Raw genomic sequence first — 141227 nt, 5'->3', positions numbered from 1 at the left:
CAAAAAGGTAAGTTCAATGAACTTTCTTCTTATATATAAAAGAAAATGTGTGTATGTTAGTATGTTTGTATGTTCCATATAGACTCAAAAACGGCTGAACCGATTTTCTTGAAAATTTCAGAGAATCAGAGAATGTACGGGGAACACCCATGATGAAAATAGGCTACATATTGTTTTGAATTTCGAAGGGGGCAGGGTACCTCACCCATGCCCCACTTTTTTAAAAATACTGTTTTAGCATGCCCACTTTTTAAATATGTTGTATATTCAAAACTACAGAACCGATTTTCCTGAAAATTTCAGAGAATGTACAGGGACATCCCGTGGTGAAAACATATTTGCTAAATTTCGAAGGGGCGCGGTACCTCCGCTATGCCCGATTTTTTCAAAAACGCTATCTTAATAATCCTGAAACGAACGATTGAATTAATTCTTCCGAACTTCCACCCTACAAACCACCCCGATCAGAACTTCCACACTCCGAACCACCCCGCTACGAAATTCCACCCTCCGAACCATCCTGCTGCGAACTTCAACCCTCCGAACCACCCTGTTCCGAACTTTCACCCTTCGAACCACCCTGCTCCGAACTTCCAGCCACCAAACCACCTCGCACCGAACTTCCACCCTCCGATCCACCTCGCTCCAAACTTCCTCTCTGCTCCGAACCGATTTTCCTACAAATTTCCCCTGGTGAACATAAGCTATATTTGTTGTGGAATTTCGATAGACAATGGTGGTCCCCGACCCGAGGCAGTTATTTGTGGCTTTAAGACCCGACCACGCCAATTTTTTTAAATATGTTATATCTCCAAAACTTCTAAACCGACTTCCATGTCCTTTTCAGATGATGTACAGGGATGGCCCTTGGTGAAAAATGGCTATATATTTTGTTCAATTTCGGAGGTGCGGGTTATACCCTGTGCCCTATTTTTTTTTTAAATGCGCTATACATGTAAAATTTACAAACCATAAGACCCGACCACTCCCACTTTCTTAAATATGTTACCAGATGTTATGCATAACGAAGCTTTGGTCATATTGGAAAGCAAGGCAACGTATCGATAGCTATAGCTTCATCAGGTATATAAGATATATGTACGTTATAAGAAGGTGGAAGGACGACACAGTTGGCCCTTATGTTGCTACTGGACTTTCACTTGAATGAAGGGCACATATTCAATAGCAAATATAAGTTATCATCTGGAACGAATGTACGGTGCCACATAAAAATACCCTAGAAGCTTTAGATCGATTCATGTAGGATTTTAGAAGCAATTCACGTTTAGATTTCAGACAAACACTTCCAGTTATCCTATTCCAGCAGATGAAATAAATGCATGCCTCAAGTCATCAGCTTTTTGACGGTATGTTAAAATTACATATCGACACCAACATATCTGAAAATTTTTTATTTAAAGACACTTGCAGATCCCGATTAATTAGCGATGCAAAAAAATATAATTGATGACTTAAGAAAAAATAACATAAAACTGTTTCAAGGGCCAGCAACGCGGACCGGGTCGGCTAGTATTTTTATAAAATTTGGTATAGTGCTTTTTGGTATACTGCTTGTACTTTTAAGAGTACTGTAATCTACGGCTTCTTTTATTACATTTGTAAATGTACAAACCATTGTTTTTTTTTTTTTTTTTGTTAATTTATTGTGTTTTTATAATTCAGTGCATACTACAATAAACAATAGTTTTTATAATTATACTAGCAGACCCCGGTCCGCGTTGCTGGCCCGTCGTAATGAGTTTTAATTCAAAAGTAGGTATTTTCTAACTCACTTCTTCGGTCCATTGTCAAACCGAGAACGATTTTAAATTTATCAACAAATTTTGTCTGTAACTTTTCTTTTCTCTTACGGACTTTGTCGGATTTTTCGCCAATTTGTGCCTTTTAGGATTTATTATCGTCCATGTCACTGTCTTTATCCTAAACCGATCTAATAATAAAAGTTAAAAAAATGATTAAATCGAATTCTCCCGCTTATTTCTACGTATATGTTTTAGCTTTTCATGGCTGATGGACCGTTGAACTTCACCATTTAAGTACATTTGTAAATATATAGTTTTTCTTGATCGTGGGACAACCACCGTTGTCTCGAAAACTAATTTGCAACCTGATGCACTCATAAGTTTGACAAATACAGCGATTATAAAATAATAGGCCCCGAAATTTGTCTACAAATATATAGCATTTTGGACCACGGTACATTCCTGAATATTTTCTGAAAATTAGGTTCAGTAGTTTTGGAAAAATAATGTTTTGAAAAGAGTGGACGTGGTCATCAGTTTTCAAGATATAACATATTAAAAAAAGTGGGCCTGGTCCGGTCCTAGGGTGCACACAACTTCATTGCCTAGCAAAATGTATCCTGAAACCGATATAATCATAAGTTGGGCTTATACATACAGCGTTTAACAGAAAGGCATGTGGAAGGTACCCCTCATAACAACGGCAAACATTGAGCTTTTGCTGCAAATTTTATGGAAATCCCTTCAGTAGTATTGGAGTTATGACATACAAAAAAACAGGCATGGTCGGGCCTATAGGCCCCAAAGAAGTACCTAGATTGTAGATTAATCCGTAAATTTTTATTCCGATACATACATAATTTTTGCAAATATAACGTTTTTTTTAAAAAATTTCGCATAGGGGAGGTACCCCGTCTCCTCTAGAATTCAATAAAATATGTAACCTGTTTTCGGGGGCATTGTAAACTTTTCTTTCCAAAAAACCAAAGTTGGGTTATGACAGCATTTGATTTTTAAAGGTAAGGCGTTTTTTTTAAATATGCTCTCTTCAAAATTCAAGAAAATATGCCTGTACATTCCCTGACATTTTCACGAATTTCGGTTCAGTAGTTTTGTAGATGTAACATATTTTAAAAAGTGGGTATGGTCAAGTCTGTGGTTCCTAAAAAAGTAGGTAAGGTCGGAGACACAACCACAATTGTCTCGCAAATTAACTTCCAAATAGATACATTCGTAATTATTGTAAATATAAAATTTTTAAAAAAGTAGGGTATAGGGGAAGTTCCCCGCCCTTTCCGAAATTCAACTGAATTTGTAGCCTATTTTAAGCGGGGACCATCTCTGTACATTCCCTGGCAATTTCAGGAAAATCGGTTCAGTAGTTTTTGTAGAAATGATAAAAGTAGAAAATTGAAAAAAGTGGGCGAACTGGGCATGGTCAAATTTTCTTTGCATAAGAACCCAAGTCGAAAATCGGTTCAGCCGTTCTCAACTGATGTCATTACCAACGAACGATATTTGATTTTTATTTATAAAGATTTAAAAGTTTAGACAAATCGCGATTTTCTTGAAAATCCCCTGTAGATATAACCTAATTAGAAAGGGAGCGTAGTCGGATCTTAAGTCACAAAATAAGTACGTAAGATTGGAGACACAATCGCCATTGACTCGCAAATAAATTCCCAAACCGATACATTCGTATTTGTTGCAAATATTGCATTTTTACAAAAATAGGACATAGGGGAGGTACCCGCCCGATCCGAAAGTCAAAAAATATGTAGCCTATTTTTATCGGGGACCAACCCTGTACATTCGCTGAAAGTTTCAGGAAAATCGATTTAGTAGTTTCCTAGATATAACATATTTAAAAAAGTGGGCGTTGTCCAGTCTTAATGCCCCAAATAAGCACGTAAGGTCGGAGACACAATCGCCATTGACTCGGAAATTAATTTTCAAGGCGATACATTTGTAATTGTTGCAAATATTGCATTTTTACAAAAATAGGGCATAGGGGAGGTACCCCGCCCGATCCGAAATTCAACCAAATATGTAGCCTATTTCAACCGGGGGCCATCACTTTACGTTCCCTGCAAATTTCAGGAAAATCTATTGAGTAGTTCCGTAGATATAACATATTTATAAAAGTGGGCGGAAAAGTGGGCGTGGCCAATTTTTCTTTGCATAAAAACCTAAACTGGACTATGACTAACATTTCCACAAAAAATTATCCAAATCGCTCTAGCCGTTTTCAACTGATTCAATTACCAACAAACGACAATTGAGTTTTATATATAAAGATTTACAAATATACAAAAACCTAAATGTAGGTGCTCTAGTATAATCTTATATTCTAATTGAGTAAATTTTGTAATAAATTATATTCTACAAGGAAAATAATATGGTGAATTGTAATGAAAAAGTTGACAAAAAAACATTACACATTTATATTTGTTTTTAATAAAAAGGAATTGTCAGGGAAATAAAAATTATGTTAGTGTTATGTATGCCACCAATATTGTATGCGTTTGTTAGGGTCAGCCCAATGTTTATCTCTGTCTGGGATGCTCATATCGAATCTGGTGTTATTATTATCACTTCTTAAATAGTCTATCGATTTATCTGTGGCTCGTCTATATACATGATAGAATAAAGGCACTCCGTCATCTCTGTTCATGTAATGCATACTGTCTAGAAACACAAAGGATTCTGGTGGTACAAATCCATTCAATATGGAATTTTTTATATGTATATTCAAAATCCGTGTAGAATGGAGCCATTATTAGATGAATATTAGAAAAATTTGTACATCTATCAATATGCTTACAAACCATTGTATCAATCTGATTAGTATCATCACATAATATGGGTTCTCCAGATGTTCAAAGATTGTTGTTAATAAAATTTTTAAATCTGGACCAGTTAGTTTTGCTATAATTATAGTGGACATTGTGTAACGTGACAAAATGTTCACGTACATAATTCTACAACAACTACCTTTACCATACCGAACCAGCCGTCCAATATGCAACATACACTACATCATTACTACCCATCCGCTTCGGGGATAACAAGTAATGCAAAGGATAAGTGCATTCCGGTGTAACTTTACAACGACCGCCGTCAGTGCTTACCACTAATAATTCTCATTTACTTCATACTTTAGGTCACTGAAGTATTTCAGAAATGGTTGAGAATGGTGAGCTTACTACTGCAGGGAGTTTGCTACACGGGCTGGAACAGAAGGTTGCTCTAAGTCCGCCAACTTACGCCTCGGTGCCTAGTGTTAGGAATACTTTTTGAGAGCTACCCATTAAGTTGTGGTGGCTGATACATACACAGAGCCTTCGGGTCAGCTGTTCCACTGGGCCTTCGGGTCAACAGTTCCACATGACCTTCGGGTCAGCTGTTCCACAGGGCATTCGTGCCAGCTGTTCCACAGGGCCTTCGGGTCAGCTGTTCCACAGGGCATTCGTGCCAGCTGTTCCACAGGGCCTTCGGGTCAGCTGTTTCGTACTCAGTAGCGCATGGTAGATACTAGATCGTAGCCTAGACTAACTCCCGAACATCAACAGCCGAGCGCCGAAGCCGACATTCATCGCACTCCCGAACATCAACATCCGACTGCCGAGCCCATCGTGTTGCCGAACATCACCAACCGAACACTGAACCCGTTGAATTCCCGAACACCAGCAGCCGACTGCCGAACACACCGCTATCCCGAACATCAACATTGTCTTCCCGATCATCTATAGCCGAACACCGAATTCATCGTCTTCCCGATCATCTGTAGCCGAACACCGAATTCATCGTCTTCCCGATCATATGTAGCCGAACACCGAATTCATCGTCTTCCGATCATCTACAGCGGAACACCGAATACATCGTCATCCCGATCATCTGCAGCCGAACACCGAATTCAGCGTCTTCCCGATCATCTACAGCCGAACGCCGAATACATCGTCATCCCGATCATCTGTAGCCGAACACCGAATTAATCGTCTTCCCGATCATCTGTAGCCGAACACCGAATTCATCGTCTTCCCGATCATCTACAGCCGAACACCGAATACATCGTCATCCCGATCATCTACAGCCGAACACCAAACACAAACAACACCGTTTCCCTCGTTGAAGAAGCCGGTAACTCAACACGAGCTCCTAGCTGCCAAATCCCAGCGAGTCTGCATAATCCAACGCCAACTATTAATCTAAATATATACCCATTGAATTCATTCTTATCGCATTTGAACACAAGTAGATTGTAAATTAGTATTTATTCAAAAAATCCCCGATTTAGCCCCCAGGAAAGGGAGAATACTAGTCTTCTCATTTCGTAAGGTTTAGTGGGTCCTTATGGAGACCCTGGACGCGACTGGCCCTACCCCAGCCAACGAGAAAACCACGTTACAATTGTTCGAAATTCGAACATTTATATCTACTTCACAGATAACTGGGAAGTGATCGGAGCTAAGATCATTTATAGCTTTTATCGAAACCACATTTTGGGAAATGTTTGTTAAAAATACATATAGATTTGAAGGACATCTCCTCGAATCTGCTGGAATGTATGTCGAGTTTTGTGGAAAAATAATTTGTAAATTATTATGCTGGAGTTTATCATAAAGTAAATTTCCCCAGGCATTATTTCTTGAGCAACCCCAATATGAATGCCTGCAATTGAAATCTCCTCCTAATATAAATTTGTTTGAAGGGTCGGTTAACTTACGAACATCTGACGAAAACCGATTTCTAGTTAATAAGAGTTCATTTTCTTCGTTTCAAGCTTTCGATTCTGTTTCTCATTGAGTTTCAACTTCGCCAAATTTTCACAGTATTTGTTTTGACCGTCATCAGGGCAAATATTAGTTGACGATTACGAGGTTTTTAGTTACAAATTTCCTGGTTCAAGTCTTTTTAATATTGTAGATTACTCAAATATAAATATTCCTTAGTGAATATTTCCATATTATTGATAAAAATTCTGCAATTGATTGAACAAAAATTATTTTGAGAAACTTTTGTATCACATCTCAATTGTTTCGAACATCATTATGTCCACTAAAGAATCCCTCGCTCCTCAGAAGTTTATGTATCTTCTTCTCAGACCAGGTGGTAACATTTTGTGCTGATTCTGCCCAAATACCTATCCAAGATCATACTGCCACTAGCCTACAAGTTGAGCATGATGATTTGGAGAGACGTTGGCGTCAACTTGTACAGGTTTATGAGAATGAGATGACCTCTGCCGACCCCGAGGTCTCCAAAGACGCTAGAGGAGAAATACATGCTAAATTCACTGAATGTTTCCGATCATATAAAGAATGTAAATCTTCAATTGTTGATTTAGTTCAGATCGAACAACAAAAACTTATAAACTCAGTATCAAATACTAAGGTGGAAAAGGTTCAGAAAAATGAACCAAGTTATTCGCTAAAGCTACCGCCATGTGACACGGAAGTGTTTCACGGGGGTTATGATCAATGGCCAAGCTTCCGAGATATGTTTACAGCCATTTATTCGAAGCATGAACAATTGTCACCGGCACAAAAGCTGTTTCATTTGCGAGCCAAGACGAGGGGCGAAGCAAATCTAATTGTAAAAAGATTTCCCTTAACAGACGATAACATCCAGTTTGCATGGGAAGCATTGCGTCAACGATATGAGAACAAACGTATTCTCATTAACCATCAACTAAGAAAAATTTTCGAAATAGATCACGTATCAAATGAACGTGGGAAAACATTGCGAAATCTTCAATATACCATTAATAACTGTCTCTCAGTCCTGCAAACATACAATGTATCAGTGATTTCTTGGGATCCGATTCTGGTTTATTGGGTTTCCTCAAAGTTGCCAGAAGAAACGTTAACTGCCTGGGAAAATTCATTGTCCAATCATAAAGACATGCCATCTTGGGATCAGTTGGATGAGTTCATCACAAAACGGTTACACATGATCGAATCAATAATTGATATGAGGAAACCAACCTCACATACAAACACGTCCCAGAAGACTAATAATTACAATGATTTCTCTGAGTCTCCACACAAGGCATGTAAGGTATGCCGACAAGCTCATCATTTAAGGTCATGTTCCGCTTTTAAATCTTGGCCACATTCCGAAAAAAGAAAATTCGTTTCCAACAACAAAATTTGTAAAAATTGCTTATCTTATGGCATGGCAGAATAAGAAGGTAATCTCATTTGAAAAACCCGTCCTTGAGCTGCCAAATACAACCATGCATTCGAAAAGAAATGAATGTTGTTTTTGTTATTGTATGGCAATGACAACAATAATTGTTTATTTACATTTTATTTTATTTAGTGTGTATGTATATAATTTTTATTGAAACAAATAAATTCCAATTAAGTGATGATGCGACAATTTTTGGCACAATTTCGGAAGAATTCGCATTAAGTTTTTTTCGCGCTTGTTCTTGTTAATGCATTTCAGGGCTGCAGAATGCAATAATTATGGGAAAATTGTCAAGAAAGATGGTAAGCGTTCAAAAAGAAATTCTGTGAAAAATCCCTAAAATAACAGTGTTTTTCTGTATCACGCTCCTCAGGATACACTCGAAAAGCAATGAACAAATGGAGGAAATTAAACTTTTGCTTACAAGCCGTCAACGAATACAACAATTGATTGACCTGATACCAAAAGCGTTTCGGCAACCAACAACAACAATGATGACAGCAACAACCCGGTAAGTAAATAGGTTGGAGTGTTGATGAATTGCTTAAATTCATACATATGTGTTCCTTGTTGCACATCATCAAACCTCTACGGAATCTTGGCAAACTCGTCGCGGACATGGGGAAGGTCTTCGGAAGCGATATAAATAAAAAAATGGTTGCCTCTACTAAGAATTTCCGCCGCTGGAGGTTAATGTATCTGCCAATTTAATCATGTGCTTCAAGATCTGGGCTAGAATCCAAAAGGTGTACAAACCCCAAAGATTCCGTGCGGGCAGTGGTACCATACGCGGCCGTCGTGGACCCCTTGTCATATACCACAAAGATGAAGGTTTTTTGCAAATGTGGTTCCACCTTGAAGCTTCCTCATTCCAAGATTGCTAACTCCGATTTGTATCCCAATTTCAAATCTGAAGAAATCCGCAGGTACTTCGTGACTCACGCAAGAAGATCTTTGGCCGTATTCGTCGTCTCAATCCAAGGTTAATTGAATTGGCTAAAAACCACTTTGCTGTTGTTGCCAGCGAAGCTGCTGCCAACCGCGCTAAAATGTTACAGAAGGTTTTTTATCTAGAAAGAAGATGCCCGCTAACCCCAAGAACATGTAAACTTTTGAAATCTTATAAACTTTGTTAGAATATATTTTTTAATGCAGCAAAATGTAAGATTCTGTATAAAATTTAAGAATTGGTATATATGTATAACTAACTAAAGTTTTACATATTTCTTAAGAAACAGACATATATGTATGTATGTTTGTTTTATCTTTAAAAAATAAAACCTTCCAAAGGGAAAAATACGATATTGTAGTCATGATTGTAAAAGCTGGATCTTGTGGAGTCATTTTAATTGTTATCTTGCCAAACAGCCATTTTACGTTGTCACCGCAGGATTTTTTTCAGTTGTTGCACATGCTTTTTAAAAGTACACCAAAGCTACACCAGTTTTCTACCTGTTGCTTATTTAGTGTGTATTATGCGTTTCAAATGCGCATCAGTGACGCTGTGGATTTCAATACTTCGCATTAATTCTGTATCACTGCGATATCGAATAGGATGCTTGACACTAATTCTTTCAATTATTGTGACCAACAGCCATTTATATTTGTCGCAATAGGATTTTTCAAGGCTTGAACAAAAATGTACGTCTGAAAGCATGGACGTGATCACGAAACACATCATACCTCTGTAAACAGGACCACACGGAAATTATAAACGTTTCTCGGGGTGTTCGAGAAACTTTGTGTGGAGGTACTCAAAGGACTGCCTCGATATATTCCGTCCTTAATCTATGTCTGGAAAAAAATATTGCGAGGATTAATTTTTGACAAAATCTGTTGATCCGGTCGTAAGTTATTGTACGCACCATTTTAGCGAAAATCTTTCAACTTTTATAGGGGAAGAAGTAAACATTTCCCCCATTCTCGAATTTGATTAAACATTTGAAAAAATATGACGAAGACCCATATTTGGACCACATCAGCAGATCCGTTCGAGATTTATCCTTCAGACGGGCGGACAGACAAGACATAATCGACTACAAATGGTCTGAAATTTTTAAATTTAAAAATTTTAAATTAAATTGTTTTCAGACTTGAAATGTAAATAAACCTCACGTATGTACATATGTTTTAACATATACATACATACAAAGTTTGTCAAACTCTTGTTGGCAATGAAGGGACGGCAGAGCGAATACAACTCTGTGAGCTCTGAGTGTGAGGTAACCTTGTATCATTGTATCATGATCTTATGGTAACGTCTCCAACAAGTGTAAAAGTCAACATGTTTGTCAAACATGTAGATAATCACATCATACTTTGTTACACCCTAACGAGGGTTCCTCCGCTTCAAACACCGCGGGTTCACGACCCAAACCAAACTGGCAGGCACCTAAGTCTGCATCCGCATCATATCATGTTGAGACGTACTACGATGAACAGCCGACAACATCAGCTGTCGGTTATGATACGAGAAATGTTCAATCCAATTTTTCTCAATCTGGAGAAAAAACTGTTCTGCCTACGGCAATGATCAATCTCCAACACCAAGGTCTACTATTCCAGATTCGTGCATTCATTGATCAAGGATCAAGGATCGCGTTGTGACACGTTTTAAAATACCAACCAAGAAATCATTTACAATGATTTCTGGTCTTGGAGGTACACTCCTAGAAAATTCTTCTAAAGTTTGTGATCTTATCCTGAAGTCAAGATGTTCAGAATTTAAAATAACCGCATCTGCCATTGTTGTTTCCAGTTTGAATCAGTTAATGCCATCATCTCCTACTGCCATAGACGGTTTTTCAAAATTAGCAACCCTAGAATTAGCCGATCCAAGTTTTTTCAAGCCGGCTCCAATTGATATGCTGATTGGCAGTGACATTTTGCCAAATATTATAAAACCAGGACTTGAAAAGAATGTGTTCGGAAACTTATTAGCTCAAGACACCGAATTTGGGTGGATAATTAGTGGAAAACCCACCTCACGCAATGTTGATTCATTTGCTTCCTTGACGGCAACTGGGGATCCTATAAATGAAGAATTACGAAAGTTCTGGGAAATTGAGAACATTTAAAATGAACCATCTGAATCTGAAACTGATATTTGGTGCGAAACATTTTACAAAGAAACTGTTTATCGCAGGTCAGATGGTAGATATGTTGTCAGACTGCCTTGGTGCATCCAGACATGCCGCCATGGGTCAGTTCCTGAGAATGGAAAGGACTTTAGAAAAGAATCCAAGCCTGGCATTGGAATACAATCAGGTCCTTTTCGAATATATTACCTTGGGACATATGAGACCGACTACAAACTTAGAAATCGTCCAGAACTCAAAATTTCTGTCCTTTTACTTACCACATCATGCTGTTGTGAAACCTGAAAGAACTTCTACTAAGTGAGAGTCGTTTTTAATGCATCAAAAAGAACTTCTAGTGGATTCTCCTTAAATGACATTCTCTACACTGGTCCTACACTACAAAACGAGCTGATGAATGTTATCCTACGGTGGAGATTATTTAAATATGTTTTCAATGGGGACATACAGAAAATGTACCGCCAGATATTCATACATGAGAATGACCAACAGTTTCAAAGAATTTTGTTCCGAACCTCTTCAGTAGAGAAAGTTCAAGACTTTTGTTTAAAGACTGTCACATTTGGGGTGAATTGCGCACCATACCTGGCAATTAGAACATTGCTTCAATTAAGCGAAGACAATAAACATTCCCACCTAACCGCATCATCCATCCTGAAAAAAATCAAATATACGTTGATGATATTCTATCGGGAGCCCATTCCCTCATAGAGGCGAGGTCATACCTGAATGAGGTAATTGATTTGTTAAGTTCCGCGGGGTTCCCTTTAAAGAAAATTACTTCAAATCACCCCCAAATTCTACAAAATCTTCCACCAACAGATCTTCTTAGCGAAGATCTCTTAAAAATCGAAGATATAAGCGAAACCAAAACTTTGGGCATTCAATGGAATGCAATTTCGGACTACTTCTTCTACAAGGTGACACACATAGAGTTACCAACTTGTTCTGTTACAAAACGGAAAATTTTGCCTATTGAAGCTAAATTATTTGATCCTGCTGGTTGGTTGACCCCCATTATTGTTGTTGCGAAACTTTTGATGCACGAATTGGGACGAAGAAGTCAAACCGCATTCATATGAGAAATGGAAATTTTTCATTCAGAATTTCGCTGACATTCAAAAAATCAAGATCCCGCGTTGGATACATTTCGCTCCGGACAGTAAAATACAAATTCATGGGATCTGTGATGCTTCGGAGAAAGCTTACTGTGCGTGCTTATATATTCGGTCCACGTCACCTCAAAATGTTACCTATACAAACTTACTTGTTTCGAAAAGTAAAGTGGCTCCTTTGAAAACTGTTAGCCTGCCCAGATTAGAACTATGTTGTGCAGCAATGCTTTCTAAACTTGTGAAAACTGTTTGCCACAACTTGAAATTCTCAACACCAGAAATCTATTTATGGACTGATTCCACAATTACCCTTGCCTGGATCAGTAAACCACCTTTCTACTGGAAAACTTTTGTGGCGAACAAAGTCTCTGAGATTCTTGACAATATTGGTAATGTAAATTGGAGACATGTTTCATCAGCAGACAATCCAGCAGATCTCGGAACTGGTGGATGCACTGCTGAGGAACTACAGTCAAATACACTCTGGTGGAATGGACCAAAATGGTTAGTTAAAGAGCCAATCAATTGGCCAAATCAGGTCAACTTCAAAGAGCCAATACTTAAAAGAAAGGTGATAGCCCTCCATACTCAAGTAACAACTGATGATATTCTGGAAAGATTTTCCTCTTTACAACGAGCCCGCAGAGTTTCTTCATATGTATTTAGATTTATTAATGGATGCAGAAAAATTCTGCCCCCTGCAGTACAAAAAAATGTAATAACCGCTCAAGAGATATCACATGTAAAATATCATTTAATCCGACTGGCTCAAATGACGCACAATGCGTGGGAATACCAGGCTCTTGAATCCAATCGTCCTATACCCAACAAAAGCAGACTACTGACTTTAAATCCGTATCTCGACGGAAATAAGCTTCTGAGAGCCAATGGTCGTTTAGCCAATGCCGACACAAGCTACAATGAAAGAAGTCCAATAATTTTGCCAGAAAAATCCCGTTTTTGTAAACTATTCATTGAATACACCCATGAACTTTTGTTGCATGCAGAACATCAATCAATGTTACGAGCAATCCGCCAAGAGTTTTTTGTTATACGATTGAAAAGCGCTGTACGTCATTGCATACGCAACTGCAACAAATGTACAATCTATAAACACCGATTTCAACATCAGATTATGGCCGCCTTACCTCCAGAACGTTGTACATTTTCACTACCGTTTACGAATGCTGGACTTGATTTCGCAGGTCCTTTTGAAGTCAAAACATCTCGTCTTCGTAACACAAAATTACAAAAAGGTTACGCCGCAATTTTCGTATGCCTCTCCACTGGTGCTATACACCTTGAAGTGTGCTCCGACTTGTCTTCAGAAGCATTTCTTGCAACATTTAGCCGATTCGTTGGACGAAGAGGTCTTCCGAATCAATTGTATTCTGGGGGGTTACTCTGTATCGCGATGCGTAAGAAAAATTGTACCGAATCCAGTAATTGGTACTCTCTAATGCGTTTTCGCATCTCCTTTCGCATCTAATTTTCGCAAATCTGGTATCACCGCACTCTGTAATACGAAAGTGTATGTCAAACTCGTGCGATAAGCGCAAATATCTTGCGTTAACAAAATATCAAACGCAAAGGAAACGAATCATGTAAGTTAGCATAATTAAATGCTTGTATTTATATCAGAATTGTTTATTCTTTTAGGGAAATGTTGCTAAAATGTTGACGTATAATAATTTAATAAATTATTATTAAAAAAAATCAAATTACAATTATTAATTATTTGCGGCATTGGAAAGTACTCTTCGTCGAGTCTCATATTTCATAGGTTTTAGTAATAATGGTGATACAAGTAAAAATGTTAAGACCCATATCTCGGGAAGTATAGACTAAGCTCTGGAAAATTAAATATCGTTATAATCAGGGTACCAAGGGCTAGCTATGGTAAAAATTTCAGACCCATCCGAGAGGTGCTTCTAAACGACACTTGTTCCAAATTCTTTATTTGTCACCCAAAATAGTAGTCAATGCTTATTTTCACAGTATTTTTTATAAATCGTAAAAACACTTTGTATAGTTAAATGGAATATTGTTTTGAGGACCAATAGCAAGAGATTGTAGCTAAATTATTTGATCCTGCTGGTTGGTTGACCCCCATTATTGTTGTTGCGAAACTTTTGATGCATCAGTTGTGGATTGACGGCACGAATTGGGACGAAGAAGTCAAACCGCATTCATATGAGAAATGGAAATTTTTCATTCAGAATTTCGCTGACATTCAAAAAATCAAGATCCCGCGTTGGATACATTTCGCTCCGGACAGTAAAATACAAATTCATGGGATCTGTGATGCTTCGGAGAAAGCTTACTGTGCGTGCTTATATATTCGGTCCACGTCACCTCAAAATGTTACCTATACAAACTTGTTTCGAAAAGTAAAGTGGCTGCTTTGAAAACTGTTAGCCTGCCCAGATTAGAACTATGTTGTGCAGCAATGCTTTCTAAACTTGTGAAAACTGTTTGTCACAACTTGAAATTCTCAACACCAGAAATCTATTTATGGACTGATTCCACAATTACCCTTGCCTGGATCAGTAAACCACCTTTCTACTGGAAAACTTTTGTGGCGAACAAAGTCTCCGAGATTCTTGACAATATTGGTAATGTAAATTGGAGACATGTTTCATCAGCAGACAATCCAGCAGATCTCGGAACTGGTGGATGCACTGCTGAGGAACTACAGTCAAATACACTCTGGTGGAATGGACCAAAATGGTTAGTTAAAGAGCCAATCAATTGGCCAAATCAGGTCAACTTCAAAGAGCCAATACTTAAAAGAAAGGTGATAGCCCTCCATACTCAAGTAACAACTGATGATATTCTGGAAAGATTTTCCTCTTTACAACGAGCCCGCAGAGTTTCTTCATATGTATTTAGATTTATTAATGGATGCAGAAAAATTCTGCCTCCTGCAGTACAAAAAAATGTAATAACCGCTCAAGAGATATCACATGTAAAATATCATTTAATCCGACTGGCTCAAATGACGCACATTGCGTGGGAATACCAGGCTCTTGAATCCAATCGTCCTATACCCAACAAAAGCAGACTACTGACTTTAAATCCGTATCTCGACGGAAATAAGCTTCTGAGAGCCAATGGTCGTTTAGCCAATGCCGACACAAGCTACAATGAAAGAAGTCCAATAATTTTGCCAGAAAAATCCCGTTTTTGTAAACTATTCATTGAATACACCCATGAACTTTTGTTGCATGCAAAACATCAATCAATGTTACGAGCAATCCGCCAAGAGTTTTTTGTTATACGATTGAAAAGCGCTGTACGTCATTGCATACGCAACTGCAACAAATGTACAATCTATAAACACCGATTTTAACATCAGATTATGGCCGCCTTACCTCCAGAACGTTGTACATTTTCACTACCGTTTACGAATACTGGACTTGATTTCGCAGGTCCTTTTGAAGTCAAAACATCTCGTCTTCGTAACACAAAATTACAAAAAGGTTACGCCGCAATTTTCGTATGCCTCTCCACTGGTGCTATACACCTTGAAGTGTGCTCCGACTTGTCTTCAGAAGCATTTCTTGCAACATTTAGCCGATTCGTTGGACGAAGAGGTCTTCCGAATCAATTGTATTCTGGGGGGTTACTCTGTATCGCGATGCGTAAGAAAAATTGTACCGAATCCAGTAATTGGTACTCTCTAATGCGTTTTCGCATCTCCTTTCGCATCTAATTTTCGCAAATCTGGTATCACCGCACTCTGTAATACGAAACCGTATGTCAAACTCGTGCGATAAGCGCAAATATCTTGCGTTAACAAAATATCAAACGCAAAGGAAACGAATCATGTAAGTTAGCATAATTAAATGCTTGTATTTATATCAGAATTGTTTATTCTTTTAGGGAAATGTTGCTAAAATGTTGACGTATAATAATTTATTAAATTATTATTAAAAAAATCAAATTACAATTATTAATTATTTGCGGCATTGGAAAGTACTCTTCGTCGAGTCTCATATTTCATAGGTTTTATTAATAATGGTGATTCAAGTAAAAATGTTAAGACCCATATCTCGGGAGTAATAGACTAAGCTCTGGAAAATTAAATATCGTTATAATCAGGGTACCAAGGGCTAGCTATGGTAAAAATTTCAGACCCATCCGAGAGGTGCTTCTAAACGACACTTGTTCCAAATTCTTTATTTGTCACCCAAAATAGTAGTCAATGCTTATTTTCACTGTATTTTTTATAAATCGTAAAAACACTTTGTATAGTTAAATGGAATATTGTTTTGAGGACCAATAGCAAGAGATTTGCACAAGAAATCGTATAGCTTTTACATACATACATAATTTGTTGCTACAAACGAACGATTTGCAATACATTAGTTGTCTAAATGTACATAACCGCATCTTTATTGAGACGAAAAATTTTTTTACTCCGTTCCGCCACCGAATCCATAATTATTATTTTATTTTTTTTTTGTTATAAACGAATAGCAAGTTTTAAAAACGCACGCACCGAACAAAAATGTTTTTAAAATGTTTTTATTTACAATTTTTTGACATTTCTTTTTCTCATTCTTCGTTATTGTTTACATTGTGCAGCCAGCGTTGCCATATTTTCAGTTTATTTTGCGAAAGCGTTTGCGTTTGTGATACAGAGTACCAAATTGTACTCTTAACGCATTTAACGTTCGCATCGCATTTGCTTTCGCATCGCAATACAGAGTAACCCCCCTGATAATGGAACCAACTTCGTTGAATCTAACCGCATACTATTACAAGAGTAGAAACAATTCTTACTATCCGCTGAACAGCATCTAGTGGAAAAAAACAATTTACATGGATTCACGTGGCATTTTATCCCGCCCCAGGCACCACATATGGGTGGCATGTGGGAAGCAGCGGTAAAATCTATGAAAACTCATCTTAGAAAAGTTGCAGGACATCTAAAGTATACTTACGAAGAATTTTCAACCTTATTGAGCAAAATTGAAAGTATCTTGAACTCCAGACCATTATCTCCTCTAAGTGAAGACCCAGCTGAGTTAATACCACTAACACCGGGTCATTTGTTACGGGGAGCTCCACTTGTTGCCATACCAGAACAATTTTCAGACAACTTATCGTTGATGAACAGATGGCAACGATTAAAAACTTTGCAACTCCACTTTGCTAGGCGTTGGAAAAATGAGTACATAACTGAGCTCCAACGTCGGTACAAATGGAAGAGAACTCAACGAGATTTGCAACCAGATGATTTTGTTGTCATCAAAGATGACAACCTTCCACCAACCGAATGGCGACTTGGACGTGTGGTTAAAGTGTTTACGGGTAAGGATTACAAAGATCGCGTAGCTGAAATTCGCACACAAAATGGACTAGTTGTACGTCCACTTGTTAAACTTTGTATTCTTCCCAATTGTTAGCTTTGTACCCTGCTCACATATTTAATAATACCTTACATTTCAGTAGTCATTCTAGCTTGCCCAAATGTCGTATCTGCCAAGATAGACATTTCATCCAGTCATGTCCCACCTTTCATAAAATTAACGTCATGAAGCACCGAGAATTAGCAAGAGAAAAGGGGTTCTGTTTTAATTGCCTTTGCACCGCTCATATCCGCGAATGGTGTCCAAGCAGGAGAACTTGTATGGTCTGTCAAAAAGGACATCACACGATGCTTCACGTCGACAACAATGCCTCATCCAAGTCTAAGACAAAACGCAGATCACCCTCGCGAAGTTGTAGCCCCGCAACTACTACATCCAACACCCGTCGCAGTAGCATTCAGCAGCGAAAAAAGAGATCCCCTCAGACAACAACGAAATCCACCACGCCTTCAACATCACGACATAAGAGCAGTGTAAGTGACCGACTGAGCTGCCGAGCTAAGTCTCATGTTTTTATGCCAACCGCACTCGCAAAAGTTTTGACCGCAGATGGCTGCGACAAAGTTCGGCTAATATTGAATTCTGGCGCAGCACAAACCCCTATATCTGTCAAGTTGGTAGAAAGATTAAAACTGCCTCTGACACAACGAGCAGGACAACAGTTCACTACAATAAACCTGCAATCTTTTCATGACCATACGATAAAGTTCCAAATCACTGGTGAAATAAGACGTCAGCTTAATGAATGTCATGCTGAGCCGACCAAGGATAAACACCTCCAGTCAATCTACAATCACCTGACAGATCTTGCCGATCCACATTTCTTTAATCCGATCAACATCGAGATAATTCTTGCTAATGACCAAATCCCAAAAATAATTAAAGCTGGACTTACAAACCGCCACCAACATGCCAATAGCACAAAGCTCGGTATTCGGCTGGATAATTTCCGGAAGATGTCAATACTGAGTTGCGTTACAGCAAGAGGCCCGGCATGTTAAACCCTGTTTAACAAATTAGTTTAACAATATGAATTTTTATCTGAATTATAAGCACTTGAAATTCCCTTAGAATTACGATTAAAACTTTATCAATCTGGTAACATTTCACTTATGAACTAAAAGAGCTTTCACTCATTCTTTTAAACGCGTTTGTATATAATTCCATTTGTTTCATGTAATACCACGTCCACGAATGTACAATCAGCATTAGCACGTCCTCCTGGAAAATAGCAGGAATATGCATAAAAATATTCATCGCCTGTATATATTTTCAATCCTATATTTTCAATAATAGCAGTATTTATCGGTGATATTAGTTGGTGACGAATGTTTTTCCTGATTATAATTGCTACTCCGCCTCCTCTGTCATATTCTCGGTCTTTTCGGTAGACATGGTAGCTTCTATTTTTTAAAGATGTATTGGTATTTAGCCATGTTTCATTTAACATGCAAATATCGACGTTGTGTTTTTATAAAAAGAGAAGTAATTCTTCTATTTTTTTCGGAAGCCTCTGGCATTCCATATCATTATTTTTAAATTTGTTGTGCTCATTTTAAAAACTTGAAAGCAAGTGCTGTGATGACATCAAATTGATCGGCTTTTGTCTTATACCCTAGACAGACGGCAGAGATAATTTGCATTAACTGTCTTAATTCAAATTAATTCGTGCATTATCCACATTATTAATGCACAAAATCAAAGGAAATTTAAACTGAATTAAGGTATTTCAATATGGCAATGCTGTAAAAGAGAGCCCATGTTCATGTAGGAGAGAGAGCATATTCATGCTCTGAGACACAATTTGCATTGAAAATCAATTGTCTTTTGTCAAATTTCCATGTATAACCTTTAACTGTGGAGGTGGGGGTAAATTTTACCCCTTCGATCATATTTTGTTAATTACTTTCAAATGATTTGAGCGATCGGTCTAATTTTCTCTGTATCTTCATATTTCCTTAACATAAGTAGGCAGTAATGTTTTGGTTGTCGTATGACTAGCAAGTGAGGAGATATGCTTACGGTGGTGTAAAAATTACCCCACGTCCAAGTTCTTGTCACTGTGGCACAGAAAATATTTTACCACCACCTCCAAACTATCGTAAGTATCCTATGTAAAAAAATGACCCCACGTCCAATACGACGTATGAATTTCATGGAAAAGTTTTGACCACACGTCAAACTCGGCATATGAATTATATATTCTGCATTTTCAATTAATCCATTTTCACAGCAAATCAGTGTTCCTATAATAAGGCAATTGCTAGAAGAGGACGATAAGTTCAGCAACGTTGACGGTGATGGTCGATCCCGAATTCAACATAACCAAAGGCTACTTACGTTAAATTATTACTAGGATCTTGGGCAAGGACTTAATAGCCCCATCCAAAATATATCCCAAAGACTCGAACATATGTTATATTTGCTTAGTAGGCATAACAAAATAACTACACATACCTGTTTCCAATCCAATAAAGGAGTGTAAATGGGTTGCATCATACCCATATTTATGTGTACAGTGTACGATCACTATGAATGATAAATCAACTATTTGGTACCCTGCAGACTTTTAAAAAACGTGTGTTTTTGAATGATCTCTGTATTTTTATTAAATATCTAGGCAAGACTGTCGAAATATGTAATTTCACGTTTTTAAGTATTGTTATATTATTTATTTCTTCTAAAAATAAAATATGCCTTTTTTGTTGGATTAATAAAAGGTCTGTGAAATGTAGAGCCTAATTTACTATATAAACAAAGAGTGTGGTTTGATTTGATATTATTTTATTATTTGCTGACACAATATCATGCAAAAAATGCAAAATATTATAAAAAATAGAAAATATATAAAGAAATATTTAAGAATATGTATAGGGGTAAAATTTACCACCACGTCAAAAAGTACGTCCTACATTTTCACCTCCAAAGTTAAAGGATAAGAAAATAAAAAAGGAAAACAAATCAGAAATGTTCGCGTTTCTTTCAAATAAGTAGTGGTCTTTCTCGAATAGAATAGCAGCTAATCGTTTTTCGCGCCTTCTATCATATATAGTATTTTTAAAACTTTTATTTTCACAAGCATTTCGTTACCCACCATACCAATTCTATCGAAAATAATATCTTCTTCAAATGTTCCTTTTGAGTTTTGCGACATTTTTTAATATTAAAAGGACTCAAAAATATCGCGAATAAATTTAATTTATTTTTGCATTATCGTGGTGAAAAGGTCAATGGTAGAAAGTATATTTGTTTCGCATATTTTGGCGAACTTTTGTAAAACTTTATGAAATGGTCTGCTGGGTACAAACAAACAATCCAAACAGCTGTTTCATAAATGCAGAAACTGTCGTCTGTCAGGGTAAAAAGTTAGTTCAAATTAAGGAATTTTTAATGCAAATTAACTCTGCCGTCTGTCTAGGGTATTACATTTGTTAAAGCTTGAATTAACTCCATAGTAAGAGTCTTCATTTCCTCCAGACTGAAAAGATCGTTGTGCGTCTGGTTATTATTTGGTGTGTTAGTCCAACCAAGAAAATTACGATTTTCTGGTTGATTTAATTTATTTGGAAAAACATTATTAAAGTTTGGTGTAGTATCAAATTGAGTTGACTGCCTTTTGACCTTAGGTTTTTCATAACGTTTTCTTATTTCAACGAACTTTAGACGACTTGGGCAATCCAGTGACGAGGATTTGTGATCCCCATTACAGTTTGCGCATTTTTGAATGGTAACTGTACATTCTGAAGTTTTATGTTTTCCTGCGCAATTTGCACAAAATGTTGTAACTCTGCAAGGGTTTGATCCATGACCAAACATTTGGCAGTTATAAAATTGAGTTATTTTTCCTCTGTTGGGTTTATGATATTCCCAACGGATTTTGAGATGATTTATATCTGAATAATTTTCACGCAGTTCCTTTAGGGTAATTGTTTTCTTTTGGAAATAAACAACAAATATTATATTTTCCTGGGATAAATATCTGGGTTTTTTACCACCAGCTTGACATCAACGCAATTTAAACCCATTTCAATAAGGTTATTTTTAACGATGTTTGGATCCAATTTATCAAGATTTAATAAAATTACCTTATAAGGTTTTTCAGGGACGTACGCAGGATTTCATTTCGGGGGGGGGCCCAACTTGGCGAAAAATCTTGAAAAATTCAGATGTTGTGTAGCGTTACGTTAAGCTATTTTAAGGGGTTATGGCCACTTATAAGTATCAGAAAAGCCATTTTCATGCATTTTTTATAAGAAATCAATTAAACCTTGAGTTACCTTCTAACTTTTTTTTGTATAATCTTTCTGACAAATGCCCGCCTATATATCACTGTTTTTACTAAAGCAGTTTGCGGTGCCCACTGTAGTTCGAAAAAGAATAAACCGATCAGCATATATTTTTGTGGGATCAATTCGAACCTAATAATCGTGTCCATTATCGAAACGGAATTAAAAAAATCAATTTTTGAAAATTTTGAACAGTTAAAATCAAAATTTGGGTTTAAAAAAACGGACTCCGTCAGCAGTTTTTTAAAGACTCTCTCGGTTAAGCACATGGTTTATGTGTATAATAGTCCCAAAAAACATATAAAGACCGGAGCATCCGTTTTCGAGCTACAGTGGACATCGCTTTCAAAAGTGCCACTTCGAGGAAAAGACGCTTTTAGATTCTATGCTACATACAGAACACAATAAATATTTCCCTTCGAAAGCTAATGGGGGTTATCATGAATGAAATTTCCCCGTGAGTTTGGTTTTTTCACCGTTGTAACTTAAGGTAGAAAGTGAAAAAATTCACGGGGAATTGCCGTTCATGATAACCCCCAATATCTCCGTAAATTTTTGTCCGATGGACAGGAACATTTTGACACATATTCCATTCTACATGTTCGATTTTTCGAATTTTATATGAAATATTGGTACAAAGTATATAAATTCAATAGAAAGAATTAATAATATTTAGGATCTTAGCCTAATTTTTAAAAATATCGGCTGCCGTTGTCGTTGCTATGTTTCCAAATGAAAACATTAAGAAAAAAATAACAGTTTCGGAGATATGGTGCGAAATCTATACAAATTATATAATTTTTAGAAATATTATAAAATTTGAGGTAATAATTGTAGTTTTTCCAGTTCAATATTTGTCCAAGTATTTTATTCTGACCCTTATCTACAAATTTGCGTCAGAGGTCAGAAGAAGATTTGCATTGGTTTCAGGGAATATCCCCGTGTTGCTTTAAAAAGTCGATAATTAACAATGTATGTGGGGGCCATAAAATCCAAGCTAGATCTGACTCAACAAAACGCAACTAGGGCTTTTGTACTTTTGGTCTGTACTTTCAAAAAATCCTCACTACAGATTGTTTGCACAAGATTACCTTAAAAATGCTGCATAGTGTTATTTACCGGAAGAGATAGAGTCTGATACCCCGGTTACACTTAACCGGATTAACCAAGTGGGGTTGGATTTCAAATGTCAATTCCATTACGCAAACGTCAAATAAATCCTCTCGAAGTGGGTTAACCCGGCATAAAACTATAGTGTAACCGTACTATGATTCCGGATTATTTTTTTACTTTTAATATAATGTTAAAAAAGAAGCATAATATTTTTTTTCTTAATTGTACGATTAGAAGTTTTTGGACTCGATGACAAACACTTTGATTGACTTAGTTCTATATAGTTTTGACAAATAACAATCGATCCTTATTGAACCCCACTTAATTATTCGCTAATAATAAGCTAATTCATTTTAGAAATGGATCTTATTTTGAGAGACACTCCTCTCGATAGTTACCGCGCCCATAAGCTATTTTAGTTGGTCACCGTAGCATTGAGAGCTTTGTCAGGAAGCATGAACTTGTCCACGAAAAATAGGATATCGCTGTAAACAAGACTACAAAATGTCCAAAGGATCCTCGAACAATCTTTAAACTGCAGTTATGTTAGACTTGTATGAGTGACCTGAAGATGTTGTCCAAACATATTCTCTTGGAACTTGATGTACTTTTGGAAGTAATTTTGCGAGTGGACCGAGGTAGTCCATATTAGGTTCGATTTTAGACCGAATCGGTTAGTCCAACCTGCCAGACAAACAGAGATACAGACAAATGGACGGTGGTAAGTACTTCCATCATCTCCAAACATATTTATGTGGAGTCTAAAATCATTATTTTGATGAGACCTATTTGCATCGTATTCTAGTGTATATAATCTCGTAACCTTAAAGTCTGAGGCTACAATTAAACGTCGGTGATGATAAGGAAAAAAACAAGTCACGCACAAAAATTCATTTGTCTTCATTATTTTCTCATACTGTTTAGCAGCAAAATTGTCTAAAATAGAATAACACAATTTTGGCGATGGCAGTAAAACAAATTTCTAATTCGCTTTCAAGATGTAGTCCACGAAGGACCGACCCTTCATACATTTTATCCAATAGACATTTTTTCATATACTTCCACTCCACAGTGGTCCCACTTGTATGGGAAGGTGCGACAAAAATATTTATAATCGTCGGATCAATCTGATTTTTTCAGTATATGCTAAAAATAAGTAAAAAATACTTTAGCCCAAACATCATCAATATGGGTCCAGTTTTTCCTATAGCCCCCATGTAGCGGTACCACCCGATTTTAGGTATTTTGAAGCTTTTATCTACATTTTCGGCCCTAATTGGCTGTACTTTGGTATTTGGGGTTCCCAATGGTCAAAAACCTTCTGCGCCAAAAATTGTGGTCTTAGGTCCAGGTTTCGGTATAGCTCTAATATTACGATACCTCCCGTTTTCAGGTATCTTGAAGATATTATCAAAATTTTCGGCCCGAATTGGTTGTGATTTGCCATTTGGAGTTCTCAATGATCAAAAACCTTTTTTAGGACTTGGAAAAAACCCACAAGAAAGTATTATAAAAATGTGATTTCCAGCAAATTTTATGCGAATAATGTGTACAATTTTTTATGTAAAAGTAATAAAAAAACCTTGTACTAAAACTTCCATTTCGAAAAAAATAATTTTATCCTTTCAATTTTGAGTTACTTGCCTTGTAAGAAGTCACTACCTTACTGATGTTTTTAAAGTTTCTAAGAGATTAACGCAAATGTCAACTTCTTCTGTATTGTTTTGTTAAATAGTGTTATAAATTACAAAAACAGTGCTGGAATACTAAAATATAATATGTTTAGAGAAAACGTGCTAAATTGTCGCAGAGATTTGCTGATATCGATTTTTGTCGCAGGTTGGGACCAGTGTGCATTCCCACAAAACTGAACTCGTTATTTTTGTTGTTACAGGATGAGTTTTAAGCCTCGAGAGCTCTATATAGTTCGAATATGACATAAACTTGGAGTATATTCATTAAGGAATTCGCATTTGATAGTGGAATGATATGATATGAAGAAGTAATTCAGATTTCATTGGAAGTTTCTCTCAAAAACAGCATACAAACAAAAAATTTTTAAATATTTTCTTACAAAACTTGTTAATGATGTACATTTTCTGTTCAGAAACTTAAGAAAATATAAGTTTTAATTTGAAATCTCCAAAAATACAAACATTTTTATGAGAAAAAAATATAATAACTAGTTACAGCAGCTTAACAAATTTTGTTCGACCAAACCATTTCGGGGGGGGGGCCCGGGCCCCCCGTGCCCCCCACCCCTGCATACGCCGGTGAGGTTTTTCATTTTTGGGTAGTGAGTACTCCATTTTAAAGTTACATATTTGTTAAAGCATCGCACATGGCGGCGTAATCTTTCTTTTTACTTAGGAACCCTTTTAATCCAATAGATATTTTCCTAATGGAATAACATGTAATTTTGAGTAGTCGGCACATTTCGTGCACTTGTTCTACTTTGCATTTTAGAATGGTAATCGGAGGCAATCTCTCTTTGACAGTGTTATCGATAATTGTGTCTTCATTGACTTCATCGATATCATCAGGGTCCACCACTTGTAGTGGGAGAAAGTAGTTTTGATTACTCTGAGAAGAACTGTTATTCTTCGGTTTTTTAGTCATGTTTATATGCCTCTTCAAGACAACAACATCGTCGTCGCACCGTCTCTTAATTTTGCACTATTTAATTGTTTTTGTTTGCTTAATTCTCTCCAATCGTAAGAAGAAGGAGCATGAATAGCTGTATTTTAAATTTGTTGGGTTTTTAATGGATAGTAAAGCACTTCTGAACAATTCAATGTAAACTTTGCGACTGCTATGGAAATTTATTCCCGAATTTTTGACGAAAATAGCTACTAGCAGTCCTTCTGCAAAAATATTCGTGGTCTCATAGGCAAATAAATGTTGCCAGCGCTTGGAAATGCAACGAAACCTAATCCGGGCTTAGGCAACGTGAGACATTTTTGTTTCTACGTCGTAAAAATCGCAAATTTCGTTCTATATTTGGTCTAAAATTTATTGCAATTTTAGAATACCGTTTTGAAAATCATGTTATGTTAAGACATATCGCAAATAACGAGGAATAATAGATTATTAAGGAAGAAAACGTCGAAAATAATGCATTTCTTCAATAGGTTACCCCACGTTCTTTCATGGGCAACTTACTTAGTTCTTTTGAAATGTATGTATTAATTTTGGACCATTCCGTAAAGAAATACTATTATATAGAATTAAAAACCATTATTTTGCAATTTTGTAAGCCATAACTCACTCTCGTTCATGGTAAGCGTAGAATTTCAGTCGTACGCAGACAGTATGATGACTTGTATAGCTTAATTTTTACTCATAATTTTTTTGTTTTATTTTATTAAACGTCAATACAAAGGAAGCCTTATAGGCCTATACATACATGTGTATTTCTCACAAATTTAGACATAAAATGATTTTCGAAACCGTATTCTGAAACTTCAATACATTGTATGCAAAATATAAAACGGAATTTTCGATTTTTACGACGTAGAAACCAAAAATGTCTTTATGTTACCCTAGCCCGGATTACGTTTCACTGCATTTCCAAACGCTGGAAACATTTATTTGCATATGATAGATACATCGAATATTGTTGTAGAAGGACTGCTTGTAGCTATTTTCCTCAAATTTTTCGAATGTTCGTCCTACTTTCTATTCATGCAGAACTTTTAATAAAAATATCGATATTTTTACATTTTTCTATTTCCAATAGACAAAAAAAAAAATAAAATTAATGGTATTTTGCTTAAAATACCACAAATGCTGAATATCACAAATAAATAGTGCTTCTAGGTCATGGTAGAATAATGCTTAGTTTACATTTGGCGTCGTTTTGTGATTTCGAAGGCGTTTCGTGATTTCGCGCGGAATCAAGCAAAATTTATCACGATTTCGCATACAAAAATGAAATCATCTCATTTCGTGATTTCAGCGAAATCAACATCGAAATCACAGTACACATGATATACAACCCTGTTTTTGCCTAAAAAAGTACTAAAAGTTGCAACACTTTTCACGTATCACAATAAACAAGGTAGATGGTCAATTGCTGCAACAAAAAATTTTAGTATCAAAATTTGTAAACAATGTGAAAAAATATTAAATTACTTTGTTACAATGTTATTTTTCATTAGCTTCGTTCCCGTACTTTTTAATGATAAAACTCGTAAAAGAGAGAACTGCAAAAAATCTGTTCTCACACACAAGTTTTTTGAAATAGTTCGTGAACGGAAAAATGGAAAATACGTCAAAAAACTGGAACAAATGTCAAAGTCGGCGTATCAGCCAATCAGACGCCGGCAACCATGTTACTATTTTGTTACTCGCCCAAATTTGTCGTGTAAAAAGTTTTTAAAGAGAGCGTCATTCAGCGCCATTTTTGTTTAAAGAGAAGTGAACATTTTACAACTTTTTTGTGTACGGGAACGCTTTTTCGAGTAAAATGAGTAAAAGTCGTAAAAATTGTAAAAACTTTTTAGTTCTGGAACACAGCTATTGTGTTCCCGTACTTGTATAATGGTAATGTTAGAAAAAAGAGGGAATTGTCAAAAATTGCTTCCCAATATAAATTTCTTAAAAAATACGGGAACGGAAAAATGACGGAAATTGCAAAAACTCCAGCATAAATGTCGAAATCAACGTTTCAGCTATCATATTAGATGCCAATGAACATGCTTGCTGCTATTTTCTACTGGGCCAAAATTGTATGGCAGAAAACAGGGAAGAGGGTGTTTGTTATTCGGCGCCATTTTTGTTTAAAGAGAAGTGCAAGTCTTGCTAGATTTCGGAGTACGGGAACGTATTTTTAGCACTAAACGGGAAAACTACTGCAATTACTAATATTGTGCAGGTTCTGAGCACAACTTTTATCTACCAAAATTTATTACTATCATGTCTCAACGATAAAATCATTTTTTTTTTATTTTTTCATTTGTTAGTACTATACACAATTAATACGATATATAGATAATTTTACGATAATTTTCCAAATACAGTTGTAAAGTGATATATCGTCGTATATTTTTGATGATTTATTCAATTTGCAACAACTTGTTTTGAAAATTGATGTTCGATCAGCTGCGCATATGCATCTACCTTGATCATTGCGATATGTTTGAAATCAACAAAAAATAAATGTAAACACCGGGGTGTATTTCAGGATTTCGTGAAATCCAGTGGATTTTATACGTTTATTTCTATTTCGATGTACATTAGGGACATATATTTTTTGAGAAAAAAAAAAATATATCATTCGGAAAAACCATTTCCCAGAAAGACTTCTTCATATCAATGATATGTAACCTCCTCCAAGTTCGAACGATAAGCCGCGCAGTAAATCCCCGCTTTTAGAGGCGATACAACGTTTGTTAATATGTGAGGTATTTTGTTAAAATTTAAAAAAATAAAGCCCTAAAAAACATGCGCTTCTTTGATTTCTAAAACAAAACATTGAAACAGCTTCTCCTTTTTCTATGAATTTCCAGCGACCCCAAACGTTTCTGCAAGAATTCTACTTTCTGCGAGAATTTATGCATTTAGTGGAATGATGTGGAAACATAAAAATTAAAAATGTAACGAATTTTCATTCATGTTTTCCAAAATATTCAACCAAATGTGAAAAATTATTAGTTTTTTAAATTCCAATAATTTATAGACATTTCCTTGTTTTGTTTACAAATACAACTGGCAGTAACGTTACAAACAAAAACAAATTCCTTTGTGGTTGTTGTTCGAGTTGTATTTGTTGTAGTATTAACTTTACCTAACCCTGCGTTTACAAATGACAGGACAGTTGACTTCATGTATTGATTGCCAAAATCCCACAACTTGCCTGTGTGACCTAGGCGTTCCGGCAACTGCAAAAACAGTTGTAACATTTTGAATGAAAATCATCGATTTATTTTTGTTTTCCGTTCACATATTTTGTTTTTGTTAATGTTCATTTGTTTTCGACACATTTCAATTATTATCTCACTTATTTTTACAAAAATGCCAAAAATTTGTCTTCCTTACTGTCTGTGAAAAAATGATGGACAGCTGCGAGACAAACGACAAATGTATGTATGTGTTAGTAAATCAGAGTTGTATTCGAAGACAAACTGTCTGGTGTAAACGCCTAGTTATATTTGTTCTACCATGCTTCTAGGTGTACGAATACGAGCTTTACCATCCACATAGGCGCCTTCTATACCTAAATGACGGAATAAATTAAAAATTTATTTTGATATTTTTAAATCTTTCCTCTTCATAGGAAATCCCATCAATTTTTTTTTATTATTTATCTTTATTGAAAGTTTTTTAAATATGTTGTACAATTCATCATTACAAAATCCCACGAAGCTTATATTAAGCTTGTCTGTGGGTAAAAAGTAAAATCAAAAATCATATTTCATCAACTTGCCATCATTGGCTGTAGACTTCATTTAAATATATCATATTACATAATTAAATAATGTTTTTTAATTAATTTTGTTCTTATTGTTTTACTGGTTTCATCAATTAGAGACTTCGGAAGTTCATTTAGAATGGTGGGGAGACTGACGGATAGTGAATTTTTTCCATAATCGTTTTTATATACCGGAACTGTGTACCTGCCTTCTATCGTGCGCCTTGTATTTTGGTCATGGTTAATTTTTTTTCGCTAAGTTTGTGTCATCCATAAATTCCTTTATAATCGAAATTGAATAAAGTTGCTTAATGTTGAGTATTTCTTGACTTTTCTATAATTGTTTAGTTGCATTTTCATGATTTGATGTTTGGTTCTGGTTGTTAGTTAATGTTTTTTTACATATAGATTTCACTATTCTGTTCTGAGTAGACTGTAGGATCCTGCAGATTCTAGCGTTGCACCAAGCTGTTATTCCATATCGAAGATGTGACTCCACCAAAGAATAATATGCCTGCTTCAATACGAAATAAGGTGCGCAATTTCCGAGGTGATAAAGGGCGTATACTGATTGCCTTAGTTTCGTTTGTAAATGCTGAACATGTATTTTCCATTTTAAATGATCATCTAGGTGTAATCCTAGATATTTATAGCTTTCCACAATTTCCAGGTGTGTCTTACAATTGTCATTTATGGTTTCATGGTCGTTTTTGTGAAGACAATCCGTGTCATGAAATGTAATCTCGAAGTTACTTTTTGGTATATTTCTCGGTCTGAAATGCATGACTATAGTTTTCTTCGAATTTATAATTAGGCCATTATCATGGCACCATCTTGTAACATTATTTAATTCGTGTTGTAGTGTATTAACTGCGGCGTTTAGTGACTTGTTGCATACAAGTATTGCTGTGTCATCAGCATATGTGAATGTTGTGCTGTCTTTCAGCTGTAGAACCATTTCATTTGAATAAATGATATATAGGATTGGACCCAATTTTGATCCTTGCGGAACTCCAAATCTATTCGATATTGCGGTACTCTTGGTATCTCCTATATTTACGCAGAAAGATACACACGAGAGATGGTTTGTAAACCATTTTAAGATGTGTCCTCTAATACCATTTTTTGCTAGCACGTTCAGCAGTTTTTCATGAGAAAGTGTGTCAAATGCTTTGCTAAAATCGATAAATAAAGCTAAGCAGTTGTTGTTTAGGCTTAAGGACTTATTGATATGGTTTAAGAAGTGTCCAACAAGTTGATTAATGTTCTTGTCTTTTTGAAAACCATATTGTTATTTATTTATTATATCGTATTTTATTAGAAAGTTGTTGAGCCTTCGCGCTACTATTTCTTCCAAGACCTTTTCAGTGACTGATAGTATTGATATAGGTCTGTAATTGTTGAAGTCAGATTTATTACCACTCTTGTATATTGGTTTTACAATTGACTTTTTCATTAAATCGGGTATTACTGCTTCATGTATACTACCGTTTACTAGTTTTGTGATAATTGGAGTGAGTAAATCAGCGTTATTCTTTAGGTCTATTGATCTTATATTGTCGATCCCGGCGATTTTCTTTGGATTTAATGATCGCAGTATACACTGCCGCTCACTTGAATTGAACCCCCCTGCAACATTTTTTTTCAACCTTCATTTTTTCCGAATTATACAAGATATGAAGTTTTTAAGTTTTATTATATTTTGCTTCATGTGTTTGGAGTAAACTTAGTCATTCATTTGCATTCAAATCCAATTTGTATAAGAATTATGCAAGGAATACCAAATAAAGTCAAAAATTGAAGTACAAAATTTGGCTCATTTGAATAGAACCCCCCTTTAAAACTTGGGAATACAGAAAGATTGTATTAGAATATCGATGCATATTCACCCTATATTGAAAACGAAGTACTTTCAGTAATATTCAGTAAAAGTATATCCCTCCTGATTAAGGATACACCCGTATATTCTGCATTGGCAAGGATTCTTTAAATAATCAGTTGTAATGCCAAAGAAAGCTTGCTTTTTTCTTTCACCAAGTTTATTTTTGGAAGCGTACTGTCTCCTTTAGTCGTACATTTTACGCATAAGTCATAAGAACATTTACCACTGTAAAATATGACGTTCCCTCCAGGATATCCGCATTTCTTTTCAAAAAATTGAGTTTTGATGACTCGAGTTAACAAAATTTTATAAAATCTTGATGAAATTGCCACTCGGGATATCCAAAAATGCTTCTCCCTACTGAAAATGCCTATTTTAGAACTCCTTTGTAAATTGTCGTCCGCATATGGGGAGAAAGAAATTGACGCCCACCAGCTATACAACTGGTCTCTTATGTTACAGTATTTTAAGATTTCATCAGTGAGCCACGGATATGGTTTTCATTTTCTGAATTTAGGATGCTTTGAAACAGAGTTTTCATATATTTCATTAAATTTGGTACAAATATTATTAAATAACTCGATGGTATTACTTGATCTGGTCAAGAGTTCTTCCCAGTTAGTGTTTCTTATTTGAGTGTTTACTTTGTAGGTGCTTATTTTAGGGATTTCCACGGGTTGAGAGTTAAGGTTTGTTTCGTGTGTCTTCTTAGTTGCATCTAGACATCCAAATACGGCAAAGTGGTTAGAGAGTTGTGTCTTCACTATAGCTGAATGTCCATGTGAAAATTTCTGTTCTGTTTTGGAAAAGAAGTGGTCAATACACGTTCGACTTCGGGCCGTGTCGTCTTCTCATGTTACTCCGGTGACCATACAATGCAATCCATAGGATGAAAGAATGTTTAGATAGTTTGTAGATATAGAGCTTCGTTTTATTAGATCGATGTTCATATCCCCAATTATAATTAATTTTTGCTTTCTATTTATGTTGGTAACAATATTTTCAATTTCTTGAAGAAAAACATTGATATTTTTGTTAGGTGGCCTATAAATTGGTATGATAGTGTATTCGTGATTACAGGAGTCTTTAATTTTTAAATTAATTACTTAATTTACTTAATTTTTAAATTAATTTCGATTTCCGTTTGCTCAAATTGTAAGTTCTTTTTTATGTATACTGCTATACTTTTATGTATAGAATTGGTTTTCATTATCTGATATATTTGTTTCATATAACACAATAAGTTTTATATGATTTATAATTTGTGATATGCTGGCTATAAAAACCAGGAAATTCTTCCTTAGGGATCTTATATTCAGGTGAACAATCGACATATCATAGTTTAAGTATTTCATTTGTATGTCGTTGAAGCTATCAATATTTTCTTCGGAATAATTTATTTTTAAAGATTTTAGGGGATAATAAAAGTTTATTTTTAATTTGATTGATACAATTTTATTTATTTTTATTTTGTGAATACAGTTTCGATAATTTGTTTTTATTTGTTTCTTTTTTGAGGAAACAATAAACACTTTTGAAGGTTTGTTAGAAGTTTATATATACATATATATTTTTTAGTTTGATGAGCTAATAATTTCCAAATCTGTAGCTTTATTAATGTTGGTTAGAGGTGAATTTTCATTTTTTCTAGCATATATATTTCCGTTTTTCACCCATACAAATTTCCACCCAGCTTCCTTAGCTTTTGTTTTCGTCATCCATAGTAATTTTATATTGTAAGGTGTTAGTTCATCATTAATGTAGATAAAGTTCTTGGACCCACTTGATTGTACGAATTCCACTCTGTGCTTCTTAATTTTCCCCATAATCTCTCTTTTTTTGGCGAGAGTAGAAAATTCAACGATCATTTTGTTCCTCCTTTTCACTCTGTATCCTCTCTCAATATCATTCCCATTTATTTCTACACCTGCACATTCACGAATCTTTTTTAACACATCGGTAACTTCTATGTTTTCGTCACTCACATTGCCTATCTCAATGTTCCTGTTAATTGCTCTTTGTTCCAATTTGTTCACTCGTGTGTTGAGATATTTATTTGCTCGGTTTTTCCTTGTCTCTGATTTGGAGTTCAGAGATTTGATTACCTATTGTTGTTACATTTATATTGATCTGTGCAATGTGTTGCTCAATGTTTGACATATAGTACTCATGGTACAATAAAGTAGAGGTAGGACAGGTATGAAAATCACTGAAAAATGCTACCCTGCAGCCATGGCTTAAAACGTCAAATGGCATGGTACAATAATAATGGTAGATGTATCTGCATAGCTATCCCGTTTTACAAAAATATATGGAACTTAAGGCCTGCGTACATAAGCTGCATCGCCTGGTTGCCTTGCTTGCTTCTGATAAAAGAATAAAAAAGAAAAGAGCAACCCAGTTCGAAATTTGATCTGCCTCCTTTTATTCTTTTATTTTTAATGCCAAAAATGAAGCAGGAAAGCAAGGCAACCAGGCAAATCAGCTTATGTATCCAGGCCTTTAGAGCTTCACTTTTTATATGTTAAAAGTGCCAAATAGAGTAAAAAATTTCTTTAGCTAGGCTCCAGAATATTCTTGTTGGAAGTGTTCCAAAAATAGCAAAAGTTCTTCCCAAACTTATGACAGTGAAAAATGTCATTCACTTATTTTCTACTTAACAAGTTTGGTTAATCTGACATCGTGATTGCTGGCATCCGATTTGCAGATAAATGTCGGCAGAATTTTTACAAAAATTTTAATTTTTACATTCCCGTACTTTTGGAACAAATTTAAGTTAATATCAATTTTTGATAAATCGTTCATTCGTAAGTTTTGCTAAAAAAATGACCAATTTTATTTTGCCACGCGAATACACATATTTTGTCCTTGTTTTCAATTTTAAGATATAGTGTTACAGCAGAAGTTTTTTGTTGAAACAATTCAGCGATGCATCTACCTTTATGATTGCATAATGTCAAAAACAGTACAAAATGTCAACACGACACGGCTTTTGACAGATTAGGCCATAAAAAGAAAAAAATTGTAATCAGCTGTTAGCTGTGGCCTACCTTTACTTTATTCTACCATGTTAGTACTCATAGTGCTCATGTTCAAAGAGAGCTGTTTTATGCAATTTTGAATCGCTAAGAGCGTTTTCAGACGATAGGGTTTGACTGCTCAAAGACGCGTTGTCCGTTTTGGTTCTCATTCGCAAACTGTGCCAGTGTTGAAACAAAATGTGGAAGTAAGTGAACGAAAACGTACATAAAGTACTTTTTTGCTAAATTCTTTCGTGAAATATTTTTTATTTATTTTGTATTATACAAACATTACTTCAAGAACATGTTATGATTTTTTAATTAATTTCTTTATAGTTTTCGTAATTGAGATTATTTTAAATGTTTTGAAATAAAAAATGTTCGAACAGAATTGTTTGTATAAAAGGGGACGAAAAAATCCGTCAAGGAAAATTGCCTAATGTAAATCTGATCATGGTATAAGTAATAACTGTTTCCTCAAATATTTTTATAAAATAAGAATGTGTGTGTGCGAAATGTGTAAGAATAAAAATGTAAACTAATAATCGTTTTTGTGTTAAATGCTGTAAGAAGTGACAATACACACATAAACCTTTATGGTACATTTATGTAAAACCGTACTTCTTTTTGTTCAAAAAGTACGCTTGTATAAAATGACTTCAAAGACGCAACACTAGATGTGAAAATTACGAATGAGAGTCAAAACGGAAACCACGTTTTGAGCAGTTAAACCCTATCGTCTGAAAACGCTCTAACATGCCTGCCTTTAGCTCAGAATAGTCTTTTTGTTGCATTGGCATTTCTTGGTGGTGAAGTGGAGTTGTTGGTGTTGAAGTGTTTTTTTTTTTTTTTGAACTATTTATGAAGCGAGACCTCCTTTATACAGGAGAGTAAAATGGCGATCTTTAAGATACACGCGGCCAGGTTATATTCAATACGTAGAATTAGAGATGGGCGCGTGCCTAAAAAATTAGGCACGAACATGCACGAACACGGACCAAAATTTTTATGCACATTCACGCACCAACACGGCGTTTTTCGAGAAGGCACGAACACGCACACTCACGCACGAAATTACAAAAAAAGAGAAATCGATATAGGTGTACATTTATTTGTTCAAAAAATATTCATATGGGGGTTTCTGAATGAAATCGGACAATTTTTCAATATAAGGTTTTTGATTTCCTTTAGTTTTTGCTGTGGTGATGCTGCTCATCAACAAAACATTGCAGTATATTTTCTGATTTTTTTCGACCAACGGCTCCAAAGGTATCGCGCCTTGAAAAAGTCGAATTCTGTGAAAACTATAGGCAAAGAAATACTCATAACTTCTTAAATATTGGTTCAATTTGATTTTTTTTTTTTTAAAGTTTTGTTGTATTTAATAAAAAATCTAAAACAATTTGGCACAGTAGAATTGGATTCAATTTTGGCGATTTAATATTTAAAATCAATTTTTAACAATGACACCTTCGATTTTCTTGAAACTTTTTTTGTATAAAACTACGATCAATTACAAACATTTTATGTCTAATTTGGTAGTGGGATTCGAATGATAACTATTTTTTCTTAATTTTTTTAAATTTGTCAACATAGTTTTTCCGAAAATTTTGCCTTTTTTAGGCGAAGGTAATTTTTAGTATTAATGTTTTATTTAATTTCTCTTTGAAAAAAGAAGGCCGTGTGACGGCTTCGCTATCAGCTAACTTTTCCTCTTTAAAATGCAATTTGTTTTTTACAACGCTGAACATTTTTTCAATCATTATATGGCTTTCATCACAAACGCTTAGCGTAGTCTTTGAACTTGTTCCTTTATACCAATGTGAAACATTTGTTATTTTACCAAAAAATTTAAAAAAAAAATTTTAACATTTGTTTTGTTGTTTTATTAAGAAATTTATCTTAAACTATTCATTCTTTGTATATCGAATCTGTTAAAACATTTGGATGTTTCAAGGGAGGCGGCAAATGTTTAAGTTAGAATTGATCGTATTATTTAAATTGGCCCTATGAATTGCATAGGTGTATTCGTTAAAATCTCCTCATACCCATTTATTACATCCCTGTAATAGTATGAGAGATTTCAACGAATATTCACTTGACAACCGCCCTCTTGAAGCATCTATGCAGATGTCAACACAAAAACACAATAGGTGTGTACGATAACTTCGCAAGTAAAAAGTACTTGCATGTACTCAGCAAGTTCTCAGTAACCTCTCTCCATCAATTTTACTCTCTCGAAGCAAAAAATTTGTAGATTGTTATAGAACAGCAATTTGCAAAAACTTGCAAGAAGTCAGCTGATTTGATAAACAAGAAGTTGGCGGAAAAGATTAAATTTAACGGCTTATCTTTCCTTTACTGACTCACCTCAGAAAATTATGAAAAAATTACCACAGATAGTGCTTATATATACCGATTATTATACCGATTCCAACCATGTATTGCTTTTGATGCGGAAATGTATACTTCCCGAGATATAGGCCTCGAAAGTTCCACAAAGGCCCTTGTATAAAATGTTGGCAAACCACCGCAGAAAATTATGAAAAATTTACCACAGATAGTGCTTTTTATCCCGTTTCCAAACATGTATTCCTTTAGTTGTGGAAATGTATACTTCCCGAGATATAGGCCTCGAAAGTTCCACAAAGGCCCTTGTATAAAATGTTGGCAAACCACCGCAGAAAATTATGAAAAATTTACCACAGATAGTGCTTTTTATCCCGTTTCCAAACATGTATTCCTTTTGTTGTGTAAAAGTATACTTCCCGAGATATAGGCCTCGAAAGTTCCACAAAGGCCCTTGTATAAAATGTTGGCAAACCACAGCAGAAAATTATTAAAAAATTACCACAAATATTGATGTTTATACTGATTTCAACGATGTATTATTTTATTGAAGGGTATGTATACTTCCCGAGATATAGACCTCCAAAAATATCTAATTTAAAAGAAAATTTTCTTCCCATTCCCGAGATTTGCACCTGTCCATAGGAAAAGTCTTAAATCCCGGCCGAATCCCGGCTATTTAGAGAAGAATAGGTTAGGGCCTTTGTGGATCTTTTCAGGCCCATATCTCGGGAAGTATACATTTCCGCAACAAAAGCATTACATGGTTGGATAAAAAGCACTATATGTGGTAATTTTTTCATAATTGTCTGCCTTGGGTCGGTAAAGGAAAGGAGTTCCAATTTAACAATTGAAGGTGTCTACCATTTTTTTTATTATCCATTTAAAATTCTTCTTCGATCCATAAAATCTTTTACACACTTAACAGCTATATTATTTGATCTTGCGTCAACAGATGTGAAAATAATCGTCTCTCCTTCTCTGGCCTTTCCTACATCTTGTTCTGAGTGCGAGAATGCGGATTGGATTATGACAATAGTTTGTGAGATAGGGCAACACGGAAATCCAAGACACTAAAATCCAATGATGTAGCTTGTGCCTTCAAATATAGTGGCTCTCCTTCCACGTTCTTATTTGATAGTGGTCGATTGACTTATGCAGGCAAACCCGTTGACTTGACTTGCGCCAATGATCCGCCACAAAACATTCGAATTTAAATCAGCTGATCAAACTTGCAAATTCTTACAAGAAAAATTTTCCTTGCAAAAACTTGTAAACAAAAGTCTCCAAAACTCTCCAATATTCTCTCACAATTGTCTCCAAATTCTCTCTCTTTTACTTTGCAAGTTTGTTATCGAACAGCATTTTGTAAAAGTTTGTGCAAATTTGCACAAACTTTTGGGTTATCGTACAGACCTAATATAATAAACAAGAAGATCGATCGACCGCTTGAATCGCAAGCAACTTTTACCCGCGCTTTATCGTAAGCATTCCTACATATCGTTGTAGAAAGGTAATATTGTTTACCATTAAATAAACACCGGCAATTGAGCCAAACCTTTTATAAAAGCTATCGTGTTTTGTTTTATTTATTTCTTTTTATATCGACGGCCACTCGTACGCATTGGGCGTACTGGCTCCATTGGGGAGCCTCGATACACTTGTTCCCCCCCCCCCAGTCCCTATAGTGCGGACTTAACATTTGATCCAATCGAGCCGGATATTCCAGTTGGCATAATTTTGGAATTAAAATACAGTCCACAACATAATTGCAGCTTTCAACTACCATCGGTACGTATAGTGCAAAGTGAGCAATACATAAAAACAAGTGTTCGTTTGTTTGTGGCCATCTCGTTTTACAACGTCATAGATTCCCTCTTTTTTGTCAATCGGTCAAAGTCCAAATCGTGGACAGACATACGGGAATAATAAAATCAAGACAAAATAATAAATATTTTCTTCTAATATTTGGGTTATTTTTCGTTTCTCTTCTTCTAAATTTTCGCTGTAAATTTCATTTACCTGCTTCTACTTATTGTTGTTACAAAATTGGTTAAAAAAATATTCCCTAAAAATAACATTGATTTGCATTGATCTGTTTTCGCTAGCTTTAGCAGTGTAAATATTCAAACATACTTTCATAAATACATCGGTTACATATTTACACTGCACGGCCTATTCGTGGTCCCTTCTGTGCTGGTACACACACGTTTGTATTGATACATACTCCAGCATCGTCGTTCTGTTGTTCTGTCCAGTCGGTCAGCCAGTCAGTTGCATGCGAATGTATACACACACGCATGTACGCATAAATATTGCATTTTGGTAATTTCTCTTTCTGTCGTGTCCGTTTTTATTGCACGGTCTCCCGCCGGTGTATTATTACACAGTACCCGGTCAGTAAATTAGTGCTGTGACACATATTAGTATATTTTATGGTAAATATAATAAATCGGTGTCAGGGAACTTTTTAATAAAATTTTTGGACATTTTGGAATTGCGTGCACCCTACAATTGGTCCTTTTCTTGTGTAGGGAGTTATTTAAACATATTTATTGCGATGCATATAATTTCTTAGAATTTCAATATAGTTTGAAATTTTCCTTGCATTTTTGGACATAAATACGCTACATTCGGTGGCTATTTGTATAAATTCGATATTGCGCGCACCCTACAGTCGCTCAATTGGATTTGTTCTTGTGTAGGGAGTTGTTTACTCGAATTTTGTGATTTTTTTCGGAATTTTGATATTGTTCGAATTTCCTGTTGAATTTTTTGACGCAAATACACTACATTCGGTGGTTATTTGTATAAATTTGATATTGCATGCACCCTACAATTGTACGTTTTCTTGAACGGCGTATTTTAGACATATTTTTAGCGAATTTTGTAATTTTTGTCTGAAATTTTGATATTGTTCAAATTTCCTTTTGCACTATTGCACAAATATACGCTACATTCGGTAGTTGTTTGTTGATTCTTAGTTGACATTAGATAATTTTATTGATTTTTACTGCAAAATTAATATTGTATAGTGCCATTTTCGCTAATAATTTTGTAAATTAAATAGTAATTTACATAATTTTGTAGTTTAAATAGCGCATTCCAGGAATTTTGAATATTGTTTTAAAATTTTTGTTGCGATTTGCTTTTGAAATTTGAATATAGTTTCAAATTGTGGATAAATTAAATGGTAATTTACATACATTTTGGAATTTAAATATTGTTTTAAATTTCTCATTGCAAATTCTCAGCAAATAGGTTGCTGTAAATTCTTTAGTTGTCGACAAGGTTTTTGTTTGCTTTTCGTTTGCAAAATATAGTAAATTTTTGGGATTTTGAATATTGTTTCAGATTTCCGATTTTAAATCAGCACGCTACAATTGGTAGTTTGAGAATATATCCTTTTTTGGAAAGTAATATATTTGTCTTTCAAAGTAATATATTTAACAGACCTTCATTTTTTGTTTTTACATTTCATTCACCATTTGGTTGGTTTACTTTGTCTTTTTGACTAGTGTGGCTTTCACACATCCATATTTATTAATTCGTGCTTCCAAGTCTATCGTGACATTCACCGAACACTTCAGTACATTAAAGGGGGACGAACTTGACTTTTATGGTCTCGAAGTTTATTGTGAGGAAATTGAGAAATTGTGGAAGAACTTTCAGGAAACTTTTAGTAAATGCCTCTTTTCTGTAGAAAATTCTGAAAATCTTAATTCCATATATGTGTAGTCGCACAAGAAATATACAAGTTGTTCCTCAAACATAAATTGTTTGTTGTCAAAGTTTAGTAGTCCTTCTAAATTGTCCCTGAACTCCTTGAAAAATAGTTCGGTAGATTCCTTAACGGAATATCCAGGCGATATTTCTTCGGAAAAACAGTCTTGTGATATAAATGTTAAAAACAAGAGATCGCCGCATCACACCTCTCAAGATGTGGGCACGCAAGCGACTAGTTCCACAATATTTGGTATTCCACAATATGGGAATCCTAGATTAGGCTCGAGCTTTTTTGTTGACACTTCAAATTTTGATAGCATTCATAATCTTGTGTTACCTCCTTTGGATGTTGAGGTTTTCGATGGAAATATTCTAAATTGGCCCACTTTCAGAGATTTGTTCACTGCGGTTTATATAAATAACTCCCAGTTGACAGATATTGAACGCTTGTGTCATCTGGTGAGTAAAACTAGTGGTGAGGCTCGAGAAATCGTCTCGACGTTTCCTCTAACTCATAGGAGTTTCGACCTTGCGTGGAATGCATTGAATTCCACATTTGATAATCCACGGTTGCTTGTCCACAATCAATTGACATCATTGTTTTCGCTTCCTGTACTAGATCAGGAAACCAGTCCGGGACTAAAGTCAATACAGCGAGGAATAAATAGTTGTCTTTCGGCAATGGCAATTTATGAAATACCTACGGATAATTGGGATCCGATTGTGGTTTTCATTTGTTTACAAAAATTGCCTAAGATTACACATGCTTTATGGGAGCAGAGTGTGAAAAATAAGTCTCGTCTTTCAACTTGGAAGGAGATAGATGCATTCTTGACAGAGAGAATTCGTACTCTTCTGTGTTTGCATGAGATGAGAAGTGTTGGCACTTGTTATAAATCGAATAGTGGAGTGTCTAAATATTGTACTTCCTCTCCTCACACTTCTCCCAGTCCCAAAAACTATTCGACACCTCTTCGTTCGTTTCCTAATTCTTGTTGCGTTCTTTGTGCACAGCAACAACACAAATTAAATGTTTGCCAGCGGTTCGTAAATTGTACGCCGTTGGAAAGATTTAAATTGGCCAAAAAGCATCGTTTGTGTGTGAATTGCCTACGGAAGGGACACGAGGTCAAAAATTGTAAAAGTCGTTCTTGTCGCAATTGCAATCAGAGGCATAACACTCTATTGCACAGAGATCGCTCTATGGTGAGCAGTCCGAGTCAAATTGTGACTCCCAGAAGTTCGAAGTTGTCAGATTCAGCTTCCACCTTTCGGCCTAGAACCTTAAATTGTAGCACAAGTTCGTCTACATCTAGCGCTCCGTCGACATCGGTCGATAATTTAGTTCGAAAATCATTCCACGTTACGCAGGAAAGAAAAGTTCTATTGGGAACAGCGCTGGTGAATATCTTTCATCAGGGAGCTTCTTTTCCTGCTAGGGCGCTGATCGACCCGGCTTCTGAGTCGTCTTTAATTTCGGAAAGACTTCAGAAGGATCTGAAACTCCAAGTTCAATCCACTAAATCGATCATCTCTGGAGTTAATAGGACTGTCGCAGGTACATTTCCCAAAAGTTGTTTATTGAAACTTCGTAGTCGTGGTGACAGGTCGTCCATTTTTCAAACTTCCGCGTTGGTTGTAGATTCCATATCAAGAATTCTTCCAACATTTTCGGTCACTTCGGACATTAAGGAAGACTTGACAAATATAGTTTTGGCAGATCCTTAATTCGGCGAATCGCGTCCCGTAGATATGTTGATAGGAGCAGATTTGTACCCGAAGATAATTAAAAATCATTCTCTTTGACTTTTGTCTGGTTCACTGCTCGCTCAAAATACATCGTTTGGGTGGATCATTACTGGCCCTGTCAAATAAATTGTCGTTTTCGTAAATGGTACGGAAAATCGTTGTAAAGCGGCCCAACCAAACAAGGCGAACGTTAGCTCACGTTGCACTATCGTTTTCAGGGTCCCTAATGGCCCTTTCGTTAGCCAGGTCTATAGTGATCTGCACAACAGCTGGGTCCCTAATGGCCCAGTCGCTTGAATGGTCCCTTTGACCATATTTACCGCGGGGTCCCTAATGGCCCGGGGTCCCTAATGGCCCAATCGTTTAGTTTGTAAGCCTATCACATGGTCCCTAATGGCCATATTTACCGCGGGGTCCCTAATGGCCCGGGGTCCCTCATGGCCCATCGTTTAGCATGTAAGAATGTTTTTGAAAAAATGATATGCTAAAATAAAAACAAAACAAAAAATCAAAAATGTTTGAAAGAAAAGATGTAAAAGGTTAATGCTCACGCCTGCACTGTACTAATACTTAATTACATACATCTAATATACTGTTACGAATGTAACTGATAGGTTTAAGTTAGTTTAGTTTAATTTCCGTTAATTTAAAAATTTGAATTGTAACGTAAAGCTTTTATTACGCAGTTACACTATTTAAGCAACAACAACTACCATGTAGAACTCTCTTCATTATTCTAGATGTTACTTTACCTTTCATTAATGTGCTTTTATTTTGTTTTGCCATAATCATGTAATTATTGTTTAGTTTGTTACTTCTTTGCACTTGTTTGTTGTTGTTACGTCATTACTGTGCTTGTCGTCCAATTGTATTCCCCCATGTATGTATGTGAGTATGGTTGTTCGCTTAGTGCGAATGTGCGTCTGTGTGTTCGCTGCACAGATTCGAGATGTTGCCATATGTGTTCTGGAGGACTCTAGAACAGGGAGACTTTGGGATATAAATATAGGGGAACTGGCAATGACGAGTGTAGTTGTGTTTTAAGCGTTGAACTGAACAGATCGGTTAAATAAGAGCTGCGTGCTAACTAGAGACTTGCTGTGTGCTTTGTAATTAAAGTCGGTTCTGAATAAGTGTAATAAAGTAAATAAAGCATTGTAGAAACGTATTTGGTACAAATCGTATCGGGGAATAAAACAACGTCTACACGGACATTAGTTAAATCTAATTCCGTAACAATTGGTGTCAGAAGTGGGATTACGATCATCCTACAATGAAGTTTAAGGATCTACGAGTGGAAGACTTGAAGAAGGAGCTAAGTAAGTTGGAGTTGTGTTCTACTGGCAACAAGGCCGAACTACAAAAACGCTTGTTGGAAGAGTTCGAACGCCGTGGAATGAACATCGATGAATATGAGTTCGACGGTAAGGAGGAAGTCGAGTTATCGGCAAAGGGCGAATCCAGCGTTGAGGAAGTTTCGTCGGTAGCTGCCAGGGGTGACGATTTGAAATCAATGCTGGCTATGATGATGCTGGAAATGAATAAGAAAAATGAAGAAACTTCCAGGCTTATGGCGGAAATGAAATCTGACAACTGTAAGATGTTAGAAGAGATGTCTAGAAAGAATGAAGAAACTTCTAGACTTATGATGGACGAAATGAAAGCAGAAAATTGCAGAATGGTTGAAGAAAATTCCAGAAAGAGTGAAGAATATTCCAGAAAATTAGAGGAAAAGTTGGAGGAGAACTCTAGAAAAATCACCGAAAACTTAATGGCGGAAAATTCTAGGATGTTTGAAGAAAATTCAAGAAACTTAAAAGAGGAGTTGGAAGAGAATTCTAGAAAAATTAACGAGAAACTCGAGAACATCACGATAGTGATTGAAAAGAGAGTAGAAAACATGGAGGTGCAAATTAAAGAGTTGGATAAAAAGATTCTGTCTGTTGACGAGAAATTTCTGGCCCATGATGAGAAATTTGTGAACCTTGAGAAGAAAATGTCGGAACTGGAAATCAAAGGCGGCCCAGTGAGAGCTATTCATAACACGTTAAAAATTAAGCCTCCAGTGTTCGACGGCTCTACCTCTTTAAATGTGTTCAAATTACAGTTCGAGACATTGGCTGCTAGAGATTCTTGGAACGACAACGACAAGGCGGTATCACTAATTATGGCATTGAAGGGTGATGCTGCTGACGTATTACAGAGTATTCCCGCCGCTTCTAGGAACAACTATGGAGATATAATGGCTGCTCTTGAACGTAAGTACGGTAGTGAACACAAGCAAGAGATCTACCGAATGGAACTGAGGGGAAGAGTCCAGAAGCCAAATGAGACCTTACAAGACTTTGCGGCTGATATAGAGCGGTTGGCGCAGTTGGCATATCCAGGAGAGACACATCCATTGGTGGACCGCATAAAGATTGAGACATTTGCAAGTGGTATTCGTGATCCAGAGATAAAATTTGCGACGTATGCGGCACCGATAGGAACATTTGCAGAAACCGTGTCATTTGCCCTGGCCCAAGAAACCGCGAGGATGCTGGTGAAACCTAAAGCTTACAACGTGAGGAGGCTGCAAGTTGAGGACAACAATTCCCAGACCGTTGTCGACCTGCTGAAAGATGCACTGATGCGTGTGAAACGAGGGGCTGCTAGAACGAAAAAGACTTGTTATAACTGTCGTAAAGCTGGACACATTGCACGAGAGTGCATATTGGAACGACCAAGGCCCCGATCCACCTCACCGCCTTCAAAAAGCGACGACCAACCGGTGGCCAAGAATCTGGAAAGAGAGATATCAGGTGAATCAAATAAAATGAATTCCGTCGATCACGAGGCGCCGCTGGCAGAGAATGAAAACGATGGTCCCACAATTTCTATAGCCATAGTCCAGCAGAAGAACCACAACTTAACGGTGAAAGGCTTCGTCAATGGTGTATTGCGTACCTTGACATTGGACACCGGTGCAACAAAGTCCATTATTAGACCGGATTTGGTAAAAGGGAAGGTATTGCCGTTAAATGGAGTCAAATTGCGGACGGCCACAGGCGAGACTACAACGGTGCATGGAAAGGCCTACCAAAGGCTGAGCATGGGTAGAAAATCGGTAAATTTCGATTTTATAGTGGCCGATATTGTGGACGAAGTTATACTTGGTGTAGACTTCATGATTGCCTTCGATATCAACCTGGACATAAAGCACCGTGTGATGACTTGGTCCAATGTGGAAATACCGATAAGTGTGGGCTACAACGAGGAAAGCAAACATCGCCCAAAGGCAGAATCCGGCGAGATCGCTGTCGATGTCCGTACGCTGAAGGTGGAAGCCGCCGACAATTGGCCCGTAGGAAAGCGGAAAAATCCAGCAACGAGGACGAGAAAGCGAAGATGTGCGTCGAGGAAAGGTCCATCGAAAAGCGGCCGTACAACAAGGAAGGACAAGTCCGATGACGACCAGGTGGCACTTAGGAAGGTGACCACAAAGAAAGAAGGTATAACGTCAAGATTCCTGGAGAGAAAGCAACGTCCAGAAGAGCAGAAGTCCAAAGCTGACGCAGTAGAGGGTACAACTAAATCGGTTGCCACCACTACGGAACGAGAACTGCGTCTAGTCAAGAGGAACAGGCTTAAGCGGGAGGCAGTGTTACCAATGCCCATACCACAGAGAGGGAACTGTGCCTATTCGGGACGAACAGGCTTAAGCGGGAGGCAATGTTACGAATGTAACTGATAGGTTTAAGTTAGTTTAGTTTAATTTCCGTTAATTTAAAAATTTGAATTGTAACGTAAAGTTTTTATTACGCAGTTACTTTATTTAAGCAACAACAACTACCATGTAGAACTCTCTTCATTATTCTAGATGTTACTTTACCTTTCATTAATGTGCTTTTATTTTGTTTTGCCATAATCATGTAATTATTGTTTAGTTTGTTACTTCTTTGCACTTGTTTGTTGTTGTTACGTCATTACTGTGCTTGTCGTCCAATTGTATTCCCCCATGCATGTATGTGAGTATGGTTGTTCGCTTAGTGCGAATGTGCGTCTGTGTGTTCGCTGCACAGATTCGAGATGTTGCCATATGTGTTCTGGAGGACTCTAGAACAGGGAGACTTTGGGATATAAATATAGGGGAACTGGCAATGACGAGTGTAGTTGTGTTTTAAGCGTTGAACTGAACAGATCGGTTAAATAAGAGCTGCGTGCTAACTAGAGACTTGCTGTGTGCTTTGTAATTAAAGTCGGTTCTGAATAAGTGTAATAAAGTAAATAAAGCATTGTAGAAACGTAATCTAAAACGAACCCTGTTTTATTTGGTACAAATCGTATCGGGGAATAAAACAACGTCTACACGGACATTAGTTAAATCTAATTCCGTAACAATACCATTGCACTATTCATTCTTTGTATATCGAATCTGTTAAAACATTTGGATGTTTCAAGGGAGGCGGCAAATGTTTAAGTTAGAATTGATCGTATTATTTAAATTGGCCCTATGAATTGCATAGGTGTATTCGTTAAAATCTCCTCATACCCATTTATTACATCCCTGTAATAGTATGAGAGATTTCAACGAATATTCACTTGACAACCGCCCTCTTGAAGCATCTATGCAGATGTCAACACAAAAACACAATATAATAAACAAACAAGAAGATCGATCGACCGCTTGAATCGCAAGCAACTTTTACCCGCGCTTTATCGTAAGCATTCCTACATATCGTTGTAGAAAGGTAATATTGTTTACCATTAAATAAACACCGGCAATTGAGCCAAACCTTTTTACTAAACTATTGTGTTTTTATTTTTTATTCTATTTACATTGATTTACCGACGGCCACTCGTACGCATTGGGCGTACTGGCTCCATTGGGGAGTCTTGCTACACTTGTTTCCCCCAAGTCCCTATAGTGCGGACTAAACACCCAATCTACATCGAAAATAGAAATAAATATATAAACTGTCTTATGGAATTTGACACTAACATTACACCCCAATTCAGTCAGCTAGGTATTGCTCTTACCTTTTCTTGTTCTACCATGAATTTTTCGTATCACGCAATTATTTAGGTAAGCCTATCAATAAAAATATATGTACATATATTTTAAATAATATGTCTGTTCCAGTAGTGCGATTCTGTAATTCATTTTTTGAGTTACCGACAAAAATCGGTAGCATGAAAACTCAAAATTATGAATGAAAAGTTCAAATAAAAGTCACCCAATCATTTTCTGCTGGTGAATGAAAAAATCGAATTATGAAAACCTATGTGTTCTTCAAAGAACATTAATAGTGCGTTTATATATAACCAGATTTAATAAACCCACTGGGTTTCAAATGTCAATTCCATTGGTTATATGTCAAACAAATCCTCATAAAGAAGGTTAACCCGGCAAAATACCTCTAATGTGTACGGCGTTTAAGATAGTACATACATAAGCCCTGTTCCTTTACGTGCAAGAATCTTAATATCGACTTTTTCAAAATTGGGGGTATGTCCTGTTAAGGAACAATGAGCTGCTAGGGTTTTTTTTTTTTTTTTTGTTTTTAGACAGCCTTGGCAGCTCATTGTTCCTTAACAGGACATACCCCCAATTTTGAAAAAGTCGATATTCTAACACAGGAGAACAACTATAAACGAAGATATATGTTAGAAATGTAACGTATAATTAATATCCCTGCAGAAAAGCGCATGAATTATAAAACCGACACAGAACACTGTGCGCAAATATACAGAAACCTTATTAAAAAGAACGGAAAAATTTAGTTGAAAACCTAACTCAAACGAGAACAGAACATCAAATGTGGTGATAAAAAAGAAAAACAAATAAATGTAAAAAATTTTTAAAATTTGTTTAAGTTTTTGCTAATATAATAATGTAAAAATTCTTGTCATTGTTTCTTTTTTAAGTCAACTCCCTGATGATGATCATAGAATATGATCGAAATATCGGAACAATAAAAATCAAATAAAAAACAATTCTTTGTTTTTATTTTCATCTGACCTCGAGCCAAAACAATTCTCAATTTGTAACAAGCAAAAGCATCAAAACAAACTTTTCTAAAGTCTGCCTGACTTTTGTTGATAAATTAGTTTTCGTAGAATTTTTTTTTTGTATTTTACACCGATTTCTTAGTTTTTATGTGATTAAATGTATATCCGCGTTGTGTGAACTAAATAATTATATCCGTGTTGTGCTAAAATATAATTGCCGATGCCTACAAAATATAAAACAGTGTTAAGAGACAAAAAAGTCATTGAACTTTTGAATCATAAAAAAATATGAATCTGAAGAAGTTTTTAGAATTGGTGATGTAAATAGCGGTTGTGATGAAGTGAATGCGAACATAGTGAAAGTGACGAAACTACGAATAATTATATATTTGACATTCATACATATGTTCGCAACCCTATTTTCTAAGGGAAACGGAAGATTTCTTTCATATAATTGAGTGCATGCCGCTTCATATTGGCGTAATGACATACTTGTTATCGCCGATTCCGAACGTCGTGTTTTACGACACCATTTGTATAAAAGTTTTTCATGGTTGATCCGGAAATGTCATCTACATTACGCTGAGGGATATTTTGCCACTGTTGGAAAGTATGATGTTTTTACCCGACCTGAGAATCGAAACCGTGCATACAGAGTGCAAGACGCACAACTATTACACAAGAAAAGCTATATAAAGTAAGTTCAATTTACAAAATTAACTGAAAAAATTATCATTAAATTTCTACTTTTCATAGATGCCGCAACTCCAACGACACATTCATTCAAGACGGTTCGCGAAAAATCGTATAAAGATGCAAAACAATAATAAAACCAAAAAACGTAACTGTAAATATAATTATTTTAATTATACCATAGAGTGAAAACTTAAATCACTAATCAACTTTATTAAAATTAAAAAATAGCAATGATAAAATACACTACACATTTTATTAATTTATAACTAAATCTCAAAATTTGAACTGAATTTATAAAATTTTAATAAAAATTTAAAAAAAATAATAAAATAATAAAAATTTTAAAAAAATAATTTATAAAATTTTAATAAAAATTTAAAAAAAATAATGTAAGCTTGTTTTACTATTACATGGGTAAGCTTAAGATAATATTAATTGCATAAGCTTGTTCTACATTTACAAGGGTAAGCTTATAAACAAGGGTTCCGTTTCGATTTTTCTACAATTATGACATAAGCTTTTAACAATAAATTTCTCAAGTCTTTTTTAAGCTTAAGGGTTATGTTGGTAAGCTTATTATAATATAATTCCCAAGCTTTTATGGTATGTTGGGTATTCACAATTTTACGATACCACTACCATGTATTATATTATATTTATTTGAAAAATGCAAATGGGAATTTTATACAGACAACATAAAATTATTTTTTGAAACAAAAAAATCCAAGGTAAAACATGTTTCTCGAAACAAATTTTCTTGGGAAGAAAAAACATTCACTAAATGTTCGAAAATGATATCGTTTTCCAAACTTGTGGCAAACATTCGAAAAATATCAGCAACTGGTATGGTGGGTTGGTTCTCAGTGGACAGTGAAGAGAACCAAATAAAATGTATTATTCGACCATCAATTTGATGTTTAAATAAAAGTCCATACATATAATATATTTAAAAATAACAACAATAAAATGTTCGTATATTTTGTTGGTAAACAACTTACATATATAATACATATTTATAAATAAATAAGAAAATTGTAGAATTTTGACTGTCAAAAGCAGGTAACATTGCAGGTAACATTTCTTTTTAAGGAGATGCGAAGGTCAAATGTTTTAAAAACATTACTAGTCTATCCCTAATGATGTTTAGCATAACTTTGTACATATGTATTTAATTACAGGTGCTGGTTTAACCCATACGTTTAAAGCAGGTAATATACAGCATTCGTGATGGAGTTAGCTGATAATTAAATACCAGTATTCACATATACCTGCCTTTGTCAAAAATTCTGCGAATGGCGAGAACTCGAAAATACTTTTACCTTTAACAAACCAGGATTAACTTCACTCCATCTGTCAAATAATAAATTATGTTAAAAAACAATTTAGTTAAATAAATCGACTTACTTAAGACACCGTTCCTCAAGTCTGGCTTTCACTTTGCTCTTGATAACCGAAACCCCACCGGCACTGTGTTTTCCCCGCCCAGTAATAATGAAAACATATTTATAGTTTCTTGAGGCCAATCGCAAAGATGTAATGTGGCGATCTGGAAACAGATCTAGGCAACCCATTGCCTTCAGTAGGTGAAGATAGTGGAGATCTAGATGATCGGGATTATTTTGGGTGTACTTATGAACATTCATTATACAGTTTGCAGCACGATGATTGTACATATCAATTTTTTGTTTATGCAAATTCGCGATTTGTGAATAGTAAAGTCCCGCCCAGACCGTCACACATTGCAAATTTCATCAATATTGGACAGAAAATATATATGTATTGAGATATGAGTTGTTCAGTGCATACATTGATTAACTCCACTTTTTCAAAGATCTTAAGGCCTCGTCACATAAGAGGATTTCTGGCTTAATTCATTAAGTTGCATGCTCATCCGGCTTTAAGTCAAAAGTCAAAGCATACGAAAATCGTGTTTCAGCACACATTCAGCCGCGTAGAGTTAATCAATGTATGCACTGAACATCTCATATCTCAATACATATATATTTTCTGTCCAATATTGATGAAATTTGCAATGTGTGACGGTCTAGAAATAATTTTCATATTATATCGGTCCCGCCCGACAGTTTTTTTAAATGGCATTGTAAAAGAAGTTTGAAATTTATCATTCGAAGTTAATTTGAAATCCGTGGTACCAGCCACTTATGTCGATTGAGCTGTAAATTTACTATTTTGCTTTGAAGCTGTATAGATGCAACCAATAGGATTCTTTAAGATACCGAAATGTATTGCAAGCACAAAACGCAAAGATGGAACATGGACAACATTTGGTATTGGTATTATCGACTTAGCACTTTTTTACCAAAGGACACGAATGTTATTATTAATAAATCGATCCGCATTTACGAAAATGATGTTGACTGATGTTGGTGTAAGACGCTCAAGATCGCATAGACGAAAAATGTCTTCAGTTGTTAAATCTATGGACCTCTTATGTTTTAATTTACAATCTTCGATTTTCCAACTCGCAGGAAAGTCAAATTTATAAGACATTTCTGAAAATTGATTGACAAAAATTATGTAAACCTAGTCCCAATTTACATTAGGCGAGTTTACTTGCGGCAATTGTCAGTTTGTAGGTGAGAGAGGGTGCTGAGAGGCAAAGGGTTACCATATGCCTCACCTCTCTCTCCAACAAAATGACAATTGCCGCAAGTAAACTCGCCCAATGTAAATTGGGACATACTTCCCTCCATACCATTGCTATCGAACACGATATCGTTCTCGAATGTTTCTCGATAGTTTTTCGGATATTTTATTCGATAACGACACACGAGAATGATTTGAAAAGATTCATTCGTCGCTCAGTTTTTGCAGAAAAAGCTTCGATTTCGAATATCGGTAATAATATTATTAGCGAATGAATTGACTTTAGTTCTTCGATAAAATAAATAAAAACCCATATTTTGTCTTTAGCTCTGATACAGCTGATACAATTTTTTCAGCAACTTTTCCTTTATACAACATCTTCATTATTTCTTATAATTAATTCATTTATCATTACTCTCCAAACCACACCCCCCTTTTTTCTTTATTCTTCTCTCTTTTCTCTTCTCTTTTCAGGTAATTCTGAACCTCCTTTTTTCTTTATGGATGATCACAATGGACCGAAAGGTCTCCGAGTGGCGTAGTCAATATACATATATATTGACTACACATCCCCAAACCTAACCTAACCTAACCTTTATACAACTGTCAATTTTAGAAACATTTGTAATAATTATTACAAACTAGCGGACCCGGCGAACTTCGTCTCGCTATTAAAGGGTTGTTTACACCATCTATCAATGTCGTATGAGATGCCAAATTTTCTACCTGCGAATGTTGTACACATAGTGTAACCACTATGAAAATTTTCATCTATCAAAATGATTTGGCAACTCATATGTATTTTTTTCATTTAGGGAGCGCTCTATTTGATACGTCATTCTCGTATGTAAACATAAATTTATCAGCTGTTTTCTGACATTCTCAAACAAAAAATGAAAAACAAAATCTTTTAAAAAAGAAAATGGAAAGGTATTTATATTAAAATATTCAGTAAAGTAAAAAATGGCGTTTACAATGTTATTTTTAGATAGATTGGTCGAAAGAAGCAGTCTTTGAAATGATTGTTTGGTGGCAAAAACATGAATGCCTCTATAACTCCCAACACCAATTCTACCAATTCAGTTTCCTTCAACCAAAATTAAAATTTGCACAAAATTGCAACTCAACAATAAATGTAAATAATGACAAAAACAGCTGTTTTTATATTTTTAGGTTATGTCATACGAAAATAACACTTGCAGGTATGAACGCACAAATTGAAAATTGTATGGATGACGTCAATTTTGACAAACATAGAGAATGTCGAATGGGTGAAAGAAATGGCAGCTCATATGACATTGATAGATGGTGTAAACAGCCCTTAAGGAATAAAATTTCATACAAAAACTCAATTTTCGATTTTTCCAATTTTCCGACTTTTCCAGAGAGATTTTCTTCCGTAAAGACCTTCTCCTCGAAAATACGAATAACTGACAACAAATTTTACAGAAATCGGCCTAGCCGTTCTCATTTTATGAATTACTATACATTTTTTACACCATTTTTATCAATGAACGGAAAGAAACAAAACGATTCCCGTACCAATCACACAAAGCCACAAACTTTTCAGCTTCTCTGAATCGTTTCATTCTCACAACCAAAACAAAAACAAAACTTTTCAACGTAAAAAGATGGAAACCGTACGATTGGTGAAATGTAACTTCGGCTATGCTTTGCGAGTTGTTTCATTCACCACCGAAACGAGAAGTATTTTTGGGAAACGTTTGCCGTGCGTTATGGTCAATGACACACTCAAACACACACACATGTGATTGCTTAACAACCCTATAAGTTAGCATCAGCATACCACAGTGAATTTTATCAACCACCAAACGTTTTTGATTTATTCACATCCCAGCCAGCAATTGGGAGTGAGTGAGTCACTTCCTCTATCAGAAGTAATCGCATTCTGAACTTCTATTCTAGAAAATAGCGATCCTTTATCATTTTACAATAACAATTGCATTGCTGTCCCTTTTTGAACTTCTTGAATAACTACCTAGTGTCAGAAAAGGAGATCGAAATTCTATTATTGCTTTTTTACACTAACAATGCTACTACATACTTACGACTATCGCATGGGCAGACACTTTCTCTGGTCAATGCAGACACTTCGATTGTTTACGTTCATTTGAGGCGTGTACAACCTTAAACTAATATAAGACTTTAGTCTATCTGGTGTTTATAAGGTACGGTGGTGCAGTGGTAAGCATGTTCGCTTTGCATTCTTAAGGTCATGGGTTTGATTCCCAGGCCAGGCAGCATAACATTTTTAAAAGTACAAAAATTAATTTCATTTAAGGATAGTTCTTTAAAAACGTATGTAATTTGGAACATTAATTAGAATAGTAAAAAAATAAAAATTAAAAGAATAACAAAAGATAAAATGAAAACCGAAAAAAATGTTTTTTTTCGTCACAACCAATTTTATCGCTAAAAGTACTTCTAGGAAGTCTCGAAAGCGGCATTCACAAGTAGTGTCGCGGACGTGGTTCATTTCTTCCCGAACGGTGTGCCTACTTCAATTAGAATGCGAGATCGCGGATGTGTATTTCTATCGCCTGGGAGTGACTGCTTCGGGTAATGGGCGATAAAAAATGCTTGCTGGGCATGTGTTAAGTACTATTTAGTTTCCTATCTGTTGTTGTGGAGTTGAGTACTTTTCGCTTTTCGTTTTGTTCGTACTCACGAATGTAAACAAAACGAAACTAAACAGCGAGCTCGGCCAACGAGGGTTATGTTTCGTTTTGTTTTGTTCCTATGGAAAATACGAAACGATTGGAAATTTTATTTAAAGTATTTTTACGTACTCTGATTTTTATATATAGATTATCGAGTACCCAGACAGGCATAATATTCACACACACGGCTAAATAAGCAACCGAACGCATATTTATTTTTGTACATTTTTGCTTATTTCGTTTTTTACGCCTAATCTTTCTTTCGTTAGGCATAATGGACAACCACGCTACATATTAGCAGTCGGCTGACCATTCGTCGCTGCGAATTAGCCACCGAGGGTGTTTTTATTGATTAGGGTTGCCAACGCAGTAATAAAAAAGGCGTCATTTAACGTCAAAATGCCCCCATCATATGGTGGAACCTAAAGAATACAAATTATTATTGTTTAAAAATAAAAAAATATATTCTGAACGTTTTCACCAAAAATGTACATGTCCTTTGAATGAAAAAGTGGAATTAATTATATCGTGATTTTTAATGCATTACATTGGTAACCCTGATCTCAAAAACAATTGTTGGCTGAAAACATGGCTAAGCCGTTGAAACTTTGTTGCTTATTCTCTTTTCTGATATGTGTTGCTTTTTTATTCTAGCAACAATATCAAATAGCATCAGCATCGCTAGCAATATTTTTGTGAAATTTGTTGCTACATGTCGCCGTTGTTTCATTGTTGCTAAACATATTTCGAAGAAATTTTAGGAGGCAAAGCTGCAAATATTCGGTGCTTTTGCTAATATGGCGTTAGCATTTAAAACCCTGGTTTTATCACGAAAAGCGTTCCTTTACTTTAGACACCATACAATTATTATAGAAGCAGTTTACAACTTTTACTACTTTTGCCGGTTTTACCATTTTCAAAAGTAAAGGAACAGACAATTTATCAACACTTATTGTTAACCCTTCGTTGGACACCAATATTGTTTGTCATATTCGTAACACATGAGTCTGGCCAGACTCATATAATTATTTTTAATTTTTTAGTAAACTTAACCCTTCGTTGGACACCAATATTCTTTGTCATATTCGTAACACATGAGTCTGGCCAGACCCATATAATTATTTATAATTTTTTAGTAAACTTAATTAACATTTTCATATAAAAAGTTGTAGAATATGTTTAAAGGACCCTATTCTCTAATAAAAAATCCTTATTTTTCAAAAAACATGCCGAAAAACTATAAATTTAAATGATATTAACAAGTAAGTAAAACAGGACATATGCCTACGAAGTAAAAAATTCGTAGTTTTCTTGTCTCTATGCTCGAAAATCCTATTTATATTTCATTTTGAAGCACTATATTTTAGATTTGGCTTGTTATTCAGAATAAAGAGTGTCTATTTTATAACTTTACAGCTTATTGTAGTGCAATAACGATGATATCAAGAGGTAAATAAAGGCAAATTTCGTAAGGATTATCTTATAATTCATGTGGAGAATCCTATATTTGGACCAATACACCCTATAAAGAGAGGAGAAACGCTGAGTAATGGGTTTTATTAGTCCAGTTATGTGTATAATTGTCTAGAATACAAGTGTAACCCTATTTGCAAGGGATTTTGTTAGGTTGTGGTGCATTCACTGATTTCAAACCCATATCCTGCTTTTGCGACCTTTTTATGTGCATTTTTGAAGACATGGTAGGGTGAAATGCGACAAGTTTCATATAAGGGTATTCTTTTTTCCAAATAATGTAGGAAAAATCAAATTTTAAGAAAATTTTCGTAAAATTTTCAATAAAAAATGGGTGGGGTCTGACCAGACTCATGTGTTACGAATGTGATATGTATGTCAAAAAATCCTTGTAGCTCCTTTTCTGGTGATCCTTTTGACTTCATTTTCCCTTCATTTGAAAGGTAAGAAAATTTCATGAAGCTACATGGAATCTCAGGTTCATAGCTTTATCGAAAGCCAGTTTAAAATGGAAAATAAAATGAAAAAGGCCTGGCCAGACTCTGGTGTCCAACGGAGGGTTAATTAACATTTTCATATAAAAAGTTGTAGAATATGTTTAAAGGACCATAATATTTAATAAATAATCCTTAGTTGTCAGAAAACATGCCGAAAAACTATAAATTTAAATGATATTATCAAGTTAGTAAAACAGGACATATGCCTACGAAGTAAAAAATTCGTAGTTTCCTTGTCTCTATGCTCGAAAATCCTATTTATATTTCATTTTGAAGCACTATATTTTAGTTTAGGCCTATTATTCAGAATGAAGAGTGTCTATTTTATAACTTTACAGCTTATTGTAGTGCAATAACGATGATATCAATAGGTAAAAAAAAGGCAAATATCCTAAGGACTTTCTTATAATTCATGTGGAGAGTTCTATATTTGGACCAATCCAACCCATAAAAAGAGCAGAAAAGCTAAGTAATGGGTTTTATTAGTCCAGTTATGTGTATAATTGTCTAGAATACAAGTGTAACCCTATTTGCAAGGGATTTTGTTAGGTTGTGGTACATTCACTGATTTCAAACCCATATCCTGCTTTTGCGACCTTTCTATGTGCAATTTTGAAGACATGGTACGGTGAAATGCGACAAGTTTCATAAAAGGATATTCAATTTGTCAAATAATTGGTTTGTCTTTTTACGTACTGAACTTTACTGAACATTTTTTCTTCAGTACAGTTTTGACAATTGTATAATTGAAATGTTGCTAAACATTACTGAAGAAACAATGTTCAGTAAAGTTCAGTACGTAAAAGGACAAACCTAATGTAGGAAAAATCAAATTTTAAGAAAAATTTCGGAAAATTTTCAATAAAAAATGGGTGGGGTCTGACCAGACTCATGTGTTACGAATGTGATATGTATGTCAAAAAATCCTTGTAGCTCCTTTTCTGGTGATCCTTTTGACATCATGTTTCCTTCATTTGAAAGGTAAGAAAATTTCATGAAGCTACCTGGAATCTCAGGTTCATAGCTGAATCGTAACCCAGTTTAAAATGCAAAAGGCCTGGCCAGACTCCGGTGTCCAACGGAGGGCTAATATTAAGTGGGTCTGCGTACTCGATAATTGCTGTTGTTGTTTATTGTTGACCTGACTATTTTTAATATTGATGTTGTATTTGTTTCGGCTGAAGGTCATTAAAAATCAGTGTTTTTTATTTTAAATTTTGTTCTCTTTATTCATCCAATATTTCGATTGTCGTCGACAATCATCTTCAGGGATCTGTTGCAAAAACACAATATATTATAAAAAGATAAACATACTAGTATAACACAAACATTACATTATTTTAGGAGAAAAAACGTCTATCCGAATTTAACGTCAAAGCTAAACTAAGTTTTCTTTCGGCTGTGCTTATGAACTAGATTCCTGTAAATGTGTGCACAGTGGTCCGTATCACTTTTGTAATTCATTCTTTTGTCGTTGGGTGTATTTATGATATGTAGCATCTCTAGTGTGTAACGTCTCTTGTAGTTATTTTCTTGAGCTAAAATGTCGACTTCTTTAAAATTGGGCATGTGTCCTGTCAGTGTGCAATGTGCTGCTAATGCCGTCTTTTGTTCAAGGGGTTTGTCTGATTTTTGATCCGACTTATGTCCGGAAAGTCTAGTTTTAAGTTTTGTTTTTGTCGTACCAACATATACCTTTTGGCATACGTTGGTTTCGTCACCGTTACAAGCTATCTTATAAACTACATTGCACTTATCTTCTTTTTTTATCTTAGATTTTGTTTTGCTAAACATCTTGTTAACATTATAATTGGTTCTTAAAGCTAGTTGATATTTGTCTTTATTATAAATGTCCGAACAACAATATCTTTCCGAAAAACCGGGGATATACGGGGTTAACATACCAAACGACGTTCAGTGGCTGCTGTCGATGGGGCCAAAGTTTGCATTGCCAACAACAAGCACAGCATTCCCCCTACTCAACGTTATCGCTGAGAGCGAAGAGTGCATTCAGACATTAGAAAATAAAGAAGAGCAGGAGAATGCAAGAGTAAAATTAGTATCACTCATTGACGACCACTTACGAAGAAGAAAATTGAATATAAGAGACAAACTTATAATTGACACAGTGGGCCAAACAGAGCAATTCATAAAGGATAACAAAGACGTATTAATATTAAACGCTGATAAAGGGGGAAAGACTGTCGCTATGTACAAAAAGGACTATGATATGAAAATGAAGGATATTTTAAGGGATATGTGTACATATCGAAGATTGAAAAGGGATCCAACTTCGACACTACGAAGCAAAAATAATAAATTGGTCGAAAAATTATATAATCAAAACATCATAACTATCGTAGAGAAAAATAAATTGACGACAAGTACATCAATCGCTCCACGAATATACGGTCTTCCGAAAATTCATAAGGACGGAATACCACTACGACCGATATGTTCATCAATAAATTCGCCTTCCTACGGACTGTCCAAATATATGGTTGATATTTTGAAACACTTGACGAAGGACTCAATATATAATATCAAAGATGCAGTGGATTTTAAGGCAAAAATTAACAATATGAATATCAACGAAGACGAAATATTAATTTCCTTTGACGTAGTGTCGTTATTTCCAAGCGTACCAATAAATTTAGCATTAAAGACCATCACGGAAAAATGGAATATACTTAAGGACCACACAAGAATACCTAAAGACTTATTTATAGAAATACTGAGTCTTTGCATTAAAGATTCTAGATATTTCATATTTGAAGACAAAGTGTACGAGCAGCGAAAAGGACTTCCAATGGGATCGCCAGCGTCACCGATTATTGCTGACGTAGTAATGGAAGAATTATTGGACGCTTCTATTGAAAAGCTGACGACGAAGCCGAGGCTATTAACTAAGTACGTGGACGATATATTTTGCATAATTAAGAAAACTGAAATCGAAAACACATTGCAGATTTTGAACTCATTCGACAAGAACATCCAGTTTACACATGAAATAGAACAACATAATAAGCTACCATACCTAGATGCAATTATAATACGACAAGGCAGTGAACTTAAGTTAGATTGGTACCAAAAACCAGCAGCGTCCGGACGATTGATAAACTTTTATTCAAAGCATCCCAGAAGAGTGAAGGTGAATACAGCTATGAATTTCATCAACAGGATTTTCAGTATAAGTGACGAGCAATTTCACTTAAATAACGAATTAAAGATAAAAACGATTTTAGCGAAAAATGACTTCCCACAAAAAACTGTAGAAGAGTTACTAAAACACGCTAAAAATAATCGTAAATCAGCAATAAGAGAAGAAAACAAAAAGTCATACAAATCTATAACGTATATCCCCGGTTTTTCGGAAAGATATTGTTGTTCGGACATTTATAATAAAGACAAATATCAACTAGCTTTAAGAACCAATTATAATGTTAACAAGATGTTTAGCAAAACAAAATCTAAGATAAAAAAAGAAGATAAGTGCAATGTAGTTTATAAGATAGCTTGTAACGGTGACGAAACCAACGTATGCAAAAAAGTTATATGTTGGTACGACAAAAACAAAACTTAAAACTAGACTTTCCGGACATAAGTCGGATCAAAAATCAGACAAACCCCTTGAACAAAAGACGGCATTAGCAGCACATTGCACACTGACAGGACACAAGCCCAATTTTAAAGAAGTCGACATTTTAGCTCAAGAAAATAACTACAAGAGACGTTACACACTAGAGATGCTACATATCATAAATACACCCAACGACAAAAGAATGAATTACAAAAGTGATACGGACCACTGTGCACACATTTACAGGAATCTAGTTCATAAGCACAGCCGAAAGAAAACTTAGTTTAGCTTTGACGTTAAATTCGGATAGACGTTTTTTCTCCTAAAATAATGTAATGTTTGTGTTATACTAGTATGTTTATCTTTTTATAATATATTGTGTTTTTGCAACAGATCCCTGAAGATGATTGTCGACGACAATCGAAATATTGGATGAATAAAGAGAACAAAATTTAAAATAAAAAACACTGATTTTTAATGACCTTCAGCCGAAACAAATACAACATCAGTACTCGATAATTTGTAATAATAGCTGTGTCTTTTTACGTGATAATTAGTAATAATTATTACTAATTTTGCAGATTTTGACAGTTGTATAAAGGAAAAGTTGCTGAAAAATTGTTTCAACAACATTTAGTAAGTAAAAAGACACACCAAATTATTACAAATGTTTCAAATTTTGACAGATGTATAAAGGAAAAGTTGCAGAAAAATTTGTTTCAGCAACATTTAGTAAGTAAAAAGACACACCAATTATATGGCACAATTACCAAAGTAATCAAATCCCGCGACGGCCGGTTCTATGCCCCGGATTGACTCGGAGGAATCTTCGACCAGGGGCCGTCACCTCAGCAATTATGTGTTTGTGTTCGTGTATTTTTTCACCATGGGAGCGGCAATTTATCCCGGAATGCCTGCTCCGAGCTCTTCTGGTCCGTGCCGGGATAGAAATGAACCCCGGGCCATTATGGATATGTTCCGTTTGCCAGATCCGCATCCACCACATGTCAACAATGGTAAGATCATGGCACAATTACCCAGGTAGTTGCATCGTAAAATTTTGAATATGTTATGTAAAAACTTTCTTTATGTTGTTGGGGAAATTACAACAAAAATAATTTTTTTTTTATAAAGGGATTTGACTTTTCATATTCGATCAGCTGGTGTGATACCACTACCTGGTAGTTCTGCCATGGGTGAGATGTAATGGATGTATGGAATGGGTGCATTTTCATGGGTGCTCTGGCCTTAGTAGCACCCGGGATTACAGCGACAGTGCGTCTTCTACGTCGTCGTCGGAATACGAGACGCCCCCGCAGTCTCCCCAACAACAACAAATGCAGCATCTAACACCACATGTTGTTGTTCAACGGCCCGGAAATGCATCATTCCTGCAATTCAATTGCAACGGTCTCCGCAATAAGGTCAGTGGACTTTATGAGTCGGAAAAACATCATGGTCGCCGCGATCCAGGAAACAAAGCTCACCGCCACCTGTAGCTTACGTTGTGATGGTTACAAAGTTTTGCGGAAGGATCGCACAAGAAACCGAGGAGGAGGACTTGCCTCCCTAATACACCAGTCTGTCCAGTACAGACCTATCTCGCTTGAGCTTGGCTCTAGTGACCCATACATGGAGTGTATGGGGGTAGCAGTAAAGTGTGGTACTGCCGAGATAGAGCTGCTTAATGTGTACATACCGCCGATGCATAGCTGTGCCCTATCATCGTCTCCGTAAACAGACCACCCGACTTCATAACCTCTGAACGCCGTACTTTCCTGAACCATGGGAAAGCTGATTGGCAAGGTTTCAGAGAATTTACCAATCACCGCTTCAGACAATTGCCCACCCCCTCAGATCCTCGGGTAGCTGAGAGAACTTTATGTTGTTGGGGAAATTACAACAAAAATAATTTTTTTATAAAGGGATTTGACTTTTCATATTCGATCAGCTGGTGTGATACCACTACCTGGTAGTTCTGCCATGGGTGAGATGTAATGGATGTATGGAATGGGTGCATTTTCATGGGTGCTCTGGCCTTAGTAGCACCCGGGATTACAGCGACAGTGCGTCTTCTACGTCGTCGTCGGAATACGAGACGCCCCCGCAGTCTCCCCAACAACAACAAATGCAGCATCTAACACCACATGTTGTTGTTCAACGGCCCGGAAATGCATCATTCCTGCAATTCAATTGCAACGGTCTCCGCAATAAGGTCAGTGGACTTTATGAGTCGGAAAAACATCATGGTCGCCGCGATCCAGGAAACAAAGCTCACCGCCACCTGTAGCTTACGTTGTGATGGTTACAAAGTTTTGCGGAAGGATCGCACAAGAAACCGAGGAGGAGGACTTGCCTCCCTAATACACCAGTCTGTCCAGTACAGACCTATCTCGCTTGAGCTTGGCTCTAGTGACCCATACATGGAGTGTATGTGGGTAGCAGTAAAGTGTGGTACTGCCGAGATAGAGCTGCTTAATGTGTACATACCGCCGATGCATAGCTGTGCCCTATCATCGTCTCCGTAAACAGACCACCCGACTTCATAACCTCTGAACGCCGTACTTTCCTGAACCATGGGAAAGCTGATTGGCAAGGTTTCAGAGAATTTACCAATCACCGCTTCAGACAATTGCCCACCCCCTCAGATCCTCGGGTAGCTGAGAGAACTTTCCGAGACATCATCACTAAAGCAGCCGCTCGCTACATACCTGCTGGTCGAATACCCGAAATAAGACCAAATTTCCCAGCGGAGGCGACGGGACTAGCGAATGAACGTGATGAGCTTCGTCGTAGGAACCCCGAAGACCCAAGAGTTAGAGAACTTACTCTTGAAGTCAACAGGCTAGTGGGCGAACATAAGCGGAAAAAGTGGCTATACCATCTGAAGCAATGCAAAATTGGTGCAGGAATAAGTAAATTGTGGGCAACGGTTAAATCACTCTCGAGTCCGGAAAAGGATGACAGAACGGCTGTTACTTTCAACGGCGTGACAGTAACTGACCCAAAGAGGTGCACGTGTTATTTTAACCGGCAGTTCATAGAGCACCCTGAGAGTGATAGGGCGAGGAGGTACCACCATAATTTACGATGAGCGATGTTGCAGATGCCATCCGAAACGCTAAATCATCCAAAGCGTTGGGCCCGCACCGAATATCGATGGTAATGCTTAAGCAGCTGGATGAACCTGGAGTTGAGTATTTAAGAAGTGTTCTCAACCTATGGTTAGCCACCCATGTTGTACCGGATGCCTGGAAAGTTGGCAGGGTGGTCCCGCTACTGAAGCCTGGCAAGGATGCCAGCAGAGGTGAATCGTACAGGCCGATTTCACTTCTGTCGCCAGTAGCAAAGATCCTAGAGGCGCTACTCCTCCCCACGATGAGAAGGTGTTTTCCAGTTGCCCAACATCAACATGGATTTCGGAAAATGCATAGTACTACAACAGCATTAGACGCCATATCCACACATATCAGTACCTCTACTGAACCAGAAAAGGCCGTGCGACCGAACAGTCATGGTGGCTCTTGACCTATCGAAGGCCTTCGATACCGTCAACCATGCCAAGCTGTTCGAGGATATAGAGAAAACTAATCTCCAGCCATGTTTGAAACGTTGTGGTAAGCTATGCGGCGCCAGCGTGGTCCGCAAAGGTTAGCGCATCGCAGTGGAAGAAGATTCAAACCTGTCAGAATGCCGCCCTGAGGACTGTGTTTCTCGAAACAAATTTTCTTGGGAAGAAAAAACATTCAGTAAATGTTCGAAAATGATATCGTTTTCCAAACTGGTATGGTTGGTTGGTTCTCAGTGGACAGAGAAGAGAAACAAATAAAAATGTATTATTCGACCATCAATTTGATGTTTAAATAAAACTCCATATATATAATATATTTAAAAATAACAACAATAAAATGTTTGTATATTTTGTTGGTAAAAAACTTACATATATAATACATATTTATAAATAAATAATAAAATTGTAGAATTTTGACTGTCAAAAGCAGGTAACATTGCATTTATGTATTTCTTTTTAAGGACATGCGAAGGTCAAATGTTTTAAAAACATTATTAGTCTATCCCTAATGATGTTTAGCATAACTTTGTACATATGTATTTAATTACGGGTGCTGGTTTAACCCATACGTTTAAAGCAGGTAATATACAGCATTCGCGATGGAGTTAGCTGATAATTAAATACCAGTATTCACATATACCTGCCTTTGTCAAAAATTCTGCGAATGGCGAGAACTCGAAAATACTTTTACCTTTAACAAACCAGGATTAACTTCACTCCATCTGTCAAATAATAAATTATGTTAAAAAACAATTTAGTTAAATAAATCGACTTACTTAAGACACCGTTCCTCAAGTCTGGCTTTCACTTTGCTCTTGATAACCGAAACCCCACCCGCACTGTGTTTTCCCCGTCCAGTAATGATGAAAACATATTTATAGTTTCTTGAGGCCAATCGCAAAGATGTAATGTGTCGATCTAGAAACAGATCTAGGCAACCCATTGCCTCCAGTAGGTGAAGATAGTGGAGATCTAGATGATCGGGATTATTTTGGGTGTACTTATGAACATTCATTATACAGTTTGCAGCACGATGATTGTACATATCAATTTTTTGTTTATGCAAATTCGCGATTTGTGAATAGTAAAGTCCCGCCCCACCGTTGCCGGCTTGTATGGCTTCCTTTGCTTTTTGATAGCATTCGGCTCTTAATTGACAGTGGTGAGCTGCAAGGTTTCGCGCTTCTTCAAACTCCTTGAGCGCTAGACGTTTTGCGGATTCTGCTGACCATGTAGGATCACCAAGATTGTTTTCATTATCATCCCAAACATTGGCCTCTGCAGTTTGATTTCTTCTTTGGTGTACATTAGTGTTGTGCTGGAAAGGTCAGATAAAAATATAGTTGTTATCTAACAAAAGTATTTATATGATATTAATACTTACCAAATCCTCTAACTGGGTTTCCATATTATCAGGTTCATTCATGGTGCTACGTAAAATAGATACTGTTTCGCTGTAATTGTTATCCGTCGATGAAAGAATATCAAGCAGTGTTTCACGTGGAATGTCGGGGAAGGTTTCGCATAGTTTCATCTGTGTAAGATGTGCGGCCAAGTCTGTTGGTTGTGATAGTTTTTCCATTTCGCTCCTTTGTAAATCAAGTTCTTCTTTATCTCTTTTGTATAGATTCCAGGCAAACTCAATGTCTAGCATTTCACGTAGGTTGCTAGGTGATTGTTTATAATCGGAATATTTTGGATGCTTAAGCAGTCGAGCAAATTCTTCATCTTCGCGCAACATTTGTTGACGTTCTTCCTCCAAATGATTATACGCTGACTCCATCCACAACATGTACAATTGCTTTGCCAGGGATCGAGGCATAAAAACTTTCAGATTAAGTGGTAGTGTTGGTGGTAATTGTTCTTCTAAAGAAGATTCATTGCGGAATTTTTCCAGAAGTTGTTGGACCAAATGTTCGCCTAGTGACATTTCTAACATAGCATCGTCTTCATTATTGTCATTGTCAATGCCACCAATATCGTCGTCATCATCATTATTATCGTCGTTGCCCTCATTCGGAGAGACAATCCGATTTTCACCGTTATCTGCGCTATCTTGTATAGTCGCGATAGAAGAATTTGCAGCGCCTGAAGCTAAACCATTTCTAGAATTTCGAATTTTCAATATGTGTTGTGAATAATGGTTATCACCTAGAACAAAACAGCTTTCTATATTTTCTTTTACTTCTAGTAGGTTGGGATCACACATCTGTTTGGGACGAGTAAATCTCTGACGTTGCGGTCTTTGGGGAAGCTTTAGCTCTTTGTCATCTAAATTAGCATCGTTAGCTTTCGAACTTACTTCATGCCCGTAAGCCATATTTTCTGCATCGATATTACATGCTTCGGGTTTGTTTTGTGTTTGTTGGCATGTACACACGAAGTCGTCAAGTTCGCTTCCATTAACCTGTAATTCTGTATCACCTCGAAGTTTGGCCAATTCATCCTCTTTCAGCAAAATATCAACCGCCCAATCAATGTCACCATTACACTTTACAAAGAGATCCCATAGTCCGCAAACTTCTTTATTAGGATATATTTGTCGTAAGGTCACAAACGTGTTATTTTCGTTTGGACATCCAACACTGTGACGCGCGAAAGAGGAGCTCATATTCTGTTCCATATCTTTATCTTCTTTAACATTTGGATCCATCATTGTTACTTCCTTATCTGTCTCGACGTCACGCAAAAGGTCAATCAACGATTTTCCTCCATCTGTACTTATGCTTCCTTTATTTTTTTCTAGAGATGGCATTGTTTGTGCAGCTTGGTCAATGCCCCAAAAATCAATAGACTCAGCTTCATATGGCTTCCAAACATTCGATGCCTTTTGTTCGAGTAAACTATAAACATCCCTTGCAGATGCAGACTTTTTGGGAGTTTGTGAGGAAGTTTGTAATGGAGATGGTGATTTTCTTTGCGTTTGGTCCTCTTTTTGTTGTTTCGGGGGTGATATGCTAGTTTTAAATTTCTTTCTTTGGCTCTTCGGCGCATTTGTTTCATAGGGAGTCCACGTAGAAGAAGATGTATCTTTTGGTGGCGACAGTTCCATTTTGCGATATTCTTCGGCAAAAGTGTTATCATCGTAGTTGTTCTTGGTTTTTGGTGAACCCTCGTTGACAATGGGCGGAAGAAGGCGTAATTGTGGTAAACTGACAGTGTATCTTGTTGTTTTAAGCATCTAAAAATTAAAAAACAAAACAAACTACGGAAATCAAATCATCGACTTGGAGCTATGTATATGCATTAGCGTTATATGTAATTGTTTTGGCAAAATGAGAACTACCAAATGAGAATACCATACCAGAAATATTAAGAAATGCTTGGTCTCTTTTCCCCTACCAATAAAAAAATTACCATACCGATTACTATCTACTAATTTTTACTATTTTTGTCGATAACATAAAGGAAAAATTGTTATCGTAGTAAAAAATAGTAGCTTCTTGCAGGTTCTGGAACAGAGCATTATAGAATATACAAATTAAGGCGCCGGGTTACTACCCAGCAAAAAAAGTCCACCCAAAATCATGGGTTTTGTAAGGGATTTTTGGCAGCCGTAACTACTCGCAAACCCCCTTTCTTCCCCATTATTTTTACAAGGGCATGTCGCACTCAGTTTGTAGTTATTTTATGACCACTAGAATAACTAGTTATTCTGTGGCCAATAGAAGTTGAAAAGTTGAAAAAAATTCTATTTTTAGAACAGTTGATGTAGAGATTTTTTTAATTTCATCACACTTCTTATTTTTATTTTACTTTATTTTATTTCGCTCGCTGTGCGAGTTGAACACACGAACCCTCTGATTTCTAGCCAAAGACCCTACATACTATGCCACCCACACGAACATTAAGGGTTGCTTAATAACTTAAATGTGCAGTGCACATGTGCAACACGAACTGTTATTTTTTAATAAAAAAACTCGCGTGCAGACAGTGAGCGTTGAACACACAACCCTAGGATTTATAGTCGGACACACACTCACTGTGCCACCGTCCCCATTACTTAGTGAGGAGCAAAGTAAGTAGGTTTGCCTTGTAATTTTTTTATGCCACCTTTTTTCAATTCCGATTTCCCAGCAATGCAACATCAAATTTTCAACGTTGGCAAAATACCCTTCAGTAATGTTGGCGACATTTTCTGAGTATTTCAGGCATGTAAAACTTCTCTACAAGTGGTGTCTTAGGACACGCCGTTCGGACTCGGAGATAGGCTGTGGGTCCAATATAATTGAGCGAATAAGAATCGGGGTACACTCATTGAAGAAAATAAGTGTGATACGGTGCCAGAATCCACAAAGTTATTTCTTACAATAAATTTATTTGTTCCATAAATTTTGACTTGTGGAAAGCTAATTCCCATAATTGTGTTTCCTGCATATATGTAGTATTGATGATTTTGTGGAAGATATTTTGGCACCAGATGTATTAGCCCAATTGGAAATGTCGTTTATTATGCTGGAAAATTTATTGTTGGTGGTTATGTTGTCTTTATTGCAGCTTAATATATACAAGTCGTCTGCGTAAAGACAATGGTAAATTCGTGGTTGTTTGATGATGATTTTGCTGATGTGGTTGAAAGCAATTTGCAATAGCATTACTGATAGGGGAGAACCCTGCGGGATGCCATTTTCCATAGTGAATAGATCAGAGTTAAAGTTATTAACTTTCACTCTGAAAGTGCGTCCAGTAGAAATGATTTTATTATGTGGTTCGGAATTTTACATCATACACCCCATGTTACTAACGAGTTCAAAATGGCATGCACACTAATGCGATCGAAAGCTTTTTCGAAGTCAATCGATAATATTGATGTGTGACTTCTAGTAGATATAGCTTTGGAGGCATAAAAATCTGTGTGGAGGAGGGCACCAGTGCAACCCTGATTTGCTTTATATGCTACTTGATTGATTGCAATAAGATTACGAGCAGTAAGAAACCATGATAATCGATTAGAAATAATTCTCTCTAATAGTTTGGATAGGCATGACAGTAGGGAAATCGGTCGATATGCTGAGAAGCTGGTTTTGTTTTTATTAGGTTTTGGTAATGGAACAATAATTGCTGACTTCCAGGTGTGTGGAATAATACCGGTTTCAAGCACTGTGTTATAAAGCGATACTAGTTTGTTTTTACTCATATTAGACATTTTCTGTAACATAGGATATGATATGTTATCTCGCACTGGAATTGTTCCCTTAACTTTTTTTCATTGCCAATAGAAGTTCTTGAAATGAAATTTCTGCCTCAATTATTGAAGCATGCCTGTTTGAGAGCATATTTGCAGAACAAAATTCCGGAGAAAAGTTGTCCTCTGATGATTCTGTTGACCTTTTGTGCCCAAAATGGTTGGATATTTCTAATGGATTGTTTATAGCTACTCCGTTGTGTTCCATTGTAGCAAATGCATGTTTTGTATTTTTTCTTGTCATTCTATTTATTTTGCCAAACAAGACTGAGGGGTAGATCACGACTTATTGTTCTGGTGAAGTTGTAGAAACATATGGCTTTTGCCCGTTTAGATTCATATCTAAATTTGGTATTCGACTTTTTGTACAATTTCAGATTCTCCGAAGAGGGCGATTTTCTGAATTTGCGATAAGTTATAACCTTGTTTCTACGTAGATAATCCAAATCCTTGTTCCACCAGGGTACTGAAGTTTTAGATGTACATATGTTTAGATACAGGAATACTTTTTTGCACGCTTTACGGATGGCTTTAGTGATATTTGCGTTAACTTTATTTTGATTTCCCTTGAGATTTCTGCTATCTAACTCATTATCCACATTTGTAATATAGGAGCTCCAATCTGCCTTTCTCAGATTGTATTTGTGAAGAGGTTTGATTTGTATGACAGGAGTGCCGAGGTTGATGTTTGTAATTGTAGGGAAGTGGTCGCTTCCAAACAGATCGTCAAGTGTGTTACTGCTAGCCATGGATAACAGAGATGGTGAGCAGCATGATACGTCTATATTAGTAAGTGTGAGCGAGGTGTCCGTCATTAAGAACACATAAATTTTGCATATTGAAGACATTTTCTAGTATTGTTCCCCTAGCATTAGTTTTGTTTGATCCCCAGATAATATTCCAACTGTATACATCGCCGACGAATACAATTGGTGTATATATATATTGGAAAATATATCCAGGATGTCAGATATGGTGAAAGGTTCGTTTGGTTCAATGTAGGCTGAAACTATAGTGAATTTTATGCTAAGAGTAATTTCAATAGCTATGTTGAGTATTTTTGAGTTGTTAAAAACTCTTTGATGTGGTATATGGTGTTTGATTAATACTGCTATTCCGTTTTTCGCAGTAACATTTTCAGGCTTATTCGCCGAATTAGCAATATAGGAATTTGGAGGAATTGGTTGCGAATTACATGGAATATGGGTTTCTTGTAGTGATAAGAAAAAAGGGTTGTAATCTTTTAATAATAATTGAAGATGGGTATAGTTATTAATTAATCCTTTTATATTCCATTGAATAATGGTCACCAACAACAACTTTCCTATGCCTGCGGGCGTACGACACACACGTACACTGTAAATACATTCGTTCGGTAAATGCATTGTTTACGTTACCACTCACACTAGCGCAAGTTATAATCTGCAAATGGCCATCACTGATCTAAAGGATTGTTCATATCGACATCGTCGATATCCTGTATTTCAGGTCTTCTTCTAATTCCTGCTGAGGTTGTTCTGAGAGAGTCGATGCTTAGTTCGTTCTTATTGTCATTTGAGTTATTGAGCGTGGAAGTAGTTTTGGAGAGAGTTGTTGAGTATTTTTTAAATTGTTGTGTTGTTCTGATTCATTGGTAAGTGTGTTTGAAAGTTCTGCAACGGTAGTTGCAGTGTTGTTGCTTTTAATAGATTGCAATCTTTTTTTCCTTTCTTCTATTGCACTCTCTAATGTTTCAGTGAGAATTTGAGTTGAGTTGTGTTTAGGTGTTTTTTGGATTACCTCTTTAAATGAGCACTTCCCTGCCAGCATTTGGAAGTGAGTTTCTCACTTCCTCTATCAGAAGTAATCGCATTCTGAACTTCTATTCTAGAAAATAGCGATCCTTTCTCTTTTTACAATAACAATTGCATTGCTGTCCCTTTTTGAACTTCTTGAATAACTACCTAGTGTCAGAAAAGGAGATCGAAATTCTATTATTGCTTTTTTACACTAACAATGCTACTACTTACGACTATCGCGTGGGCATACACATTCTCTGGTCAATGCAGACACTTCGATTGTTTACGTTCATTTGAGGCGTGTACAACCTTGAAATAATATAAGAAATTAGTCTACCCGATGTTTATATGGTGCGGTGGTGCAGTGGTTAGCATGGTTGCTTTGCATTCTTAACGCCATGGGTTTGATTCCCAGGCCAGGCAATATCACATTTTTAAAATTACAACATTAATGTAGACGACAATTTCAACTAAGAATAGTTCTTTAAAACCTTGGGTACTTTGGAAAAATAATTCGAATAATAAAAAAGTAAAAGGAAAAAAAAGAAAAATAAAAAAACAAGATAAATAAAATTTTTTTCGTCACAACCAATTTTATCGCTAAAAGTACTTCTAGGAAGTCTCGAAAGCGGCATTTACAAGTAGTGTCGTGGACGTGGTTCATTTCTTCCCGAACGGTGTGTCTACTTCAATTAGAATGCGAGATCGCGGATGTGTATTTCTATCGCCTGGGAGTGACTGCTTCGGGTAATCGGTGATAAAAAATGCTTGCTGGGTTATCCCTTTCCGACCTATAGCCTATCCTAGTGACCGATTTATCTGCTTTTTTGAATTTTGTCGTTTCTGTATACACAAAACATTTTAAGTAAATAAGTTTCGTCACTAAGACCCTTTATCCTTATTTTTCAGGATACACACAATTGTTGTTCCGGTTTAATTTTAAAATAAAAAAAAAAAATCTATTTCTTTGAAACAATATTATTTATTTGTATTTTTCATTGTAATACTTAAAGAAACAGATTTGTTTTTTACTTAAACATAAATATAATTTACTATATGAGTAATAAGTTCACGTTCATGATTTCCACCCTACACGTCGGCAGCATCTTGCTGACGGCAAATCATGTTCAAGGGGTCAGAGTTTGACGGATAGTTAAGTCTTTTGTTTTTACGTGGCTGTTCGGATGAACGTTAGTTTGGGCAACATTCTTCTTCATCCTCACCCTCAGATTTATACTCAATATTTCTTATTTATCTATAGGTGTTAGTTGTTTAGTAACGCCAATCTAAACCTTAGTAAAGTCATGGGTATCTTTCCAAAGTTGGAAGTTCATTTTGCAACTATCACGATATTGCATCCATGCACTGTAGCAAGCAAGGACAATGAAATTGATGGATACTTTTAAAGTAAATTTTTGGGTTTTAAAAGCTGACCTGTATGATTCCATTAATTGATAGCAAATATCAATGTCACCCATACAGTTTTTGTATTCCTTCTCGATTCTGTACCGTAGAACTTCAACATACATTTTCTCTTTTTTCCCAGCGCTTCTTCTGTTTACAGTCCTACGCTGAATATGCAAGAACTACGGACTTGAATCCTTCCACTGAACAACGACAATATTTTATTCACTATGAAAGAATTTTTCACATCACCCCTCTGTATGTGCTTTTCATTCGTATACATTTTTATTATGTTCTTTTTCATTGTACAAGTAGAAAAGATTTCACGATTCAACTGATCTTGTAGTAGTGGTATTGTCGTGAAATAAGGGAGTTTCAGGAAGTGTTTAAAAATGAACAACGAAAAACAAAGCCTGATCCTAAGATTAAATTCATATTTGAAACTGTTGAAGTTTAGCCCTGTAAAATTTTAAAATCAAGGACGAGCCCCTCAGAAGTTGTTAAAACTTCGTTTTTTAATTCTACTCCTCTAGGCTTATATGGAAGGCTTTATCCAACGGGGCACCGACCAGTAACTGGTATCATTTGCTCATCTATTAAGTAATTAGCATTACATTTTCGTAGAATATCTCTACAAGTAGGTCCCACACGCTCAAGTAATAGATTTATTTCCAAACTACATTTGATTGTCTCCTCAGCCGCACAAATTTTCCAACTGAGTCTCAAATTGACTGTTTCACAGAAATATCACGACTATTGCCAGTTGACTTCAGAGCTCAGATTTACTCGCGTGTGAAAATTTGGGAGGAGTCTGTAAGTTTTTTTGGGTGCAATTTTTTTGGTGGGCGTGGGGCAAGTTTATTTGAGGATGGGGTAATTTTTTGTTTGGGTGGGGAAAGAGGGCTATTTGCCCCCCTCAACTTGCTCGGATTCAAGAAGAGTTTCAATCGCGAGTGGAATTCGAGCGAATTAGATCGAGTATTCGGAGCTCTGATTGACTTACATTTCCTATTGTCTCTGGTAGAACATTCAACTCTTCTTTATTGACGCTTTCCTGGTCCGATAAATCGTTTGCAGCTATGGGTAAATCCCAAGTTGCATCTACGCACTTATCATCACCGCTAAAGTGTTCCAAACCTTAATCTAAAAACTGATCTAAGATTCCGTCTTCTGTTAATCTTCTTGAGAACAAGAACAAAAAAGTAAAAATATTTTTATAATCTAGTCCGAACACGCACAATTGTGGTACCTTAAATAGTTTTGACGTAAAAATATAAAAAATCACAAAAAATTTCGAAGTTAACACTTTACACACGATATTTACTATTTATTTTTACTGCCGATAATTATTTGATACAGAATTCTCAATTTAAATAATTTGTAATTAATATCCAAACTTACCCTTTCCACTGATTTTTGCAACTTCAAAAAGTACACTACTTGAACGACGAAATTAATATGAAAAGACAAAATTTATTAATATGAAATGTTTTTATGCCGATCTCATCAAATATTGATGAAATTATACTGATTTAATCTTACCCGCACAATTGTGCGTATACGGTCGGAAAGGGTTATTTGTAATTTTGTATTTTTATATGTATTTCTTTTCTTTGTAGCATGGCACAATTACCAGGTAGATGCATCAGCCAACAACTACAACAAAAACCAGTTCAGTACTGTGAAATGTCAAAAATGATTTGTAAATATAAAGCGATTCACACAATTTTTTCAACAAAATTTTGTTAGGCAGTTATTAATAAACACATTATTACAAAAATCCATCAAAAATCCATCAGAAGAGCCAATCTATGCAATACATAGTTCGTTGATGCATGTGGATGTTGACATATTTTTCCGGTATTCATAGGACCTTACAGGAAGAGAATTACACTCATCCAACAGCCTCTGTATTCTCTCTTTTATCATCAAGTTACAGCACTTTAACAGCACGGGAATCAAGGAGATATGTCTAAAATTGCATATTTGATCATGATCCTTATTTGGCTTGGGTAAAGGAACTATCTTGATAGTTCTCCAACTATCACGGATGGTTATTATTCTCCACTGCATTATTAATAGCTGTAAGTACGGCTCGTTTGGATATCTCTGGTAGAGTTTTGATCATTGAGTATGTAACTCCATCAGCCCCTCCTGCCGAGTTCGCTCTTTTATTCTCTAAACACTTCTCAAACTCCTCAAATTCAAAAGGAGCAAAGTTGTCGTAATAGTCTTCCTCCCAGTCAAGTTCATCAGTGCTGAATCCTTCCGGAACCTGTTCTTTAAGGAGTTCTAAATACTGCTGCTTGTTTTCTTCATTCCATTGCGAACTTACTGGGTTTTGTCTTCCTCTAACATTGTTTATAAATTGCCAGGTTTTCCTAGTGTTATGCATTCGATTAACTTCTTCGATCTTTGAGAGAAAGCTTTCTCTCTTGGCGCTTTCTACCTCTTTCTTCCAGTTTTCAATTTCAATTCTGACATTTTCCAAGTTGCGGTATGATGGATATCTTCTAGCTTTCTTAGTAGCAGCTGCTTGTCTTCTGTAGAGTGCGAGCAAATTAGGTGTTCTATTGGGATTAAGCACGTGGGTAGCACAATCAATTTCTTGCCTAAGGGTACTTTCTATACTTTCAAAATCAGGTTCTAATTCAACTTTTCCCAAAGATTCATATAACTTGTTCCTCGACAGGAATTTTTTGGAGCTTATCCTGGAGTTATATTCTAGCATTAAAATCGCCAAGCAACACAACGTCGCCCTTGTCTTCCAAGAAGTTAAGAAGTCTCTGCAGTGAAGGCATCTCCTGGCAAGGAAGGAGGAAAATAAACAGAGACAATATGCAAATTGGGAGATTGATTGGTGGTTTTCGCACTGATAATATCATATTCTGTGTCAAACTTAACCTTGCAGAAGCGTATATGTTTTTTAAATGCAATTGCTACGCCTCCATAACCATAACCCCTAAATTTCAGGATTAAATTGTTAATCATTTTATTTGGTTGCAGAAAAAATCTATGTGTTGGTTATTTGATTGAAATGACTGGATGTTATACTGAAGAATTCTAAGAGTCATGATTGTAAATGGGAACAGTTATGTTAGAGTGAGAGCTATTGTGAGCTACCCCACATTTTTGAATCCTCGCAGAAAAGTGATTAATGGCATCTAGAGCCGTAGTGTTACCACTCATTGAAAAAACGTCTTGAACAAACTTCAAAAGCTCAGAAGTTATCCTTTCAAGCTCTGAAATCCGCTGGTCTTCTCTCGGAAAGGCCGGAGCTGATGGAGACGGCGGCTGAAACATTCTTTCCGCAATTTTGACTCCTGAGGGATGAACGTACTTTTTCCTAGGGAGCTTAGCTACCGAATTAAAGGTGTAAGGAGTCATAACCGCATTAACTACTTCATCCTTGTTGTTGTTTCTGGCTTTACCCTCCTTGTTGTTTGATGGCAATTGGGGAAATGTTTCGTCATCAACAAGAAGATCAAATCTGTTCCTTTTTCCATATTTCATGATGACTTCCATTTTCGACATCTTTTTTTGTGTCATTATTTTGTTGGTTTCCATTTCCTTCTTCCATTTAGGACAAAGTTTTTTGTCAACCGAAATATGTCCAACCTTGCCACAAAGAATGCATTTATTTTCATTACACTGACCTTTGCAAGTGTCATCCTCTTTTCCACATCGCAAACATCTTTCCTGTGATCTACATTCAAGCCTAGTGTGGCCTAACCTCCCACACTTATGGCACTGCCTTACCGCTGGATAGTAAGTGTCAACCACTAAAACCGCTTTATGAAGGACCACCCAATCGGGATGATCAGTTCCATAAACCCCAATTTTAACTGTTTCCATTGGAATATAATTGTCCGGGTTATTTGGATCTTTCTTGGAAAAACGCTTGACGGATGCCACCATCTTACTCGACACAATATCTCTCAAAATCTCCTCTTCTGACCAACATACAGGAACGTCCCTGATAACACCAAACGTCTCAATAAAGTCTCTTGGGATGAATGCCTTCAACTTCCTCTTCCTCAACTCTTCGTTGCACACAAAGTCATTAGCAGACTTAACATCATCAAACGAGATTTTATAAAGGGTGACCCCTATCGCCACAATCTTCTTGATCTTCTCAAACTCATCTGACTTCAAGCCTTTAATTTTTTCAATAAAATAAAGACCATTTTTCACCCTCTTATTTGTAACATTCTCAGCGCCAGACGTGTCCACAAGGACATGAATCTCACCTGCATGATCATCATTATATAGAACAATCTCTTCATTGAATTTTCTTTTCTTCTGATTTAGCAAATTATTTTCACCGGGCTCTCTGTCTCTTCTGATACCTTTAACACTACCGCTCTCCTGCTCCCCTAACTCCATGGCCTCACCTCCTGCAGCACTGCTTTCACAAGCGTTTGTCGTACTTCCACCTTCAGTCTCCACATTCTTCACTCTCGGCTTCCTTCTAACAGTCTTTATCATCTGCTCTTCCGGTTTGTCACTGTCTACGCGACAAACTATGAGGGAATTCGGCACCATTGTGCCATCAGTCCCATCTATATCGGCCATTACTAATGGCCACCACAATGCACACGCCTCTCAGAGGTTATATATGACGTTAAAACAAAATTATTGAAAATATTAAAAAACTCTGTGGTAAAAATTAAAAGCTCCACAACACAATTGTGCTCCACAACAAAATTGACGAAAAATTATTTACTTTATTCTTTACAGAAAAAAAAAAAAAACGCGTGCACACGGAACAAAATGTCGATCAGCTGTGAGAGTTATATTAAACTGTTTGTAAATCACTGGAAGAGGCTACAGAAATATTGTCAGCAAATATTCCAACAAAGTCAATACCTGGTATTTTTCCAATGCTCCGCACAGCGGATTAGCATATATATTATAAAGTATAACAGAGAGGGGCGATCCCTGAGGTATACCATTGTCGAGAGGTAAAGCATTAAAAAAATGCCCATCGACCTTTACAACAATTCGTCAATCTGTCAAAATTAAACGCAACAGTATTAAGAATTGATTTTCGAATTTCGTAATGTAAATTCGAGGAGATGACATAGTGTGTGAACCCCGTGATGAGGAAGGAAGGCATGCTGAATAGCAGATAAACAAGCATTGAAGAATAGAAGAAGATGTCTTGATAGAATTTTCTCAAGGACTTTTGAAAGAATAGGATGCAGAGTGATTGGTCTATATCCATACAACGTGCAAGGAATTTTGCCTTGTTTTGCGATGGGACAAAGAATTGCCACTTTCTGTCTGAACAGAGTTTGAAAATACGCCTCTTTATTAAAATTGGTGAATTCCGTAACAGAGAATATGTTAATTTATCTAAAGAAGGCGTAGAATCTTTAAGAGAATTTAGAGTTGCGTTATGTTCGTACATATCGATTAACTGTTTGAGAACTTGGTTACTACTATTTATTGGGTTGGAGTTGCAAAAAGAAACACATTGTTTAGACGAGTATACCGAGTGCTCAGACAGAATACGAACTCGTGGAGCTCCACATCGAAGAGAAAGCGTTTGCTGTATCATTAGGCTGCGTAATGATTTCATTATTTAAATTTATGCTTGAAAACCTGCTAAACTTTGGATTTTTAATGTTATTTATCTTATTCCATAGGTGCCGGACATCCATGGATAATTTTAGGGAATTGAGAAACCGGTTCCAAGTCTCGCGTTTTGCTTTTTTGCATACCCTTTTTACTAAAGCACACTTCTTTATATAGTTAATACAATTTTCTTTGCTCCTGACTCTCCGGAAAATCCTTCGTGCTCGTTGCCTATCTCGAATCAATCTTGCCGAATCACTATTAAACCATATACAGTCAACCAAAAAAGTCTACATACACCCCATAAATCTCGAGATTTAAGGGCAAGGAAGCATTTTTATGAAAATCCAAGTACATAGTTCTATTTCATATTCCTAATAAACAATATTACATACAACAAAAATATATTCCATAATACAAATAACGGTAAATTCTATAAAAATTACAAAATTAATAGGGAAAAAGTGTACATACACCCAATGAAATATTACGATTTCCGTAAAATGTATGGAATAAGCAATACAAATTTTACATTTTATTGCTTTATCGAATGTCTCTGGTTGTCTATGATATATTTTAGACAAAATAGGAACATATTTGTGGATTAATTGACGTTATTTAAGGTCAGACTTCGCGTATAGCTCGTTAAGGCGGACCCTTGCAGATTTCTTTGAGTTTTTCAGCCTGGTAGTTTATGAAACTCCAGGAAATACAGTGGGACTAATTATTTTGAGATCCTAGAGGTAATTCGAAGGCTTCTGCATGTAATTTGGCCCTTGGAATGTTGTGAAAACTATAAAATTTATGAGAAAACTCAGGAATTCGTATATTTAGCGAAGCTCAGGAGCATATATTATCCACAAGAAAAACTTCATAGCGCTCTTGGATCTCAACTGTATTTTTTGGGGTTTCATAAACTACTAAACTGAAAAACTCAAAGAAATCTGCAAGGGTCCGCCTTAACGAGCTATACGCGATGTCTGACATTAAATAACGGCAATTATGAAGTTGGCAACGCTATGCAGTGGTAGAAGTGAAAAATCAACCTCTTAATTGAAAACTAAAATAAGTAAACTATCAGTTGAAAAAGAGAATTGGTTGTGCCTAATTTACATTAAGTAAAACATTTTACGCTGCTGGTATATGAAGTTCCATTGTAACACAGTCTATATCCATCGTATTTTGGATCTGTAATATTGCAAGGTATCTCGTGGTTTTAAGGTGTTGTTGCAGTTTTGCATCTAGTTGCTTGCATTTTGTTTGTGTAACATTTTTTTTGTGCTTGTTGACGATCATTGTGGTCAACATAGAACAAAGCAAACAACGAGTGTTGGCAACTCCGTCTCTTTGACGCCGTCGACCTATAAATCGCTAGCTTCGATATTATTCGGCTGATCATGACAAAACGATAAGAATAAGGAAATGAGCAACAACCTAACCTGTTTTCATTCCTTGCGATCTCAACAATTATAAAATTCCTAAATATGGATTCATACCCTTGTGGAATTTGCAAAAAGGAGACTAATAACACAAAATGCGTTCAATGCGGAAAATGCGAGATTTGGTATCATGCTGACTGCGAGAATATTTCCAAAGCAATGTTTACTGTGCTGGAGAAAAGTAAAAACGTTGAATATACTTGTGCTAGCTGTGTTGCTAATCCATCAAAAAAATCTGATGATGCTTTCAAAAAGGAAATGCGTGAACAATTTGCATTTCTCAGGGATTCATTTAATTCACATGCCACAGAGATGAAGAAAGAACAGATGGAACTTAACCAAAAGTTTGAGGATGTTGTGAATGATTTTCGTGCTGAGTTATCTAAAGGCTTACAGGAGGTTAAAGATAATGTTACGGACTGCAGAAACCTTGTGAATTCTCATGATGTATACAATAAAAACAAATTCATTGAACTTGAACTGCAGAATCACAGGTTGCAGCATAGACTAAACAGAGCCGACATGATTGTAACCGGCATTCCTAGTGACATTAACGAAAGAAAGAGATTGTTATACATATTTGTGCTGCTCTTGAAGTGGGTATTGCTCCAGAGCATGTTGATAATGTCATGTACATCAAAAGCTGTCGGTCTGTTCTGATCAGGTTCAAGAATATTCCTAAACGAGATGAAATCATGGCTGCCTACTACAAATCTAAATCTCTGATGTCCTGGGGGGATCTGTGGAGACACGTGTTTACTTAAATGATAATTTGTCTAGTCTAGCTAACAAAATTCACAAAATCTGTTTCAAGATGAAGAAAGAAGGCAAAATCTCAGGATATAACATCATCAATCGTGAATTACCTAAAGTGAAACTTTTCATGCAGAATCAAAGCCCTAAGGAACTCAACCTTCACCAGTGTGTTGATTTTTTTAGAACCCACCAGTTTTATATATAATTCATTTTTCTTTTATAAGGTTTTTGATCTCATCTTTTTCATAATGTTTTTTCAATTTAATATTTTTTGTTTTTCAATTAAGCGGTTAATTCGCTAAAAATGGATTTGTTTTTCATATTGAAAATGTTTTTAATGTTTTATTTTGAATTAGATTCAACTTTGGTTATTCCGTTCCCCCAAATATATGAATATTGTCTTAAGCTCTATGACTTCTGACATTAATCTTGGTCCTATAGCAAATGACAACATTATGATAAAAAATATCACCTCATCTTTTTCAAGAAACTTAAATATTGGACATGTCAATGCTCAAAGCCTCTGTCCTTCTAACTCCGGTGTCAAGCTGGATGAATTCAAAAATGTTTTTGGTGATTCCGGATTAGACATCATTGGTGTTTCAGAGACTTGGTTCAAGCCTACAATATTTTCAAGCACACTTTCAGTTCCTAACTTCAACTTGATCAGAAATGATCGTGTTTCTCGCCGTGGTGGTGGCGTTTGTCTGTACATTTCTAGGCATTTGCGTTATAAAATTATTTTCAGAGGCGTACGATTTGGCGAATGTGAGTCGTTATTTGTTGAAGTTTTTGGTACTAATACATCATTTGTTGTTGGTGTGGTCTATTTGCCAACCGGTGCCATTGATGTTTTTGAAAACCTACATTCAGATTTATTTGACAGATGCCCACAAATCGCACCTCTTTGATTGATTACTTTCTAACTAGTAAACCGTCATATGTTGCCCATAACACCCAGATACAATATCCATTTTTTTCATCTTATCACAGTTTTATTTTTATTTCTTTAGATTTTGTATCTCAGGTGAGAAGTGATTGGGTTGAATTAAAGGATTACAATAATTTCAGAATTGATCACATTGCTGACACGTATATTGGTGTTGATTTAGATTCAATATATCATTCTAATGATGTGAACTCTCAGCTATCTACTTTAAATACGGCTATTGATATACTTCATTTATATGTTCCTACGGTTAGATTTAAACGTAATACTAATGATAATTCTTGGATGAACACATCTGAAGTTAAGGTAGCCAGAAGAAATAGAGACGCTTCTTATGGTGCTTATCTTAGGAATCCAACAGAGCTTAATTGGAAAAATTATACTCGTCTTAGAAATAAGGCTAAGTCCACTATAAGGAAAGCTCGTTTTCGCTTTGGAAGTAGAATGTTTTCTAATGTAAACGGCTCACAAATGTGGAAAAAGTTACGGCATTTAGGTTGCATTGGTCGGGAAGAAGCTTCTGTTGGTGAAGACATTGATGTCGAAGCCATTGGAAATAATTTTCTTAATAACATGTCCCCACCAGATGGTACTTCTTTCAACTTTGATGAATTTATTGATGTTACTGATTCATCTTTCTCTTTTCATTCCATAACTGAATATGAGTTGGTTCTTGCACTTAATTCTATAAAATCAAATTCTTCTGGTTATGATCAAATTCCAATTAAATTTATAAAACTGATTTTTCCGGCTATTTCAGCTTATGTTCTACATTTCTTTAACACAATTCTTACTGTTTCATGCTTTCCATCTGCGTGGAAACTTGCCCGGGTGGTCCCTATCTCTAAGGGTGGACAGAACTCATTAGACAATTACAGGCCAATTTCTGTACTTCCTTCTATGTCAAAAATTCTTGAGAACGTAATGAAAACCCAAATTCTTGAACATTGCCAACGTTACTCTATTTTTAGTCCATGCCAGTTTGCTTTTCGCAAAAACCACAACACTACATCGGCTTTACTTGCAATCACTGATTCCATAAGAAAGCATATTGAGGACCATGCTAATTGTATGTTGGTGTCTTTAGATGTCTCTAAAGCGTTTGATCGTGTCAATTATGTAATCTTACTCCAAAAATTGAGAGATAAATTTATGTTCTCTAAAACAGCATGTAAATTAGTTTATTCGTTTTTAATTGAGCGTAAGCAGTATGTTTCTTTTAATGGTTTAAATTCTGGTATTGGTAACGTGACTTCTGGTGTACCGCAAGGGTCGATTTTAGGACCCATACTCTTTCTTGCCTATATTAATGATGTCGTAGATGCACTAGAAAGCTCTATATGTAAGCCTTATGTTTTCGCAGACGACATTTTCCTACTGTTTCGTTATTATTCTTCGGAAACATCCGTGAATTCCCACCTTAGCTTCGTTTCAAATTTATTATTTTGTAGCAAGTTGGAAATAAACCCTGCGAAGACTAAAGCTTTGTATTTTCATCCACGAAATCAACCTAATTCTCATTGCAATATTTCAATAAATGGGCAAAATATTGAATTTGTAGACTCTTTAAAATGTCTTGGTTTAACTCTCGATTCGCAACTTTTTTTTACTGATCATATTAATGACATTTCTAGAAGAGTTTGCCTGACTTTGAGAAGACTTTATAGCCTTAAACCTTTTACACCGTTAAATGTTAGAATACTTTTGGCTAATTCATTATTAATGTCCGTATTAAATTATGGCATTGAAGTTTTATCAGGAACTTGGTCTTACAATCTTGATAGGATTGAACTAATAGTGCGAAAAATTGTAAGATATATTTTTCAGTTGGGTATCCATGAACATGTTCGTGCCTTCCAATTAACATCTGTTTTTCTTGGTTGCAATTGTCGGGATTACATTAATCTGCGTACAGTTCTTCATTTTTACAAAATAATGAGAACTCAACAACCTCTAGCTTTGGTTCGAGAGTTCTCCTTTATTAATTCCACACGCAACATACAAATTGATGTTCCATTACTTCGAAATTCTGCTTTTGAACACTCTTACCTAGTACGTGTTTATCGTGTATGGAACCGTTTTCCAAGATCGCTAAGAAAGTTTTGGTATTCTTACTCCACCTATAGAAGTTATTGAAATCACATTTTAATGGTGAATTAAATACATAAGATTTACTCATTGCTATGGGATCATTTATTTATTTTTTATTTATAATTTTACAATATTCATATGGCTGGGGGGCCATCCTAATTATTGTTAGTTTTTTTTTTTAAATCTGTCTATTCTATCATAGTTTAGCACTATATTAAGTTAATCTTCAAATACATGTATAATTGGCCTTAAATGGCTTCCTTTGTATTGAATGTAAATAAATTGAAATTGAAATAAAATTGAAAAAAATTAATCTACAAATATGTTCCTATTTTGTCTAAAATATGTCATAGACAACCAGAGACATTCGATAAAGCAATAAAATGTAAAATTTGTATTGCTGATTCTAATAATAACACTGTGATACAAATGGAGACAAAATTTTTTTGCAGCATTTCTGAGGCACAAATTCGGGTTTGTGGGAGTCCATAGAAGACGAAAATACCTTTGGTTTCTTTGGGTCACTTCGGGTTTTGATTTTATAACGGTAAATGTAGTGAAAAATGGGCTTTCTTGGATTTTCAAATTTAAACGGACATTACTTCTTTTTTCCACAACCGATTTGCACACACTGTATTTCATTATAAAGGGGAGAGTAATGCCTTTCGAACAAGCCATAGGTTTTTAAAATCGGTTAACAAATGGCTAAGTAATAGTGATTTAAGTGTGACAAAAACGCATTAAAAAACAGTAAAATGTTTTTCCTTGTGCTCTAGGCTGCGTAAACGACACCTAACTGTACAATTATTTACTGTTAGCAAGTAGGAAATTTAGTTGGCTTTCCAAAACGGGAAAAACCAACGAAATCGGTTGAAAAATGAATGCGTTACGGCATCTTTTGTATTTCAACTTTTTAGTTTTTTTCATATTTTCCTTTATAAAAGATGGGTATCTTAGCATGTATGATTCTAATTGTGATTATCCTGCTTAACAATTACGCACAAGGTATCAATGTTTTATAAAGGAAAATATGAAAAAAACCAAAAAGTTGAAACACAAAAAATGCTATAACGCATTCATTTTTCAACGGATTTTGTTAATTTTTCCCATTTTGGAAAGCCAACTAAATTTCCTACTTGTTAACAGTAAATAATTGTACTGTTAGGTGTCGTTTACGCAGCCTAGAGCACAAGGAAAAACATTTTACTGTTTTTTAATGCGTTTTTGTCACACTTAAACCACTATTACTTAGCCATTGGTTAACCGATTTTAAAAACCTATGGCTTGTTCGAAAGGCATTACTCTCCCCTTTATAATGAAATACAGTGTGTGCAAATCGGTTGAGGAAAAAAGAAGTAATGTCCGTTTAAAGTTGAAAATCCAAGAAAGCCCATTTTTCACTACATTTACCGTTATAAAATGAAAAACCGAAGTGACTCAAAGAAACCAAAGGCATTTTCGTCTTCTGTGGACTCCCACAAAACCGAATTTATGCATTAGAACCCCTGCAAATTTTCACTGTAGCACAGTGTAATCTTTAATATTTCATTGGGTGAATGTTCACTTTTCCCAATTAATTTTTATAGAAGTTACCGTTATTCGTATTATGGAATATATTTTTGTTGCATGTAATATTGTTTATTAGGGATATGAGATAGAACTATGTAATTGGATTTTCATAAAAATGCTTCCTTACCCTTAAAACCCGAGATTTATAAGGTGTATGTAGACTTTTTTGGTTGACTGTAGGTCTTCTTTTATCTTTTGGTTTACGGCTGATGGGAAGGGATTAACGACATGACAACATGATACTAGTGTATGATTTTTCTATATATCCACTGCATCCACCTAAAATTGATGCTGACATTTTGAAGCCGGACGCGCAACAACATAATATTCAACTCATAATAGGATTATAGAACTTGTGATATTACATCGTATGTGTATCTCATGAGTGTGGTCAGTACAGCATTCTAGTAATCATCGCTCATTCTTATGATGTGCGATGGAATAATTCCGACGGTGCTTCAATTTGCCGCACCGCAGATATATCTAATTCTGGAGGACATCTTCAGGGCCTGTTTGTTTCTTTCTTGCGTACCAGATCTGTGGAAGGAGGTAAAGGTAACTTACATTCCTAAAGCGGGGAAAGCCAGTCACTCTGCATCGAAAGACTACAGACCTATAAGCTTATCCTCCTTTCTCCTCAAGACACTCGAACGACTGATCGATCTGGAGATTAGGAGCTTTGTAGACACTGCCTCGCTGAGTAACTCGTAGCATTCTTAAATCAAAGGTAAATCTGTGGAAACTGCTCTTCATGAGGTCGTGGGTTTTATTGAGAGAAACATGGAGAATTCAAACTTTACCTTGACAGCTTTCCTGGATATACAAGGAGCTTTCAACAACGTAAAACTTGAGTCCATTCATCTCTCGCTTAGAGCGGTCAACACCCCCTGATATGCTGGATAAATAGGATGCTGAAGAGCAGGATCATTAATTCAAGTATTGTGGAGTTGACGATAAGAAAAACAGTAACTAGAGGTGTACTCTCACCGCTGCTGTGGCTACTTGTGATAAACAACATTTTGGCGGAATTCGACAATCAGGGCATAAAGGTTGTCACATACGCGGATGATGTGGTTATATTGATAACTGGCAAATTCTTGTCAACAATCTCGGAGCTTATACAAAGAGCCTTATCAAAGCTGTCCCTTTGGGCCACCGCAAATGGCCTTGATGTAAATCCAACGAAAACAGAACTGGTATTCTTCACCAGAAAGCGTAAGCTCGGCGACTTCGTGCCACCAACATTGGATAGAGTGCAATTACATCTATCTCCTTAGGCCAAATACCTAGGTACAATCCTGGATTCACAATTGAGATGGAATAGGAACGGACGAAGGGAGGTATGATTGCACTCTATTCATGCAAGAATTCGATTGGGAAAAGCTGGGGATTAAATCCAGCTATTATACACTGGCTGTATAATACTGTTGAGAGACCCATCTTATCCTACAGATGCCTTGTCTGGTGGCACGCGCTTCGACATAAATCGAACTCTGGCAACATAGACACCGCACCGCATAGTACACCGCAAGCAGCTCTAAATGCGATGTTGAACCTCTTGCCCATGAGACTCAGCATCAAAGGTCAAGCAGCACGTAGTGCCCTAAGGCTACATGAATTGAATCGTTGGCGTGACAGCACCTATGGACATGCATGCATTCTTCGGGAGCTACGACCAAACCTTACCTTAAATCAGCAGGGGAAATTCAGCGACTATTTATCACCAGTCGAAAGATTTGAAGATATTGAGGTCGTTATCCCTCATGGCGGTCTGGCTTTCTACACAGACGGTTCCAAGATGGAAGAAGGTACCGGAGCTGGCATCTACTGCGAAAAACTTTGTCTCGAACACTCATACAGGTTAAACAGCGACTGTATGTTTTCCAAGCTGAAATCTTCGCATCAAAATAGCTGCAGAGTTGATAAAAAGTCTGGATGCAGAAATCTTTGAACCGGTGACTATCTTCGTTGATAGTCAGCCGGCTCTTAAAGCCATCAAATCCTCCAACATCAAGTCTGAGGTCGTTCTTGAGAGTAGAACTGCTTTGGTGAACCACACAAACGCTATCCGACTCTGCTGGGTACCGGGACACTGTGACATTATGGGAAACGAGAAGGCATATGAACTGGCAAGACATGGATCCCAATCAACAAGTTTAGCAACCATATGTCACCTTTTTCAGAGAGTGGAGACGTTCTTTGAAGAACGAGCCAAGGAACTATGGCATAATGAATCAAGGTGCAACGTGTCAAGGGCCATTTGGCCGACTCTATCAACAAACAGAACAACTTCACTCTTAAATTTGAGCATATCAGAAATCAGGGTATTGGCGGGGGTCATTATCGGCCATTGCAACATCCGAGCTTCTATCGGCAAATGACAGGATGATGGCGTGGATTATTGCAGGCTCTGTGAAGATAAGGAGGAAACGGAGACTATTGAGCATATTTTATGTCGCTGCCCGATTTTAACTCGAAAGCGATATAGATTAACAGGTTAAGCTTAACCTTCTACTCAAACATGGAACAAACAATCATCAATAACATCATCAAAAATTTGAATTGGATGGGACGGCGCAACCCATAAACCACCCTCCACCAAATAAAACCATACTCCTTTCTTTATTACATTTTCATCTTTAATAATCCATTTATTATTACTTTCCCAACCCCACCCACTTTTTCTTTTTTTCGTTTGTTTCTCTTCTTTTGTCTTTTCAGGTACTTCTGAACTTCTTTTTCTGATTTATGGATGATCACAATGGACCGAAAGGTCTCCGAGTGGCGTAGTCAATATGTTGGCTACACATCCCCAAGCCTAACCTAACCTATGATTTGGCCTAGCCAACGCATCCCAGCAAAATTTTATGGAAGTGGTTCCATGAGATGCCATGATTTCACTGGATCTTTTGCATTGGTTCAAATGAAGTCGTGAAAGATCCGATCTTTTCATTAGCATTTAAACCCATGCAAAGGAAGTCGTGAAAGATCCGATCTTTTCATCAGCATTTGAGTCATTTTTACAGATCACTACAAAAAAAAAAGACTATTTGTACATCCCTACATGTAGCGACATCAAAACAAAAGAGTATACATTTCCAAAACTTTTGTTATAAAATTACAAGTTAAATGTAGGTTCACGAACTAGAAATTCTTAAAGGAGTGCTGTTGGAGTCTATGTCGAAATCTGAACTGGTGATGAGAAGATAATAGAAAAGCTTTTGTAAGATGAAACAAAATCAGTGGCTGAGAGTGGACGAAGTAAACTCTGTTGCGGTGCAGCGGCGGTGTTTAGACTGCCACAGCTGGGACAGCCGGAAGTTAAGTTTCTCACTTAAATTTACAACCTGTCGCTTGCCAAACACATCATTCCCGAAGTCTGGAAAATAGGCCAGCTACTGAAGCCCGAAAAGGATGCCAGTAAAGTTGAATCTTACAGGCCGATTTTGTCGCCCGTAGCAAGGACCCTTGTGGCTTTAGTTCTTCCACCATCAGAAATAACTTTCCAGTTGCCGATCAATAGCATAGGAGATCCATAAGCAGCACAACAACTGCGCTGAAGGCCATCTCCATATTAGCCGAAGACTGATTAAGAGCAAGCTGTGCGATAGAACAGTGATAGTGACACTTGATTTAGCAAAGCCCTTTGATATTGTCAAGCACCCTCGTTGTTTGATGTCATCGAGCAGACTACGCACTGTCCAAGTTTGAAACGTTGGATAATAAATTTTAAGTGTGGATGACAGTAGTACGTAGAATTTAGGATCAAGAAGTCCAAGACCCGTAGAGTGAAGAAAACCTCTTCTGAATTCCAAACGCTGCAGACGGCATTGAGAACGTAACGTATGCGGATGATGTCAGGTGCCTTCCCTGACGACATTTGTGAAAGACTGAGCTCCTTTTTGTCTTACCATTTTTTTCACGCGAGGAATATGCAAATACCAGCCAATAAATCTACGGCTTCTCTGTTCACTACCTGGGCGGCCGAGGTGGAAACAATAGAGTTGAATGTCATGGTCGATGATAGCAGAATTCAGACCACAGACCCAGGCAGCCAGGGGGTCTTCGTAATCTAGAAAGAGAAGTCTAACGTTACAAGAGAGAACCTCGATCAACAAGCCTTTCCACCAGGTTTAAGTAGCATTCACACGAATGCAGTCGCAGATGCAGTAAACAGTTATCATGTGAATGCGGTCCTTGGAAAACATCCACCATCTATCGCAGCTGAGAAGCGCCAGGTGTCAGGACTAACCAGAGTAGTTTTGGGTCAATACGCTCGGGATGGTGCAGCCGTCAAAATTCCTATAGGGCAAGTACTGATGACACCGTGGAAAACATCTGCCCAGCATACAGCACAGGCCCCCACGACACATTGCTCCTTTTCAATTGCCCTACCAATCCTGCTAAGAAACTTAAGTTTGCAGCTTTGTGGTTACAAACCATATAAATAGCGAAATAGCCACATTCTTACGACTGATAGACCCAGAGTCAGATTAAGCAGAAAAGTGAGAATACAAACATATTAACTACTGTTACAACAACGAGAAGAAACTGCAATTATAGATGTAAACTTTATGATGATAAATAAATTATAGTTATTTCATTAATTCCTTTGAATTAATAAAATAAAAAGATGAAAATCATTTTTCAATACAGCATTTTCCATTTTCCGAACAAGAAGTGAAAATTACATGCCAAAGGGTTGGTGAAAATGACATGCCAAAGATTAGTGAAAATGTTATTCTTGGGAATTGGTTAAGATGGCATGCCAAAGGATTGGTATAGATGCCATTCCAAAAAATTGTTGAAGATGCCATTCCATCGAGTTAGTAAAGATGACATGCTTAGGTTTTGAAAATGAATTGCATCTTTTGGGGGTCACGCTCTTGTAAAAAGAATGAGTGAAGATGCTGAAAAAATGACATTCCATTTCACTTGCACCCATTCTTGAATAGCATCTTTGGCATCGAACATTTTGCTGGGATCGTTTGCGATAACACCAAGGTGATTATTAATACAATTTTAAGTAGTGTTCCATGTAAACAGAAGATAAATGGCATCAGCATAGACATATGTTTGACAGTAGCTATTTTGCATACCCAAAATAACGTCGTTGAGTTATACTAAAAAAGGCCCCAATACGGACCCTTGAGGAACTCCGGAAGTAACCTCTGGGGGTGAAGAATTAATATCATTAAAAGAAACATATAGTGATCGATCAGATAGGTAAGAATAAACCAATCTGCAGGCGGTTTTGGAAAAAATAAAACCACTCTGACACTTAGACAAATCCAGTGAAACCAAAGTGTAGTATGTCAAATGCAATAACGCTGGTTTCGTCGAAAGACGAAGTGGTTCGGATGAAAAAGAGAGAATTTATTACAATGTTCCAGAATTTGTGCTTTCATCAGGATTTCCAAAACTTTTGACATAACAGGAAGTACTGTTATAGGCTTCATTTCATTGCTATTATGACCATTTTTTGAAATAGGTGTGATCCGCCCTAATTTCCAAGGATCTGGAAAAGTGGATACCATGAAAAATGTGTTAATTACATGTAGCAAATAAGGAGAAATAAGAGGAAAATCATTTTTAACAATTTTACCGGCATATCATACCCGAAAGCCATGGTAGAATAAGAAAAGGTAGCAGCAATACACAGCTGACTGAACTGGGTTGTAACGCTAGTGTCAAATTTCATATGACATTTTATACATTTATTTCTATTTCGATGTACATTAGGGACATATATTTTTTGAGAAAAAAATATCATTCCGAAAAATCCATTTCCCACAAAGACTTCTTCATATCAATGATATGTAAACCTCCTCCAAGTTCGAACGACAAGCTGCGCAGTAAATCCCCGCTTGTAGAGGCGATACAACGTTTGTTAATATGTGAGGCATGGTAGAACAAGAAAAGGTAGCAGCAATACCCAGCTGACTGAACTGGGTTGTAGTGTTAATGTCAAATTCCATACGACATTTTATGTATTTATTTCTATGTTCGATGTATATTAGGGATCCATATTTTTGAAGAATACATTTATTCATCAGAAAAAAAACTATTTCCCATAAAGACGGCTTTATATCATTGACATGTAACCTCCTCCAGGCCCGAACGACATGCCGCACACTAAAACACCGCTTATAGAGGCGGTACAATATTTGTTAATATGTGTGGTATTTTGTTAAACTTGAAAAGAATAAAGCCCTAATAAACATGTTGTTTTTATTTGCAAAAGCAAATGATTGAAACAGCTTCTCTTTTTTCAATGAATTACTACCAGCGACCCGAAACATTTTTGCAAGTATTCTACTTTCTGCGAGAAATTATGCATTTAGTGGAATGATATGGAAACATTCATATTGAAAATCTAACGAGTTTTCATTCATGTTTTCCAAAATATTCAATCAAATGTGAAAAATTATTTGTTTTTTAAATTCCAATAATTTATAGACATTTCCTTGTTTTGTTTACATTTACGTTGACACTAAGGTTTACAAACAAAAACAAATTTCAATGTGGTTGTTGTTGAGTTGTATTTGTTGTAGTCCCAGCAAAATGTTCGATGCCAAAGATACTATTCAAGAATGGGTGCAAGTGAAATGGAATGTCATTTTTTCAGCATCTTCACTCATTCTTGTTACAAGAGCGTGACCCCCAAAAGATGCAATTCATTTTCAGATCCTAAGCATGTCATCTTTACTAACTCGATGGAATGGCATCTTCAACAATTCTTTGGAATGGCATCTATACCAATCCTTTGGCATGCCATCTTAACCAATTCCCAAGAATAGCATTTTCCCTAATCTTTGGCATGTAATTTTCACCAACCCTTTGGCATGTAATTTTCACGTCTTGTTCGGAAAATGGAAAATGCTGTATTGAAAAATGATTTTAATTTTTTTTTTTTTTATTAAATCAAAGGAATTAATAAAATAACTATAATTTATTTATCATCATAAAGTTTACATCTATATTTGCAGTTTGTTCTCGATGTTGTAACAGTAGTTAATATGTTTGTATTCTCATTTTTCTGCTTAATCTGACTCTTGGTCTATCAGTCGTAAGAATGTGGCTATTTCCCTATTTATATGGTTTGGTAGGGCAATTGAAAAAGAGCAGTGTGTCGTGGGGGCCTGTGCTGTATGCTGGGCAGATGTTTTCCACGGTGTCATCAGTACTTGCCCTATAGGAATTTTGACGGCTGCACCATCCCGAGCGTATTGTCCCAAAACTACTCTGGTTTGTCCTGAGAGCTGGCGCTTCTCAGCTGCGATAGATGGTGGATGTTCTCCAAGGACCGCATTCACACGATAACTGTTTACTGCATCTGCTACAGCATTCGTGTGAATGCTACTTAAACCTGGTTGAAAGGCTTGTTGACCTAGAGGTTCTCTCTTGTAACGTTAGACTTCTCTTTCTAGATTATGAAGACCCCCTGGCTGCCTGGGCCTGTGGTCTGAATTCTGCTATAATCGACCATGACATTCAACTCTATTGTTCCCAACTCGGCCGCCCAGGTAGTGAACAGAGAGGCCGTAGATTTATTGGCTGGCATTTGCATATTCCTCGCGTGGAAAAAATGGTAAGATCAGACAAAAAGGAGCTCAGTCTTTCACAAATGTCGTCAGGGAATGCACCTGACGCCAAGATAGTACAATCATTCACATACGTTACGACCTCAATGCCGTCTGCAGCGTTTGGAATTCAGAAGAGGTTTTCTTCACTCTACGGGTCTTGGACTTCTTGATCCTAATTTTTACGTACTACTGTCATCCACACTTAAAATTTATTATCAAACGTTTCAAACTTGGACGGTGCGTAGTCTGCTCGATGACATCAAACAACGAGGGTGCTTGACAATATCAAAGGGCTTTGCTAAATCAAGTGTCACTATCACTTTTCTATCGCACAGCTTGTTCTGAGTGAGTCTTCGGCTAATATGGAGATGGCCTTCAGCGCAGTTGTTGTGCTGCTTATGGATCCTATGCTACTGATCGGCAACTGGAAAGTTATTTCTGATGGTGGAAGAACTAAAGCCACAAGGGTCCTTGCTACGGGCGACAAAATCGGCCTGTAAGATTCACCTTTGCTGGCATCCTTTTCGGGCTTCAGTAGCTGGCCTATTTTCCAGACTTCGGGAACGATGTGTTTGGCAAGCGACAGGTTGTAAATTTAAGGGAGAAACTTGACTTTTGGCTGTCCCAGCTGTGGCAGTCTAAATTTAATTTGTAATTTTATAACAAAATTTTTGAAAATGTATACACTTTTGTTTTGATTTCGCTACATGTAGGGATGTACAAATCGACTTGTTTTTTTTTTTTTGTAGTGATCTGTACAAATGATTCAAATGCTAATGAAAAGATCGGATCTTTCACGACTTCATTTGAACCAATGTAAAAGATCCAGTGAAATCATGGCATCTCATGGAACCACTTCCATAAAATTTTGCTGGGGTATTAACTTTACCTTGTATTTGTTCTACCATGTATGTGAGGTATTTTGTTAAAATTTAAAAAAATAAAGCCCTAATAAACATGTGCTTTTTTGATTTCTAAAACAAAACACTGAAACAGCTTCTCCTCTTTCTATGAATTTCCAGCGACCCCAAACTTTTCTGCAAGAATTCTACTTTCTGCGAGAATTTATGCATTTAGTGGAATGATGTGGAAACATAAAAATTGAAAATGTAACGAATTTTCATTCATGTTTTCCAAAATATTAAACCAAATGTGAAAAATTATTAGTTTTTTAAATTCCAATAATTTATAGACATTTCCTTGTTTTGTTTACAAATACAACTGGCAGTAACGTTACAAACAAAAACAAATTCCTTTGTGGTTGTTGTTCGAGTTGTATTTGTTGTAGTATTAACTTGACCTTATATTTGTTCTACCATGCCCGAAAGCATTGGATTTAATAGAATAGATAGCAAAAGCAAGATCATTCTCATTGATCATATGAAACGAAAAAGAATCAGATTTTTCTACAATATTGTCAAAGCAAAAGGTAGCATTATCTTGATTCATAGTACTCGAGCATATATCAGCTAATAATTCCACATCAGCCATATTAGCATCCATATCAGTTTTCCCTATACAACCAAGTTTACGAATATTTTTCCACATTATTCAGAAACCGTCCGAGGCAGGACGCCATGGAGGAAGAAGCCGTGATGGAGGAAGCGACCCCCTCTAACACGACCTCTACCAACAAGAGCGAGAAGGCCAAGGAGAAAAAGGATCGGCACGAATACAAAAGAGCCGCTAAGTACTGCAACAAATTTGTTGGTAAGGAAGCCACTGACATAAGTCAGGACGAATTTGATTAATCGGAGTGAGGCTTCGAGTTATGAGGAGACTTGAGCGTAGGTACCCTCATATGGAGAAGATCCACGTTCCGGTTAACCAAATTCCTACTCCTGGAACGGCTGACCCCTCCAGCCCAACGGCTGCCAAGGGTGCAGTCGCTCCGGGTAACCTACCCAAACCGGGAGTATCAGGCTGTTCGGACTCCTTGCAGACACCGATGGTGTCAGCGGCGGAGACGGGCAGAAGGATGCCCTCGACCCTGGAAACAGCAAGACGGCTGAAACAGCAAGAAGCAGCGACCTCTTGCGAACCTCGACGATGCAGAGGCCTGGTAAACAGGCAACTGAGGCGTCGAAGGATCCCAAGAAGCCCTGCTCCTTAAGTGATGGAGGAGTGAGGATCGCCGGTGGCGCAACTGGTAGAATGGCTGGTGTGACGGACGGCCCTTCAACCTCTAGGCAGGCCAGTGGTAGACCAAAGACCTCTCCGCAGCAGTCATGCGTAAAGCGGGTCAGGTCTTCGGAGGACCCACAGCCAACAGCCAAGAGGTTGCTGGACCGACATCAGACCAACCATCCTCCCACTCTTGCTAAGGTGACCGCCCAGCAGACGGCAACTGGGGTTGAACAGGAGAAGTCCTGCAAAGGAATCTCCAGTCCGGCTCCCCAGCAGTCATCTGCTGGCGGGACATCAAAACCAGCGAGGACCCGGAGGAAGCTGGCCTCAAAAGACGTTCAAATAGCAATCATTGATAGGTCTGATCCGGAAGGTTGGATCAGTGATGATCATTGGTTGCTGGTTGAACGTCTACTGAGGAAGGCCATAACCTCTGACGAGGCGGACGCAAGTATGACGGGCTTTGGCAAGGCAACTTATATCAGAGGTGTCAAGGTCATCGGCTGTCAGGATGAGAAATCGAAAGATTATCTCATACGAACGGTTGATGGCTCGGGCGCACTCTGGGAAGGTTGCAAGCTAGCCGCGGTGCCTACTAGTGAGATACCTCGCAGAGCGTCAGCCACAGCCTGGGTGCCACCTCCGGATCAGGAGGTTGCGGAGGTGCTGAAGATGATCCAGAGGCAGAACAGAGGTCTCTCTACTGCCAGCTGGAGGTTTATCAACTCCACTAAAGAAGGAGCTGGTGCGGTGATGAAGTTCACCATGGATAATGAAAGTGCGGACTACTTTAGGGATTGTGAGGGAGAGCTGTACTTCGGCTCTGGTTGGCTTCGGTTCCGAGTCTCGAAGCCACAGTAGAGAAGCTCAGCAGCAAGAGCTCCGCGTTGTGCAGATCAATCTGCACCACTGCAGGGCTGCGGCTGCTGAACTTCTCCTCTCCCTCACAAAAACCGAAGTAGACATCGCTTTGGTCCAGGAGCCCTATCTTCATAAGAATAGGGTTTCTGGACTAAACGATGGGCGCTACTCTATATTCTCTGCATCAAATGGAGAGAAGGTAAGAAGCTGTATTGTAGCCAAGAAAAGTTTAAACCTTATTCAACTCTATAATTACAGTGATGGTGACACGACTGTAGTGAGGTTAGAAGTAGGCTCTGGAAGAGCCTTGGTGCTGGCCTCAGTCTACATGCCGTACGAGGAACCCAACCCACCCGGTATACTGTTGCGGAAGCTAGTGGAGGAGACGATGAGTAATGCAAACTTGATAGTGGGCTGTGATGCAAATGCTCATCACTTCCACTGGGGTAGCAGCGATACAAACTCAAGGGGTGAGTCCGTATTCGATTTTATTTTAACTAATAATCTTCGAGTATGTAATAGGGAAAATACCGCCACTTTCCATAATAGGGTAAGGGAGGAGGTGATAGATCTATTCTCATTACTGGAGCTATTAAAAGCACTCCTCAAATGGCGCTGAATGCTGTTTTAAATGTTCAACCTTTGGACATTTTGGCTCAGCATCAGGCCTCCAGGTGTGCTTTGAGGCTTAGGGAACTTGACATGTGGCGTTGCTCAATGGCTGGCCATGCATCTGTTCTGCGGCGGCTTATTAGTCAGGTAGAGATTGGTGACAGAGGGGGAGTGACTGACTATATCTCTCCGTCTCTTGACTTCAATATACCTGACGTCTTAATTCCCAATAGGGACGCATGGGTTCAGTGCAGACCAATACCCGATAGCCTATCCATCTTCACTGATGGGTCTAAGATGGAAGAAGGCACGGGTGCTGGATCTAGGATCGTTCGAGACTGTAGAACTGCTCTGAAAGCCTGCAGAGTGCCAGTAAGACTTTGTTGGGTACCTGGTCACTGCGGTGTAGTGGGAAATGAGATTGTGGATGAATTGGCAAGGCGAGGCTCGCAATCAACCGATATACAACTGGAAGTTGGAGTGCGACCCCCGCTTTGTCACTTCATTGACAAACTCACAAGGTTCCACGTTGAGAAATCCAAAAGAACTTGGCTAGACGCTCCTGGTTGTCGGGTGGCTAAGTCAATCTGGCCGGAGATCTCGGCACGTAGAACTGATTCCCTCCTCTCACTATGCAAGTCAGAGATCAGGGTTGTTGTGGGGGTCATTACTGGCCATTGCAACATCAGATCAATGACGTGCAGATGGGAGGCTAGCAGCGGTGATTATTGCAGGCTGTGTGAAGATGCAGAGGAGACGGAGACGATTGATCATTTATTGTGCCAGTGCCCCAGACTGTCGGCCAGGAGATACAGACTCTTCGGCACATACATGATTGAATCGCTCTCCTACCTCTCTTCTTTCGACCCATTAGTCCTGCTTGCATACTGTAGAGGTCTTAAATGGCTATGGGGCAGACAAACTTAACTGCATGTTAGTCTATTTAATAACTAATATACCTCTCTTGTTTTTCTTTCTTTTATCATCCCTAATCCTTCTCCTATACCCCCCGACCCGTCTCTTCCTCTCCTACCTCTTCCTATCCCATCCAGCAACAACAAACTGGTATCCAGTCGAGCACACACTCACACGCCATCACATCACAACAATCAAATCCATAGATGCAATATCCATCATCACCACACTTACACAACCAACATCACATATACACCAGCAATAATCACCACACACATCATCACATCACCACACTTTAACGGTCATCATCACACACAGAAACACATGCAGAACCACCAAACAACAGACTACATCAACAATATCAACAATATCCGATCACAACAAAACAGGATGATCACAATGGACCACAAGGTCTCCGAGTGGAGTGGCTGCCTTCTACAGCAGCTGCGCATCCTAAAACCTAACCTAACCTAACCTAACCAGAAACCGTTCAAAAAAACTTATCGAAGATTTGCAAGGTACATCCGATTTTTATACGACATTATTCCGAAATCGTTCCTGTACGAAGATTCGGAAGAAAAAATGCTGACTTCCGAAACGTCAGTTGTACAAATTATCTGTACATGATTTAGTAAGGGTTGCGCTGTTGGGGAACTTCATGGAATATTGGAAAATATTTTAATCAGCCAGTTTTCCAGCAGCAACATTTTCTATTAATATGTTAGATAGGTTCACTAGCTCTCTTAATATTTTAATTGTATCTTTAAGTGTTTTAGTCTATAAATATTAATGTAGCCCAACCAGAAATATGAATGTTCTTAGCGCAATAGTGATAACACTTTATGCAGCTGAGTGTGCATTGATAACACTGGTCAACACGACTTTTGTTTCAACCGAAGTTGCGGTTGTTTCTAGATGAAATCGGCGAGTTATTTTCAAATCCGGTCCCGGTTTTTCTCCATCAGCTCTTGTTTTTGAGATATAGCTCAAAATCGGTTTTTACGATTTTAACCCAGACTTTCGTTATTTTCGGATACAAACAAATATTTTTTGTGGGTTTTTCGACATTAATATATTAAGGAGATATTGTACGCTCGATACAAATCGTTTTTGAAATAGTTATGGTGAGTATATATCAAAAAATATAGAAAATATACGACGGACCTTGTAAAAATTGCATATTTTGAGTACTTTAAGTTGTAATTACGTCATCGGGGGAAGTCATAGGATCTTCATATGGCAATGCGGATATGCTTAGGGTGTCTACTATATAGTCCAGTATTCAAATATATAATATAAAGTTCATAGCGCCCATGATTCGGCCATAACCTAAAAATCGCCTGCTAAAGGGAAATCATTTACCAGTGATATCATTACCACATAAGCCATTTACTTTTCAATGGCATTTCTCATGATGGTTTTTAGGTTATGGCGGAATCATGGGCGCTATGAACTTTATATTATACATTTGAAACCTGGATTATATAGTAAACACCCTAAGCATATCCGGAGTACCATATGAAGATCCTATGACTCCCTTGATGACGTAATTACAGCTTAAAGTACTCAAAATATGCAATTTTTACAAGGTCCGTCGTATATTTTCTATATTTTTTGATACATACTCACCATAATTATTTCAAAAACGATTTGTATCGAGCGTACAACATCTCCTTAATATATATATGTCGAAAAACCCACAAAAAATATTTGTTTTTATCCGAAAATAACGAAAGTCTGGGTAAAACTCGTAAAAACCGATTTTGAGCTATATCTCAAAAACAAGAGCTGATGGAGAAAACCCGGGACCGGATTTGAAAATAACTCGCCGATTTCATCTAGAAACAGCTGCAACTTCGTCTGAAACATTCAACTTTTTCAATTTTGTTGAGCTGTGTAATAAACGCACAAAGTAAATGGCGTAAGGAAAATCCCCAATATTGCGCATATAAGCGACTATATAATGATGGAAAATTTCATGTCATATGACATTTACATATAGTGTAAACTACCCCTTAGTCTGACCCTAAAACTACATACAAGTACGTAATATCATCAAAAAACACAATGAACAAACTTTTATCTTCAACGAAGTAGGGTAAGTGCTCCAAAAGCTGGAAACACATCCAACGTTTGAGTAAAGTTTTGTGTCAATTCTGGTAGAAGAATAAAGAAAAAATGTATTTTATTCATCTACCAGAAATGATACAAAACTTTACTCAAACGTTGGATGTGTTTAGGACTTAAGTCCGGCATGTACCAGTAGTCGGCATCTTATGTATTTGAACACAAATAACTATAAATTACTACAACAAAATATGAAAATGATTTTAAATATGCTTCCATAATATTGTCATCTAAAGGCCTCGACACATAAGCGGCTGGCTTTCTGGCTGAAGTCATTTCTGGTAAAAGACTAAAGACCAAGTTCGACCTAATTCAAATATGGTTCTGACATTTCTTTATTTTTATTTTATTTATTTACTTAGTAATGCTAAAGCTGAAGGCAGCCAAATAATTACATAACAGTAAGTTGTAAAGCTTCTCAATCCTCTTCAATTTCTCTTAGTTAGTGCCAGAAATCACCTCAATGCAGTAGCTAAGCCGAGACATCGACAAAGCAAAAGCAAGTCGCTTACAAACAGACAGTGACAAATACATATTATTGCAGTATAACCTACGCAATGTGGACATAACAACAGAATGAAGATATGTGACTACTAAACGTAAGCCTATCATCAATTATGCATCCCAAATCTCCTCTACAAATACTATATTAAACCCATTCAAATAAATACGAATGGAAGAACTAATATTTCTCATGGTCTTAATTCTCATGGGCTTTATCGTTTTACAGAAATGAAGGTGAGAACACAGTCAGCTCTTAGCTTAATTTTCCTGCTTAGCTTATTTGTTCACTAGGCCGCTTATTTCTTGGTATCACACATCGAAGCGTAAAATTCATGGGCGCTACAAACATAATTATTTCAATATATCAAATAAAATTCAATTTTTTAATATGAATTATTCGTAAATAATTAGTACCGATCATAAAAATTACAGCCAAATTCTGTTTTTCAGATTGAACACGTGTTTATATCAAATTGAATGTCGAAACTTAATGTCAAAAATTCAGCCAGGCGAAGAATTCAAAAGTTCAACAATTTTCAACTTTGTGGCCTGAAGCCTGGCTTCGTTGTGGCCTTTTCTGAAAAAAGTGAAATTTCACTTTTGCGCTTTAAAAAAAAATTTGCGCTTTGTCAACGGACGTCATCAAACTGTGTATAAGTGGAGCATTACAACAAAGTTTTTCTGTGAAGCCTAACTGTTGAGTCTTTTGTAGAATTTTTTGCTGTGTGGATTTTTTGTGGCTGTGGATCTGATTTTTGCGGCTAGTGGTGTAATTATTTTAATTATTTGGCCTGTGAAGGCTTGGAATTTGGAGTCTTCCTGCCATTTTTGGGGTATAACTTGATTTTTTGATTGTTGCCACGCATATGATCGAAGAGTGTGAGGTTATGGACGCTTTGCCGTCTGTACCTCAGAGTATGGGTGTGTGTCAGTGGTGCTGCAGTTGATGCTGGTGTACCTATGTAAAATAATTATATGTGCAAACTAATATTATGATATTTAGTGTCGAAAACAAAAAAAAGAAAATTGCGTTCTTATTTATTTCATATTAAAGAAAAATAATACATATATGTATAAACAAATTTTCATAGAAAATATTTATATGTGCAATAACGAAAAAAAATGCATAATAATGAACAAAATTATTGTACATTTAACATGATATTGTATTGCCCTTGTAGATTAGGACTTGTTGTAGCCTTCGTGTCATAGAACCGACTAGGTTTCTTAAGGTGTTAGTGGTGATATACTCCCATTCCGCCCATAATTCACATTTCAATTCTTTCATCGTCGTGCACTCCTTTGACTTCGCGAGAACTTTGGCAGATAGTATGTCCCGAAGGTCTTCATAATTATTTTACATAGGTATGTACAAGGAGTAAAAGAGCATTAGAAAATGGCGAACGTGCCGAAAGTATGCAGAATGTAAAGAAGGCAAATACAAATAATAACGGTAACGGTAAAGAAGATGGTCTGCTGCAAAGTAGCACGAATAGCCAAGGGCAAAAAAACGACGCTTTAATGATGAGCCGATTTTGTACAAGGAGGACTCCCGGGGATTGGTTCTGGATCTGACCTTTACTAGTGCTGGCCTGAATGTGCAGTGGAATGTACTTGAGGGAAATTGGGGTGGCAGTTGTCACCTTTCATGATTGAGGGACATGGTGCCCGACAAGGAAGATTTCTTCACAAGAGAAAATTAATCAGCTCGCTAAATAAGCTTGACTTAGAACCTGACTTTGCAGCTATTGAATACTTGATAAGTGATGAGATTAAAGCGGCTACGTCTAAATTGGATAATAATAGAACTCCCAAGTACTGGTGGAATGACCAGTTGGCGACGCAATACAGGTTACAGTTGGCTGCTGTGAAAAAAGCAAAAAATATCCCTGCTATGAGAATCTCATCAAAGCTAGGGAGGAGGTGGAGAAGTGGAAAGATATGGTTAGTAAGACAAAGAGTGATAGCTTTTTCGCGAAAATAGATGATGTAAATAAAGAGTCAAATTCACGTGCAGCTTGGCGTTTTATCAACAATGGGCGGAACAGAGCGACGGGTGTATTTAGTAATTGGAATGATGAAAATAATGGCGATTACTTGCTATTCTTGAAGGACCAGGTTCCAGGAAATATGGTGAGCAGACAAGCATCCTTTGAGCCATGTAATAATGTTGATCCGGTGGTCTTGGACTATGATCATTTTGAGGACATTCTTTTTAAGAAAAAAGGTTGCTGCAGGCCATGACGGCATTACTTATGAGATGTTAAAGGCTCTCCCTGGGCTGTCAAAGAGGGCTTTACTTACTGCGATGTCCAAAGCACTTATGGAAAATGCAATAAGGGATAGTTGGCGAGTTATAAAAATCGTACCGATTCCGAAACCTAACAAGGACTTAGATCTCATTGAAAATTACAGGCCGATTTCGTTGATATCGGTTTTTATCAAGTGCACAAACTTAATGCTTAAGGACTTGATTCTTGAACACCTGGAGAATGGGGAGTTTTTGCCAGTGCGTTCCTTTGCATATAGAAGTGGAATGTCCACTTCCACATCGTGTGGCTCTGGTATTCCAGTATGCGGATGACTTCATACTCATGGTGTTTGACCATGACTTTGATTTGGCTTAACAAAAATTACAAAGGAAAACTGGTATGTTCAAAAGAAGGTGTGCGGAACTAAACTTAACATTCAATTCTGAGAAGTCCAGCACTATGTATGTTAAAGTTCAAATGGGCTTTTATAATTCAATTCGACTGACTTTCAGTCATATGTCAACCCCCCTTGTCAGAAATAGTCCACTACGTAAATGGTGCCACTTTGCGCGTTCGGTGCAACGTAATATTGACATATTCTGACAAGAAAGGTTGACAGTTTGCCCGCCAAATGGCTAGTTAAAGCTGCGTTTGAGTAGAGGGTGTTTTTCGACACAAGGCAGAACAAACGAACTACGTTCACGGACTTCGTCCAAATAACATTACTAACAAGTATTGTTTACGAAAAAAGGTAAAAGCTTTACGAGCAAAAATCCAATAAATATACCAAACACCAATACTAAAAACCCTTGTGTTTTTATTTCTCTTCTTTTTCGTCTATTTACACCGCACAACCTCTACGAGGCAACCAACAACAAAAGCTACGCTTTAAACTATACAGTCCACTGATTATTTGGTGTCCCACCTAAACTTTCTGCTTTCGCAGCTAAACATCTGGTCTCTTCAGGCTGGATTAAACATTTGGTCCATTCGTACCGGATAAAAACAAGCAAGGATTTTATCCACTACGCCTGGCTCCGTCAGCATCATCAACAATTTCATCAATACAAAAGGTACGTACTGTCAGTTTTCTACGAAAGTGAGCAGTGTAACCCTTTAAACAATAACAACACAAAAATAAAAGCATCCATCGATCGCCTTACAATAGTGCCGCGTTAGTGTTTTTGTTGTAATATTCTCTTTCGAAATTTGCAATAATAATTCTCTTATTTTTGTTACGCGAAAATAAGCATAAAACGTGTGGTGTAACTAGCAGCAGTGATCGGTGATTTTTACAAAAACAACTGTGCTTGCTTGCTATTTAGTGGTCAATTTCATGCATAAAAAAGAATAAAAGAAATTGGCAACAACAACATATCCAGCACTGTAATTCTGTTGTGTGTAGTAACAACAACTACAATAAGATCACTTATCAGTGCTGTAGTTTCGTTCATTTTGTTTCGATTATTAAGAAGTAAATAATCGGTAATCACATTTACGGTATAATAAAGCAGGTCGTAAAAATTCAAAATTAATTTTATAAAATATAATTTTACAAATTATTAATAAAATAAATTGTACTTTGTTACAAGTAAAATTTATTAGTGCATTTTTCGATACACTGAGCAAAATTATGTGTAATTTTCGGTACACTGAAGAAAATTAAATAATTATTTAAATATTGTTTTTATTGAAATTTCTTGAAAAATTTGTAAAAATTGTGTATTTTTCGATACACTGCGCAAAATTACGTGCATCTTTCGATACACTGGTAACAATTTATTAGTATATATTTCGATATACTAATTTCAATTTGCTGTAATTTTCGTTACAATTAAACATTTTCGACAAAATTAGAAACATTTTTGGAATTTATTCCGAATTTCGTTCTTATTTTAGCATTTCTGTTTTTGATCTTCGATTAAAATGGTCCTAACTCCATACGATTTCTTTATTCGAGCAATTGATACTCTCATTAATTTCGATGCGAGCTTTACTTCTTTATGGGATGAAGATCTCGACATTTATTTTCTAGAGGTCCATGGGTCAGAGGCCAAAGAACTATGGAATAAAGTCAAAGACACATTTGATAAGTGCTTGGATTATCTTCAGACCTCCGAAAAGTCAAATACTTGTGACATCACTTCCGCTAAGAGCAAATATGATATAGCATACCGATCATATATGCAGGTCCTGGCGAATATAAACAGAAAGGCAAGTTCACTTCGTGCAGCACCAAATCCTTCCATTCAGCCGAATATGACTCCAAGGTTGGATGATTCGCATCCATCTAGCAATCACACTTCGGTTCATTCTACAATAGAGAGTGGTACGCACAATCTGAACCTACCTCCTTGTGATATTGATGTATTCGATGGAGGTTTTGAGTCATGGCCAACATTCAGAGACTTGTTTTCAGCAGTCTATATTAAGAACTCCAGCATAAGCGATGTTGAACGGTTGTGCCATTTAATCAATAAAACAAGCGGTGAGGCTCGGGAACTTGTTTCCAAGTTTCCTCTTACCCATCGAAGTTTTCATTTAGCATGGAAGGCATTAGTAGATGCATACGACAACGTCCGCATCTTGGTAAATAATCAAATGAAAATGCTATTCGACCTTCCGTTCTTAAAAATAGAAACAATTTCGGGTCTGAAGAAATTACAACGTGGTATAAATAGGTGCATTTCTGCCCTGACGATCTACGATGTGTCAACTAACGGTTGGGATCCATTATTAGTGTTTCTTTGTATTCAGCGATTACCAAGAGATACTGCAGCTTTATGGGAGCAAAGCATTACAAATAAATCAGCTCTATCCTTATGGAAAGATCTGGATATCTTTCTTACGGAAAGAATCCAAACCTTAGATTGTCTTCGCAATATAAAGGGCTTAGATTCGAAACCCATCTCCGATGGTGAAAATCAAAAAAGACATTCTCCGAATGCACCATCTTCTATTTCGCCCTTTTCCAATTCTAAGAAATATTGTCCAGTATGTCCCCGACAGAAGCATCATCTGCGAATTTGTGGGGAATTTCAAAAACTTTCAGTTCCTGATCGTTTTGGATAATGTAAAACGGAATTACTGTTGTGCCAACTGTCTTTCTCGTGGGCACCATGTCAAGGATTGCATTAGCCGTTTTAATTGTTCTTACTGCAATAAAAGACACCACAGTCTTTTACATCGTGAGATGACAGTAGGATCTCCCATTTCGGCGATAACATCGACTTCTATTTCTAGTCGTCGATTTAGTTCTGATACTGGTTCCCAATCAAGTTCGACTCCGAGTTCGTCCGATTCGCCCACTACAATTACAACACCTCCAAATCCTTCCACTTTCGTGAATAGACAGGTATTTCATACCACTTCATCCAACAAGGTTGTAATGGGGACAGCTATGGTGAATGTTATTCACAAGGGTACTTCGTATCCGGTTCGTGCCATAATTGATCCAGCATCAGAATCATCATTCATTTCAGAGCGAGTGGTTTCTAAACTCGGTATTTCTACCAACTCCGCTTTATCCTCCATTACCGGACTTAACCAATCGGTTTCGGCTATTTCTAGCCAAATCTCCTCCATTGAGATAGGGTCTTCATTCAATATACATTTATCTATCAATGTTAATGCTTTGGTTCTTCCAGAACTCTCCAATAATTGCCCGTCTATTTCATCTGATATTGATCTGTCTTCTCGACTGCCAAATATACGTTTGGCAGATCCAACTACGTTGGATTCCGGTCGAGTGGATCTCCTACTAGGAGCGGACATTTATCCTAAAATAATTACTGACGGTATCATCCACAACGTAATTGACACTTTATTGGCACAAAATACTGTCTTTGGCTGGGTTCTAACGGGACCAATTCCATCATCAAATAATCGAACGTCTTCGAAATCAAACGTTTCCAATAATTGATCTTCCGGATTATAGTTTTATATTTCGAAACATTTCTATCGATATCCGGTCGTCTTGTTTTAAAAACGCTTCGCAAAATCTACGATAAACTATTGTAAGACGATCATTACCATGATCTATGCTAAGGCGTCTCCTCTACGGGAGTTTGCACTCGCCTTTCATAATCACCAATCTAGGACTTTCGTCCTGAACGGCAGTAGACACCCTTCTGGTACTTCTAGCCGCAACTTAATGTCTTTCGACAAGATCAGCACGCTCCGCTCTCTTCTACGAGAGATTGCACAGCGGGCTGCTCCATATCAAGGCTTCGCCTGGACTATGATACGGCGTCTCCTCTACGGGAGATTGTACACGTCTTTCATAGTTCTTCAACAAATTAATATCTACAAACACTTGCTGGGATCATCGTCCCGGAGCCTGCTCTTCTACGAGGGCTTGCACAGGCGCTGTTTGTTTGATTAACCGTTAACTATGATAAGGCGTCTCCTCATCGGGAGTTTGCACTCGCCTTTCATGGGTATTCAAGAAGTAAATACCTTCAAACACTTGCTGGGATCATCGTCCCGGAGCCTGCTCTTATACGAGAGCTTGCACTGGCGCTGTTTGCTTGGTTACTCGACTAACCATTACTAATAAATAAAGTATTTGCATCATTACCGCCATCCAACTGCTCACTGAACTGACAGCTACACCTTTGTATATTTACTTTATAAAAATCTTCGTTTATTTTGCAACAAACGTAGTTTTTGCAAGGCCGGCGGAATGTTAAAGTTCAAATGGGCTTTTATAATTCAATTCGACTGACTTTCAGTCATATGTCAACCCCCCTTGTGAGAAATAGTCTACTACGTAAATGGTGCCACTTTGCGCTTTCGGTGCAAAGTAATATTGACACATTCTGACAAGAGAGGTTGACAGTTTGCCCGCCAAATGGCTAGTTAAAGCTGCGTTTGAGTAGAGGGTGTTTTTCGACACAAGGCAGAACAAACGAACTACGTTCACGGACTTCGTCCAAATAACATTACTAACAAGTATTGTTTACGAAAAAAGGTAAAAGCTTTACGAGCAAAAATCCAATAAATATACCAAACACCAATACTAAAAACCCTTGTGTTTTTATTTCTCTTCTTTTTCGTCTATTTACACCGCACAACCTCTACGAGGCAACCAACAACAAAAGCTACGCTTTAAACTATACAGTCCACTCATCATTTGGTGTCCCACCTAAACTTTCTGCTTTCGCAGCTAAACATCTGGTCTCTTCAGGCTGGATTAAACAATGTACTTTGCAAAAAACAGTATAAAACAAATCCCACTAACTGTGGATGGTAGACCGGTTCAACAAGTAAGAAAGTTAAAGTTCCTTGGCAGAGTGGTGTCAAACTCTCTAACGGTTGCTGATCACTATGCATCCATTAGCGAGGTGGTGAACAACAGGTCTAGACTTCTGAAGTGTCTGACAGCAGTTAAGAATCCCAAAACTTCACTAAAAGTATATAAAAGTCTTGTAAGGTCAAAAATTGAGTTTGGCAGAACCACCACGGCCAATTCTCCGATGTATGTAAATAAATCAATAGAATGGATGCAACATGAGTTGATTAAGAGATCCCTGGGAGTTACCAGATCGTCTCCCAACCATTCAGTTTATGCCTTGGCAGGTGAAATGCCTCCTAAATACAGGGCAACGATTTTGACTGCGAAAGAAATTATCAACAACTTAAAAAGAAACAAGTACCTTTATGGAATTATTGCTGACAACCCATTGGTCAAATCCAGCTACAGTGTGGTGTTTCATGAGTTTGCCGAGATATTCAGAAGAATTAGAATAACGTCGTTTACACGACAGGACAGATTAGTCATACGATCTAATTTTTTACCCTCTAGCAAACATAATCTGGGCAATGAAGTCATCCATGCGATATATAACAACGAATTGGCTTATTATAGTAACTGCAATTTTGCTATCTTTGCAAGAGATGCTTCGCCGGCTGAAGTTGCAACTGGTTGTGGCGTATATGATGTCAAGAAGGATCACCGTTTTTTGTTTTAATTGAACATCAAACCTCCTCAGCGTGGCGAACTTTTCGCGCTGCGAAAGGCGCTCGAATTAGCAGTGGAGGAAGGCTATCATAAAGTTGTTATTTTCACCGAAAGCCTTGCGGCCTGTAAGGCTCTTGGCGCTGCTGAATCGGACAATTGTTTGGTAGCCGATTTTCATAACATTCTACAGGATTCTTCTATTGATATATGTCATGTTGTTTGGGGTCCAGGCAACAGGGGTATCCAGATTAGTGAAGAAGTCGATTATCTGGCAAAACAGGCGGTTGATGTCGGTGCACCGGTCGATGCTGACCTTACTACGGGGGAAGCGCTGTTGGCAATCAAAAACATGGTTATGGCGAGTTGGAATGAAGAGTTTGTTGAGCTTTCCCAATCCAAAGGAAGGCACTTTTTCCAAATTTTTGAAGATGTATATGCAAAACCATGTTTCAATAAAGGGAACTTCAACCCTAAGGATACTAAACTCATCAATAGGCTAATGATTGGCCATGCCTATGATAAAGCCTATTTACATTGTATTGGATCTGTGAGTTCGAATCTCTGCGAGGTATGCAATATCCCTGAAAATGCCCAGCATGTAATCTTCGACTGTCCTAAATTTTCATCTATTCGTGACTCCTTTCCTACACTCTTCTATACATACCATGAACTTATTCCTCTTCTTAAGTCTAGAGATGTAGACATTTTTCAACTCCTGCTTGATTTCATGAAGCAGGCGATGATCTCCTTATAACCTCACACACGCTTTAATCATACTGTGATTTCGATATCTGTGATATAAATTTTTAAGTCTCCTTGATCTCATACTATACTAATACACACTCTCCTATCCCCTTCCCCAATTTGGCCTTCATTTTATTTATTCCCACAGCCTATCTGTTCCAGTGCTCATCGCTACTACTCGATTGCTGTCTATTTGGATTATATCCTATCGTTTTGCTGTACTTGTTATCATGTTGCAGTGCTGGTTTGCTGCGAATTTTGTATGCTGATACAATTCTTTGTCTTGCCCATACGACGATTTATACACACGCTAAATTGATCTCAACCAGGTCTTCGTGAGTCGTTTATTTTGTGTTTTTATCTGCATGATTTATAATGTCATTCGTATTTACATGTTAATCTAATTTGACACTTTGCTATATGGATTGCAGATTTCGTTTTTATTCAACAGACTCTACTTGTCAACACTACTTTTGTATCACCGCAACTTGGAATATAACTTGTCGTTTTGTATCCTGAAGATTGCCATAGCAATCTCTCTCTTCGGGAGTGGAGGATCGTTTCATAGCACAAAAAAAAAAATAAATATGGACTATTCACGCATACTCACTTATGATCTCTCTTCTCTTATTTATTGCATTTTATATTGTCTGCCATATTACATGTGTCACACATATCATCCATCATTGTACATAATACATAATTTACTTTTGTAACGTTTAGTTAGTTGTCTTACGAGGGCAGTTCGGAAACTTCTTAGCCTAGCACAAAAAGCGCAGTATAAACAGAAAACAGTTAAGTGTTGTGAAAACTTCCATCTCTGTTATGAACACATGTTAAATTTTGTTTCGATCTGGCAACTCCTTCATATAGAAACAGGTGTTCAAAAAAGACGCATCCGCAATTTTTTTACAATGGAAAAATTAGAAATGCGTCCTGTCATTAAATATTTACATAAAAAAGGTTTATCGGAACAAGAAATTCATAATGATATGGTGAATGTGTTAGGTGAAAGTGCTCCTTCATATGCAACAGTAAAAAATTGGGTTGCTGAATTTAAACGTGGTCGTACAAGCATTGAAGATGAACCACGTAGTGGACGTCCAAAAACAGCAACAACAACATAAATTGTAGCCAAAGTGCATGATATGGTATTAAATGATCGACGAATAAAAGTGCGTAAAATTGCTAATATCATGGGCATCTAAAATGATCGAGTCCATTTAATTTTGAATGAAGAACTACAGATGAAAAAGCTTTCTGCAAGATGGGTGCCGCATTTGTTAACAGTCGATCAAAAACGCATAAGAATGAACATTTCTCAAGATTGTTTGGATCGTTTTAAGCGAAATAAAATGGATTTTAAGCGTCGTTTCATAACTGTTGATGAGAAATGGATCCACCACTATACTCCAGAGACAAAACAACAATCCAAACAATGGACTGAAGCTGGAGGAAGTGCCCCAAAGAAGGCAAAAACAATTCAATCGGCTAGTAAGGTTATGGCAACGGTTTTTTGGGACTTCAAAGGTATTTTATTGATTGACTATCTGCAAAAGGGTAAAACAATAAATTCAGAGTACTCTTGCAACCGTTTGGATCAATTAAATGTACAAATTCGAGAAAAACGTCCTGGCTTACAACACAAAAAAATAATTTTTCATCAAGACAACGCACCAGTGCACAAGAGTGTTTTAACAATGGCTAAAATCAACGAATTAAAGTACGAGTTGCTTGACCACCCACCTTATTCTCCTGATTTAGCCCCCAGTGACTTTTACTTGTTCCCAAATCTAAAAAATTCCTTGCTGGCAAGCATTTTACCTCAAATGAAGATGCAATTACAGTTGTAAATCACTATTTGGAAGACCTTGAGAAAAACTATTTTAATCAAGGGATAGAATTGCTAGAAAAGCATTGAACTAAGTGTATTGAAGTTTCAGGAGATTATATTGAAAAATAAAAATATTTTTGAAAAATTAACTACATATTCTCTTTCATTGATAGGCTAAGAAGTTTCCGAACCGCCCTCGTACATCTTTTCTTCAATAAAGAACTGAATTATTAAATAGGAAACGATCCTCGTGCCTCCACCTTAAATTTTCTACAGGTTATGGGCCTATGCATCCGCATTGAAAGAGGATTTGTTGTCGCTATTTTCTTAAGAATTGAAATCAAATATTCTTGGTGACTGGATTCTGCAAATTTTGTTCACAATTGGCAAATTTTTATTGGGTATTTACTCGATTGGCGAGAATCATGGCTGACTCAAAATTGCTGTTCACAAAGTTGAACAGAGATAATTATGAGTTGTGGAAATATAGAATGCAGCTGTTGTAAAAGAAGGAAAAGGTATGGGATGTTGTCAGTGAACCTGTTCCAGTGACTCCTGATGAAAAATGGAAAGAGCGTGACATTGAGGCAACAATTCTGATTGGATTAGCTGTTGAAGAAAGTGAAGTGCATCGTATTGCAAATTGTGCAAATGCAAAAACAGGTTGGGATACACTTAAATCGTATCACGAAAAATATTCATTGAGTAATAAGGTGAAACTTATGAGGAATATTTGTGAACTCAAATTACAACCTTGTGAAAAATAAATTTGGAAGGTATCCCAAATGTTTTAGATCGGATAACGATGGGGAATATAAATCCAAACAAATGGTTGATTTTCTAAGTAGTCGTGGCATAAAATCTCAGTTCACTGTCCCCTATTGCCCACAACAAAATGGCGTGGCTGAACGAAAAAATCGGTATTTGATGGCAATGGCCCGATGTCTTCTGGAAGAAGCTGAATTACAAAAACAGTATTGGGGTGAAGCAGTCGTGTGTGCCAATTATCTGCAAAAATATATTGATTTCAAGCGTACACGTACATCGTATGAAAGATGGGAAGGTTCAGGTTTTGGAACAAAGGCTTATGTTTTGATACCCCATGTCCAAAGAAAGAAGTTGGATAATAAATCAAAGCTGTTAACCTTCATGGGATATGACGAAGAAAGCAGAGGATTGTTGATACTGATACCAGTAAAGTGACAAAAAGCAGAGATTTTAGATTTGTGAATTCAAATGAAAGTGTTGAGGCCAAAGGCGATAAATTCAAACTACCCAGCCAACTAGAAATCAACGTTTCGTCAAAAAGGGAAATAGGTGAAATAGATTCTGATGACGTCATGTACTCTCTGGGTGATTCGTACTGTAGCTTGAGCAGCGATTTGGAATATTTTTCTGATGATGAAGAAGAAGAGGTACCTACTACAAGTAATGTTAATCAAAATGAAAATGTCCTACGTAGATCATCAAGAAGAAATAAAGGTGTTCGTCCTGCTCGATACTCAGCATGTGTCATGGAATACGAATCAATTATTGAACCAAAGTCTTATAAGGAAGCCGTTTTGTCGAAACAAAAAGAAAAGTGGTCTGCTGGAATGTATTTTAATAGCAATGGCATAATTCAACGCTCGCCTTGTTGCAAAAGGATTCAATCAGAAATACGGATCTGATTATAATGAAGTATTCGCACCTGTAACACTGCAATCAATATTTCGTATATTACTTTCTATTGCTGACAAAAGAACATGTAAATTCATCATATGGACGTAAAGTGTGCATTCCTAAATGGAAAACTGAAGGAGACCATTTATATGGTGCAACCACCTGGTTTTGTGGAAGGCGATTCAAACAAGGTTTGTAAACCGAAGAAAAGCATTTATGGTATGAGCCAGGAGCAAATGTTTGGAACAATGCTATTAATGATATTTTGATTAATAATGATTTTTCGAGAAGTAAGATTCCTGCTGTTACACCAAAATCATCAATGGGGAAGAATTATTTATATTGCTGTATGTTGATGATTTGATTTGGTTGATTCGAGAAATGACAATTTTATTGCGGATGTTGGTAAAATGTTGAATAATCATTTTGAAGTCAAGAATCTCGGTCCTGTATCAACATTTTTGGGAATTGAAGTCAAGAGGACAAGCAGAGGTGAATTTCTAATTGGCCATATGAGGTAATTAACAAAAATAAATTGTGATCCCTTGTTAAGAAATAATGAATATCAAAGTCTGTTGGGTCACTTGCTGTATGTTGCCGTTAACACCCGTCCAGATATTGCGGCAACTATATCAATTTTAAATAAGTTGTCATTCGCAAGAAGATTGGATTGAGCTGAAGCGTGTGGCGAAATATCTTAAAGGAACAATTGATATGTACTTGAAACTTAGTTGTAAGACTGATAAACAGAATACGTTGATCGGATACGCTGATGCAAACTGAGCTGAATGCAGAATTGACCGGAAAAGTAAATCTGGATATTTGTTTTTATTAAATGGTTGTGCAATCAGCTGGGCTTGTAAACAGCAAACACTTGTCTCTCTATCTACAACTGAAGCTAAATTCATCGCGCTGTCAGAAGCTGCAAAAGAAGCGAAGTGGTTGAGAAACGTTTTAGCAGATTTCGGATGTCAACAATTTCAACCGACGAAAATTTACGAAGATAACAGAAGTTACTAAAACTTGATAAATGGACATGGGATTTTTTGCATGTTTTTTATTTCTCATCCGATTGGACTCAAATTTTGGATCTAGGCGTTTTAAGGGTAAATTTTTCGATATTTGGGGTCATAACAAAAATATGCAAAATATATGCAAAAAATATGCAGAATATGCAAACAGTTTTCGGGCGAAAATCGTCATAAAAGTCGTAAAATTTACAGTTAAAGTTGGAAAAAATCATCAAAAAAAGTTTAAAGTGTCCTAAATTAAGACTGTTGGCCATTTAACGTCGATTTTTTGCAGATTATTATGTTATTGGTACCTCTTACGACTCTGTGGTGTAGGGATTATGGTATTGTAATACTATTTTATACCCTCCACCATAGGATGGGGGTATATTAAGTTTGTCACTACGTTTGTAACTACTCGAAATAATCATCAGCGTGCAATTCTACATCGATATAGCCATGTCCACGTTTTGGTATTACCCCCATATAACGCCCCATATAAAGTACGCGTCATTTTAATATATTTTGAATGTATTAGTCCCATTTGACAACATAATCGGTTGTAACTTTGTATTTTGCATTTCCAGAGGCTAAGAAACATTTCTACCATAAAATGTTTATATAGGTCCACGTTTTGATATAGCCCCATGGGACGATATCTGCCGATTTTCGGTATTTTTAAGGTTTTGGCTTCATTATCACACCGAGATGGCTGAAATTTGGTATTTAGTCTTCGTTTTGGGGTGTAAAACTTTTCCCCAGAAATTCTTAGGTATAAGTCCACGCCATCATATAGCCCCCATAGAACAGTACCTTCCGATTTTCGGTATTTTAAAGGTTGTGGCCACATTAATCCACCGAAATGACTGAAATTTGTGGTGGAGGGTATAAAAAGTTCGGCCAGACCGAACTTAACGCTTTTCCCACTTGTTTAAACTATGCAAAAATATAAAATTTGATAAAATATCAATCATTTTATGTAAATTCAATATTTTCTTTGTCTTAATTTGTAGCTTTAGGCTGGTTTTAACTCAAAGGGAAGAAATCGATGTCGGATTTTTTTAGGCGTGGTGCCGCCTAAAGTATTTACTTAGATTAGATTTTAGATAGATTTAAGATTAAGATTGCCAATTAAGCACCATTGGAATAAGTTAACACGTGCTACTGGAGCCTCGACGTTATGGAAATCTCGTCTCTCTCGGCGACTCATATCTGTGGAACGGTTAAAGCTATTTGCCCGTATTATGCATTAAATTAAAGGCCATTCTGTTTATTTTATATTCAAAAACAAAATGCGTAAGTATTACTGAATTAGAGATAGAAAGCCAGTGTCCCGATTAACGTGACTACGTACGCCTTAGGGCGAAAATGGAGCATATCTGGGTATATCCGACTACTTGGAGAACGCATTGTTTTAGTGGTTTAATTGGTTGTAATCTGTGGTGAGCTCGACTCGGAGTTTATGTGACTTTTTTATGAATTTCGAACAGTTGTTCTTTTGTAAGTTTGGGTCGAATATTTCCGGAGAAGTTTCCATCTTCGCTTTGTTAAGATTTTTGTCGCCATTTGACTCTTTACGGTGTTTTGCACTGTCGGATCAAACAATGCCAAGCCAACAAGTTCAGGACTAAGATACCACATGTGATTTATCATTTTTTATTTCTTTTTATTTCTTTTTCTGTCTATGTTTTCGTATTTCAATATATTTTCAATGAGATCTAGGGCTTCTTTTGATGCTAAACGCTTCGTAGAATCATAAGAACCATTTGTCCCGAAAATAATCAAGCGCAGCTTCAACAAAAACTCCTAACCATGAAATTGTTATTGCTGCTGGATCCCTGTAAAGTGGCCTATAGGAACGTTAGTCGTATCATTTTATCTACAGTAGAAGCTCGCGGAGAGGACCCCAAGAAATTTAAGATCTTTAGAAGCTTTATCCGTTTATTCCGGAGAATAAACAATGAAAAATACTCGCAACAACTTCAAGGAAGATACCCCAAAACAAGGCTATTTGCGTGCACTCGCATGGAAAACTATTGCCAGGTATTCCCAAAACAGTGCAGAAAGAACGGGTGGCTTTTCTGGTATCATCTGGTAGCTCAGGGGAGAAACAAGACTTAGCAGTGTACGAATGCCTAGAATAATGGGGTCTTACCAGCTTGAGCAGATGTTAAGTCGAGAGCTTGTGTACCTGCGTACAGACTTATTAGAAGTATTGTTGAGAGGGATTTTTGACTGCAAGTTTGGCAGCACATCCGGACATCAACCAAACATATTCACGCGATTTCTATAAGAATAGTCTGAGATTGACAAATCCAAGTTCGATGTAGGCAAGAATGTTTTAAAACTACTTCCCAGCTGACTTCCCAAGAACAAGAAGTCGTAGAAGCACTTTGTGTTTTCATCTTTCGAGCCTGGTTTAAAGCGCCCAGAACGTTTTTTTATTTTGTTTATTTATTTTGTATCAAACGACAACAACAGAGTGTTATAAATGAGAGTGTGGGTTATTGATTTTACAAAACGTATAATGAACAAGATAATAGTTATGTAGATATAATATTGGATGGATTGGGTAAACATAATCAATTAGGTCCAAAAAAAGACCTAAACCGCATTGAAGATTTATTAAAATACGAAACAAATATCAGATAAAGGAAATAACAAAATGATAAATCTTCTGTGGTATCTTAGTCCTGAACTTGTTGGCCTGATCTGATAGTTCAAACCACCGTAAAGAGCCAAATGCGACAAAAATCTTAACAAAGCAAGCAGAAGAAAATGGAAAAAACCAAACTAATAGTACGGTTACACTAGAGTTTTTTGTGGGTTAACACACTTCGAGAGGATTTATTTGACGTTTGCGCTATGGAACTGACATTTGAAATCCAAACCCACTGGGTTAATCCGGCTAAGTGTAACCGGGGTATAACAAAAGAACAGCTGCCGAAATTTCCAGAAAAAGTCTACCAGGCGTAATTACAGGGTATACTTACTTGTTGTTCAAGAGATTAAGCATTAACTCCGAATTCCTTGAAAAAGATCCTGCAACTTGACCGCAGAACATCAATTACCAGGAAGGGTAAAGGATGTTAAACAACTTGAAAGTTGTGAACGACATAGCAGAGCAAGGAGTCGAGTTCGTCACCAAGTAGTCATCTTTACCCAGATGGCTCCAAAATCACCTTGTGTCAGTCCCTTAAATAAATTTAAAAATGAACAAAATGAAAAAGACATTTGTTTTCATTCCCAAAAATTGATAATAAAGAAATCTTTATATATAAAACTCAATTGTCGTTTGTTGGTAATTGAATCAGTTGAAAACGGCTGGAGCGATTTGGATAATTTTTTGTGGAAATGTTAGTAATAATCCAGTTTAGGTTTTTATGCAAAGAAAAATTAGCCACGCCCACTTTTCCGCCCACTTTTATAAATATGTTATATCTACGAAACTACTCAACAGATTTTCCTGAAATTTTCAGGTAACGTAGAGTGATGGCCCCCTGTTGAAATAGGCTACACATTTGGTTGAATTTCGGATCGGGCGGGGTACCTCCCCTATGCCCTATTTTTGTAAAAATGCAATATTTGCAACAATTACAAATGTATCGCTTTGAAAATTAATTTCCGAGTCAATGGCGATTGTGTCTCCGACCTTACGTGCTTATTTGGGGCATTAAGATTGGACAACGCCCACTTTTTTAAATATGTTATATCTACGAAACTACTGAATCGATTTTCCTGAAACTTTCAGCGAATGTACAGGGTTGGTCCCCGATAAAAATAGGCTACATTTTTTTTACTTTCGGATCGGGAGGGTACTTCTCCTATGCCCTATTTTTGTAAAAATGCAATATTTGCAACAAATACGAATGTATCGGTTTCGGAATTTATTTACGAGTCAATGGCGATTGTGTCTCCAACCTTACGTACTTATTTTGGAACTTAAGATCCGACCACGCTCACTTTCTAATTAGGTTATATCTACAAAACTACTGAAGGGATTTTCACGGAAATCGCGATTTGTCTAAACTTTTAAATCTTTAAAAATAAAAATCAAATGTCGTTCGTTGGTCATGGCATCAGTTGAGAACGGCTGGACCGATTTCGATATTTTTTTATGCAAAGAAAATGTACGCCCACTTTTTTCAATTTTTAATTTTTATCATTTCTACAAAAACTACTGAACCGATTTTCCTGAAATTGCCAGGGAATGTACAAGGATGGCCCCCGCTTAAATTAGGCTACAAATTCAGTTGAATTTCGGAAGGGGCGGGGTACTTCCCCAATACCCTACTTTTTTAAAAATTTTATATTTACAATAATTACGAATGTAACTATTTCGGAAGTCCTTACCCACTTTTTTAGGATCCAATGACCACTTTTTAAAATATGTTACATCTACAAAACTACTGAACCGATTTTCCTGAAAATATCAGGGAATGTACGGGCATATTTTCTTGAATTTTGAAGGGGGCATATTTGAAAAAAAAACGCCTTGAACGTGATATTTTTAAAAAACGTTATATTTGCAAAAATTATGCATGTATCGGATTAAAAATTTACGGATTAATCTACAATCTAGGTACTTCTTTAGGGCCTATAGGCCCGACCACGCCTGTTTTTTTTAATATGTCATAACTCCAATACTACTGAAGGGATTTCCATAAAATTTGCGACAAAAGCTCAATGTTTGCCGTTGTTATGTATATATTATGAATTTCGGAAGAGGTGGGGTACCTTCCCCATGCCTTTCTGTTAAACGCTATATGTAAGCCAAATGTATGATTATATCGGTTTCAGCATACATTTTGGTAGGCAATGAAGTTGTGTGGTACATATTTGGAGCCAAGATACCGGACCAGGCCTACTTTTTTTAATGTGTTATATCTTGAAAACTGATGACCACATCACGCCCACCCTTTTCAAAACATTATTTTTCCAAAACTACTGAACCTAATATGAAATGTTCAGGAATGTCCCGTGGTCCAAAATGCTATATATTTGTAGACGAATTTCGGGGCCTATTATTTTATAATCGCTATATTTGCTAACCTTATGAGTGCATCGGGTTGCAAATTAGTCTTCGAGACAACGGTGGTTGCGCCCCCGATCAAGAAAAACTATATATTTACAAATTATGGTGAGGTTCAACGGTCCATCAGACATGAAAAGCTAAAACATATAAGTCTCAATAAGCGGGAGAATTCGATTTAACCACTTCTTAACCTTTAAAATTAGATCGCTTTAGGATAAAGACAGGGACATGGACGATAATAAATCCTAAAAAGCATAAATTGGCGAAAAAATCCGACAAAGTCCGCAAGAGAAAAGAAAGGTTACAGACAAAAAATCCTTCTCGGTTTGACAATAGACCGAAGAAGTGAAGTAGAAAATACCTATTTTTTAATTTTCAAGCATAAAGTCGATAAAAAGTTGTCATTAAAACTCATTACGACGGGCCAGCAACGCGGACCGGGGTCTGCTAGTAAAAAATAATTTAAAAAACTAAGTTACAATGTTTTATTTATAAAAGCACTTAAAACTAGAACATAATTTTTAATGATGGATTCTCTCAAATAAAGCGCTTGCCGTTTAATATGGTCACAATTTTTAATTCAAATGCAAGCGTTTTATTTGAGAGATTTAATCATTAAAAATTATTTTCTAGTTTTAAGTGCATTTGTAAATAAAACACTGTAACTTATTTTTTAACTATTTTTTATTTTTAACTTTTCAGCATTTAATTTTTTTGACCACTGGGAACCTCATAACAATATTATAGCCAATTTAGGCCGAAAATGTAGATAAAAACTATAAAATACCTGCAATCGTGATGTACCGTTATATAGGGGCTATACCAAACCTTGACCTGAGTCCAACATTTTTAGTGAGGAAGTTTCTGTACTATTGGGATCCCCAAATGGCAAGTTATAGCCAATTCGGCCTAAAAATTTAAACAGAATCCTTAAAATACTTTACGGGTTATGGGGGCTCTGAGAAAAAATGGACCCATATTGGTTTTGGTTTCATATTCATGTATTGTCATCCAAGTCTGAAAAGTGTGCAAATTTTCAGTTCGATTGGTCAACTACAACTGTGTGGAAAATAAGTTACTAGATTTGAACTAAACAGACACCAAAGCAAGTTAAATTAAACACTGTAAAAAGGGTTTTTTTCACAATAGACTCCATTTTCACCCTAAGGCGTTTTCGGGACTTTGGCTTTATTATCTTGTATTCAGTACTACTTACGTATTTTGTTGTTCGGCAAGAAATATTAAGAATAGTATGAAATTTAATTTAATGCATAACACGGGCAAATAGTTTTAACCGTTTCATAGATATGGGTAGTTGAAGCCGTCAAATAGCCAAAAAATCGAGATTTTTATAATTACGAGGCCCCAGTGCCATGTGTTAACATATTCCAATTGTGCTCAAACTTTAACAATCTTAAAATCTAACCAAACTAAACACTTTAGGGGAGTGCCGCATAAAAAAATCCGACATCGATTTTTTCCCTTTGAGTTAAAAACAGACTAATGCAACAAATTAAGACAAAGAAAATATTGAATTTTAAATAAAATATTTGACAATTTAACAAATTTTATATTTTTACCCCCTGTTTTTGTAAAACATTTTATTCTCCTCACACGAATTGTCAAATTTTGTAGATCGATTTACTCGCTTTAGCCCAAATGTAGAGCGCTGATTTTTAAATGAGGAATTCTTAGCTGTATATGGAACGGGTATACAAAAAATTAGATATGTATCAGGTATGTGATGAATTTCGAATCGATTTGGTATGAAAACGATTTGGCCAAAACGAGTGAATTGTATTTAGATGTGATGGGAACCACATCGAATTTCAATTTCACGTTGTTTCAATTTCATTAAATTCCCCCATACAAAAAACGGACTAGTGATCCCGAATCTCCAGCTGAAAGCGACATAAAATACTTTTTGGCAAAAGCCGAAATAAAATTTAATGGAAATTTTTGTGCTATTACATGATGAGAACTACAAACAGCGCATAAACACATATTAAGCGGTTGTCTTCACCAATTTGGAGATGTTACAAGTAGATTTTTTGTTCTGTGCTTTTTTTTATCAAAATACCAAATATTTTGTTAACAAAAAGGAAAATAAATGTTAATTTATCATTTTATTCCCGTTCCTACATTTCAAAATCTTTCTCATAAAAAATCTAACCAAATTTATTACACCGTTTTTCAATCGACCACAAAAATATCACCGTTTTAAAAACGAGAAAAATAAACGATTATCGGATCACACGTCTTTTGGTCAATTTTTCCATAGAACAAAATTGAATATGAAACCGATATCGAAAACAATTTGATGTCGGAAATGTACATGCATCACACCTACAGTAGTTTTTGACTCGTTTTGAGATCGAAATCGATTTTCATCACATACCTGTATGTCTTCTGGGGCCAGAGCTACTAACGCTCGAATTATTACGAATATAGACGAACGAACAAAAATAAGTTACAAAAACAGGGGGGTAATAGGTTAATAATACAAAAATGGTATTACAATATACATATAACCATATTTTTATATCCACACTGTGGTAAGGGGTCTCAGTAGCATAATAATCTGCTAAAAAAGCGACGTTAAACGGCCAACAATTTTAATTTAGGACACTTTGATGATTTTTCCCAACTTTAATGGTCAATTTTACGACTTTTATGACGATTTGGGCCAAAACCTGTTTGCATATTTTTCATATTTTTTGCATATTCTGCATAGTTTTTGCATATTTTGCATATTTTGTGCATATGCAAAATAAATACAAAATATGACCCTGCCATTGAATTTAGATATCTTTGAAACGAATTTTGCTCCAATCAGAATCTTCGTATCTTTATTATTAAAAAATATGCAAATATGCAAAATCCGATGTCTATTGATGAAGGAGAACTTAAGTAACAGAACAAAACATATTGACACAAAATATTACTTTGTAAAGGATTATATTGATAAAAAGGTAATCATTGTAATTATTGCCAGTCCGAAGAAATGCTTGCAGATATGCTGACTAAACCACTACCTTTATCAAAGCTGGAGAAATTTAGAACCTTGGCACAAGTCTTGTACAATTGAGGAGCAGTGTTGATATTTCCAATTGTACGTCATATGTGCTTGGTAACCCTGCTATGAGAATGCCTGGATAAATAACAATAATATTATATATGGCCTATATCTCGGGAAGCATGGACTACATCTAGACGATATATATATTTTTGTGATCAGGGCAACGAGACCTACCTTGGTAAAAATTTCAAAAAAATCGGGCGTGCGCGTGTAAACCCGTCTTAAGCCCATCATTCCTTCAATAAAGAACTGAATTATTAAATAGGAAACGATCCTCGTTCCTCCATTTTCAATTTTCTACACATTGGATGGTCGATAATGCACAGAATTTCTCTGTTGGTTGTTGGATGAAGGCAAAAGATATTAATAAGGTTTTGCGAAAAATCGCAATTTGAATTTAGTACTAAGAACTTCCTTAGGGAACGCCAAACATTGTAAACATTCCATTCGTGGCGCAGTAATTAGGGATTGAATCAAAATGCAGCTCAAAATAGATTGTTAGGAATGAAATCACAAAAAGAGGAGCTGGTGGAACAATGCTACTATTCCATGTAACTGATGTGAAATTCACAGGAATGCGCATATATTGCAGACGGGACAAACCCATATATCAGGACCGGAGATTTGTTGGGCGGTTGCAAAGGATGTTAAATTAATTTGCAAAACATCCGCCATAATCTGCTAACTTGTGGAAAGCCGTGTTTGTACACCATGGAAAACAATTCAGTAGATTTAAAGTATAACTTTAAGAACAAATACCATTACGTAGTTGTCTGTAGGAAATATAATTATATCACAACAGAATATCTTCAAAACAAAAACTTGATTCCGATGGCGAAGAATGAATGGATGAAATTAAAAATTTCGATATAACAAATCTATAGAAGTATGTGAAATTATACACCACGCAATATAAATAGCCTGGATTTTCGTAACTTGCCTTTAATAATTCCGATACGTTTGTTTTCTCATATTTCTCCATCATTTGTCGAATCTTTTCTGCTGGGACACCATGCATATTCCGTTGGGATAACTTTTGCGCACATTTGCTCCATGAAGGTTTGGGCTCAATTATTTCAATTAAATATCCATTTTGGACACCATATTTTACGTAAGGTAACATTTCCCATGCTTTCATGTTTGTATTATCCACAATTATTGGACTAAAACCGCTCATAGCCTTTTCCCGAACTCGAGATTGATTGAATTCGTGGGCCTCTGACAAAAAATTTACGTTATACTTGTAGACCCCTTTTGAATTGCAAAAAAAGTCATCGGTGCTAAAAATAAAGTCGCCAACATAACTAAATGGTGGTTGTAAGTCGACGTAGTTTTTTACTATGGCTCGAGCGGAATGTGTCTTTCCTACTCCAGGTGGTCCACGCATGAGTATCATTACACGATAGCCATTCTTAATAAGATCTCCAACTTTCTGTTCCTGTTCCGACAAAGGTTCAGTTTCCCGGCGGGGTTTAGGAGCTGCTTCATTTGGCTTCAAAATACGTTCCGTTGTACTCTCGGCACTAGTAATTGGAGGGTTCTCGTTACTCATCATTTTGTTCACACACAGCTCCACTATAATAATTATAATATTATTGATAAGTAGTATGTAGGTTTTCAGATTAAATGAGACATACAATTCCAGTTATTTTCTATGCAAACTTGGCGTAATTTCCAAAGTGGTGTCGTGTAGAAAAGTTCTTTCAATTGCTGAAGTACTTGCTCCTGCTCTATGTTATCATTACTTTTGGTAAACATATTTCTTTTGAATGTTGTTGCTTGTTTATCACAAATAAAGTTGTTAATACTAAGACGTAGTATACGGACGTTTTATTTTGTGAAGATAGTTATGTTGTAAAAAAAGTTAGCGTTGGTTTGTTTCTTCGGTGTCTGAAGGCTAAAAGACGGCCATAATTCCAAAAAATCAAATTTTAAACTATGTGAGACGTTTACTGGCAGTGATTATAAAACTAAATAAAAAGATTCAATGATGTCGTTGCTTTTATTTCTCAAGTATTTGTAGACTCCAATGTTCGACATTGTTCTACATGTCGGCGACTAAAAGATTAGCCGCCGATTTTAGTTCAGCCGCAGTGATTCAAATTAGGGATACGGAAGCCGTCTTTCGATTAATCGACGCTTTAGTTTGAAAAGTCTAAAGGGGTGAGTACATAAAGGCCTGCGTACATAAGCTGCCTTGCCTGCTTACCTTGCTTACTTCTGATAAAAGAATAAAAAAGAAAAGGGCAACCCAGTTTGAAATTTCCTCGGCCTTCTTTATTCTTTTATTTTTATTAAAGCTTTGTTCCTTTACTTTTTTAATGGTAAGGGCGGTAAAAGAGAAAAGTGTCAAAGTTGCTCAAAATTGCTCTCTCATGAACATTTTTACCACAAAAGTAACGGAACGGAAAAATGGTAGGTATGGCAGCAATGTCAAAAAGAAACATAAAAAAAATAATTTTCGTCTTTTATTTCACAGTTTTTAATTTAGTTTTGCCAGCGTTCGACTTTTCCATAATTTAGTTTTGTCAGCGTTCGACTTTTTCTTCCATTTTCTTTTTCATTGTGAAAAAATCGTCAAACAAAAGTCGAAAAATCAGTTCTGCCATTTTTTACCTGCAGAAATTTTGCTGGTAGCCTGTGGTAGAAGAGAAAGCCATTTTCGCTCTCTCTCCACTCTCACTCTCTTAAAAATTGCTTCCAGTTTTGCCACTTTTCGGGGTTAAGGAACGCTTTGCAGGTTAAAAATGGTAACAAATGGTAAAAATGGTAACCTCAGGTAAGTAAAGGAACACAGCTTATGTCAAAAATAAAGCAGGGAAGCAAGGCAATTAGGCAGAGCAGCTTATGTACGCAGGCCTTAATGCTTTGTTTACATTTACGAAATCCACTTGATTTCAACTGTCAATTCCTTTGCGTATACGTCAAATGAAAACTCATCTGAAATCAATTGGATTTCATTTGACGTTTAAACAATAAATTTGACAGTTGAAATCGAGTGGATTTCGTAAATATAAACGTAGCATAAAGGGCTGCCTCGCCTCATTGCCTTGCTTTCCTGCTTCATTTCTGACATAATAAAAATAAAAGAATAAAGAAGGCGGAGCAAATTTCGAAATTTCTTTAAGCCCTGAGTACATAAAGGTGTGAACAGAATGAAATACGCCGCATCTTTCACGCTCAGTTTCATGTAAAAGATTAAAGCCCAAGTACTACCTAATACAAATGCTGCCCAATTCATTTGAATTAGGTAGTACTTGGCCTTTAGTCTATTACATGAAACTGAGCGTGAAAAGGCGGCGTATTTCATTGTGTTTCTACCTTAAGCTCCCCAGCCTGCTTGCCTTGCTTGCTTTTGATAAAAGAATAAAAAAGAAAAGGGCAACCCAGTTCGAAATTTGCTTACCCTTTATTCTTTTATTTTTATTATGTCAGAAATGAAACAGGAAAGCAAGGAAATCAGGCGAGGCAGCTTATGTACCCAGGCCTTTAAGCGGGGTACACACGATCAGTTTTGACTGTCAGTTTTGCACAAATAATCGGTTGCTTGCCAGTCATCAGGCAACCACAAAATATTTTGATGTTGCTGGACAGTTTGAAAGTTGTCAATATTTCCAAAAAATTTACATTCAAAACTGATCGTGTGTACCCCGCTTAAAGTAAAAGCTCTGTTTCTTTACGTGCAAGAATTTTCAAGTTTTACCACTTTTTCCCAAAAAACGTTCCTTTACTGCTAAACCTAAATAACGACGGGACGTACACAAATATTTTACCAACCTACCAAAACAACGCTCTCTGAGCGTCCGTATTACCCAAATACGTTGAGTCCCAAATCACATTTTAAAGTCTGTGTTTAGACACACAAATTTCTCTGGAAAGTAAATTGAGTTTTTTGGGAGAGAGAGGAGAGGAAAGAGCTCCTCAATACTCTTTTCTACCCCCTATTGTCTAAAAACTGAATTTACTTTCCCGAGAAATTTGTGTGTCTAAACGCGGACAAACACAAAATCCGCGACCGAAACTTAAGTCCAATTTACATATGCACATTAAATGATTTCGTTTTACGAAATCCTAGAAACAAATGAAGTGTAGTTACATCTGTTTTTTGCGTCATTTGCTTACGCACACAATCGCACATATATACTTATACAATAACACATACACACGAACACAATAATTTTAATTAAGAAAAATAAAAATTTCACAACACAAATGTCTACCAACTAACTTGACTTAATTCAAAATTAAAAACAAAAAAACAATTTTTGCAAGATTTTTAACCATTTATCATCGTTTGAGTATTTTTGTTTTTCTACAACACACACAAACAAACAAAAGCTTTGTTCCTTTACCTTTTTAATGGTAAGAGTGGTAAAAGAGAAAAGTGTCAAAATTGCTCTCTAATGAACATTTTTACCAGAAAAGTAAAGGAGCGGAAAAATGGTAGATCTGGCAGCAATGTCAAAAAGAAACATAAAAAAATCAATTTCGTCTTTTATTTCACAGTTTTTAATTTAGTTTTGTCAGCGTTCGACTTTTCTTCTGTTTTTCGTCCATTTTCTTCTTCATTGTGAAATAATCGTCAAACAAAAGTCGAAAAATCAGTTCTGCCATTTTTTACCTGCAGAAATTTTGCTGGTAGCCTGCAGTGTGACCATTTTAGCATTTTTGCAGCTAAATTTAGCATTATTTTTTTGTATTTAGCCGCAAAATTTTCATTTAGCATTTAACATTTTTCAATTATTAATTTAGCATTATTTTATTTACGAAATCTTTGGTATTTTAGAATTATTTCTTTTATAAAACAGTTAAATGTTGGTTGAATTGAATAGGATTACTGTTTGAACAGCTCAAAACAACGTTGTCTTTGCTCTGATTTAAAGGAATGAAAATGTGAATAAGCAAATGAAAACAAAACAAGTTAAAAACTTGAAGTTTGGCCGGGTCGATCTTGTTATACCCTCTACCACAAAATATTCAGAACTGATATGAAATAATTAGTTTTTCTTTTTGTTACGAAAATACTAATGCCAACATTTTAGGTGTAGAAGTTTTTTGACCACTGGGAATACTGAATTTGTTAAGTATTTGGTCTAAATAGTCTAACTTTAAGTCTAAAAACTTGGAACTATGTGAAATCGAGCGGTACCGTTATATGGGGCTATAGCACGATGGATAAGTTTTTAACTACTGCGAACTATAAATACCAAATGACATCCAATCTTGCCAAAAAATGTAAATAAAAACTTAAAAAAGAACCCGTTATATGGGGCCATACCGAAAAGCGGACATGTGTCCGTGATTTAATCTGAAGAAGTTGTTTAACCACTTTGAACCCAAATGGCACCCAAAATAAATCAAATCAACGGGTACCTTTTTATTGTACCTATAAAAAACGCAAAGACATTTATGTCTTTGCAAAACGTCTACCCATGGTACAATAATTCATAGGTAGGCCAGGTATGAGAATCGCCAAAAAAATACAACCCTGTCGCTATGGCGTAAAACGTCAAAATTGTTTTGATGAATGATAACGGATGAGTAAACAAAGAAGAAGAAGAACGAAATGTTGAAATGAAAAACAAAACAGAGTTGAATTTTTTGATCAATAATAAATATCAACTCTGCATGTCAACACGGTCTTGACAGATTAAGCCATAACAAAAAAAAAAAATTGTAATCAGCTGTTAGCTGTGGCCTACCTAAGAATTATTGTACCATGCGTCTACCTATGTCCACAATTTTAAATGGAGACGTTTGTTGACAACCCTAGATTCTAAATTATGTATAGCTAATTCGGTCTGAAAATGTAGCTAAAATCATAAAAGATACCCGAAATTGGTTGGTTCCGTTATATGGGGCTATTCCAAAACATGAACCTTTGTACGCAATTTTTGGTAGATACATTTTTTTACCACAAGGAACCCTAAATATCAAACTATAACTAATTCGGTCTGAAGATGTAGCTTAAAACATCAAAATACCAGAAATCGGGTAATAACGTTATATGGGGGCTATTCCAGAATGTGGACTCTAAGTCCTTGGTCACACCAGATGGTTTCATTGAAACAATTTCATGAAATCCAGGGTTCCTAGGTCGATTTCCATACCAGAGTAAAGTCATGAAGTGGCTGTAGTGGGGAAATCGATTTAAGAATCCCTAAAAGTTTCAATGAAACCACGCTAGTGTGACCTTCGACTATGTCCACAATTGCGCTACAAACGGAAAAACAAATTTAATATATGTACCTTCTACACTGTGGGGGAGGGTATTTTTTTTAAATAATGTTTATAAATTTATCATTATTTGTTGGCATTTTAATATTTTCCAGCAAAATTTGAAGGAAGGGGTTCCATGCGATGACGTGATTTCATGACATCTCTTGCATTGTTTCAAACAAAGTCGTGAAAGATCCGACCTTTTCATTAGCATTTGAATCAATGCAAAGGAAGTCGTGAAAGATCCGATCTTTTCATCGGCATTTGAACCCATGCAAAGGAAGTCGTGAAAGATCCGATCTTTTCATCAGAATTTGAAACCATTCCATCGATCCAATAGAGATGAATTATGTGTTTTTATTTATACACAATTTCTAAATATATAAGATTAATTATTTACAATAGGCTTGATGTTGTCGGAGACTGAAATCACAACCAACGTTGTTAAAACTCTCGTCGTAATGATAATGTCATTGCAAAGGGTTGGTGAAAATGACATGCCAAAGCATTGGTGGAAATGAAATGCCAAAGCATTGATTAAAATGACATGTCAAAGCATTGGTGTAAATGACATGCTTTGGATCCAAAAATGAATAGCATCTTTTGGGGTCCACGCTCATATAAAATTCATCGATGAAGATGCTAAAAAGATGACATGCCAGATCACTTTCGCCCATGATTGAATGGCATCTTTGGCATCGAACATTTTGCTGGGTTATTTTAGAATTTTTTAGCATTATTTTAATGCTGATTTAGCTGCAACATTTTTTTAAATCTGGTCACACTGGTAGCCTGTGGTAGAAGATAAAGCCATTTTCGCTATCACACCTCTCTCACTCTCTTAAAAATTGCTTCCAGTTTTGCCACTTTTCGGGGTTAAGGAACACTTTGCAGGTTAAAAATGGTAACCTCAGGTAAGTAATGTCATGTTCACGGGAGGGTTTCAATTACGTTGTTCGCCTGTCGAACGACGCACAGGAATTAACCCGTTTCCACGACACCATTCGTAATTAACAGAAACATAAACAAAATTTCCTTCATTTTTTTTCTTTGTTTTCACGAAAATTTGAACCGAAAACACATAAAATATATATTAAATGAATAGGAAAAGCAATAGACTTTCCGTAAATGTATCTTCTATATTTAACTACACACATTTCATTCATTTTTTCCATAAATTCTGAATAATTTTGTATCTTCAATATGTTTTTATATGTTTCTATTTTCAAAATTAAAGAGAGAGAGACACGTCAAAACAATGTTTATGTATACAGACTTTCAGTAATTTGTTTCCTTTTTGTTTCTGTTTTTTCACGCGATTTTGAACTAATGGAGAAGAAATGTGTGTGGAATTAAGAAGGAAACACAACCATCTTCCTTCTGCATCTATATAAAATGTTTAGTTCATTAATTTTCATTCATCTTAATTTTTTCTAAAAATTTTTGTGTTTTCAACAAATTTTTCAATTTTAAATGTAGAGATGTCATAATTAATTTTTTCGATAAATTCTCTCATTTGTTAGGGATGGGACATGTTTATTCGTTGTTCAGATAGTATTTCTAATCGAACAACGTAGAAAAATCGTCGTTCGTTCATAGAATTTTGTGTGGGGAAATAAGTAATTTATTCGTAGTTATGGGTCGAACAACGAATAGAGAACGAACGACGTACCGTGGAAACGGGCTATAAAGGAACACCGCTAAAGACAACATAAAACAGTTGCATTTTTTGGTAGTTTATGACAAAAAAAGAACTGGGCTGCTTAAGTCCAATTTACATATGCATATTAAATGATTTCGTTTTACGAAATCCTAGAATCAAATGAAAGCTCTGTTCCAGAACTAAAAAGTTTTTACAATTTTTACCACTTTTACACATTTTGCGTTCCCGTACACAAAATGTATATGAAAATCGTTTACGACTTTTACAACTTTTACGACTTTTACCACTTTATAAAGTACGGGAACAGGCCAGAAGTGTATTTACATCTCTTTGCGTCATTTGCTTACGCACACAATCGCACATACACACTTATACAATAACACAAACACACGCACACAATATAAGCTTCGTTTCTTTACTTTTTTAATGGTAAGGGTGGTAAAAGAGAAAAGTGTCAAAATTGCTCTCTCATGAACATTTTTACCAGAAAAGTAAAGGAACGGAAAAATGGTAGATCTGGCAGCAATGTCAAAAAGAAACATAAAAAATCAATTTTCGTCTTTTATTTCACAGTTTTTATTTTAGTTTTGTCAGCGTTCGACTTTTTCTTTTGTTTTGCGTCCATTTTCTTTTTCATTGTGAAATAATCGTCAAACAAAAATCGAAAAATCAGTTCTGCAATTTTTTACCTGCAGAAATTTTGCTGGTAGCCTGTGGTAGAAGAGAAAGCCATTTTCGCTCTCTCTCCACTCTCACTCTCTTAAAAATTGCTTCCAGTTTTGCCACTTTTCGGGGTTAAGACTAAGTTTACATTTACGAAATCCACTCGATTTCAACTGTCAATTCCATTGATTAAACGTCAAACGAAATCCAATCGATTTCAGATGAGTTTTCATTTGACGTATACGCAAAGGAACTGACAGATAAAATCGAGTGGATTTCGTAAATGTAAACCAAGCATAAGGAACGCTTTGCTGGTTAAAAATGGTAACAAATGGTTAAAATGGTAACCTCAGGTAAGTAAAGGAACACAGCTATATTTATTCAGAAAAAAGGAATTTCACAACACAAATGTGTATCAAATAACTTAAATTAATTCCAAAAACAAAAAAACATAATTTTTGCAAGTTTTTTAACCATTTATTTTCACTTTTGTCATCGTCTGAGTATTTTCGTTTTTCTACAACACACACAAACAAACAAAGACATCATAAAACAGTTGAATTTTTTCGTAGTTTATGACAAAAAAACAGGGCTGTTTATAATAGTATGGTGTTTTCGTGCGCTGTTTAGAATAAATGACGCAGCTATCGTCATTTATATGTATTTGTATGGCAAATGACGCAAAATGTTGTCTGTTTTAGCAAATAAATGACGAATCAGCTCCAAATGACGAAAAAGTTGCTAATGTAAATTAGACATTATAATAGTATGGTGTCTTCGTGCGTTGTTTAGAATAAATGACGCAGCTATCGTCATTTATTTTTGTATGGTAAATGACGCAAAATGTTGCCTGTTTTAGTAAATAAATGACGAAGCAGCCCTAAAACCTGTTTTTCGTGCTAATGTAAAAAGCACATTACTTAAATTTTTTCATTCGTAAAGCAAATAATTTTCCTTTGCAATGAATTGTATTTCATGTTTTGTTGGGCTTTTGTTCTTAAAATACAAAACACACACACATACAAACAATAACGTTCTGTCAAAGTTAAACTTTTTCAACTTACAAAAAGTATACGCTCGACGTATTTCGGTAGTTCTCATAGTCCCGGTCCACACTAGCGTGAATTTCATTAAAAAATTTCATGAAATTAGGTGTTCTTAAATCGAATTCCCCACTACAGCAATTTTATGATTTTACTCTACTATGGACGTCGATCTAGAGACGCATAATTTCATATCAAAATTTCAGTGAAATTACTGTAGTGTGGCCCGGGACATAAGAATACATGTGTTCTATTTTTTTCACATCACACGCCCTGGGTATACGTCCGTATATAGGTATGGACCTTACTTCAGACACCATACAACAATTCATATGGGAGCAGTTTACAACTTTTACTACCCAGCAAAAAAAAAATGGAAGTTGTGCAATTGGAGTTATGATTTCACAACATCTTTCGATGTAGTCAGAGTTATGAAAAATGCACTACGTTCTATACATTTTATAAGCAGTTACTTTAGAGATCCCTACACAACAAAAACAGTTGGTTGATCCCTACCCGTCGCTGCCGACATAATTTCTTCAAAAGAGAAACATGTACGAATCATGGTATAAGTAAAGAGGTAGATTTAAATGAAAAAAATCTATAGAACCCTTGTTTTTCTTGAATTCCTAAAACTTCAAAATAAAAGCAACAAGTGGGTTTGTTTACAATGCATTTTTTGAGCATTTTATAAAAAACGCGAAAAATGAATGAAGAGTTAAGTTTTCTCCACATAATCTAGTTGTGAATATGATAAACTGATTGTTTCCATGCAAATCTCACAAATTTCTTCCATACAAATGGTCTAAAAACAATTTTAAAAATCATTGAATTCGATTGTTTTTAAAATTGTTTGGCATATTATTCAAACACCACACACACATACACAGTTTGTTTATATTGTTTTGAAGTTTTAGGCATACTCGAATGAAAAAAATTAAATTGGCATAAAGCTTTGGCTAACCTTTCTTATTAAACCATGTGTGCGAATATATTTGGAAGAATTTGTTATAAAATAAAAAAATACAAACTAAACTTGGGAACATTTTTGTGGTAATTTACGAGACGGAAATTTTTAATGCTGAACTAGTGATGGGAAGGCAACATAAGGTGTGTTCGTTTACTCGATAATTTGTACAAATTTGTACAAGTCCAGTAACTTCTTGTAAACGACTAATGGCCCCGGCACATACGGTCCGAGGTGCGTCGCGTCACGCGTTAAAAACAACAACCACATGAAAAAGGTGTAAGTGATGCCAAGTTCGTTCTTGAAGTTTTCATGTGGTTGTTGTAACGCGACGCTCAACGGACCGTATGTGCCGGGGCCTTAAGGTATTTTGCATTGCACTGTAGAGTAAACGAACAACATCCAGTAACAATTTGTACATATTTTGAGTAAACGAACACACATATAGTCGATGGTCTGACCAGCAAGGTTTCTTGAAACCAATTTCGTTAAAGTTTCGTTATGCTTGGTTTACATTTACGAAATCCACTTGATTTCAACTGTCAAATCCATAGGTTAAACGTCAAATGAAATCCAATGGATTTCAGATGAGATTTCATTTGACGTTTGATGCCAAGTTTACACTTGCGCTCTAAAATCCACTGGATTTCACGAAATCCTGAAATACATCCCGGTGTTTACACTGATTTTTTTTGTTGATTTCAAACATATCACAATGATCAAGGTAGATGCATATGCGCAGCAGATCGAACATGAATTTTCAAAACAAGTTGTTGCAAATTGAATTAGTCATCAAAAATATACGACAATATAGAACTTTATTTCGAAAATTATCGTAAAACTATCTATATATCGTATTAATTGCGTATAGATCCCGTTCCCGTACTCCGAAGTCTAGCAAGACTTACACTTCTCTTTAAACAAAAATAGCGCCGAATAACACCCTATTCTCCTGTTTTCTGCCATACAATTTTGGCATTGTAGAAACTAGCAACATGTTCATTATCATCTAAATACGATAGCTGATACGTTGATTTGCTGCAGTTTTTGCAATTTCCGTCATTTTTTTCGTTCCCGTATTTTTTAAGAAATTTGTATGGGGAAATAATTTTAGACATTTCGCTCTTTTTTCTAACATTACCATAAAAAAGTACGAGAACGCAATGAAAAATAGCATTGTAACAAAGTGATCCAATATTTTTTTCACATTGTTTAAAAATTTTGATTCTAAAATTTTTTGTTGCAGCAATTGACCATCTCTACCTTGTTTATTGTGATGCGTGAAAAGGGTTGCAACTTTTGGTACTTTTTCAGTCACAAACAGGGTTGTATATCATGTGTACTGTGATTTCGATGTTGATTTCGCTGAAATCACGAAATGAGATGATTTCATTTTTGTATGCGAAATCATGATAATTTTTGCTTGATTCCGCGCGAAATCACGAAACACCTTCGAAATCACGAAAAGACGCCGAATGTAAACCAAACATGAGCTATGGGATTGACAGTTGAAATCGAGTGGATTTCGTAAATGTAAACTTAGCATTAGTGTCCACACACGTTAACGTGAAATTTAAGATTTTTGCGTGTCCTCTTTATTTTACCATTCGCGTTTGTTGTGTTTCTCATACCAATAAAAACAAAACAAACATAAATAAACTAAAAAACAACACAAAATAATTAACATGTTGGAGTACATCTTTTCCTATGAATTCACTTATGAATTTTACAAGAGAGCGCGCAGCTAGGATGCACTCCATTTAGCTTCCACAGCACACAGTTAGGATGCACTCCATTTTCGATCCAAATCACAGCTTTTGATGTAGTGTTTTGGATTGAATTTAAACGCACTCTTCGGATTGCATTTTTAATCAGTCTAAAGATGCAATTAAAATGGAAGTCATTGCGAAATATCCAAAAATAAATAAAATGAATTAAAGCTTTGTTCCCGTACTTTTTAATAGTAAAATTCGTAAAAGAGAGAAAATTGTTGTCACACAAAAATTTTTTCAAAAAGTTGGGGAACGCAGAAATGGAAAAAAAGTCAAAAAAGCTGGAACAAATGTCAAAGTCGGCGTACCAGCCAATCAGACGCCGGCATCCATGTTACTATTTTTTACATGCTCAAATTTGTCGAGTAATGCTAATACTATGTTTACATTTACGAAATCCACTCGATTTCATCTGTCAATTCCTTTGTGTATACGTCAAATGAAAACTCATCTGAAATCGATTGGATTTCATTTGACGTTTGAGCAATGGAATTGACAGTTGAAATCGAGTGGATTTCGTAAATGTAAACATTTTAATAAAGTTCTTTGCGTTCTTGTTTTACACAATATTTTACCCGAAAACCCGTTCCCGTACACAAAAAAGTTATAAAATTTTCACTTCTCTTTAAACATGGCGCTGAATGACGCCCTCTTTAAAAACATTTTATGCTATGTTTACATTTACGAAATCCACTCGATTTCATCTGTCAATTCCATACCTCAAATGTCAAATGAAATCTCATCTGAAATCCATTGGATTTCATTTGACGTTTAACCTATGAATTTGACAGATGAAATCGAGTGGATTTCGTAAATGTAAACATAGCATTAAATGTTTTTAAAGAGGGCGTCATTCAGCGCCATTTTTGTTTAAAGAGAAGTGAAAATTTTATAACTTTTTTGTGTACGGGAACGGGTTTTCGGGTAAAATATTGTGTAAAACAAGAACGCAAAGAACTTTATTATATAAACAAGATCTATTTAACAGGTCACTTAAGTAGCACAAATACAACTCTGTTTTGGCCAAAAATTCTTCAATATGTCAAAATGTTTGTTTACGTTTTCATACAATTTATTCACAATAACAAAAAATTTGAAAGATTGAAACCAATCATCTGGTCATTTTACGCCACCTTATTATTTCATCATGTATATAAACACAAATTAAAAAAGTTTCCATTAAATTCATTTGAGCTTACTTCCTCCGTTCTCGATTTAATCCTAGCGCATCTGATTTTCTTTCATCATCCTAATGTTTTTTTATGTTGCCTTCCCATCACTAGTTCAGCTTTCGACATGGACTCCAACTCCACTCCTTAAAAAATTTCCGTCTCGTGAATTACCGCAAAAATGTTCGCAACTTAAGTTTTTATTCCTTTATTTTATAACAAGTCCTTAGAAATGTGTACACTATTTTTTATTTGTGGTAGAAATTATTTCGCGGTAGGGATCAACCGTTGTTTTTTGTAGGGATCTCCAAAGCAATTGCTTATAAATTGTTTCCAACGGATTGCATTATTCATAACTCTGTGTGGACTGCATTGAAGGATGTTGTGAAATCATAAATCCACATGCACAACTTCCAATTTTTTTTGATGGGGATATAAGTATGGGTCTACGACCATTATTTCGATGCGTTACAAACTTCTTGGCCAAAACCAACCCAGCAAAATGTTCGATGCCAAGGATGCTATTCAAGGATGGGTGCAAGTGAAATGGAATGTAATTTTTTCAGCATCTTCACTCATTCTTTTTACAAGAGCGTGACCCTCAAAAGATGCAATTTATTTTCAGATCCTAAGCATGTCATCTTTACTAACTCGATGGAATGGCATCTTCAACAATTCTTTGGAATGGCATCTATACCAATCCTTTGGCATGTCATCTTAACCAATTCCCAAGAATAGCATTTTCACTAATCTTTGGCATGTCATTTTCACCAACCCTTTGGCATGTAATTTTCACGTCTTGTTCGGAAAATGGAAAATGCTGTATTGAAAATGATTTTAATTTTCTTATTTTATTAATTCAAAGGAATTAATGAAATAACTATAATTTATTTATCATCATAAAGTTTACATCTATATTTGCAGTTTGTTCTCGTTGTTGTAACAGTAGTTAATAGGTGTGTACGATAACCCAATAATTTGTACAAATTCGTACAAATTTTTACTGAATGCTGTTCGATAACAAAATTATCCAGCAAAAGAGAGCGAGTTTCGAGAGATTTTTGGAGAGTTTTGTGACTGAGAACTTGCAATTTTTTGCTGGGAAAATTTGTCCCGCAAAAATTTGCAAGTCTGATCAGCTGACTTTTAATCACATGTACAATGTAAACAAATCGAAATGTTAACATTTTTGACCAAGAAAATTTCACAATTGCACATTTTTTAGATTCTAAAGCGTTGTGGATAGGATTAAAGCATTTAATAAGTAAAGTGCAATTTTAAAATTTATGTTTTTGTTCCGTTTGGTTTAAAATATCAAAAGAAACAAAAACAAATTTCATACATTTTCGGAAACAGCTGACTTTCTTGCAAGTTTTTGCAAAATGCTGTTCGATAACTTTCTGCAATTTTTCTTGCTTGAGAGAGTAAAATTCACTGAGAGAGGTTGCTGGAACTGACTGAGTAATTATTGCTGGGAAAGTTATCGTACACACCTAATATGTTTGTATTCTCATTTTTCTGCTTAATCTGACTCTTGGTCTATCAGCCGTAAGAATGTGGCTATTTCGCTATTTATATGGTTTGTAACCACAAAGCTGCAAACTTAAGTTTCTTAGCAGGATTGGTAGGGCAATTGAAAAGGAGCAGTGTGTCGTGGGGGTCTGTGCTGTATGCTGGGCAGATGTTTTCCACGGTGTCATCAGTACTTGCCCTATAGGAATTTTGACGGCTGCACCATCCCGAGCGTATTGACCCAAAACTAATCTGGTTTGACCTGACAGCTGGCGCTTCTCAGCTGCGATCTCCAAGGACCGCATTCACACGATAACTGTTTACTGCATCTGCGACTGCATTCGTGTGAATGCTACTTAAACCTATTAAACCCTATTGTTCCCAACTCGGCCGCCCAGGTAGTGAACAGAGAGGCCGTAGATTTATTGGCTGGTATTTGCATATTCCTCGCGTGGAAAAAATGGTAAGATCAGACAAAAAGGAGTTCAGTCTTTCACAAATGTCGTCAGGGAAGGCACCTGACGCCAAGATAGTACAATCATTCGCATACGTTACGATCTCAATGCCGTCTGCAGCGTTTGGAATTCAGAAGAGGTTTTCTTCACTCTACGGGTCTTGGACTTCTTGATCCTAATTTTTACGTACTACTGTCATCCACACTTAAAATGTATTATCCAACGTTTCAAACTAACTTGGACGGTGCGTAGTCTGCTCGATGACATCAAACAACGAGGGTGCTTGACAATATCAAAGGGCTTTGCTAAATGAAGTGTCACTATCACTGTTCTATCGCACAGCTTGCTCTGAGTGAGTCTTCGGCTAATATGGAGATGGCCTTCAGCGCAGTTGTTGTGCTGCTTATGGATCCTATGCTATTGATCGGCAACTGGAAAGTTATTTCTGATGGTGGAAGAACTAAAGCCACAAGGGTCCTTGCTACGGGCGACAAAATCGGCCTGTAAGATTCACCTTTGCTGGCATCCTTTTCGGGCTTCAGTAGCTGACCTATTTTCCAGACTTCGGGAACGATGTGTTTGACAAGCGACAGGTTGTAAATTTAAGTGAGAAACTTGACTTCCGGCTGTCCCAGATGTGGCACCGCAACAGAGTTTACTTCGTCCACTCTCAGCCACTGATTTTGTTTCATCTTACAAAAGCTTTTCTATTATCTTCTCATCACCAGTTCAGATTTCGACATGGACTCCAACAGCACTCCTTTAAAAATTTCTAGTTCGTGAACCTACATTTAACTTGTAATTTTATAACAAAATTTTTGAAAATGTATACTCTTTTGTTTTGATGTCGCTACACGTAGGGATGTACAAATCGACTTGTTTTTTTTTTGTAGTGATCTGTAAAAATGATTCAAATGCTGATGAAAAGATCGGATCTTTCACGACTTCCTTTGCATGGGTTTAAATGCTAATGAAAAGATCGGATCTTTCACGACTTCATTTGAACCAATGCAAAAGATCCAATGAAATCATGGCATCTCATGGAACCACTTCCATAAAATTTTGCTGGGCTTATAATAGTCTGTGTTTAGACACACAAATTTCTCGGGAAAGTAAATTGAGTTTTTGGGAGAGAGCGGAGAGAAAAGAGCTCCTCAATACTCTTTCCTACCCCCTATTGCCTAAAAACTGAATTTACTTTCCCGTGTGTCTAAACACGGACATACCCTCCCCACATAGTAGTGTAGGGTATAAAAATCAAGAAATACAAACTAAAGTTGCGAACATTGCGGAAATTCACGAGGCGGAAATTATTTTTGGAGTGGAGTTGAACATGGTTTCTTTGATTTCTAAAACAAAACATTCAAACAGCTTCTCCTTTTTCTATGAATTTCCAGCGACCCCAAACTTTTCTGCAAGAATTCTACTTTCTGCGAGAATTTATGCATTTAGTGGAATGATGTGGAAACATAAAAATTGAAAATGTAACGAATTTTCATTCATGTTTTCCAAAATATTCAACCAAAAGTGAAAAATTATTAAGGCCTGCGTACATAAGCTGCTTTGCCTGATTACCTTGCTTACCTGCTTCATTTCTGACGTAATAAAAATAATAGAATAAAGACGAAATTTTGAACTGGGTTGCCATCAGTTGGAAATTGGGTCGGCCTTCTTTGTTCTTTTATTTTTTATTGAAGCAGCAAAGCAAGGCAATCGGGCAAAGCAGCTTATGTACGCAGGCCTTTAGTTTTTTAAATTCCAATAATTTATAGACATTTCCTTGTTTTGTTTACAAATACAACTGGCAGTAACGTTACAAACAAAAACAAATTCCTTTTTTAATTTTTTTAATCGAGCTTTATGATCTACTAGCAGACCCCGGTCCGCGTTGCTGGCCCGTCGTAATGAGTTTTAATTCAAAAGTAGGTATTTTCTAACTCACTTCTTCGGTCCATTGTCAAACCGAGAACGATTTTAAATTTATCAACAAATTTTGTCTGTAACTTTTCTTTTCTCTTACGGACTTTGTCGGATTTTTCGCCAATTTGTGCCTTTTAGGATTTATTATCGTCCATGTCACTGTCTTTATCCTAAACCGATCTAATAATAAAAGTTAAAAAAATGATTAAATCGAATTCTCCCGCTTATTTCTACGTATATGTTTTAGCTTTTCATGGCTGATGGACCGTTGAACTTCACCATTTAAGTACATTTGTAAATATATAGTTTTTCTTGATCGTGGGACAACCACCGTTGTCTCGAAAACTAATTTGCAACCTGATGCACTCATAAGTTTGACAAATACAGCGATTATAAAATAATAGGCCCCGAAATTTGTCTACAAATATATAGCATTTTGGACCACGGTACATTCCTGAATATTTTCTGAAAATTAGGTTCAGTAGTTTTGGAAAAATAATGTTTTGAAAAGAGTGGACGTGGTCATCAGTTTTCAAGATATAACATATTAAAAAAAGTGGGCCTGGTCCGGTCCTAGGGTGCACACAACTTCATTGCCTAGCAAAATGTATCCTGAAACCGATATAATCATAAGTTTGGCTTATACATACAGCGTTTAACAGAAAGGCATGTGGAAGGTACCCCTCATAACAACGGCAAACATTGAGCTTTTGCTGCAAATTTTATGGAAATCCCTTCAGTAGTATTGGAGTTATGACATACAAAAAAACAGGCATGGTCGGGCCTATAGGCCCCAAAGAAGTACCTAGATTGTAGATTAATCCGTAAATTTTTATTCCGATACATACATAATTTTTGCAAATATAACGTTTTTTTAAAAAATATCGCATAGGGGAGGTACCCCGTCTCCTCTAGAATTCAATAAAATATGTAACCTGTTTTCGGGGGCATTGTAAACTTTTCTTTCCAAAAAACCAAAGTTGGGTTATGACAGCATTTGATTTTTAAAGGTAAGGCGTTTTTTTTTAAATATGCCCTCTTCAAAATTCAAGAAAATATGCCTGTACATTCCCTGACATTTTCACGAATTTCGGTTCAGTAGTTTTGTAGATGTAACATATTTTAAAAAGTGGGTATGGTCAAGTCTGTGGTTCCTAAAAAAGTAGGTAAGGTCAGAGACACAACCACAATTGTCTCGCAAATTAACTTCCAAATAGATACATTCGTAATTATTGTAAATATAAAATTTTTAAAAATGTAGGGTATAGGGGAAGTTCCCCGCCCTTTCCGAAATTCAACTGAATTTGTAGCCTATTTTAAGCGGGGACCATCTCTGTACATTCCCTGGCAATTTCAGGAAAATCGGTTCAGTAGTTTTTGTAGAAATGATAAAAGTAGAAAATTGAAAAAAGTGGGCGAACTGGGCATGGTCAAATTTTCTTTGCATAAGAACCCAAGTCGAAAATCGGTTCAGCCGTTCTCAACTGATGTCATTACCAACGAACGATATTTGATTTTTATTTATAAAGATTTAAAAGTTTAGACAAATCGCGATTTTCTTGAAAATCCCCTGTAGATATAACCTAATTAGAAAGGGAGCGTGGTCGGATCTTAAGTCACAAAATAAGTACGTAAGATTGGAGACACAATCGCCATTGACTCGCAAATAAATTCCCAAACCGATACATTCGTATTTGTTGCAAATATTGCATTTTTACAAAAATAGGACATAGGGGAGGTACCCGCCCGATCCGAAAGTCAAAAAATATGTAGCCTATTTTTATCGGGGACCAACCCTGTACATTCGCTGAAAGTTTCAGGAAAATCGATTTAGTAGTTTCCTAGATATAACATATTTAAAAAAGTGGGCGTTGTCCAGTCTTAATGCCCCAAATAAGCACGTAAGGTCGGAGACACAATCGCCATTGACTCGGAAATTAATTTTCAAGGCGATACATTTGTAATTGTTGCAAATATTGCATTTTTACAAAAATAGGGCATAGGGGAGGTACCCCGCCCGATCCGAAATTCAACCAAATATGTAGCCTATTTCAACCGGGGGCCATCACTTTACGTTCCCTGCAAATTTCAGGAAAATCTATTGAGTAGTTCCGTAGATATAACATATTTATAAAAGTGGGCGGAAAAGTGGGCGTGGCCAATTTTTCTTTGCATAAAAACCTAAACTGGACTATGACTAACATTTCCACAAAAAATTATCCAAATCGCTCTAGCCGTTTTCAACTGATTCAATTACCAACAAACGACAATTGAGTTTTATATATAAAGATTATGAAAAAAATTTTTGCAAAAATTTTCAAATAAATAAAATCAGCTGAGCCAGGCTGGGGTTTGAACCCACGTCCTTGAAAAACACAGGAAAAAAGTGTTGTCACGGCGTGTTAGAGTTCAGAGCCAAACTCGTAACTTTCAAAGGCAGCGCTAAGCGTTTGTCATGAAAGCAGAACTAGATGGGAAAATCCTCATTGTTGTTGTAAAATACAAAACAAAAATGCATTTGAAAGAAGAAAAGTTCGAGGACATCGAAGCCGCTCCACATCCTATATGTCTGAAGAGTCTTTACCGAAGACGAAACATGCATGTCACATAGTGGTGGGTGTGTGGGTTCGAATCGTCGGTTTTCCTTTTTCACTTGCATAATAGATCATAAAGCTCGATTAAAAAAATTAAAAAATTAATCTTAAAAAATGATCTTCGCCTAAAAAGGCAAAAATTTTCAAATAAAAACAAATTCCTTTGTGGTTGTTGTTCGAGTTGTATTTGTTGTAGTATTTACTTTACCTTATATTTGTTCTACCATGAGCTGGGGCTCAATTCTTGTTCTATGAAGAATTGAAATGAAAACTTTTATAAAGGAAATAAATTTCCAATAAAAAACTTTATAAAGAAAATAGTTTTCATTTCAAATTTTCATAGAACAAGAATCCAACCCCTGGTCTGTATATTATAGCCCGCTTAGACTATACCCTTATATGGTGATTAAGGGCATTATCTCGATTTAAGTGCTTAATCCACCCAAATCCACCCTGATTAAATCAACTTAAGACTTGGATTTGTTTTAAATCAAATGTTAAATCGAAATATTTTGATATACAACACAGCTTTTTGCTCCTAAAAATGCAATGTGTTGTTTATTTACTAGGGTTATGAGCTTTTGACCTTTTTTCTCAAAAATGATTTCCTGTTGCGAGAGTGAATGAACTTTTGCCTATTAATGCCAAAAATAACAACGTTCATTCCATTTAATTATTGAAAAAGGTCACACACAAACCACTTTGAAAAAAATTTTTTTGGAAAATCCTATGAAATGCAAACAAAAATGTTGCACCAGTTTTTTTCCTGTTGCACGAATAAATGACAAATAATCTTTATATATAAAACTCAATTGTCGTTTGTTGGTAATTGAATCAGTTGAAAACGGCTGGAGCGATTTGGATAATTTTTTGTGGAAATGTTAGTCATAGTCCAGTTTAGGTTTTTATGCAAAGAAAAATTGGCCACGCCCTCTTTTCCGCCCACTTTTATAAATATGTTATATCTGCGAAACTACTCAATAGATTTTCCTGAAATTTTCAGGGAA

At 36.4% G+C, this 141227-nt stretch overlaps 3 protein-coding genes and 1 long non-coding RNA gene across 5 annotated transcripts; 2 read left to right on the top strand and 2 right to left on the bottom strand.

Annotated features, from left to right (window-relative positions):
• The first annotated feature begins 47867 nt into the window (after positions 1-47867).
• On the top strand, positions 47868-49011 carry LOC141402664 (uncharacterized). The gene is made up of 3 exons (XR_012412691.1): positions 47868-47915; positions 47994-48774; positions 48834-49011. It is a non-coding gene; the product is annotated as an uncharacterized lncRNA (long non-coding RNA).
• Positions 49012-49752: 741 nt separating this feature from the next.
• On the bottom strand, positions 49753-50661 carry LOC141403923 (uncharacterized). Its single transcript, XM_073987028.1, has 2 exons — positions 50178-50661; positions 49753-50123 (listed from the first exon to the last, which is right to left on the bottom strand). The coding sequence occupies exons 1-2, from the start codon at positions 50444-50446 to the stop codon at positions 50051-50053; spliced, it is 342 nt and encodes a 113-aa protein (XP_073843129.1). The 5' UTR covers positions 50447-50661; the 3' UTR covers positions 49753-50050.
• Positions 50662-63491: 12830 nt separating this feature from the next.
• Positions 63492-122304, bottom strand: LOC141403921 (uncharacterized). Its single transcript, XM_073987024.1, has 5 exons — positions 121881-122304; positions 121184-121818; positions 64567-66363; positions 63959-64500; positions 63492-63904 (listed from the first exon to the last, which is right to left on the bottom strand). Exons 1-5 carry the CDS (start codon positions 121999-122001, stop codon positions 63832-63834), a joined length of 3168 nt encoding a protein of 1055 aa, XP_073843125.1. The 5' UTR covers positions 122002-122304; the 3' UTR covers positions 63492-63831.
• LOC141403922 (uncharacterized) lies at positions 91353-96939 on the top strand. 2 transcript variants are annotated; one of them, XM_073987026.1, is made up of 2 exons: positions 91353-94706; positions 94766-96939. In XM_073987026.1, the coding sequence occupies exon 1, from the start codon at positions 93569-93571 to the stop codon at positions 94505-94507; it is 939 nt and encodes a 312-aa protein (XP_073843127.1). In that variant the 5' UTR covers positions 91353-93568; the 3' UTR covers positions 94508-94706; positions 94766-96939. The 2 variants fall into 2 exon arrangements, with proteins under 2 accessions (XP_073843127.1, XP_073843126.1); XM_073987025.1 differs by having other exon boundaries at positions 91353-94977; positions 96172-96939.
• Positions 122305-141227: the final 18923 nt, after the last annotated feature.

The sequence above is a fragment of the Musca autumnalis genome, unplaced genomic scaffold (genome assembly GCF_047663935.1).
Source record: "Musca autumnalis isolate F117 unplaced genomic scaffold, ASM4766393v1 scaffold_4, whole genome shotgun sequence".
Classification (NCBI taxonomy): Eukaryota; Metazoa; Arthropoda; class Insecta; order Diptera; family Muscidae; genus Musca; species Musca autumnalis.
Note: the sequence above shows the minus strand (reverse complement) of the source record. Positions and strands in the feature narration are given on the sequence as shown.

What these genes read in the sequence shown, in the direction of transcription:
- LOC141403923 (XM_073987028.1), bottom strand. Translation starts at nt 50,446, where the DNA reads ATGTACAATCATCGTGCTGCAAACTGTATAATGAATGTTCATAAGTAC. An exon ending in CTTGAGGAACGGTGTCTTAA is followed by an intron (nt 50,124 to 50,177) that starts GTAAGTCGATTT and finishes ATTATTTGACAG; the next exon opens with ATGGAGTGAAGTTAATCCTG.
- LOC141403922 (XM_073987026.1), top strand. Translation starts at nt 93,569, where the DNA reads ATGCAGAGGCCTGGTAAACAGGCAACTGAGGCGTCGAAGGATCCCAAG.
- LOC141403921 (XM_073987024.1), bottom strand. Translation starts at nt 122,001, where the DNA reads ATGTTTACCAAAAGTAATGATAACATAGAGCAGGAGCAAGTACTTCAG. An exon ending in ACGTATCGGAATTATTAAAG is followed by an intron (nt 66,364 to 121,183) that starts GCAAGTTACGAA and finishes TTTAATTTTTAG; the next exon opens with ATGCTTAAAACAACAAGATA. An exon ending in CTTGAGGAACGGTGTCTTAA is followed by an intron (nt 63,905 to 63,958) that starts GTAAGTCGATTT and finishes ATTATTTGACAG; the next exon opens with ATGGAGTGAAGTTAATCCTG.